We start from the raw sequence: 138338 nt of genomic DNA, 5'->3' as shown, positions 1-138338 counted from the left end.
CCAACTCAAGGACTGGGCTTTCTAATAAGATCCAAGACAAGAAGAGATTTCCTGAAATTTGACAGATACTAGTGTGCAAATTTTGCTCATTTTCTTTGCCTTTCTTATCTGACTGAACATAGAGTGGTTGTAACTCCCATATTGTGTGTTCTCAGTGGCACTTGTATCACAAGCTTTTTAAGTTTCTTGCAGTATTTCTGCCAAAAGGCCAGATCCTCTTTTTGGTTTTGGTTTTGTGGTTAAATATTCATAACATAAAATCTACCATCTTAACCATTTCTAAGTACACAGTTCAGTGGCATTAAGTATATTCACATTATTGTGCAGCCATCATGCCAGACTGAAACTCTGTCCCTGTTAACTAACTGCCCATCCCCCTCCTCCCAGCCCTGGCATCCACCATTCTACTTTCTGTCTCTGAATGCGACTACTCTACAGACCTCATACAAGGAGAATCATACAGTATTTGACCTTTTGTGACTGGCTCATTTCACTTAGCATAATGTCCTCAAGGTTCATCCATGTTGTAATATTTGTCAGAATTTCGTTCCTTTTTAAGGCTGAATAATATTCCATTGTATGGATATACCCTATTTTGTTTATCCATTCATCCATTAATGGACAGTGGGGTTGCTTCTGCCTTTTGACTCCTGTGAATGATGCTGCTGTGAACATGGGTGTACAGACATCTGAAACCCTGCTTTCAGTTCTTTGGGATGTATACTCAGAAGTGGAATTGCTGGATCTCCTTGTTTAATTTTTTGAGGAACCACCATACTGTTTTCCACAGCAGCTGCACCATTTTATATTCTCAGCGACAGTGCACAGGGTTCGAATTTCTCCATATTCTCACCAACACTTGTTATTTTCAGGTCTTTTGTGGGATTTTTTGTTTTGTTTTGTTTTTTCTTAGTAGTAGTCACCATAATGAGTGTGATGGTATTTCATTGTGGTTTTGACGTGCATTTCCCTAGTAATGTTGAGCATCTTTTCATATCCTTAGTGGCCATTTGCATATCTTCTTTTTTTTATTTGTTTGTTTTCTCTTTTGAGGGGAGGGGTAATTACGTTTTATTTATTTATGTTTTTAATGGAGATACTGGGGACTGAACCCAGGACCTCATGCTAAGCACGCACTCTACCACTGAGCTGTACCCTTCCCTCTATGTATCTTCTTTAAAAAAACATGTATTCAAGTCACACACTCTGGGGTTAACCTATTTCTTAATATTCTGTTTCGTCATAACGTATGCTCAGTAAAGTCCACTAGTCTGAGCTCAGCGAGGGTTGACCGAGAAGCATTCTTGTCTTTCATGGTAGTCGAGGCCAAATCAAAGCCCTTTGAACTGATGATGTCTGTAGACCCACCCTCACCAGAGCTGGATGCAAATGATACCTTAAGCTCCAGGGGTGTAGGCTCCTCTTGAGCTTGTGACTTTCATTATAAGTTTTTCCCCCAAGGGCTTAGAGTTGACTGTGGGTGAACCAAGCGTGTGTATAGTGTGGTTTCATTTGGCAGATGCTTGGTAAATATTTGTGGAGTGAATGAGAGAGACAAACAGGAGACATCTGATAATGTGCAAGGCTGGTGAAGGTGGCTTTCGCCTCCCTGGGAGAGCTGGCTGTTGGCAGGTGTATCATTTCGTTATGGCTGCATAACAAACAACCCAAAACAATAGCCATTTGGTTGTTTCTTGCGATTTGGTTGGGTTGACTGAACTCAGCTGGACAGTTCTTCTGCAGGTCTCACTTGGGGCCTCTCATGCCACAGCACCCAGGGCTAGAATGTTTAATACGCCTGCACTCATGTGTGTGGCTCCTTGGCAGGGACACAGAGGGCGGGGCCTCTCTCTCTACATGGCCTCTCAAGCTCAAGGCTCCTAAAAGCACAGGTGCGGAAGCTGCCACAGCTGGAACTGGCCCCACCAAACTGCCACCACAGGCCCAGATCCCTGGGGAGGGAATCCCACAGGGATGCCACACTGTCCCCGTGGCCCTCTTTGGACTGAGCTGACATGGAGGATTCTCCCATGTTCCATAGGCTCTGGATGACCTGCAGGAGTCTGTGACCCGCTCTGACCTGCAGGAGGCATCAGCACACCTCACCCGCTTTTGCGAGCAGTGCGAGCAGCACAAGGCCTGCCGCTTTCTGGCAGCTGAGAAGGGGGCCTACCCCATCCTCCTTGCCACCTGGAAGTTGGCTGCCACAGGTGACCAAGGCCTCCTGCTCCAGGCCCTCAATGCCCTGTCAGCCCTGACTGATGGCCAGCCCGACCTCCTAGACTCCCAGGGGCTGCAGTTGCTGGTGGCCACGCTGGCCGGGAATACCGACTTGACCAACGTGACCTGCTCTGGGATCCGCTGTGTGCGCCATGCCTGCCTGAAGCACGAGCAGAATCGGCAGAGCCTGGTGAAGGCTGGTGTGCTGCCCCTGCTGACCGGCGCTATCACCCAGCACAGCCACTGTGCCGACGTGGTCAGGGAGGCCTGCTGGGCCCTACGTGTTATGACCTTCGATGATGACATCCGTGTGCCCTTTGGCCATGCCCATGACCATGCCAAGATGATCGTGCAGGAGAATGGAGGCTTGAGGGTGCTCATTGAGGCTGCCAAAGGTAGGAGCAGATATTTCAAGAGTGGGAATCAGGGCTTAGGACTGCTTCAGGCATGGCTGGCTCCAGGCTCCACTTGTCTGTCAGCTTGATCCCACTTGCATGCCAGCCCTAGCAGAACAGTGTCTTTACTCCTGGTTGCTCCAGGAAAGTCCCAAGCCAGTACTCAATGGCCAGGACCAGGTTCCATGCTCATCTCTAGGGCCATTTGGGGAGGGGGCATGGCTCTGTCTAACAACACAGACTGAGGGAAGGGAGGACTCACCAAAGGGAAAAAAGAAGGGTACTGTTTCCTGAAGATGGGAAGTGTTGCTGGCACTCACTGTGGCTGCTCCCAGGTGGAGGTTTACACTTTAGTTCATACTTGGCCACAAATTCTTGTGCATGTCCACGTGTCTGACTCCGGGGTGACCCTGATGAGACAGCCACGGGAGGTCACAACACTGACATTTGGGCACCAGAACCCCTGCCCCCTGCCCACTGCATCCACTGGAAAAGGCCTGACTGGGGTCTGCTGCACAGAAGGTGCTAGAAGAATGAGTTCCCCTTCTCAGCCTGCCCTGTGGCTCTGGCTCTGTGGCCAGGACTATGTGCATGACTCTGGCCTTGTATACGGGGTAGATGGGCCTGCCTTGGTCTCCTCTCCACACCTCTGGAGAGGGTGGAAATGAGGCCTGACCATCTGCAAAATCAGGCTGCTTTTCCAAGGGAAAGTTTGCATCTTCCCTGTTTACGTATAGGAGCTCATATCAGTCAGGATGCTATGAGAGAGACAGAACCTTTAGGATGTGTATGTGTGTATATGTGTATACGAATGTGTATTTTTGTATATATGTGTATGTATATGTGTGTATATATGGGGGGAGCAGGGAGAGAAAGAGAGAGAGAGGAGAGAGATTTATTGCAAGGAATTGGCTCACGTGGTTGTGGGGCTTTCGAGTCTGAAATCCATGAAGCGGGCCATAGGCTCAGGCTGGAGCCAACACCTCAGTCCACTGGCAAGTTTCTTCCTCTTCAGGGAGACCTCTGTTTCCTTCTTGAGGCCTGCCGCTGATTGGATGCAGCCCACTCAGACCATCAAGGATCATCTCTTTTATTTACAGTCAGCTGGTCATGGATGTCACCACATCTAGAGAATACCTCCATGGCACACCCAGATTAGTGTTCATGGAGTCACTGGGGGCTACAGCCTGGCCAGGGGGACATATGAACTGATCATTACTGAGCTCTGTGTCTCTGTGGCTCTCTGCATCCCCCCTGCCCCACACTCCCAACCCCCTAACTACCCCCTCATCAGCCTCAAGTCGGGCCTCTCCTTGGTGCCTCTGAGCTCTGTCTTCAGCATCTGTGTTCAATTTTGCCCCAGTCAACTCTACCCATATGTCCCTCTGCAACTTCTAGGTGTCCTGTTGCACTTGGAAAGGTCATTCCCAACCCAAGATCACAAAAATAGTCCCGGATGTTTTATTATAGCACTATTATGGATTTCTTTTTTTAGTCAAGATCATCAGTCTGTCTGGAATTTATCTGGGACACTGTGGAGGGGAAGGCACATTCTTGTGTCTCCCCAAGGAGCCAGCAGGGGGCACCACAGGCCCAGGCAGCCTCTGGTGTTCCTTGGGGCCCTCCCCATACAAGTGGCCACACGGCCAGGCAGAGGGGCCAGGCTTCCCGGGCAGAGCGGGATTCGAACCATGGCTGGTTCTCCCACTCCTCACCCCGGTGGCTTCTCCTCCCCTCTCCCTGCAGCATTTCCTGACAACCCCAGCATCCTGAGTGAGCTCTGCAGCACCCTGTCCCGCCTGGCTGTCCGCAACGAGTTCTGCCAGGAGGTTGTCGACCTTGGGGGCCTCAGCATCCTAGTGGCCCTGCTGGCCGACTGCAACGACCACCAGGTGGGCATCTGGAGCAGTATGAGGGAGCAAAGCCCTTGCACCTGAGTTTCAATTTGTCATTTCTCTCAGTCCCTGGGGAAGGCTCTGGGCCTCCCAGTGAACTCTGACCCTTTGGGCCCCAGCCAGCCACACAGGCTTGAGTCAGAACACGCTGGCCCTGTCCACTGACCCCAGAACCAAAGTTCGATTTTCACTTCTCATGACCCATGAGAAGGAACTAAAGTCTGCAGGGAAAACAAACCCACTCACCCTCTCTCATTGTCCTTTAGCATCTTTGGATTTTTTCAACCAAAGTGGATGGGAGGACAGAGTGAATGTGATCAGGGGCTGGCCCAGACCCCAGCTCAGGTGTGTGCTTGAGTGAGGCCCACCTGTGCTCTAGTTGCTGGTCTGAGCCACATGTCCCTTTCTGTATGTTGAAGGGGTGGTGTCAGAGTCATCCAAAAGCAGGTGGCCTGAACTCCAGGGTCCACCTCCCCAAGCCTCCCCTGCCTTCTCTACACAGAAAGTGATAAATAACCTTGCTGTTATATGCTACCTGCATGCCCCAGGGTGACCCCACATGCCCAGGCAGCAGACATTGAAACAGCTCCAGACCCTCCCTTTAGACCCACCCCCAACAATCCAGCAACCAAACAGTTAGTGTCTGGGGCTGGCTAGGGGTGACCTATGTGTCACCTCCCTTCAGGACCTTGTGAAACAAGTGCTAAGTGCCCTGAGGGCCATCGCAGGCAACGATGATGTGAAGGATGCCATCGTCCGCGCCGGCGGGACTGAATCCATTGTGGCTGCCATGACCCGGCACCTGGCCAGCCCCCAGGTACCCACCTTGGGGTTGGGGGAGGGCCACATAAGGTAGGGCAGCATGGCTGGAGTCCCATATCAGTATCTGTATCTACATAATGGCCTTTCCCATCTTCTGAAGCAGGGCCAGGCCTAGGATGAGGCCAGCCAGCAAGAGGCTGGGGTCAGGGTGACAGGGTGAGTGAGGGCCAGGGTGGGGTGAGCAGGGGGCCTGGGGTGAGACTATCACCCCTAAGAGCTTGGTTGATGCACCCTGGCATCCTTTCTGGGTCCAGTACACAGCAGTCTGTCCAGGTGAGGTCACAGCGCACTCACCTGGGGAGCTGGTGATGATGGAGGGTCTGTCTGCCTCCTCTCAGCCATCCTCGTGACCCATCCCACAGGTGTGTGAGCAGAGCTGTGCGGCCCTGTGCGTCCTGGCCCTGCGCAAGCCAGAGAACAGCCGGGTCATTGTGGAGGGTGGCGGGGCTCTGGCCGCACTTCAGGCCATGAAGGCACACCCGCAGGAGGCTGGCGTGCAGGTAAGCATGAGGGACAGGAGGAGGGGATGGGAGCCTGCTGGGCAGGTGGGGCAACAGGCTGGCGTGCTGGTTGGGGAGGGGGAAGGAGGCAGGCCCTCTTTGTCCCTGTCCCATCTCCATCGTGACCCAAGCCCCAGGGTTTACTTCCTCCTCAGCACCTGAGGTCCTCTATCTACTTTCCCATCCTCCTAAAATGTGCTGAATTCTGCCTGCTGTTGTCTCCTTTCCTGTCCCTTTGCTCTATTTGTGCTTGTTCTTTCCCTTTCCTAACAGTCTCTTTAGAAGGATCTGGGGAGGAGGAGGAGTTGGGGGTACCAGCCGATGGAGATCTGCTGGCGTTTGGGGAAGGTTCCCTGCCCCACCTTGGGCTACTGCTTTGTGTTTTTCATGGTGGACCACTGTCCACACCTTGCTGAGGTGTCAGCAGAGCTGAAGTGTAGACAAGCAACGCACATGCCTGCCTGATACCCACACTCCTCCCTGCAGCAGCCCCCAGGGCATTCCCTGCCTCCCACCCTTCATCCCTTCCCCACCCAGGGGCCTCCTTGTGGGTCCTTAGACACACCAGGCTCAGTCCCACTGGGGGCCTTTGCTCTTGCTGCTCCCTCCTCCAGGACACTGTGCCCTTGGCTAGCCCATCCCCTTATCCATCCCTGACCACGCTGGCCAGGCAAGCCCTCACACCTCACATGCTTCTCACCCACTCTCTGACTGCCATGTTAGGATGCTTCTCAGCACCCACGCCCGGCAGATACACAGAGCACAATTGCTGGCTGAGTAACAGTATAATGGACAGATGGACCCTGGGCACAAGCCCGCTCTTTCCACTGTCTCCCTGCCCTCCTCCCCTGCAGTCCCTGCCAGGCTCTTGCCAGCCTCAGGGGATATTGCTCTGAGACTTGGGGTCCCATACCTGAGGGATCAGTCCCACCTGGCCACACCCTTGGCTATCCTGAGCTTCAGTCCCCTCACCTGGGAGATGGGGGGATTATCCCTGCTCCCCAGGCTGACAAGAGGATGAAGTGGGGACATGAGTCTAACCTGATGAGTCATAGCCTAGGCACCCGCTGAATATTGGCTGCTCTCAGGTTGTGTTATGAGGACTTTGAGGTCAGAGTCGACTCCACCCCTGGACCCCACCCGTCAGCTCACAGCCACTCACCTTCTGCTCTCCCTTCTAGAAACAGGCCTGCATGCTGATCCGAAACCTGGTGGCCCGCAGCCAAGCCTTCTCACGGCCCATCCTGGAGCTGGGGGCCGAGGCACTCATCTCTCAGGCCCGTGCTGCCCACCGTGACTGTGAGGATGTGGCCAAAGCTGCCCTGCGGGACCTGGGCTGCCACATCGAGCTCCGAGAGCTGTGGACTGGCCAGAAGGGTAACCTGGCACAGTGACCCCAGGCTCAGCCTGGGCCGTGACTCTGGGTGAGTCATGTGACTCAGGAACGGTCAGGAATGGAGGGCTGGGGGGCAGATGGGAATCCAAGTCCTGCCACTCTGCCCCTAGATTCCTCCTCCACGAAGGAGAGGTGTTTTCTGATGGGGATCAGGTATAAGCTAGAGGGTGGGAAGGGAGCAATAGTGATGTGCCTCTACAGCAGAAAGCAGCCCCTGGGTCCCAGCCTCCCTTCACCCTGTTCCCCTCACCAGCTGACAGCATTGGCATCATTTGTCTTGCGCTACCCAACCCTGCCGCCCTTTCCCAGTAGAAGAGCCCCCTAGCATTGCTTGGGGCCAGATGTCTGTCTGAAATAGGGAAACCATTGCTGGCCAGTCTCAAAGCAGGGTAGGGATCCCACTTCTGTTCCTACAAGTCTGTTCTCATCCCTGCTACTATTTTTCTCACCTGTAAAATGAATCACAAATGCCTTGCTCTGCTGAACGGAGGTCAGGGACCAGGGCTCATTTGTCTCCAGGGGTCCCAGGCCAGCCAGTGGTGCCTGGTAATAAACGACTGTTGGTTGAACAATTGGGAGGTCTCTTCCATAGCATTGTGGGGCATGGGGGCTGCAGCCAGTGGCCTCAAAGAACAGAGGAGGGGTGGATGCTTGGGGAGGCCACACATTCACTGAAGAAAGCAAAGGGTTTTGAGAATAGCTTGGGATATATGATTTGCTGTTACCCTCAGAAGGGTGGGCTTCCAGGGCAATGGTCAGACTTGGGATCTGTGGGCGCCAAGGTCGCTGTTTCTGAATGTGCATTGCCTTGGGAGGGCTAGAGGGCTCAACATGTAGCCCCCACTCAGCTCTGTGGGCTTGAGCTAGTGACATAACCTCTCGGAGCCTTGGATTTGATCCTCTGTAAAATGGGGAGTAGGGAGGGGATAGAGTCCTCTCTGAGGGGTGTTGGAGCAGAGCTAGGCACATGGGAGACACCCAATTGTCTAGCTTCAGCACCTGAGTCACCCCAGGAGAACTGTCCTGTGCTTTCCCACCTGGCCACATCGAGGTCCTTGCTCACTGGATGGCTTGGGCAGCCCGCGTTCCCTCTCTGAGCCTCAGCTTCCCCATCTACAGGATGTGTATTGCTGTTGCTGCCCTCAGTGCCCACCCTCACATGTGTCCTGGGGGCTCCCAGGCAGCAGTTCCTGGCAGACTGCTTCCCTGCATTCACACTCGGGGTCATATTGTGGTCGCCTGGCAGCTCCTGTGGCCCACGTGGCCCAGTCAGTCAGGATAGCCTCATGCCCCCTGGTTGGTTCTAGGCACCATGCCTGACACCTCTAGCCCACACACTGGGAGCCCTTCTCATCTCCTCTAGTCCCCACCCCCCTGCTTGTCATTCGTCTCCTCTAGACTGAAGAGTGTCTGAATTTGGTCCTTGACATCAGCTCAAACCCTTTCACAGAAGGCACCAGTTTCTATGGAAATTGGCCTATGGAAATAGCTGGGGGTGGGTACGCATCACCCTGGAACCACCCCTCTGTGGTGTCCAACCTCCCCCACCGCCAGCTGAGTGGGCCCTGCCAGCTCAGTGAGGCTGATGAGAACCTCTGACCCAGTCACTCAGCCCTGACTCCCATCACTGGGGACTCAGCCCATGTGTAGAAGGATCTCACATCTGCTCCAGGCTGCCCTAACTTGACTCCTGGGTTGGCCACCAATGTGGCCTTGGGTCAGTCCTATGACCTTGGAGCAGTCCTCAGCCCTGTGAGCCTCCTGTTTCTTCAGCTGTCTCACAGGGATGGGTGCTGGTAGTCCATTTCGAAGGAAGCCTGTGGTGCCAGCCCCAGGTAATTCCTGCCTAAGCTCTGCTCTCAATCCGCCATTGCCCTCCCCATAAAACCCAACTGTCCTCCAGGCCCTGCCCACCTCCCACCCTCATCTTCTCCATGCTCCCCTTTGATCATGGTTCTAGTCACACCAGCCTCCCCACGGCCCATGAGCTCCATGGGGGCAGGCTCCTGTCTTCCTGCTGTGCACCAGCTTCCCGTAAATATTTTTGAATGTACACCTGAATAAATTAATAAGTACACAGGGCAGTTGGAGGGAAAGCCTCTGCCCAGCAGAGCCAGTCCCCTCCCAGTTCCCAGGCTCCTTCCTGGAGGGGTGGCTCCTGCTTATCAGTCCTTCCCACCTTGCCTGAGGGTGATTTAAGTGGGTGTGGGTCCAGGCCTGTTCAGACATCCCCAGTCTGGGTGGGGCCCCACCTCCAGCTGAAGACCCCACGTTTCACTGAGGTTGGCCATGCCTACATTCCAGTCCCTCCTCTGCCACCTCAGGTGAGCCTCCCCCTCCTCAACTGAAACTGGGCTAAGTGTGTTGCTGCACAGGGCCACAGCCCCCAGTAAGCCTGGCTCAGTGCCCCTCTAAGGAGTGCTTGGCACCCTGTCCTTGTTGATGACAGAAATGGGCTGAGGAGGAGACTGCTACAAGCGAGGGGCCAGCACATCCAGTTCTACCTCTACTGTTGTGTGCTTTTAGAGGAGTGGTCAGACCTCTCTGAGCCTCTAGGAAGCTGAGTGAGGCTGCCTGAGTGAGGCAGATTGCCACAACTAGAAGGCTTGATGTCATCTCTGTTGTGTCCAGGATGTCAAGGATCTGTCCCTCCAGCCAGGGAAAGGCCCAGCGTCCTGGGAAAGGAACACTGTTGCTTTTTAACTGCAAACACATCTCTGAAAGGCATGGCCTGTGAGCACCACTTTCCAGATGAGAAACAGACTCACCAGCTTTCGAGGGCCTGGAGTGGGATGAGAACCCAGCTCGGCCTGCCTCCACGCCCCTCCTCTGTTGCCAGCGTTGCTAACCTGACCTTGGGCAAATGGCTCTGTAGCCTCGGTTGATTAAACCCTGTCACTGTGCCCAGGCCTGGCTCACAGCCGTCATGTCAGATGATTCCTGGGATTCCCAAGAAATAGAGGAAACTTGGTAGGAGGTGGGTACAGAGAGTCAGTGTCCTCCCCAGGGAAAGCCAGGCAGATGGGGAAGAGCTGGGATCCCCCAGACTACCCTAGCCAGGTACTGCCAAGGTGCCCATGGTGGGGGGTGTCAGTTGCTGATGCCAAGAGATACTGCCTGCCATTGTTGGAAGGTGGCAGAGAGGTTGGCTGGTGCCAGCTTACTGACAAGAGAACAGAAGCCAGGGCCCAGCCAGCGCCTCTGGCACCATCAGGAGAGGCAACCCAGTGCTGGGCCACTGCCTGACCCCTACCTCAGTTGGCACTGTCCCTGGGGGTACTGTGGAGCTTCCTGCCTCCCTCCCAAGGCCTGGCAGGTAGGCACTGTGGTGACTCCTCCAGTAGAAACATCTCCCTCTTTGGGTGGCAAACCACACCCATGGTTAGTCTATGTCCACAATCCATTAGGCTATTTACAGAGAGGGAAACAGAAGCCCAGAAAAGGGCAGTTTATCCAACACTCAGTGAGCACTCAGTGGAGACCAACACAGTTGTCTTTTGCTTCATTCATTTTGTTAATGCTCCCATCAACCCTGGGGACTAGTTGGAGAAACCAAGGCAGGGAGTTTTAGTCACCTGCTGAAGATTCTGTGGCTAGCAAGTCAAGAAGAGCAGGGATTCAAACCCAGCCCTGGGCCCTTCCAACAAGGAACACTTGTTTCATGAAGCTCAGTTTTCTCACCTGCAAAGTGGGCACCATCACCCCTATCTGGAAGTCAGGTCATGAGATGGCCTTTGAGAACTGCCTGGCCTCGTGTGGTCCTAACACTCAGTAGGTATTCAGCAGACACAGCTTCCTCTTCTTCTCCAGAGGGCAGACCACAGGTGGGAAATATTTGAGAGGAGACTCATATCAAGCGGGAATATCAGCAGTTGGATGGTAGCCTCAGGTTCCTGACTTGCACTTGTGAGCCCCAGACATTTCCTCAATAGGGGCCCTTTGAAAAGTTATGGATTAAGCATTTAGCAGGGGTCTTGCACAGCCCTGAAACTGGAGACCTTATTACGTCCTAGCTCAGTCTTATTCCCTCCTAGGATTTCCTGGTTCTGTACTTGATCTCCACCAGCCCCAGCCCACACCTAGAGGAAATAAGAGCCAGTATCTGAGAACATTTGTAATCCTCTCTGCTGGAGAGGTTAATGGAGTGCACTTGGTGAATCAGAGAACAGGGTGGCCAATGACACAATGAGACACTGAGGTGTCTCCCTATCCGCAAAGAATCCCGTGACCCCACATCTTACAGAAAAGCTGGGGCTCACAGGCAAAATGTGACTTGCTGACAGTTAAATGCTTCCACCAGGTTAAAGCAAGTTCTGGAATATAAATTCTCTCAGGCAAGCAGCCCCAGAGAGGAAAGATCAAAGTGTAGGATTCATTGTCCTGTGAGGAAATCGAGGATCATAAGTGCCTTGCTTAAGGTTGTGAGGTCGGACCTCATGGCACTGTGGTTAGGATTCAGTTAATTCATCAAAGTCTTAGCAGGGAGGTCCAGCTACAGGGATGTGGAAATTTTGATCCTGAGGAGAAGCTTGAACTCGGAGAAGTCAAACATTTCCAGAAAATCATAAAGCGCATGAGTAGGATTCCATCTATTTCCACGTCTTCGCACTACCCGGAGCTGCAGATGGCAGCTGAATGACCTCCAGCGAGACTCTACCCTCTCCGTATCATTTGCAGGGGAATACAGGATAGAAAGAAGATGAAGAAATAACTACGAGTCCTTCGACCGTGATGGCCAAGTTCACGGCCCACCTTGGAGGTCCTGCTTCTGCGCTTGGTGGCCAGAGGGCCTGACTTCGCCACAGTCTCAAGGGACCCTGTGCGGGACTCCGAGGCCACCTCCGGCCACCGAGCTCAGGGCCAAACTCTGCACCTCCTACGCTCCAAATCTTGGCCAGGGCGCACCGCCCATGGCCCCTGCGACTGGCCGCGAGGCTTGCCCATCTTTGGTTTTGCAGCCAATCTCCGTCACCCTCCAGGCTACGCCCTCCGTTCCTCTCGTGCCAGTCGCGCCAGCTTCCTCGGAGCCCCGCCCTTGCTCCCCGGCGATTGGTCATTATGGCTGCCCGTTTTCTCCAAGAGTTCCAATCTTCACCTGCCCCCAGGCCCTCGCCTCCCAGCTCCTCTCATCCATCGGGACCACCCCCGGCACCCACAGTCTCTCCCAGTAGCCCCGCCTCTACCCATGATTGATTGGCTTCAGGGGCTGTCCTTCTGTTTCATGCCCACCAATCTCTGCTGTCTCCAGAGATGATTGGCTAGAATCAGAGTCCGGCGTGGACCCCTCCCGCGGCGCGCGCCGAGGGTGCGCGAGGCGGGGCTGTGGTGGCTGGAGGTGGCGGCGGCGGCGGCGGCGGCGGCGACGCGTCCCAGCCGGTGAGCAGGCGCGAGGGGCGCGGGGAGCTCGGGATGGCGCAAGCGTCGGTGGGGCCTGCGCCCCTTGGCCCGACCTGGGGCGAGGCACAGTCTTGTCATGGCCCCGGGGTTGGGGCGAACTAGACGGGGCGTGACAGCAGCATCGCGGGAACTGGGAGGTTAAAGCCCACCCCCCGAACCCTCATACCGCGCGTGTGGGGGTCCCCCACAGCTGAATCTGAGCCCTTCACCGTCAGCCCGCACACACCTAACACCACATCCCTTCTCGTTGACATCTCCCCTCCCACGTCTGAGACTGTCCGCCTCGCTGACATTACCCACACCCCTGGATCCGTGCCCCTAGGCACCCCGCACAGTTGAGTCTGCGCTCCCACACGCACCTGAGTCTGTGCCCTCATTTATATTACCCTTCACACACCTGACACCGCGCCTCGGCTCATGAACACCCCCACATCATCCCTCGATGATACCCTCACACCACAGAGCGATACACCACCAACCCCCCCGCCCCGTCCCCCGCGCCACCACACCTTGGCCTGCATCTCCACACCCACACCTGAGCCTGTGACCCCAAACTCATCTGGACCAGTTCATATCTTCTCACTGACTTTTCTCACATCCAGTCCTGTGCCCCTCTCACTGCCCCCTCCCTTAATCTGGGTCAGTGCCCTCAGGTACCCCCCAACACTTGCACACACTTGCCCTGTGCCCCTGACATCCCCCTCTCACTTGCACGCCCCTAGTCTGTGCTCCTACTCTTCTTCCACAAGCATCTATTTGTGACCCCTCCCCTCACCCTTTGCAACGCCCCTTCCCCCTCCCGGCTTCCAGCGTTTCACCCAAGCCTTGCTGTTTCAGGATCACTGCACCCTCTACCCTCTTCCAATTAGAGCCCACCCAGATGTTATGTTTTCATTTATGAAGGTCTATAAGATGATTTCTGAGCTAAGAATAATCCCATCGGCCAGACAAAACCGGAATTATCTCCATGTTACCAGCGACAAACCTAAAGCGACTTGAATTGGGGAGACTTTGCCCACTCCTTCCTGAGCATTGCCGACCGTTCTCTGCGAACCTCCCCCATTTTTGCCCATCTGTTATGTTTATCTCTGAGGGGTTGGCAGGGGAAGGGACCCCCACCCTCCCTGCAGCTGTTCCTCGGGAGTCATGACTTTGACTGGGTCCGGAAAGACTGAGCTGGAAGGGGCGGCCCCTGATCGCTTTCTGAGCACACATCTCAGAGCCCTGGGTCTGGTGGGGGCGGGGGCGCTGTTGGATCTGGGCTTCAACACCTAATGTGCTGCGGCCCAGCTGGCTGGGTTGCCTGGGGGAAGTTGACTGGCTTCAGGCCTCCGGCTTCAACTCTTGCGAGTGGGCGGGGGCCCCTGACTGAACCGGGAGAGCTCCTTGGGCCCTTGAAGCCGATAAACCACCGAGAGAATAAGGAAACACTCTTCAGAGTGAGAAAGCTAATGCTTCAGCCACTTAGAGATAAACTGCAGAACTGGAGCTTGGCATGATGCTGGGGATAAAGATTTTTCTGGAACTTTTCAAGTTCCCTGGAGTGTAATTTGCAAGTGTGGAGCATGGAAGGAGGCTGGTGGCCTTGTTGTTTTTTTTAAAAAAAGCAATAATGTGCTGTTTCCTGTAAGGCTTATATAGTACTTCTTGCCCCCACGCCTGTCCGTCCCTGCAAAGATGGTGCTGGAATCTTCTGGAGGGTCACATCACCTTCAGCTTTTTCTGTGGAAACTGAAGCCATTGGAGTTTTCTGTCCAAATTCAAAAGGAGTCATTTAAAATGTGTGTGTGTGTATATGCATATGTGTAGATGTATATATGTATACACATATACACATTTTATATATACATATGTACATACATGTATGAATATATAAATAAACTTTGACAAGGTCATTGATGTGCATGGTAAAAAATAAATATCAAATAGTACAAGAGGGCATAACAGTAAAAACCAGACAGGTGTCTCCGTAACCTGTCCCCCACTGGAGGCCCCCATTGTTAATAATTTCTCCTGTCTTATAATGTTGCCTTCTAGAGATAGTCTATGGCTCTGTGGGAGGGGTGTATAGCCCCCCTCACCACCCCTTTTAAACCACTGGTAAATTTATCAGATTTTATCAAAAGGGTGGGTGATTTTATAACCAGTTCCTTACTGATGGCTGTTTAAGTTGTCGCTCATATTTTGCTTTCACAAACTAAGTTGCAATAAATAGATAGAAACTTGCATGAGCAAGTATGTAGTGAGCGTGTGCGGAGCTTCCAGCAGTGCACAGACACTTCAAAAACCTCTCTGTCTTCATGGAGTTTAACATCGAACTGCAGCAACTTCCTAGGAGTGCCCAGGCCAGAGGGCATGTCCATGTAAAAGGCTACTGTTCCTCCAATGGAAGCTGTCATCAGTATTCTCTCAGCTGGGAAGTTGGAATGCTTGTTTCCTCCCCCAGAGGGCAGGACGGTTATTATTAAGTGTTCTGGTCTCTCCAACCTTCCTATCCATCTCTTGGGTGTTCTGGCCCGTGTGGTGGTGATTAAACATTACATTTCTGTTTCTCTTCCACAGTCTAAAGTTCAGTCCAAGAAATATTTGAGTCCCTCCTCTGGAAAGCTCTGAAGGAAACCTTGGGGTGGGGGGTGGAGGAGGCGGTCCTTTTAAGTGAAAGAGATATCTGCATTGCCTGGAGTCCCAGGAAGGGATATCTGAGATATTGGCTGTTGATTTTTTTTTCTTTTCCCTTGGATCCAGCAAAAGAATGAGGGTGTCATGAGACTGAGACAAGTCAGATGTTAAATCTATTTGGGAAGCTATCTGAAGATTTTCTTGAGTTGTCAGCGATTTCCCACTGTTGGTCCAGGTCGGGGGCGTCACCAGACTGAGGTCGAGCCTTTTCCCATGTGTCTTCCCATTTTTCTTCTTCCCTTCTATTTTGGTAATTTGACATTAGAGGACTATTGAGATGATCAGAGCTGTTACTTTGTTTGGGTTTTGCAAGCCAGCTCTTTTAAAAAATGCATTGTATTTTTTTATCTGAAGTATGAAATACTTCATGAAAGTATGTAATGTGCACGTGAAAAGAGAGTAGAAAGAATAATGAAACCGACACCCAGTGTAAGAAGTAGAATGTTGCCCCCACGGCCTCTCCGGGTCACTGTGCTATTTTTAAAATACGCTTGTCAACATTTGTTTTCTTCACTGAATACCTTTTGCTGCAGCAAAGTGCTTGGGTTCCAGGGTCTCAACCAAGATCGGGAAAAGCCAGGTTTTCTGTTGAAGCTCTGCCAGCAGGGCAGCCTGTGAGGTCCAGAGAAGAGTGCAGTGGCTTCAGGGCATGAGCAGGTCACTAGCAAAGGGGCAGGACAGCACTGGGTAGTGTGGTCTCAGAGTTCTGCTGTATTAGTGTTCTGGGGCCACCATAACACATTACCACAAACTGGGTGGCTTTAAACAACAAAAATTTATTCTGTTGCTGCTGTAGAGTTCAGAAGTCTAAAATCAAGGTTTTGGCAGGTGCTGTATAGACTGAATGCTTTTATCTCCCTTAAAATTCACCTGAGACTTAATCCCCAATGTGATGGTACTAAGAGGTGGGGTTTGGAGGGGTTATTAGGTTGTAACGGGGGAGCCCTCATGAATGGGATTAATACCTTTATGAAAGAGACCCAAGGGCACTCCCTTGCACCTTCTGCTACATGTGGACACAGAGGAGTGGCCATCTATGAACCAGGAAGAGCATTCTGAACAGATACTAGATATGCTGGCACCTCGATCTTAGACTTCTCAGCCCCCAGAACTGTGAGAAATTTATTTCTGTTGTTTATAAGCCACCCAGCCTGTGGTATTTTTTTTAATTAATTAATTAATTAATTAATTTCTTTTTTTGGTGGGAGGGAGGTCATTAGGTCTATTTATTTATTATTAATTTTTTTAATGGAGGTACTGGGGATTGAATTCAGGACCTCGTGCATGCTAAGCATGCACTCTTACCACTTGAGCTATACCCTCCCCACCCTGGCCTGTGGTATCTTGTCACAGCAGCCAGAGCTGACTAGGACAACAGGGTTGGTTCCTACTGGGGCTCTTTCCATGCCTCTGGTGGCTGCTAGCAGTCCATGAGTTCCTTGGCTTGTGGCCACATCACCCAAATCTCTGCTTTCATCTTCACACAGCCTTCTTCCATGTGTGTCCTCTTATAAGGACACTCATCATTGGATTTAAGGTCCACTCTTAATCTAAGATGATCTCATCTTGATAGCCTTACCTATACCTGCGAAGACCCTGTTTCCAAATAAGGCCACTTTCTGAGGGTCTGGGTGGAGATGAACTTTTGGAGACCTCTTTTAATCCCTACAGCTGTGAGGCCAGCATTCCTGTCAGGGCTTATCCAGCTGTCACTGCTGTTTCAGACAAGATGAGGCTGGCAGGGTTGTAGCACACTTCCCAGCCCCTCTGATGGCCCAGGTCCGTACCCACTATGGGCTCCCTCACTCACCTGCCTCCCTGCTGGAAGATGGGGGCGTCTGCTCAGAGCTAGCAAGGTCCTAGACGAGTGAATGTTCTATCTTAATTTTGCTCTTTGCTTCCCTTTGGCATGTGCTTACCGGACTATGAGCTTGGTCTTAGATCATCCCAGTTTTACAGAAGGCTGACAAGGCTTCAGGGGGCCTTTGCCCAAAGACACATAGGGAGAATGTGGGGGCGCTGGGACAGACCCCAGTTGTCCTGCATCCAGATCCCTGTCCTCCTTCAAATATGTCACCCTTAGCACCATGCTTTCAGCCCACTATTATACACAGACATTTATAAACCATCCTGGAATGCCACCACCAACTTCCAGGAGTGGCACTTGAAGCTTTGTAACACAATTGTTTTATAATCCATAAATTTCTGTGTGCCAGGGTCAGGGACAGATGTGGAGGAGGCAGAAACACGGCTCAGAAGGATAGGGGACATGGATGTGGATCAGATCTTCACCAAGTGGTTGAGGTGCTATAATTGATTGGTCCTGAATAGAGGCGTGCTTATTCAGGGGGCCAGGAAGACTCCCAGAGACTTGAAAGCCAGCAAGGAGTCAGCTAGGTGGCAAAGTGTTGTGAGCAGAGGGAACAAGTGAGCCTGGATGTTGTGGAACCCAAGTGAAGGCTGAGTGGCTGGGGAGCATGAGAGGGTCCTGAGAGGGAATTGGGTTGAAGGACCTGGTCCATGGTGCTGGTAAGAGAGGCGTGGAGGGGCTCACATCAAGGCCAGGTTGCTATGACCAAGCTATGGTCAGTAGAGCCAGGTTCAAAGCCTCTGACCACTTGTGCCTCCCCAACTGAGATGAGGACCAGAATGGGGGAACTACCCCGTGAGTGGCTTTGAGGCTTCCCTGATGAAATGTGCCAGCAGAGCTCCTGACAGATGTCAGAGCCTCTACGCTGTATACCTTTGCCGTGGCATGAGTTGGAAAAGTGAATATGTATGTTTCAATTAAGTATTAATTAGCCATGCTGACCCAAGACCTGCCCAGTCTACAGTATTTGTCAGCACAGCTAATCTTGCCGTTATCCTGTCTACCCTGATACCTGGGTCTCACTCTATGGTGGCTCTGATTTGTCTGGGGGTGGGGGGGGGTGTGGCAGGAGTCTTGCACAAGTGTCCCCAGAAATTCTGGGACAGGTGCTCCTGGAAATACCTGGCAGAGTGGCACAGAGCTGGGGGTTTTAGACCTTGCCCCTCCCCTGCTTTGGGCAGATTCCTGCAGCCCTGAGAGGGGAGGGGATGGGGTGGAGCATGTGACTTGCAGCTTTGCTGGTCACACCTTAGCCAGTGGCTGATCTAACCTCTGTTAGTGATGGGATGCATAAGAGCCAGGCTTTGAAGAACCAGCAGGTTTGGGGCCTGTGAGCAGCCCCTCTAGTCTGGAGTACATTGGTCAGAGTCGTGTGTTGACCAGCCGGAATGTCAGAGTTGGAAATGCACTGCTGGCAGTAATGGGCAGTGGTGGCCACATGGCAGAGTGCTTGGTAGAGCTCAGGCATTTGGCAGAAAGACCGTCATTTGATGGGCAGTGGGATGCCGCTATCCAAATTTTGTTTAGCACTTTGGGGAGATGAACCTGGAGGAGGCAGAATTGGGGGCTGGACCCCATGGGCCAGTGCTCAGCCTTAGAGGCCCCAGCATGGGGGCGTGTGGGCTACATGGTGAGATGTGGGAGCTGGGGAGGCCTGCTCCGTAGGGCCAGGCTTTGGCTTCACCTGACTCATTAGGGAGAATGATACTTACCAACACCAGTGACCCACTTGAGCAGCACCAGCCTCAGAAGATAGTGACAAATGAGGAAACTGAGGCCCAGGGAGGTTTAGTAACACATCCAGGGTCACATGCTGGGCTTCACCTTGCCACAACCCCAGCTTGGCATGGCAAGGAGCCTCAGCTTGCTCCAGCTTGGGGAACGAAGCAGACTGGTAGAAGAGGCACTTTCCAGCTGTTGGGTGCATGATGCCTAAAGGATAGAAGGACAGACAGCAAAAGCACCTGTCTTCAGGTGTATGTCTCTGGCTCTTTGCTAGGCATGGACACTAAGCTTGACCCTGGCCCTTGCCTTCCAGGGGTCCCAGGCTAGCAGGGAAGGTGGGTGGAAAGCAGCCCCTCACAACACAACAGAGAACTACAGAGTGCTCAATACAAGGCAGAGCACCTAAAATTGGGGAGGTGAGGCCAGGACATTTAGGATGGGCTTTGAAGGATGCAGAGGAGTTTGCCAGGCACAGGGGAGGGGTAGGGGGAGGGGGAGTACAACAAAAGCAGAGTTAATTCAAATAATTGAGTAGGTGGGAGTGCATGCTGCAAGTGTCAATAACCAAAGGTTTTGGGGTAAGGATATTACACACGTGTACCCCATTAGCAGAGAGGCGTGAGTACCTTTGAGTGCCTCAGTTTGTTTTAGATCATTTCACGTGCAGTTGGCCACAGGAATTGGCAGCACTGTCTGCAAGGACCAAGGACAGTGATTACCCATAGAATGTTCTGGATCTTTACAGACATGGATATTTGACTCATGGAGATTGCAGCACCAGGTTGCAATGATTGGGATTTGTCTGAAAGGCAGACACAGAATAAAATGCAGCAGCGAGAGACATGCAGCAGCCAGTTGGGTCGGGGTTAACAGGGAAGACCGTTATGTAAGATGCTTCCCCTTTCTTAGGCAGAAGTTAATGCCCATTAACTGGAAAAGAAAACAGCCTTTATCAACAGGCAGATAGGATGTTAATTGGTTTCCCTTTAATTTACTGAGAGATTACGGGATCTGTTCCATGGCTGCTTATAGACTCCATCTCCTGAGAAACTGCCCCTTGTTTGTGCAAACATTTACCTTGTCCTCCAGGGTGAAACACACAGCTCTTTGGTGTCCCCAGCACACGCTGGCATGACCAGTGGCCCTGGTCAGGGAGTTGCCTCTGTGTGTGTGTGTGTGTGTGTGTGTGTGTGTGTGTGTGTGTGTGTGTGTGTTAGGATGGCTGTGGACACGGAGTGGCTGCACTGGGAGACTCACAGGCTGCGCTACCTGAGATCCTGTGACCCCAGGTTCACATTAACCAGTGCTGGTCAGTAAGTTACAGTGCTGCATCGCCCCCCATCCCCACCCTACTTCACTTGATTTTTTGTTTGCCGAGTGGAACAGAAGTAGCCTGTGAAAAGATGAACTTTTGTTATTTGGGGCTGGCCCCTCTGCACCTGGCCCCGGGTTCTCAGCCCACCCCTGGGGAAGACTCTGGCACCCACATCCCAGTCTATGGGTACTCATTAAAGGTACCTCGAGAGCCCACGATGAGACCGGGCCCACTGGGGCCACAGGATGCCATCATCTGTGGTTGGAAACACAGCACAAGGCTGGAGGAATGTCAGGGAAATACACAGTTCCAGGCTCTGGGAGGAGCAAGGGACAGAAACCCATCCCAAACCGGCTGAACTGAAAGAGGGCTTTGTGGGCTCCGGGGTGGAAAAGTCCACGTGCTTCCAGCATCTTCCAGGTTCTTTCGGCACCATTGGGTTCCAGGACACCCCAAGTCTGCACACATCTGCCTCCCCCTCTGGCCTCGGCTCTGTGTCGACTACCCTTGGGCCTACCCACTCTCCTCCCTGGAGAAGAAGGACTTCTCTAGCACCAGGGGCTCCCTCGAAAGTCCCAGTCTTTGAACCCAGCACCCTGGACCCAAGAGTGTGAGCTCTTATGACCCAAGTAGGGTCACCCAGGTCACCCCAGAGTCAAGGAGAGGGTCAGCACCCCCTTCTCCAAGGTGACAAAGAGTGGAGCAGGTGGCTGCCCAGGGTGCTGTCTCCAGAAGGGGGCTGGATGTCTATTGCACGTGTGGCCCACCTTCCAGAAGCCTAAGCATCTCTGGACTTTTAGTCATTGCTCAAGTCATCAGCAAGTGTTCTCCCAGGTGGAGAGGAAGGTGAGCAGTAGTGAGCAGTGCACGTCGTCCCCCAGGTGCTGTCAGAGTCCCCGGGGAATTAGGAACATGGTGCTTAGGCTCCAGGTCAGCTGGCCTGGGTGGGTGGGCAGGAAGGTTTGTTTTTGTTTTGTTTTACTGCTTAAAAATTTTTACTGCAATATAACTTACGTACAGTAAAGTGCATTATATAGCTCAAGGAATTTTTACGTTTGTTCCCATACAAAGCCTGATCAAGATACAGAGCAGTTCAAGTCCCCAGCTGGCTTCTCCACACCCCTTTCTTGTCATACCCCTCGAAGGTAACCCCATTCTGATCTTTATCACCACAAATGAGTTGTCTGTGCTTGAATTTCATTTTCAATTGTGATAAGATACATGCAACAAAATATGCCATCTTAACCTTTTCTTGGTGTACAGCTCAGTGGCATTAAGTACTTTCACACCGTTGGGCACCCATCACCACCATCCACCTCCAGAACTTTTCCATTTCCCCAAACTGAAACTCTGCCCCCTTTAAACACTGTAACTCCCCATCCCCTTCCCTCAGTCCCTGGCACCCCTCTACTTTTTGTCCCTACGAATCCGACTGCTCTGGGGGCCTCATGTAAGTGGAATCAGACAGCATTTGTCCTTTTGTGACTGGCCCATTTCACTTAGGACAATGTCCTCAAGGTTCATCCATGTTGTGGCATGTGTCAGGATGTCCTTCCTCTGTGTAGATGGACCACACTATGTTACCATGCTTGGATTTTATTTTTGGTACACAGTCTTTTGTGTTGGCTTCTCTCTCTCCACCGTGATGTCTCTGAGATCTGTCCCTGTCATTGCAAGTGGCACCAGCTTGTCCTGTGTTGTCACATGGTCCCCACTGGGTGACTGTAGCACCTGTGCAAACTCATTCTCCTGTGGATGGCTGTCAGGGTTGTGTCCATGAGGCATGCTCATCGGCTGTGAGACCAGGGTTCAGAGTTCCCACGTGACCCAGATTCAGTCCCCCCATGTGACCCAGATTCAGCCCCAGGGTCAGTGAGGAGAGGCCCTAGGAGTGGTGTGCAGGGAGGGGTCCTGGCTGGGAAGGGGCAGAAGCTGAGGTCCAGAGGTGCGAGGTCCGGCAGCAGTGCCGGGAGCAGGCGGGGGTGGGGAGTTCTGTGCTTTTCCACAGCAGAGCCTTCAGTGGCCCACGCCTGCCTTTATTTCCCTGGTCAGCCTGAGTTCACTCCCCGGGGGACGTGCTGGGAAGCGGGGGCCTCCTCCTTGCTGTCATGGCATCAGATCCCAGGACAGCCCCCTGCCTTGCCCTCCTCATCTCTCCAACCACACAGAGCTCCACTCAGTGTCCTCCCCGTGGGGGTCATCTGCCCACACTCCCTACCCTCTTGATGGTGCCACCTCCCCAGAGTGTGTACAGGGCAGGCACCCAGTCAGCCTGACCTGGGGGGGAGGGTGTAGCTCAGTGGTAGAGTGCATGCTTCTAATGCATGGGGTTCTGGGTTCAATCCCCAGTTTCTCTATTAAAATATATATATAAATAAATAAACCTAATTACCTACCTCACCCCCCCCCAAAAAAAAACAGCTAACCTGACTCAGTTAACCTAGTAAGGAGGGTAGGGTCGATGAGGAAAGGGAGGCCTGAAGTGTGACCAGCCTCCTACCACCCTGGGATCCTGATGGATCAGAGAATAGCCTCCCAGGGTAGTTGGAGGGCCAGGGCTGTTTTTTCATGTAAGATACCCATCGCTTAAAATTTACCATTTTACCCATTTTAAAGTAGACAATTCAGTGGCACATGCAGCCACCACTTCATAAGGAACGTTTTCATCACCCTAAAAGGAAGCCTTGTCCTCAGTGCTCACTCCCATTTCCCCCTCCCCCAGCCTCTGGCAGCCGTCAGTCTGCCCTCTGTTTCAGTGGCTCTGCCTGTTGTGGATGTTTCATGTACAAGGGACCGCACTACACCTGGCCTTTTGTGTCTGGCTTCTTTCACTTGGCATGACGTTTTCAAGGTTCATCCATAGTGGAGCACATGTCAGTGCTTCATCACTTTTTCGGGCTGAATAATGGACCTCATTTTATCTGTTCATCTATTGATGGACATGTGGGTTGTTTTCACCTTTTGGTGATTGTAGCTAGTGCTGCTCTGAGCATGGTGTGCAAGGATTTGTTTAAATATCTGTTTTCAGTTCACTTGGTACAGGCCTAGGAGTGGAATTGCTGGGTTACAGGGTAATTCTATGTTCAACTAGTTGAGGGGCCTTCAGACTGATGTCTGCAGCCACAGCAGCTCCATCGCGCGTTCCTAGTATATGAGGGCTCCAGGTTTTTTTAACAAGTTTAGGCAGACTTTGGCAGAATGAAGTCGAGATAACATGGTTCTTCGTTTGAGCTCACTCACCCCAGGTGGGTGCTGCCACCAAGCGCAGCTCACAGGTCAGGAAGCCCAGGCCCCCAGGTGCTGGGGCACCTGCCCAAGGGCACTCACCTGGCAAAGGGCGGTGCCAGCCTTGACCCCGTGACTCTGCCTTCTGGATTACACAAGGAGATACTTCCCTGACAGGTGACAGCAGCGAGGCCAGGGTGTGGCTTTCCACCACTGGCTCCATGAGGAACCCCGGGAATAACCATTATGACCAGCCTTGGGGGGTGGAGGTGGGCAATGAGGCAGAGCATGGGCGGAGTGGGTAAGGGGAAACATCACCCCCGGACGAGACCTACACTGAGTGGTTTCCAGTGTGAATCCACTGGATCTGTTTTTTGTTTTTGTTTTTGTTTTGGGGGGGTGGAGAACAATCATTTATTTTTTTAAATGAGTCTTTACATCTTAATTGCGGCCAAACATATGTAAAATGTTGAGAGACTGAAAAGGCCAAAAATATAAGACATATTGATGTAGGTTTGAAGTTCCAAACACAACTAAGTTCTCAGTTTAGTGAAATGCCCCAAAGACCAGAGATTTAAAAGGCTGAATGAAACCAGGAAATGATTGTGCTTACAATTTGAGAGAAAACATCACTCCATTAATAAATTTGCTAATTATTTCTTTTTTATCAACCTCACCTCCCAAAGTAGGTAATTCTTTTTTTTACATTTTTTTATTAAGTTATAATCATTTTACAATGTTGTGTCAAATTCCAGCCTAGAGCACAATTTTTCAGTTATACGTGAACATACATACGTTCATTGTCACATTCTCTTTCGCTGTGAGCCACCACAAGATCCTGTATATATTTCCTTGTGCCACACAGTACAATCTTGTTTATCTATTCTACATTTTGAAATCCCAGTCTGTCCCTTCCCACCCCTTGACCCCCTGGCAACCACAAGTTTGTATTCTATGTCTATGAGTCTGTTTCTGTTTTGTATTTATGTTTGTCTGTTTGTTTGTTTTAGATTCCACATATGAGTGAGCTCATATAGTATTTTTCTTTCTCTTTCTGGCTTACTTCACTTAGAATGACATTCTCCAGGAGCATCCATGTTGCTGCAAATGGCGTTATGTTGTTGGTTTTTATGGCTGAATAGTATTCCATTGTATAAATATAGCACATCTTCTTTATCCAGTCATCTGTCGATGGACATTTAGGCTGTTTCCATGTGTTGGCTATTGTAAATAGTGCTGCTATGAACATTGAGTTGCAGGAGTCATTTTGAAGTAGGGTTCCTTCTGGATATACGCCCAGGAGCAGGATTCCTCGGTCATATGGTAAGTCTATTCCTAGTCTTTTGAGGAATCTCCATACTGTTTTCCTCAGTGTCTGTACCAAACTGCATTCCCACCAGCCCACTAGATCTGTTTTTAATTAAACTTAGGTGCATTTTCTGTTTTGCCCTCACATCCTTCCTGGTGATGTAATAGGACCACGAGGTGGGACCAGAAGGCTTGATAACCTCTTCTCATTTGAGTAGCTCAGACTAGGGCATGGGCAAGAATCTGCCAGGGGTGCGGCCCTAGGAATAGGGGCCACTGGCCTCCTTCCCCTCACATTGGCCCCACCCAAGCCACTTCAGCCCAGAAAACAACCCCACCACTCCAGGGCCTCAGGCAGGCTCCTGAGTTTCCCTCAACCTCCCTCCATCAGACCCCACCATCTTACCTGAGTGGCCCCATGGGCCTCCCTGCCCTGCTCACTCCCCTTCACTCCATCTTCCCAGTTCTAAATCTCTGCTCTCACTGGCTGACTCATTCTCCCCTGGGGCCTCTTGCATGCCTCACATCTCACTGCCTGGAATGCAGCACTTGCCAACCCCTCCAGCCTCAGCTCCAGCACCCTCAGGGAGGCCAGCGTGGCCACCCAATCTCGAATCTGGGCCCCCACCACTCGGTCCATCTCCCTGTTCGCTTCCTTCACGGCCTTTGACAGTTCAGCTCCCTGAATTGTCTCACTCGTTGCATGAGCGCAGGTGCGGTGCCTGCCACGCCTCCTCTGTAGGATGCTCTGAGCACCTATCATTGTGTGAATGACTGTCCTCCCTGGGGGCAGCGGTTGGGCTGCCGTCAGTACTGGCAGTCCTGGCATTTTCATCATCTCCTGTTGACCTGAAATTGGCCTCCTTGTGAGTACTCTGAGCTGTCGCACAGGGCCACCGCCCCAGCTTCCTCCTGACAGCCTGTATCGGTTTACCTTGGCTGCTGTAACAAACGTCCACACACCTGGAGGCTAAAAGCCACACAAGTTTGTTACCCTTCAGTTCTGGAGGTCAGAAGTCTAACACGGGTCTGCAGGGATGTGTTCTTAATGGAGATTCCAGAAAATCTGTTTTTCTTCTCTTTTCTGGCTTGTAGAGGCCACCTGTGCGCAACCACCAGAGTTCCCTTCTACCGCCTTCAAAACCAGCAGTACAGCATCTTCAGATCTCTCTGAAATCTGCCTCCATCACCACATGCCTTCTCTGACCTTCCTGCCTCCCTTTTAAGGACTTGTGATGACATGGGAGCCATCCTGAGACTCCAGGACAGTTTCCCCATCTCAAGATCCTTAACTTGATCACATTTGCAAAGTCCCTTTTGCCACACACAGTAATATCCACGGGCCTCCTCAGCAAAGGGGGGAGATAAACTAGAGATTGTGACACCTCAGTCATTAGCTGGAGTGATTACCACCACAGCAGTCTCCGGCAAGGACACATGCTTCCCCATCTGTAAAGCAGCCCCCATGCTCGTTGGTTAAAGCTGGCCGGATTAGAGAACACAGGGGCAAAGGGATTCAATAAACAATAGATGCTATCGTGCCATTGTGTCGAGCACCTGCCTTCACCCCATCCTCACCCCAACATGCAGAGGCAGAGGGTGAAGGCCTTGGCCCAGGACCCCACAGCTGCTGACCCCCAACGCCCTGCTCTGAGAAGGGGCCAAGGTCAGGGTGCACCTGCCAAGAAGGGCGCTGGTCTCCCCTCCAACTAGGCAGCATTAATCCCTCACACAGGGCTCCCATGACTGCTGGCATGGTTCCCAGCTCCAGCCCAGGATGCAGAGACCCTAGCTCAGAGGCACCAACAGGACAGGGAGGAGCCAGGTCCCCGGGCCAACCCTCCATAGCCACAGACATCTGAAATGTCTGGGATGTGCCAAAGGTTTCTCTGAAGCTCCTGGTTTTCTCAAAGCTTTAAAAAAAATTTTTTTTTAGCTTTGTATTTTGAAATAATTTTAGATTTATGGAAAAATGACAAAAATAACTAAGAGTTCCTGATACCCTTCGCCCAGCTGCCCCCATTGTTAGCATCTTACACAATACAGTTATCTGAACCAGAACATTCACACTGATGCAGCAGTAAGAATTCATCTCCAGACTGAATTCTGGTTTCACCGGCTTTCCCTGTAATGTTCTCATTCTGGTCCAGGTGCCTATGTTGTACTTAGACCTTGTGTCTCCTTAGTCACCTCCGATCTGTGATGGTTCCTTGGTCTTTTCTTATTGTCCTTGACCTTCACACATTTGCTGAGAACTGCTCAGTCGCTTGAAGAGTCTGCCTCCTTGTGGTTTGTCAGGTGTTTCCTCACGATTATACTGGGGTTGTACATCTTTGGCAAGAATCCCACAGAAGTGATGTTGTGTCCCTCCCACTGCATTGTGTCAGGGGTACAATCTGTCACTATGTCCCATCACCAGTGGTGCTGACCTTGATCATTTGCTCAAGGTGGGGTCTGTTAGGTTTCTCTGCCCAAAGAAATTACTAAGTGTCTTGTGGACAGATGTTTAGAGACCACCCAAGTACCCCATTTCTCATCGTATTATCACTCCCCCATTTTAGCATCTGTCCGCCTGTGGCTCTTGATGGCAATAGGGAATACTGACATTTGCCTATTGGTGATTTTCTGTGTCCGTCACTCCTCGTACATTTCTTAAGTGAAATTCTACTATAAGGAAGAGCTATCTCTTCTCCCCTATTCATGCAGTTACCTATGGGAATAAACCAAGGCAACTGAAATGAGAACAGAGGCTTGCTAGGGCCAAGGTGTCCGCTGCATTTGGCTGAGACTCAAAGGCCGGCAGGAGAGAGAGAGACCGTTACGGTGAAGCGTAGGCCCAGGTGCGCCTGTTGGAGGCTGTTGGGGTAAGAAGCTGGGGGCAGCTGCCAAGAAGTAGTTGCCTTATGTGATTGGTTGTGAAGGGTATATTTTTTTCCTTCTGGTTGTCCTGAGTTGGAAACAGGAACAAAAATTAGGGAATATTAAGGAAGCTGCAGTCACCTACCAAGTCCCAGCTTTTGGGGCCCATTGCTAGAGGAGTTGTGGTTTACTTTCCCTGGCTGGGTGCTACAGAGGTGGCGGGTCAGAGTTCTGCTGTCACACATAGCCTGGCCATTGTCCCTCTGTATATCCTGTCTCTCTTATCTGAAGGTTTTTGGGGCTTTATTTTGTTTTGTTTTGCATTTTTTAATTGAGGTATAATTGACACGTAACATTACCGTCATCCCTCAGTATCTCCAGGGCATTGGTTCTGGATTTACCCCTGGATACCAACATTCAAGGGGGCTCAAGTCCCTTATTATAAAGTGGCATAGCATTTGCATATAACCTACGCACATTCTCCTGTATACTTTAAATCATCTCTAGGTCACTTATAATACCTAATACAATGTAAATGCTATATAAATAGTTGCCAGTGCATAGCAAATTCAAGTTTTGCTTTTTGGAACTTAATGGGATTTTTTTGTTTTTTTCCCAATCCTCAGTTAGTTGAATCCATGGATGTGGAACCTGCAGATACAGAGGGCCAACTGTATATTAGTGTCAGGTTTACAATGTAATGGTTTAATATTTGTGTATATTGTGAACTGATCACCACAATAAGTCTAGTTAACATGCATCATTGTACACAGTTACAAATTTTTATTTTTTGTGTGCTGAAAATATTTTTAAGGAACAATCCCAGTACCCTCCCTTCCCCTAAAAAACCCTCACATAAATCCTAAGCCCCGCAAAAAAGAAAACAATCCTTACTTAAATCCTGTCCCCCTTACATTGTTCTTCATGGGCGTCTGTTCTCTCAGCACCACCTGAAACCAAGCTGGTGGCTCACTTTAGAGGTCCCTCAGCTTCCACTCTGGATTGAGGAATGTGAACTTGAACTTAAAAAACAGATTCTCTTCTGGAAGTAGAGCCATAGGGCAGCGGGTTCAGCAGAGTGATGGCCAGGGCGTCATTTGGGGTAAATATTAACAGATATAACCTCTAGCCACAGAGCCGCCACGGGGCATGGGATGTTCAGGAGCTGTGGGAGGAGAGCGAGCGCGGGTCTCCCAGGTGAACGGGCACCCAGAATGTGGGACTGAGAGGTGGGCTCCGAGCCTGAACGCGGAGACCCTCAGTGTGACAGTGTCACCAGCACGAGGAACAAGAATGTGTGTGTCCCTCTAGTCCGTGAGATCTAGGCAGTTGTGCACCAGACATACAGTGTCACAAGAGGTCAGAGATGCCAACAAAGGAGCTGAGAGAGGGCAGCAGGATGTCCCTACTGCTGGGGGTCCTGGAGGGACACTGAGGGCCAGAGCTCTGAGCTGTCCTCTGTCTTCTTTAAAAGATTGATTTTTTAGGGGAAAACATTTACAACTGGCCTAATTTAATGTTCCATCCCCTCTCCCTACCCTATGTACTATTTTATATAAATACATCTTTGAACTTGGGAGTGACTTACACTTTGAGAAGGCCGAATGTGGGTTTTGAAGCAAAACCAAAGCTCTGTGTTCCCCGCCCAAATGATGCCTACGGGGTACTATCTGGGTTTCACCTTTTTCCAAAAGTCCTGGCCAGGTGTGCATTTGCTTGTCAAGGAGCAAAACTTGAGCAAGTGGCTGCCCCAATCTTACCCTCACCCTCGTCCCCAGCACCAGGCAGTGACTTGGCTTCTCCCCTTGAGCTCCTGACCCCAGAGAACACACAGCATCCTCTGCTGTGATGAGAGGCCCAAAGGCGACTCCTGGGCCAGGTTCCTCTGAGATTCCCCAGGGACCTCCTCCCCCAGTTCTACCAGCTGCACCTCCTGTTCTAGGATTCACTTCTCAGTGTTCTAACTTATTCATCTAAAGGATATTACGTAAATAGCAGAGGCTGCAGGGGAAGAAGTCAAGAGGGAGGAGGCTCCAGGTTCCCAGCACCAGCTGAGGCCACCTGCCACACCCTGGGCCTCACCCTCAGCCGCATAGGCCATCGGTCACTATGTGACCAATGAAGATCTCCAGATAACACCCGAAGGAGCCCATGTTCTTGGGCACAGACATGGGGGCCCAACCTGGGGCTGTGTGTGGAGAAGTTCTGACTACGGTGTCCCTACTGGTGGAGGCCACTGGTGGCCGAGGAAACCTGGTGACTGTCCTGAGCATGGATGCTGTGTGGAGCAGTGGGAGCCCCAATTCAGTGAGGTGGGGGCCTTTTGGAGGGGGGTGAATTCAGAATCATGTGACAGTTTCAGGGAAAGGGGCCAGGAGGGAGCATGGAGGGGATGCCTGAGGGCAGTGGGAGGGGTTCTGACCAAGGAAGGGCCACGCGTGGGTTCGGTCCTCTCTCTGTTGTTAATGGATAGGTAAGTAGGGGGCAAGGAAATGCCAACTGAAAGAGAGTCTGTACATCCACAGTTAGGCTCCCACCTATTCTTGTCTCCTCCCATGTCCAGTAAGTCCCCATCACTGTTGACAGCTCTCTATAAACAACTGGACTGTTTCCAGGTCTTTGCATCTGGACAGCATCCTAGCTGGGTCCAGGTAGGTTCCACTCATTAGTGACAGGCTGGGTGGTGTCCTCCCTTGAGGGCTGCTGTCACGTGTTCTCCCTGTCCCCCACCCCCTCCCCAACCCACGTGGCTTCCCATCCAGACCTTCATACTTTCACTGGGACCAGCACCTGCCCATGGCCTCACTGACCCACGAGGCTTCATGCTCACCTGTTGGGGGCACAGCAAGGCATTTGCCAAGTCACCTGCAGAGAGGCGTGCCCAGTGGCCGCTCCCTTGCCCACTCGCCTCATCCACCAGTTGTGTTACTGTCCCCACACAGTGACAGATCAGCCCTGTCCTTGTGCACTGTCCCCACATGTGCCAATGCCCCCCGCTGACAGTTAAACCCAACTTTCTCCTTATGAGTGCAGTCAAGTACCTGTCATATTTTTAAGTTGTTGCCTTCCTGGTAACTTGGCTGTTTCTTTGCCTCTTTTGTGTTGAATTGTTTTTCTTTTTGTTTTGTTTTTAACTGATTTGAAATAGCTCTTTATTTCCTGGGAAATTAGCCTTTGACCTGAGAGACAAAATCTTGAACCCTTCCCCGAGGGCAGAAATCCCCTCTTGACCCTGCAATCCTGGAGAGCTGCCTGGAGGCTCCAGGCCCTGGTGGGAACAGCTTGCGGGCTGTGGCTGCCCCTTCTGCTCGGGGTTGAGGGGGCACAGGGCAACCCAGATTCTCCTCAAAGAAGGGCGTTTAGTCTTAGTTTCCTGTTGCCGCTGTGACAGATTACGACAAACTGGCTTAAGACAACAGAACTCTGGAAGTTCTGGCACTCAGAGTCCCCAGTTAAGGTGTGTGGCCATGCCCTCCGGGAAAGCTCTAGAGGAGGATCCTTCCTTGTCTCCTCCAGCTTTTCTGCTCCAGGCGTTCCTTGGCTTGTGTTATCACTCCAACCTCTGTCTCTGTCTTCACAAGGCCTCCCCATTTGTGTCTCTTTTTCTGTCTCTTATCAGATTACTTGTCATTGATTTTAGAGCCCATTTTAGGTAGGAAACAGTCATTGGGTAATTTTAAAGCATGGAAACGAGACCTCCAAGCATACCGGTGCCCAGCGGCATCTCAATGATACCAGGCCTTCACCCTTTTTTCCTTCTGGTCCCCTCTCTGCAGTTGGCTGAGCTTTACCTGTGCTTCTTCTGGGAGGTTCCGTGTAGGTTTCCAGGGAGGAATCCTCAAGTATTAGGACCCTTTACTGTAAGCTTGGCTGCAAAGAGCAGGCAGCCACACAGCAGGAAAAAGATTAATTTTCTTAAAGTATTTCTGTGGACAAAATCTCAGGTCCAAGATGGCATAAGCCCAGAAGGCATTGGGCTCCAGGCAGTTGGGGCCCCTCCACACCCCACAGCCCTGCCTCCTACTGTGACCTTTTTGGCCGCTTAACCTGTCTGAGCCAATTTAGACGGTTGGTACTAGGTGAAAAAAACAGACGACACAGAGGCCTGTGTGTGAGAATCAAACAGCCAATGAGAAAAGCTTTTGTAAACAATTAAGCTATCAGCGTGATCAGCACAGGGGACTGGCATCAGGATGCAGGCTTGGATGTCTTTCTCCTGCAGGGAGACAGAAGCCAGGTTAGGAGGAGCGTGCCACTGGTTGGCGTGTTGCTGGCATCACGGGATTTGAGGATGAGTCACAGACCCCAGGCCTATGGGGGAGGCCACCTTTTTACTTTGCTCCCTCTTGCTCCCCAGGACTGAGTCCCCACCGTCCTGAGCAGGCCTGGAATGGGTAATGGTGTGAAGGAAGGCGTGGTGCGTTTGCGTGAGGATGCTGAGTCCGTCCTGCCCTCATCTGTCTCTTCAAAGGCAAGTACCCCAGCCTCCCCATGGGCGTTCTCACCACGTCTCTCTTCTGTGCTCGCACCATATTACAGATCCCCCTACACACACTGAGGGTGAGGCCGTGGGGTTCACAGGCTGCTTTTGATTCCATTTTTATAGCCGCATTTGTGCTGTGGATCTGGGTGGCCCACCGCTTGGCCAAAAAGCCAAAACCTCATCCACATTTGGCTGGGATGTCAAAGGTATCCTTGTGCCTCTTTTCCGTCTCAGGTTTGCCAACACAAAAGAATTAGCCAGAGGTGGGGTGGGCCTCGGGGGAGGGGGCTGCGGTGAGGAGTTCACTCTTAGCTCTGAGGTTCGTCGCGATTATGCCCTTCAGTTGAAGAAGAAAAGGTTTATTCCCTCATAAAGAAATTGAACCAGCCCTGTCCTTGTGCACCAGAGAAGCTCATAGAAGTTCTCCCAGCTGAACCTCGAACACAGGCTGACCTAGCCCCACAGAGAAACCCACCTTCGCTGCCAGGCTGGCTCAGGTGCCTGCAAGCAGTGTTCAAAGTCTGTGGGCTCAAAGGCCAAAGCAGCATCATCCCCGAATTCCACGTCACCCTGTGGAGTGCCAGGCGGGCAGAACTGATTCTCAGGGCCAGTGTCTGGGTCCACCATCACCACACTGGGCGGTGGGGGGCGAGCTCCAGAATGGTCACCTCCATCCCTCACAGTTTAGTGAACTTCCCAGCAGAGTATAAGGGAGACGTAGCCTTCCCTCCATTGGCCGCTGGATGTGGATCTCACCAAGCAGATGTGCCCAGCAAGGGCCCCCACGCTGGGCATGTGCTGGGACGCACACAGCACTGGTTTTCCCCTGTGCTGGCTGGCATGACCCACATCAATCTTGGTCTACTTGGCCAGCCCAGTGCAGGAAGCTCACTGTGCCAAGTCCCATTTCTTTGGTTAAGGAGCCGGGCATCTTCTTGTGGTGTTCACGTGGATCTGGTCTGTGGATCATCCGTTTCCTCTCCATCGGACTGCCTGCCTCATTCTTCATCTGCAGGATCTCTTCATATGATGAATACAGAGACACTGACCGTTTGGTGATGCCGATGCCAAGCTCTTTAAAGAATAAGCGGGGCTGTGGTCGTTTACAAATCCCTGGAAGGGCATCCAGAGGCGGCAGTGGTGGCCTCCTCCACTGAGCGTGTGTTGTGGGCTTACAGTGGGTCCCCGGAGCTCCACATCCAGAGTTTGGGTTTAAGGACATGTGCGTTCCCGATGTGCAGAGCTGGCCTGTGATTATAAGAACCCAGACTGCACAGGAAGTAACCTGGTGAAGGAGATGGAAGGGACACATTGGACCTCCTTCTAGTGCCCACGGGGCGCACAGAAGGAATCCTCTGCTCACAGCGGCTCGAGGTGAGTAGTCACCACACTGATTCACAGACAGGAGATTAAGGCAGAGAGCCGGCTGGGCCTCAGAGCTGGTGCCAGGAACACCACCGAGCCTTCTGGCATCTGATGTCCACACCCCTCAAAGCCAAAGGGACCAGACACCCAGAACCTTCCTGTGTGACCCAGAAAAGGCAGGGGTCCCCAATAACAGGCCTGTGTGAAGCAAGAAGATGGACCCCCATGGCGAAGCTCGACCTCAGAAGCTGTGGGAGGTTGTTTGTAGGGACAGGTGGGCTGGGCTGGTGGAGGGGACCCGGGGGCATTAAGGGAAAAGGGCCAGGTTGTGGGGCACATGGCCACTGCGAGCATCTGGGACACTTGGGATAAGATCTGGGACCTGGGCCAGGAGACAGCGCCTCACTGTATCAAAGATGAGGAACAGGAGACCAGAGGGGCCATCCCGTCACTGTGGTTAGTCAGGACAGAGCCCAGGATTGTGGACAGACCCATCCCTTCCCCCTGAGTCTCCTGCTGAGCTGAGCAAACGTGGAGGCCCAGTCTGGACGCCGGCGTTGCCATTTGTACCCACCCAAACCTCATCCCTCCCCGCTCTCAGCCGCCCTGGTCCCAGCCTCTGCTGCCTCCATCCTGGGCTTTGCTGGAGCTGCCTTTTCTCTGGTTACAGTTAAAACAGCCTGTTCCCCTTCACACTTCTCCATTTCTCTTTAGGCAAAGACCAGCCTCCTTGCCAGGCCCCCCATACTCTGTGGGGTCCAGCCCCACTCCAGATTTCATCTCTTTTCCCTGTCAGCCACCCTGCCCACTTTGTGGTCCCCCAGGGCCCCCTACCCCTTCTCACCACTGCCTCTGAGTGTTCCATTCCTCCCTGTCTCACACACACACACCACAGTTAGCTGCACCTCATCCTTCAACCTCAGCCCCTTACCCACTACTCTGCATTCTCCCGGAACCCTGAGCCCCCTCCTCCTAGCCCCTCCGAGACCGGTGACTCTGCACGCATTTGTCTGAAGAATTAGTTCATGTCTGGCTTCCCCTGTGGACTGGCAGCCTGGTGGCGGGGGGAGGGGGGATTCATACATACCCCTGCCCCTCACTGTGTGTCCCCAGGCCCTGAGGGCACCTGGTCCTCATGGACTTTGCAGATTCCTGGGATCACTGAGCTCTCTGCTCCTCACCACCCCTGCTCGCTGCCGAGTGAGGACAGGTTCTGTGGCTGAGTCAGCAGTGGAATGGAGACACCAACTGGATGAGCCAGTGGCTTCCTGTGCAACGACTCAGGGCTCCATGGGCCTCAAAAGAAGAAGGGCTGTTTGAGCCAGGGCTCAGGGAGCCTCAGGAAGACCTGGGAAGGCACTGGCTCTGAGGATGGCCGCAGATGCACACAGTGCCAGTCAGCCACGTCACTGTCACCATCACCCTCGCCTTGGTTGGATGAAGAGCCACAGACATCCACCCTAGAAGTCTTGATAGAAAGCTGTGGAAAGAGGACACGCTGAACAGAGTCAGGATCTGCTTGCCTGATACCCCCTGCCCAACCCCCTGACCACAAGGATCCTTTGCCCTGAAACGCTGCAGCGTGAGAGTCCCTCACAGACGGGCAGTGGGTGGAATCAAAGCTTGCAAGTGGAACAGGCCAGGGGTGACTCTTGCATTTGTAGTCAGTCCCATTTTAGGCTGTCTCTGAGGACTTGGAACCTCACAGAGCAGCCCAGCCAGTGCATTACCTCTTGTGTGGATGGTCCCTGTGGCTCAGGAGGCTTTCCCTGTGGCACACCAGGCTCCGTGGCCACTGGACCCACCACAGCTCACCCTGTGCCCCAGCATGCCCAGGGTCCAGCAGAGCTGTGTCACTCCAGCCACAATGTATCTGGCAGCCCTGGACCAGGGGGAGAAGGAAAATGTTCCTCCTGGAAATTGTCCTCAACAGAGCAGACACCTCCGCTCCCTCTCTGACAACAGACTGCATGTCCGTGTGTTTTCTTGCAGAGTGATCACAGGCAAGTTCTCCGCTCCCTCTTGTCCGGGGCCCTGGCTGGCGCTCTTGCCAAAACAGCAGTAGCTCCTCTGGACCGAACCAAAATCATCTTCCAAGGTAAATGCTGCCTGTCATCTATGCCATGCAATAGAGAAGCTACCAGGCAGTCACCCTCCTCCATGGGCCCCCAAACTGCACTGCAAATTGGTTTTTAAGATGCCTTTTTAGAATCTACTTAGATACATCTGAAATATGTGTGGTTTACTGTATAGGAATTATACCACAATAAAGGTGTTTTTTAAAAAACAAGAATCAACTTAGAAAGTCTATTAATGTTTAGGACTGGAGTCACAATGTACCACAAATCAGGCAGCTTAGAGCAATAGGAATTTATTCTCTCACTTTCTGGAGGCCAGAATTCCAAATTCAAGGTGTCTCTAGGGTTGATTCCTTCTGGGGCCCTGAGAAAGTATCCTTCCTCACCTCTTCCAGCTTCTGGTGGCTCCAGGCATCCTTGGCTTGTGGCCGCATCCCTCCAACCTCTGCCTTACCCTCTGTGTCTGGACCCTCTCCTTTTCTTATAAGCACACTGTCATTAGATTAGAGCCCACCCTACTCTAGTATGACCTCAGTTTAATTTAATTACATTTGCAAAGACACTGTTTCCACTTAAGGTCACATTCATGGGTGCTGGGGATGAGGACATGGACGTATCTTTTGGGGGGTCAGAGTTCAAGAAACCATCTCCCTCCTTCCTTAGGGTTAAGCAAGCACAGGGTCCCCTGAAGATGAGGCCTTTCTGTCCCACAGATGGTGACCAGTGCCTGCACAGCGCCAGGCAGAAGGACGGTCACAACCTGGGACCCTTGCCCCCTCAGTTGTTTGGGAGGAGAGAACTGCAGACTCGAGCCAGTCCCTCCCCACTTCCTCAAGCTGGTCCCCTAGCCTCTCTGGGCCTGTTTCCTCACTGTAAAACAGAAACATTGCTGTCAACCCTGTCCCCACAGAGGAGTAAGCTGCCACGGGAAAGGGCCGGGTGCAGCTGAGCACGCACGCCCTCCATCGGCTGTTTTGTTACTGGAACAACCGCTCAGTGTAGCACCCCGCAGGGAGCTGTGTTTAACTTCGAAGACAGGAGGTGTGCACATGTCCACGCAGATGGGAGTACAGGGGTGTCCTGGGAATAGGGCAGACACTGGGGAAGTGAGATGGGGGCATTGCAAGACAGAGACCCCTCATGGCTTGTGTTTCTGGGTCCTCGTGGCCATTGTGGCTCCAGCCCCTGGTGACAGAGCTCACCATGGAGTGGGGGCCGTAAGCCAGGCAGCCATAGAGGGTAGTAGATGGGGATTAGGGCAATCTGTGCCAAGCCTTGGAGAAGATGGGGCAGACCCCAGATGTTCTGAGGGAGCCGGAGGCCCTTGGCTGACCCCGGCATGGTTGATGGCTGGGACACCTCCCCAGAGGGGTTTGGTAGAATTGGAGTCCAGTCAGGTTGGGGGCTGCTGGATGTCCACCCCCCAGAGATGCATCCTTGCAGCTCCTGCAGAGAACCTCACTGTCCTGGAGGGTCAGGTGGCAGCTGGACTCCCCTTCCTGGGGAGAAGTTGGTGTGCAGAGGGGCATGGCCATGAAGAGGGGAGAAGGTTCCTGGGAGGAGGGTGACATTGCAAGGTTGCCCCCACCTCAGCCCTTGTGGGGGTGGGGGGCATCCCCAGGGGCTACTCTCATTCCCCATGCTCAGACCAGAACCCTGTGGTGGGGGTCAGGCAGCCTGGGGTGTCCCATCCTCATATCTCACACTCTGTTGTGTTTTTGTTTTTTTTCCAGTGTCCTCAAAAAGATTTTCTGCCAAGGTGAGCCACTAGGTCACAGACCCCGGCTCTGGGGCCTTCACCTTTCGCCCTGCTGGGCTGGCGCAGGCAGAGAAGGAAAGTGGTGGGGGTTGGGGAAAGGCTTTTTAAGGTGCTTTTTCCCATTGGATCCCCCTAGGCCCGGGCCAGCTCCAGGGCTGCTGCTGGGTGACCAGGCCTCCCCTGCCAGGCACCAGGGCCACGGCCACCTGTCTCGCACCCTGAGCTCTGCCTGGACACAGCCCACCCTGGGAATTGACAGGAGACCCACCTATCCTGGGGGCAGTGGCAAGAGGACTTGACAGTCTAAACTCAGTTTTCATATCTGATTTATTTTTAAACACAGAGCAGGTGTCATCTTCTTAGTAAAGGAAAAGAAAGAGTAGTTTTAAAAGCTAGACTACCAAACACCAACAACGTCCTCTGGGCAGGGCTGTCAGTCTACTTTGCAAATGTGGTTCCAGGCTCACTTTACCATTACCAAGGCCAGAGGATTGACTGGGGCGGAGGGGGTTGCTGTCCCATGCTGGGCCCAGAGAATGCAGGCGAGGTGGGCAGGGGAGGTCCGTGCTCTGCGCTCTGCTAGCATGGGCGATGCTCGGGAGAGGCAGGTGGAGGCTGAGGGCGTTGACCTTGCCCCTCTCCCCTGTTCTCCCCCCAGGAGGCCTTCCGGCTCATCTACTTCACCTACCTCAACGAAGGCGTCCTCAGCCTGTGGCGCGGAAACTCGGCCACCATGGTGCGCGTGGTGCCCTACGCAGCCATCCAGTTCAGCGCGCACGAGGAGTACAAGCGCATCCTGGGCCGTTACTACGGCTTCCGCGGAGAGTGAGCCACCCCCCACCCCCCAGCTCTGCCGCATCTCCCTGGTTTCCGGTCTTCCACATGGTCACCATGTCGGAACTTCTCTGGTATCCGCGTCTCCCCGCAGAACCTAAGTCCCAGGAGGGCCAGCGATCCCAACTGCCCCAGAGCGGGTGGGAAGGGTGCACGTCGTCCAATAACTCGTTCACGGAAGGGACAGGAAAGGCAGCCAGGGGAATTTAGAAATGAAGTCCATCGAGACCCCCGCCCACCCCGCCCCCCCCCTCCCGCAGCTCGGCAGCCAGGAAGCCGGCCCACGCCTGTTCTCCCATCCCTCCCCACCCAGCCCTGTGGGCGCCGGCCTCGGGTCTCACCTTCTCCCCTCCTCTTTCAGAGCCCTGCCTCCCTGGCCCCGCCTCCTCGCTGGCGCACTGGCTGGAACCACAGCCGCTTCACTGACGTACCCCCTGGACCTGGTCAGAGCACGGATGGCCGTGACCCCAAAGGAAATGTAAGCCCTACCATGGTGACACTAACACTGGCACCAGGAGCTCTGTCTAGTGGGGCTTCCAGGTTGGCTGTCTCCATCAAGAACCCTGGGGTTTGGCTCCAGGCCTCCGCATCCGACAGCAGATGAAGCGGTGCCAAGACTGCCGCCCGGACATTGCCGGGTACCATGGGGCAGGCCAGGTGTACAGCTCTGCAGCGGTTCCAGAAAGACAGTAATTGGATCTCTTAGCTTGGGGGTCAGTTTCTGCTTCCATCAAACCCAAAGTCTTCATGTTGAGTTGGGCACAGACATGTTAAAAATACATCCGACCAAAAGACAAGGGCTGAGCACAGCAGAGGGATGCTGATGGTGAAGGTGGAGTATGGCCTTAGGCCACATGGCCCCCTCCAGTGGCAAAACTTCTACCAGGGGGTTCTGTCAACTTCCGGCCCCCCCTGAAGTGGGAGGAGCCGAGAATTAGAGAGTCTCAATCCCAGTTGAGTCTCAGTGTCTTGCAGGTACAGCAACATCTTTCATGTCTTCATCCGCATCTCCCGAGAAGAGGGGCTGAAGACTCTCTACCACGGCTTCGTTCCCACGGTCCTGGGGGTCATTCCCTACGCAGGCCTGAGCTTCTTCACCTACGAGACTCTCAAGAGCCTGCACAGAGGTGAGGGGCGGGGAGCCAGGGCAGCACCTCCCTGGTCACACAGACCTGGAGAAGGGTGGAGGCGGGTAGGGGTGAGGGGCACTAAGGCTCCTCTGGGAGGGGCAGGCTGGGGGCCCAGGGGCTGGATCAGGAGAAGATGTATCCAGCCAGCCCTGAGGAAGCTGGACTCAGGACCTTTAATGCCTCATTTTGAGAGCAGCCTTGTGAAGTCCAGTGTCACTGAGAGTGCTAGCAGCCACTGGTGCGCCCAAACACAAACCGGGAAAAACCTACATGGATAGGAAGTGTCCTCCGTTTCTTTTGATAATTTTGAGAAACTGGAAAAGTACAAACACCATAACCCTGCTTGTACCTGTCGCTTGGTATGATCAGGCATTAATATTCTGCCTTATTTGCTCCAACATGTTTTCTGTTAAAATGTTTCACGTAAAGCTGAGGTTCCCTGTAACAGATCCCCAGTCCCCTCCGCATTGAGGCCTCCTTATTAGGGGGTGGGCTGCTATTTTGGGTTTCTGGTGATCAGCTGACATCCCAGGCGCTCATCTCTGTGTGGGTGTGAGACCCTGTTTTTGGTTTTCCTCTCCACCCTCTCCTCTTCCAAGGGCTGCACTTGCCCTAGGGTCCTCCCCCGACCCGCGTCACACCCCTCGTGGTGCTGGCAGGTTCCTTCATGTTTTGCCCGTCTGCTGAGGGAATAAGTAGTCTCCCTGGTTTTTAAATCCTAGTTTCAAATTTACAACACATTTTTAAAGGACCCCTGTTGATCTGTTGCTGCTCCTTCGTCCTTCCTGCCCACATGTCCTCACAGCGCCTGTTTGGATGGCTCCCGTAGGGCTGGCTGGGAGGTGGAGAGGGTTATGGACACGAGCAACGTTTTCCTTCTTTGCTAGACCCAAAACAAGAATGACTGAGTATGAGCTCGTTCTGGGTCTCAGGACTTGGTTATATAATTCTTTGTGCTCTTCTGTCTTAAAATCTTTTACTTCTCAAATTTGATCACAAACAAGTGACCTGGAGGTGTGGGAGTAGGGAGGCCATGGCCCAGGTGGGAGGACCCAGGCAAACTGGTTGGGTCTTGAAACGCACTGTGAGTGCGGGGTGCAGGGGTGCGTGTGGGTGCCAGCACCTGTGGGTGCCAGTGCGCCTTTGGGTGCGTGCCCCCTCCTGCCACCCTCACCGCCCCTCCCGCCCCTCCCCCTGCAGAGTACAGCGGCCGCCAGCAGCCCTACCCCTTTGAGCGCATGATCTTCGGGGCCTGCGCCGGCCTTATTGGGCAGTCGGCTTCTTACCCACTGGATGTGGTGCGGCGGCGCATGCAGACAGCCGGCGTCACAGGCCACCAGCGCACCTCCATCGTGCGCACCATGCACACCATTGTGCGGGAGGAGGGCGTGGTGCGTGGCCTCTACAAGGGCCTGAGCATGAACTGGCTCAAGGGTCCCATCGCGGTGGGCATCAGCTTCACCACTTTCGACCTCATGCAGATCCTGCTGCGGCATCTGCAGAGCTAGGGGCCAGTGGGGTCAGCTGCTTTCAAGCTTCAGTTGGCGGTGGACCGCTGACCCCTTTGGTTTCTGAGCCCCGGGAGCGAGGGTACGCTGGGTTCCATCCCGGGCCGCACAGATGCACCTTGTGGAACAAGCAGGGGTTGAGGGGGCCTGGGCTCAGTGCGCACAGGTCTGACAGAAAAGCCAGTGGCCCTTGAAGTGCATTGTTGGGACTGGGGGGCCAGGGCTCCCATGCTTTGTTCTTCCAGCCTCAGCAGGGCTGGGGCTGCCCCTGGAGGTATTACCCTAAACGCCCTGAGTCATGAGTTGCCAGCACTGCCTCCTGGTGCCCTTTGTGCCCTTGGACAGGCTCCTGATTCTAGTGACCCGGTACCCACTGGGCTCAGAGCCAGACCTTGCCCGCCCCTTGCTGTTCTGAGTCTCTGCTCAGGGGCGGGGGAAGCTCCAGAGGGTGTGGGGGAGAGGCCTGGCCTCCTGCCCTGTCCCCAGTGAGATCAGCCTCCTGCTCAGCTATGGCTGCAAATGCAGCCTCTCCCTCCCCTGTCCTGCCCACCCCGCCTTTGCTGTCTTCACCATTACTTCCCAGGTGACATGATTCTGTCCCCAGAGCCTCCCACTGGGAAACAGCCTTCTCCTAAGAGTGTTATCCCTATCCCAGACTCTACCTAGGATTAGGTCTTCCTCTCTGTTCCCCCCCACGGCCCCCAACCTGGTTTGTAATGTTCCCAGGAGGGTCACGCCTCCTCCAGTCAACAGGGTTTGAGGAATCGCAATAGGTTTAGGTCTGAGCCCCAAGCTAGGGGCATCTGCCTGGGTTGCCTGCTCTGGGCCCAGAACTTCCTGTCTGCACCCCACGGGCTGCACTAATGGAGGCCAGGCCTTGGGCCCTGACCCTCTGCCCTTAGGCACAGTGGCTCCTGAGGGAGGCCCATGGCACCTGGCATATCCCTGGCTCCCCACCTGAGTGGTTACTTGGCTGGGACATGGGACGGTTTGAGGCCCAGTGGCGTTGTCTGGCTTCCCGTGAATGGAGTACACAGAGGCAGCTGGCAGCCTCGATTCTCCCAAAGTGACAGCCGCTGAGACAGCGCCTGGCCTGGGGGCAGGAAGCTCGAAGAGTCAGAGTGCCCCAAGGAGCTGGTCTCACAGAGGAGCCCCCTGGGGCCTGCTGGGGACTCCGAGACACCTGGTTCCTAATGATGTTTGGAGTTTGATTTTGGAGGGGTTTGCTTTTAAATTTGACTGGCCCTGGGTCTAGACACAATAAACCTTGATCAAGTCAGTCTGGGTCCAGGACCAGGGCTACCAGAGGGTCCGTTTTCACGGTTGGCTTAGCAGCCATGATGTGTGAAAGGGTCCGAGACAGTATGTTTGCAGCCACAAATGAATTTCCAATTGTGATTTTCATTTCCTCCCTTCATTCTGCCCCATTTCTGTTTTTCATGCCTTAGTCCTGTGGGTGTGAGGACCGCTCTTTCTGTGCTGCCTGCATTTTTCCACCAGCCAGCCCCATCTTTGTTCCCAGCAGCCTGGGCAGCCTGTGATGGCTGTCCTGTGGGGTGAGCGTTCAACCACCTCCTCCCAGCCTTGCCCAGTGCTCAGGGGAGGCAGAGGTGCCCTTCACAGAGAGATGGGATGGGGACTCGAGGGCATCCAGGCGAGAGCAGCAGTGATGGAGTCCACCCCAGGCGGGTGAGACCAAATGGATGGTTAAGCAGCGCCCCCTGTTGAACTGCAGGCTGGGCCGGAGCAGGGAGGGTCCCTCAGGATGACTGGACCTGGCGTGCCTCCCCGAGGTGGCTCCCAGCCAAATGGGCCAGTGTAGCGCTGCCCCTCCCCCCAGCCCTGCACACAGCCGGGCAGGGGGCCCCCCAGTAGTCACACTGCTCTCCATTGGTTGCCTGTCCTGATTTGCAGTTACATTTAATGCCATGAAGACACTTTGTTTATATATAATGTTTATATATTTTAAAGATTTGTGCCAAGAGAGTATATTTAATAAAAATTAAAATGACTTTTTCTCCTGCCCATGTCTCTTCTGCTCTTACCCTTACCCTCCCCGAACCAAAAACAGGTTTGAAGTTATTTTGACAGATTTTTGAACAGAGGCTTCAATAAACCTTTTTTTTTTAATGTAACTGTTGTATGGATTGTTAAACCAGTTTATGATTTGCTACAAAGTGCAAACTGCACAGTTTACTATGAAAAGTAGGTCTGCCTCCCAGTTCCCTTCACAGGGGCTGTTACCAGTTTCTCCTGTCTCCTGGAGAGATCCTGCGTACACACACTTGTCACTTTGGATGTCATTCTGGATGGCTGTGTCCTGCTTCAGCGAGCACTGCCCAGAAGTCCTATGATTTCTCTCTTCTGAGCCCCTTGTTGGTGACCTGCTGGGGGCTCTGCTCCACAACTGGCTGAGGCTTCGGGCCTCAGTGTCAGGTCCTCCCCCAGGGTGGCTGGCCTGGATGAGGCCACCAGAGAGCTCCCAGGGGCCACTGAGACTCGGTTCCTCTGCAGCCCATTGTCCAGGACCACTTACAGGGGTTACCCAGCCAGAGGCGGACAATGGGAACCTCCCTGTGCTCGCGGGCAGGCAGGGCAGCCAGGTGAGCACTAGTGTCTGCGTGTGCGCATGCGTTTGGGGGGCTGTGTGTGTGTGTGCGCTCGCATGGTGGTACAGGGTGCTGGGTGGCTCCACTGAGCTTCCCCCTTGCTGCTCTGCTCTGGTGCTTTCATCCAGTTTATTTCTTGCACATTGGTCCCTGATGTGTACAGGTCTCACTGTTTAGTGACAGTTTGGTGTTTTCCTGGAGGATGGCCTGTGATGAGATCCACCAATCCCTGATTGACAGGCAGCTCGGTTGTTAGTAAGTTGTTGCCATGACAACATGGTAGTGGCTCCTGGGGGCTGCTGAGCTCGCCCCCAACATCCACCCCGATTTCTAGTCAGCTCCACTTCTTGCACCAGCTCCTGAGCCTGGGGGGGGGTCAACACCTCCCCATTTCCCACCACCACTGTGGCATACCCTAATATGCAGAGGTGGGCACTTGACCCCAGCTGGGCCTGTGACAATAAAGATGTTTGCTAGCCTCTTCCAAGGAGAGCTATTGGATGCAAACATCCTCTCCCACTGGTCCCAGGGGAAGAAACCCCAACTCCAGGTGGTTGTTGGCACTATCTTGTGGCCGCAAAGTAAGAACAAATCCCAGCATGAAGCTGCTCTACTGCAGAAAGTAGAGCAGAGATGAGCAGAGAAATTGGATTCTTGGTGACATTGTCAGGGCTGCTGGATTCAGCTTTACCTGAAGCTGAGCTGCCTCTCAACTTCCAGCAACATGTCACTTTATCCTCTATTTAAAACAGGTTTCCTGGCACTTTCAACAAATTTCCTTGTATGTGAAAATTTGGCATTTAGTTCATAAGCTAGTGTGCCTGTGGGGTAAGTTTCTAGGAACAAAATTGCGCAGTAAAGATCAAGGATATATTAATAGTGTAGCTTATGTTGCCAGTGCCAGCCCCAGCATTTATAGTTCCCGCCAACTGCTCTTCCCTGGAAGCCACTTTGACTCAGCCTGGGGGCTTCCCCACAGGAGCTAATGACTGTAGACAGCTGGAGGGTACGTGGTGCAGCCCCTTGCCACTGGGGTGGAACGACTCTCAGGCCGTGTGCTATGCTTGTGCCCCTCAGGTCTCCAGCAGGACCCAGTCTAGATTGCCTAGAGTCACCTGCTCATTGACGCCCCCTGCAGGACTCCTTCCCTCCCTGTCTCACATCCTCACCCTCATCGCTGCTTCCTGGAGTCACCTCTCAGGTGAGCCAAGGGCCCTGAATCCTCAAGATAGGGTCATCTTTGGGGGGAATCTATCCAAAGAGAAATAGAAATGCCAGATACTCCTGCAAGGAGATGGTATCCGTTTACACCACTGTCCTTCGCTGTCCGAGTTTCCTGTGGCCACCGTGACAAAGTACCTGGGTGGCTTAAAACAACAGAAATGTATTTTTTCACAGTCCTGGAAGGCAGAGGTCTAAAATCTTCCTTCTGAGGGCCACAAGGGAAGGATGTGTTCTAGGTCTGTTCTTGACTTCTAGCTAGAAGTCTGTCTTCTCTGTGTCTTCTCCTTGTCTTTCTTCTGTGCAGGTTCATGTCCAAATTTCCTCTTATAAAAGAAAATTTTAGTGGGAAGTTATAGCTCTGTAGTAGAGTGAGTACTTAGCATGCCTAGGTTCCTGGGTTCAATTCCACAGTACCTGCACTAAATTAATAACTACATAAATAAATCTAATTTCCTCCCCCTCCAAAAAAAAGATAAATAAAATAAACTTAAATTAAAAAAATTTTATAGTAACCTATAATGAAAAAGAATATGAAAACGAATATATGTATGTATGTGTATGACTGAAACATTATGCTGCACACCAGAAATTGATACAACATTGTAAACTGACTAGACTTCAATAAAAAAAGAATGTCAGGGGGAGTTTATAGCTAAGTGTAGAGCACCTGCTTAGCATGCAAGAGGTCCTGGGTTCAATCCTTAGTACCTCCATTAAAAATAATAATAATAATAATAAAATAAAATAATAAATAAATCTAACTACCTCCTACCCAAAAAAGAACGCCCTCCCACAAAATAGTGGAAACCCAAAAAGAAGTTTGCATTAAAAACAAAAACAAAAAAATGTTTTTTTCCTCTTCTAAGGACACCAGTCCTATTATAGGATCAGGGCCCAACCTAACACCCTCATTTTAACTTAATCGCATCTATAAAGACCCTACCTCCAAATACTCACATTCTGAGGTCCTGGAGGTTTAGGACTTCAACACAAGAATCTGGGGGAGAACACAATTCAGCCCATAAGCACCCACGGCTGATCACCAGTCTTTTTGGTCTGCCATAATCTGACAGGGAAAAAATGGCATCTCATGACTTTACAGTGCTTTTTTACTTGTTTCTCCCGAGTCCATCTGGGAGATCTGTCCTCATAAGCGGAACTCAATCTTTCATTTTCTTACCACCTATATAGTTTCTCCCAGGTGATCTACTCATTCCCAGGTCAGCTTTTTGCCCTCAGATGTAATGCAGTGAGGGTTGGGGTATAGCTCAGTGGTAGAGTGTGTGCTTGGCGTGCGCAAGGTCCTGGATTCAATCCCCAGTGCCTCCAGTAAGGGAAAAAAATACAAAAATAAGTAAAACCCAAGAAAGTAAGAAAGAGATAAAGGGAAAAAGGGAGGAAGGGAGAACTCAGTGCCTACCGCCCTTGCACGATTCACCCGTGGGCAGGAATCTCCCCAGGATGTGTCCCTAAGGAACCTGCTGGCCATGGGGTTACCATTTCCAAGTGCTGCCAAAACACACCCCAGCGAGACTGTGCAGTGCAGGCACTGACAGGCCACATGCAGAGGTCATGGGTGTGTGCTGCGTGATGTGGCGTCTCCTTGCTGCTTTACATTGCATCCTTCCACGATCTCTTGTAAGGCTGGGCATCACTCCGTGATTGCTGGCCATTTATTCTTTCTTCCCCCTTCTCTTAGTTGTTCTGTCTATTGCAGCCCCAAATACCAGGCCTGGTAGGAGAGGCAAGAAATGTCCTCAAAGAATATGAACAGAAATTTTGTGAGTGTGTTGTGTTGCGCCCTAGAGGACAGGAAAAGGTGTGATACATTGGGCCTTGTGCCCCTCTGGGAAGGGACAAATCAGGGTTCCCAGACTTGAGTCTACCCTGAGAGACTTTCTCCACGATGGGCAATGCAGGTCGGTGATGCTACTCAGGCTCTTGCTGCAAAAAAAATTTTTTTTTTGCAGAAAAATTTTAATATGAAGGGAAGCAGGTGGGAATCCTGGAGGGCAGCTGACCTCGTGCATGCTAGGCACGTGCCCTGCCGCTTGAGGTATACCCTCCCCCCAACAAAAGGATCTTGACCACCACCTTTCATCTTCCCTATTTCCCTCTGATGGTGGCTGCACCTTATTTTTCTCATTCTTACATTCTTTTTTAAATTATGAAATGCGTCACATAATGAGTCTATAAAGAGCCTATGTGGTTTAAAGCACGGCAGTGAGAGCCTGGGACCCGTCACCGGTAATCCCACGTGTGCCCCTCTCCCATCGTACCTACTATGCTGGTGTCAGTCACCCTCTTGCTTTTTTTCGTTTTTTTAATTGGAGGTACTGGGAGTTGAACCCAGGACCTAATGCATGCTAAGCATGCACTCTACCACTTAGCTATACCCGCCACCTTGCTTTGTTTTTAAATTGTAGTATAGTTGGTTTTCAATGCTTCAGGTGTACAGCAAAGTGATTCAGTTATACATGTTATCTAGACAGAGGTATATTCTTTTTCAGATTCTTTTCCATTCTAGGTTATCACAAGATATTGAATATAGTTCCTTGTGCTCTACAGTAGAGGTCTTTGTTGTTTACCTATTTTATATATAGTGGTGTGTATCTGTTAATCCCAAATTCCTAATTTATCCCTTCCCCTCCTTTCCCCTTTGGTAACCAAAAGTTTGTTTTCTATGTCTGTGAGTCTGTTGCTGTTTCATGAATAAGTTCATTTGTATCATTTTTTTAGATTCCACATATAAGTGATATCATGTGGTATTTGCCTTTCTCTGTCTGACTAAGTCTTCACTTAGTGTGATAATCTCTAGGCCCATCCATGTTGCTGCAAATAGCATTGGTTTATTCTTTTTTATGGCTAAGCAGTATTCCATTGTATAAATATACCACATCTTCTTTATCCAGTCATCTGTCGGTGGACATTTAGGTTGCTTCCATGTCTTGACTATTGTAAATAGTGCTGCTGTGAACATTGGGGTGCATGCATCTTTTCGAATTAGAGTTTTTGTCTTTTCTGGATACATACACCGGAGTGGGATTGCTGGATCATATGGTAACTCTATTTTTAGTTTTGTAAGGAATCCTCTTGCTTTTCTTTATGGTGTTTCTACCTTCCTATGTGCCCCTAAATTACATGGTGTTGAACTCAGAGAGCGGAGAACATACACAGCCCTGGCTAAGCAAGCGAAGGGCCAGGTGGCCTGAGGTGCCACTACAGGAGGGGCTGTGCCCTGTGGGGTCAGCACTGTCAGGAAGTCCCTGGTGCTCCTGAGGTGCTGGGGAGATAGAGCAAGGAGACAACACGCCATCATCTGTTTCCTGAGCCACTAGATGTCACTGTTGTGTCCTTGTTGGGAGCTGGTCTTCATTCTGGAACTTCCCAGAGGTGTGCCTTGGGATGGGGCTTTTGTCACCCAGCCTCAGGCACCTGGAAACTTCTGGTCCCAGGAATTCCCTTATTTGGCATCCCTGGACCAGGCAGTCAGTTGTGGCCCTCTCCCCCTTAATTCCTTACTTCCAGAATGTTCTGCAGCCTCTGTACTTTACTAGGGTTTTGAGAAGGGTCAACATAGAATGACGCATTTAGTTGGCCTTAACCCTTGTTTTTAACATATTTTTCATTTTCATCCATGTAACAGAAGCACAGAGTTTCATAAGTCAAACACCTGTCTAGGGACGGGGACACCAGCATCCCCTGCTCCAACTCCCCCGCCCTCCTGCTCTCAGATCCACTGCATGTCAGCGCTTTCATCAGATATTGGGTTATAATCTCACTTTCCTAAGCGGAATCATACTCCCTGGTTTATGATATGTAGCAAGTCAGTGGGGCAGATGGGTTTGTGGGGAGAGGTTGGGGAGGGCACTTCTCCCCTCAGGCGAAATACACCCGTGAGGTGAGGGAGCCCAGAGCAAAGTTTAAGGCCCCAACGTGGGTCACACTTGTCACGCTGGCCAGGCAGACACGCTGGGTCCCATACACGGGCCTTGGGGTCCATCACTTAGACCTTTGGCTATCACCCTGCTGAGGAAAATGGCTTCACCTCTTCTTTTGTATTCTTAATATACATATTACATATACTAAAAGATTACATAATTTACAGGGGGAGGGTGTAGCTCAGTGGTAGAGTGCCTGCCTAGCATGCACAACGTCCTGGGTTTGATCCCCAGTACCTCCATTAAAAAAGATAAGTAAGAACCTAATTACCCCCAAAAAAATTTTTTTAAAGATTAGATAATTTACGTTGTGAAAAAAACCAAGACAACAGGCTCAAAAATGGAGTCACTTATGCTAAGGCCAATGTCACCAAACAGAATTACAATTTCGGCTCTCCCTGAAGCCAATCAGAAGTCACCTGATCAGCACTAGTGAGGTGATCTACCTGATAGACCTCGTCTATCCCCTAAAAGAAAGTGACCTTGTCACAACCAGTCCGCTTTTTGCTAGTATAACTTCCTTGTTCCTGCTTCCTTCTGCTTTATAAAACTCTTTTGTATAGCTCCTCAGAGCTTTCTATAGCTGCTGGACTGGATGCAGCCTGATTCATGAAGCATTGAATAAGCCAGTAAGACCTTTAAAATTTACTCAGTTGAATTTTGTTGAACATGTACAGGAGGCTACACACGTGCGCACACACCAGTTTCCCACAGCTGCAGGAAAATGCTGGAGTCAGTAATGGCCCCTTGTCCTCCCTCCCCTGGGTCACCACGGCCTCAACAGTGTGCCCATTTGCTGTATGTGACCTTGATATGAAAGCAGTCCCCCTTGACCTGTGGCAGAGAGTGGCAGCCACAGTGGCCCCCTGCCCAGCACCATGAGCTCAACGCCTCCCTCTCCCCCCATTTCTCTTAGTTCTTGCCATTGATACATTTCATCTCTTCTTTCCTTCTCTCACTTCTTCCTCCCAGGCCTCTGCTTGGAGTCACCCTATGCTCTCCCTCCATCGTTCCCTTCACTCAGCACTGAAGCCCCCGATGACCTCCCATGGCCCCCACCCATTCTGCACCCATGTGGCGGGACAGCATGCAGGAAGCTGCCTCCCATACCACTTGGATCCAGTTTGTAAAAAGCAGCTTGCTCCTTTATTTGTTCGGAAGAGCCTCCTACCCCCATCCCCCATTCCTGCACTGCAGTCTAACAGGCACATGCAATCTAGGAACGATGGCTGGCCCTGGGACCTCTGCGGCTGGGCCTGGGGAGTCAGTTTCTCAAGGCAGAAGCTCAGTGTCCAAGGAGGGCCACAGCTCAGGCACTGTGGTGTAGGAGACGGGCCAGCCGGTGCAGCAGAGACTCCCAGGACCGCCTTGCACCTGGGGACACTGAGGGGTGGCCCGCTCCCTCTGGTCCAGGACCAGACCTTGGGGCCGCAGAAGTGTCTGCAGGTAGCTAGGAGCCCGCCAAGTGCTGGTGGAAGTACAGGCCGAAGAGGCTGGAGAGCAGTTGGCAGGCGGCGATCCACCAGATGAGGAAGGAGAGGACACCTCGGAGGAAGAGGGGTGTGAGCAGGCTGCCCAGGGCCCCGGCGATCAGGGCCGCCGTCTGCTGGGCCGCGACCTCTTCGGGGTTGACCGGGCCATCGCTGATTGAGGACGGGGTGGGGGACAACGAGGGGACCGGGCCCAAGCCCCAGGAGTAGCCGCCTGCGAGAGGAGGGTGGAGGGAGGGATGGGTGGAGGCACTGGCAGAGGCACACACGGGGTTTAGGGACTCCTCCTCCACCGTTTCTGACACTCACCCGCCCCGCCCTAGGCTCCGCCTCCCGCTACCACCACCACCCCCGCCCCAGCGCCCCAGGCTCTGCCCCCACCCCAGGCTGCGCCTCCGACCTCGCCCCATCACCCCACCTCCACACCCCCAACAGCCGGGCACCCCCCTCACCCATCTATCTCCTGCCCTCCCCTCCATGCACCCACCCAACTCCAACTCCAGACCCCGCCTCAGGCTCCGCCCCGCCCCGCCCCGGCCAGTTCTCACCCAGCGTCTTGAGCAGCAGCGTGCAGTTGAGGGTGAGGATGAGCGGTGTTAGGTACTGCAGGCTCACAACCGTCACGTAGCAGTACACCCGCACCACCTAGGAGGCAACAGCCGTGGCTGCAGCCGGGGGCCTTCTGGGCTCCGGGTAACCCCACGCCCGAGGGACCGGGAGCCCCAGCCTGAGCCCCCGGTTTCCTCCCGGGCCCGGGCGCCAGTACCCGCCGCTGGATCTCGCGGGCCTCAATGCGGCCCGCCTCCCTCCTCAGCTGCTCCACACGGGCCTTGGCCAGGCAAAGGTAGGCCTGCAGGTGGGGCCGGGTCACCCCCAGCCGTAGCAGGCACAGTGCCACCAGCACCCAGAGGCGCAGAGAGTCGAAGGCCGAGTCCGACAGCCTGCACGAAAAGGGGTGACAGGACTAGTGAGACCGCTCTTCGCCCCAGGCTCCTCCCCCAGGACCACGGCTCCTCCCATAGCCTAAGACTGCAGTACCAGAGGGGCCCCAGCTGCCCTCTCCTCCCAGATCACTCCCATACGCACAGACAGAAGGACGTGCTCCCAAGGGGCGCCTGGTGCAGAAAGTCCCGTGCAATGGGCTTGGTCCAGAGCCACAGGACAAACAGTGGGGACAGGAAGCTGGTGTGCAGGAGGAACCTGGGGGCAAGGGTGCAGAGGGAGTAGGCTTGGGCATCCACCATTCCCACAGCCCCTCCCCTAGGCTCTCTGAACCCCCACCCACCCGGCCCTCCACCTAACTGTAGCATGGGCCGGTCTTCTGACATGGTCAGCGCATCATGGTGCGTCTGGGCCAGCCGCAGGCCTGGGAAGGTGAGGAAGGCGCCCAGCATGGAGCCCACCACTGCCAGCCCCACGCGGATGGCCAGCTTGGCCAGAGGAAGACTGAGGAAAAGAGAAAGGTCATGGAGCTCGCTGAGGCAGGTCAGCACCCTCCTTGCAGGTCACAGCCAGCTGCTGCTCCCCCTCCCTTCCCAGGACTCACGTCCAGTCCCAGCCCTGTGTCTTCAGAAGTGGCTCCAAGTTCTGGGTCATACTGGCCAGGCCTGGGGAAGACACAGAGAAGGCAGTGTCCAGTAGAGCCCTGGGGCCTCAGAGCCTACTCTGTCCCCACTCCCAGACATCCTTTTGCTCCCTAGGTAGGAACATATTAGTGGCAGCCAGGCCCTGTGACAAGCATAAGGACAATTTTGTTCTCCAGTGATGTGCACCTCAGGAGAATGTGCCAGGCAGACACCCTTCACCGGACTGTGGGGACATGGGGGCAGAAAGCACTGAGCCTGAGCTTCCTGTATTATACCAGGAAGCTGGAGGGTCATGAAGGGCTCCAAGGAAGAAAACCAAAGTTCTGGAGAGAATTCTCAGTTCAGGCCCCCAGATTTTCCACGGAGTAAAAGCAAATCAACAAAAGCTCACAACCAAAATCACCAAACACACAAGTAAAGAAATCACCATAAAGGTGGGTCTGTAGGGAAAAAACAAGACAAGTTTAGACCCAAGGACCTCAGAAATTGGCATTATCAGTTCTGTGTGAAATGACTGGGGGAAATAAAAGCTGGAATCACAGAACGGGCGACATGAGACCACCTCAGGTGACCAGGAGGGTTTGCAAAGAAACAAGTTGAGCTCTTTCAAAGGGAAAATATAACTACTGAAATGATAGGTTGTTAAACAGCATATTAGAAACAGCCAAAAGAGGAAATCACTCAGATTCCAACCAGAAAGACAAGAAGATGGGAAAAATGAAGAGAGATTAAGAGATAAGGAGGACAGAATAGAAAGTCCAGTATAAGTCAAGTCAGGGCCCCAAAGGGAGAGAGGAGAGAAAATGAAGGAGAAGAGATATCGGAAGAGAATGATTGAAGAGTCTGCAGAATGGATGATACAGACGAAGTATATCAAGTCAGATAAATACAAAGAAATCCATACCTACACACACTGTGGTTAAACCGCAGAATACCCAAAATAAAGAGATCACAAAGCAGCCAGAAGTTATGACAAATCACCTACAAAGGAAGGACAATTAAGCTGGCAGCCATTGTCAACAACAATAACAGAAGAGAAACAAATAGAAAGGGGAAAGTAAGATGGTAGAAACAAGGCCAAATATGTCAGTGATCGCAGTAAATGTAAGCAGATTAAACTTTGAAGTTAAATGACACAGACTGTCAGACCTGATTGAAAATATCTAGATATACATATATTTTAAAGTAGATATACCTGAATGTGAGATCACTGTAAGGTTGAAAGTAAAGGGATGTTAAGAAGATATAATAAATACTAATTAAAAGAAAGGTGGTATTTTATATTTGAAAGTTGCTAAGAGAGTAGATCTTGAAAGTTCTCATCACAAGGAAAAAAAAGGAACTATGCATGATGATGGATATTAACTCAACTTAGTGTGGTGATCATTTTGCAAAATACACAAATATTGAATCATTATGAGGTATATCTGAAACTGATATAATTTTTTATGTCAATTATGTCTTACTTTAAAAAGAAAGGAAGGAAGGAAGGAAGCTGGAGAGGCTATATTAATATAAGATAAACTAGACTAAGATGGAAGTATTATTAGAATCAGAAGGGGTCAATATATCAAGAAAAAATGGCTAATTTGCCAGGATGGTTTAGCAATTTTAAACTTGTAAATACCTTGTCAATTATCCTCAAAATACATAAAGAGTACACTGACAGAACTACCGAGAGAAAGTGAGAGCTCCACTATCCCACAGGGGAGGTCTACCTTTAAAGACTGATATGTCAGAAATAAAAGTTAGGAAAGACGGAGATTTGAATTTATTGGACACTTAGAGGCAGGGAATATATGTTAATCAAGAGCATGTGGAGTACACTTACATGGTCAATTAAGCTATAACAAAGGAGGCAAGATTATACAATGGGGAAAAAACAGCCTCTTCAATAAATGGTGCTGGGAAAACTGGACAACTACATGCAAAACTCAGAGTGGACTACTTTCTCACACCATATACAAAAATAAACTCAAAATGCATTAAAGACTAAATGTAACAGGTGAAACCATAAAACTCCTAGAAGAAAACATAGGTGGTATGCTATTCGATACTGGTCTTGGTAATATTTTTTTGAACATGTATTCTCAGGCAAGACAAACAAAAGCAAAAATAAACAAGTGGGACTACAGCAAACTAAAAGGCTTCTGCACAGGAAAGGAAACTATCAACAAAACAAAAAGGCAGCCTATTGAATGGTAGAGGTGGGTAATGAGTGTTTACATTATCTGGTTTTGTAATTTTTATGTGTGTGTGTGTGTGTGTGTGTGTATTCATTACATAATTTAAAAATTGAAAGGTGGGAAGAATTGGTGATGATAAAGCTCAAGTAGTCAGCAGGGCCATGTTGGCCATGGTGAGGATTTTTATCTTTACCCAAAGACCATTAGAGTCTGGTGTCAGGCAGAGAAGTGATGTAATCCAAATTGTTTTTTAAAAGATCATTCAAGAAATAGAGAAAGTCCACAGAAAAAATATTTACAATTCCTATCACACACAAAGGCTAAGTACCTTAATATATAAAGGGCTCCTACAAATCAATAAAAGATCAAAAACCCAGTAGAAAACTGGGCAAAAGAACAAACCTTTTCTGGAAGGGAAATATAAATGGCTCTTCAACATATGAAAAGATGTTCAACCTCACATATTTTCACTCATCAGATCACTCAAGACAAAAATGTCTGAGGAAAACATTGGAGACAATGTGGGGAAATAGGCATGTTCATTGATCTCTTCCTAAAAGGCAATTTTGCAGCATTATTAAAATTATAAGTGCACTTTCTTGCACAGGGTCACATGCACGAGGCTGTTCTTGTAGCAACATGATTTCTGTGCAACAGCATTTAATAGTGGAAAGACTTAAGTAAGTCCATAACTCAAGGCCTGGTTAAATAATCACAGAAAATCTATAAAGTGACATATTGTGTAGCTGTTACAAAATGTAGTATCAAGTTACTGTTACTATGCTACTGTAACATACAACGGACATAGCATCAAGGGACAGTAATATTTATTGTTTTTAAGGGAAAAAAAACAAGGTGTAAAGCCATATACGCTACTGTTTGATGAGAGTATGGGAATGTGGTGCCCTAGGTTTCCTCTGGGGAGAACCAGTGTGGAAGGGTGATTTTCATTCTGTACCTTCTTGTATTTTATCAATTTTATACCATTTACCTATTTCCTCCCCCACATTAAATTAGAATAGGTAAATATTAAATCACTCTGGCTGCTGGGTAGAAGACAGACTGGAGGGGAACAGAAGTGCCTGTGTGAATTTACAGCTGCAGGCATTCATCAGGGACAGTGAGATGGGGTGTCTCCTGTCCTCAAAGCCCAAGGGGGTTCCCAGGGTGGCAAGCATCCATGGAGATCTCTTGGGCCCCAGGAGTCGCCTTCTCACCTACTGTGTGCAGGTGGAAAAGCCACCTAAACTCCACTCTCACCAGCTTACATGAGAGAGTGAGGGAGGTGATTCCAGGACCCAGACTGCACATACCTGGCTCCAGACCGAGCTCGAGGGTCTCCTCCCGCACCACCTGCACCAGCATGGCCAGGAGTAGGAAGAGGAAGGCAAATGTCAAGCAGACGGAGCGCTCACCCCCCTCCTCCGCACTGAAGTACAGTCGGGTCACCGTCAGGAACACCTTGCTGGGGGCAGTGCTAAGGAGGCCTCCAGTGCCAGTGGTGACCCCTCCCCCATCCACCACCCCACTGCCAGTGATCCCCCAACCCCAGAGCACAAACACTGAACTTCAGGTTTGGAATCCCAGGGAGCAGGGGAGGGAGCCAGAAGAGTGAGGCTCTGGGCAAGCCCAGGACACGAGGCTCACTGCTTTTGGGGCCTGAGCCAGGCCTCCAGCTGGGCCTCACCACACTGCCTGTGTTCAGTTGGACATGGCCACCAACTCTGTCTCTTCAGGGGGTCAAGCCTCCCTGACCCACTCAGCCTCCTTCACAGCTCGTGAGTTTCCCATTCCTCTGAGAAGCTAGAGATACAAGGCTCTATCTGCAGTCCGCCCTGAGAGACCCCTGGGGCAGTGTGGGCTGCAAGGTGGGCTTCCCTTCTTTGCGAGCCCATCCCACAAGGGCGTTTTTCTCCAACTTGGGCCCTCAAATTCACAGTTTTGCCTCTGCTCTCTATGCAACTTAAAAAAATTGCAGAGGGGACCTCTCTTTGCCAGCACCTACATCTGGGCTGACCTGGTGACTTGCTTTGACCAAGAGAATGGTTAGAGATGGGATGTCACGACTTCAGGCAAGCCTCAGGAGGCCTGCAGTGCCCCCTTTTCCTTACTGGCTGCTGTGGTGAGGAAGCTTGGTCCAGCCTCGTGGAAGGCGGGCCCACCTAAAGCACAGGGAAGGCAAACTCGCTGAGTCAGGCCCAGAAAAACAAATAAAATAGCGACTACTTTACCCCACTGAGTTTTGGGGAGGCTGCGGCACAGCAGTTGATCACTGATACACCGATTTAGCGGGGCACAAGAAACCTTGGCTCCAGCCTCCGCACGCTCCCGCCTCCCCAGGCTCCCAGGAGGAAGGATACATAGAGAAGGCGACGGTGAGCAGACACCAGAACACCGCGATGTTGGTCTCCTTGGCCGGGCCCAGCGCCGTGTAGTAGTAGTAGTAGGCCTCTGTGAAGAGGTACACGCCGCCCGAGTACACGGCGAAGTCCACAAACCACTGGTACTCCAGGAAGAAGCGCAGGACTGCGGGGAGCACGCAGTCAGCCCTCAATACCCCGCCCAGGACGCCCCCTCCCCAACCTCACCAGGGTATGGGCCAGCGGAGGCGAGTTGGGGACCCAGTTGAGCTATTACCCAGGGCATCAACGGCTGTGAGGGGGCAGGTCTCCAGCTGGAAGGGGGTGTCCCGGGGCACAGACAACGGCTTCTCCTCACTATAGCCATTGGCCCACCTGGGGGGAGCAGGGTCTATGTCAGAACAGCATCCTCCATTCTCCATTCTCAGCCTGGGGTGTCCCTGATTCTCCAGTGCCCAGAGCAGCACCTGGAAGAGGGCAGGGCAGGCCCTGTGCCCTCGAGGCCACTCCTAGAAGGGAGCCGCTCACCTAAGGCTGCGGGTTCACTCACCGCTCCTTCTTGCCTCTGGGCCTCTGCTTCCCCGCCAGGGCCCGAAGCTCTTCCTCGGAAGGGTGCTTGTACCGGAAGAGACTGAGGGGAAAGAAAGACAGGCAGTCAGGAAAGCTAGGGCACAGGGGAATCAAGGCAGTGAAACTCGAAACTTGGGACTGTAGTCAGAGGGAAGGCTGGCCCTGAAAAGCCTGAGGACAGGATGTGTAGGGGCCATCCAAGGCCAGGGTGAAGCCTGGGAGGTGGGCTGGGGGTGGGTTAGGGGAGTGCAGCAGGGGTCCTAGACACCCCTGAATCTGCTGGCTAGCTCTCTCGGTGGAACTGGCACGTGCATTGTCCTGGAGAGAGAGTTCACAATTTCCACCAGACTCTCAGAAAGGGCCTGCGACCCGCACCAGGACAAAAAGAGTTTCGGGAAACAGATCTACAGTTTGAGTAGGGAGGAAGGGGAGCAGGAGTTGGGGAAGCAGCCACTCTTCTGAGTGTGGAGATGGTCTCACCGGTGTGTACAATCTGTCAAAATAGATCCAACTGGGTAATTCAGATATTTGCTGTTTATTGTACATCAGTCATATCTCAATAAAGTTGTTAAAGAAAAAACTCAGCATGCAGGGCGTGAGGTGGGGCCTGGGGGAAGCCAGGGAGCGGGGCTCTTGGGGTTCCTCCTACCGCCCAGGGAGGGGGCTTGGCTCACCTCCCATTGCAGAGCAGCCAGCGTGCAAAGGAGCAGTGAGGCGCCAGCCTGTGCATGAGGGTGGCAGTGAGCAGCGTCACTACCAGCTGCACTCCAAGGACAGCCTGGGGGAAGAGATGTGAAGGGCAGTGCCTGCCAGAGGGTCACAAGCTCATTTCCTCCGAACCCGGGCTATTTATAGAGATACTGGGGCCAGGTGGGGGAGGGAGGGCCTCCCTGGCTCCAGCTGAGTGTTAAGAGAAAGGTACTGAGGTCAGACTCAGCTGGGAGCCCCAGCAAAGTGCAGGTCCCACCCCACCACCTGGCTGGGGTGTGGGCTAGAGGAGAGCACGTGTTGGAACAGAGACTGGGGTTCACTTTCAGCCTCTGCTAAGGATTTAACATATTAATCTCTTATGAGCCTCAGTTTCCTCATCTGGAAATGGGATGAAAGTGGTCTATTTCTGGCCACTACCTGTTTCAGAATCCTTACACATTTGAGGGGGATGACTTTTTTTAATTAGGAATTTTCTTACCAGTTTCTACTGACAACCTTTGAAACAACAATTCATAACACATTTTCATATACTCATTTTAAAACGTTTTAGAGGAAATGTTTTTGGTCATCAGTCTGAAGCTGAAAAGTGGGTTTTTCTGCTTGAATGCAGTACATACAGATTTGCTGTCAGTAATTATGTAAAATTACATGCTCCAGAGAGCTGTCTGCTAGTATTATGGTATTATAATTAACAACTGAAATGAAATTTAAAAAAAAAAGAACAACTAAAATGAAACAAAGATTACATTAATATAAAAACCAATTATTAAAATTATCCTTTAATCAGGCAAAAATAAGCTAACTTTAATGGGAAAAGCTCTAGTGTGATGGATATTGGGCTAGCACTGTACTTCAGAATGACCGCTGAGAAATCCATCATTAAAATCATTGACTAACAGGATATTTTCTCTATGCCTGTGACTTGTAAACTGAGACCAGGAATATTTTTTCAGAAGTGAGTTTGGGGTGCCATCTTTCTGCTCTCTAAATCTCACTAGTCTCCTAGTCCCACTCCTTACCCTCCCCTCCACCCAAGTGCAGACTGGTTAGCAGACATTAAAGACCCTGAGTTGGGTCACTGTTGGGCCCCTCCAAGCCCAATGGGTGGGCCCTCTAAGCAGCCCCGCCCTTCCTCCTAGAACCCCCTAGTCTACTCCTCCCCACAGTTCCCAGCGCCTCCCATCAACTGCTCTCCAGAGTCTCCCTAGTTTTCCAGAAGACGCCTCTCCCTTGTGACCTATCCCCTGGCAGGGTTTTAACCACCGACCCAGCCCAGCACGACTCCAGCTCAGCGGTACCTGCAACCTGGACCTCTCTGCCAAGCTCGAGAACCATGCCTCCTCCAGGCCCTTCCCAGGAGGCCCGAGCACCTACTCATTACTCCCATGGACACAGCTCTTGGCTCCTCTAGGCAGCCCAGACCTTTCCAGTCTCATAGTAAACGTCCAACTCCACTCCTCAGCCTGCAAGACCCTGCAGGCCCAGCTCAAGACAACTATGCCTCAGCGCCCAGCTCTCTCCCGCTGCTCCCCTGTGTCCAGCCATTCAGGTCTCAGAGGCCCTCCCAGCCCACCAAGCTCTCCATTACTGACCCCATTACCCTTGGACACCTCCCAGGGAGGAGACTTGTAGTTCAAACTGCAGTGCTAGCACCTAGGAGCGGAAGGACAGAAGGAAGAAGAGGGAAAGAAGAAGGGGGAGAAATAAAGGAAGAAAGAGGGAAGGATGGAAGAAAGGATGAAGGAGGAGGGAAGAAGAGGAGGGAAGAAGAGAAGGGAAGGAGGGAAGAAAGGCATGCATCCCTCCACCTAAGTCTCCAGAGGTCTGTCCAGGGATGCTTCTCATGTCCCTGCTCCCAGCACCTTCTGGTCTTGGGGTCCACGGTCTGCAGATCTCCAAAGATCTCTGGAGCCTCCTATCAGCCTATGTCCCTCCTCTGCTCATAGCCCTTCCCTGGATCTATAATCCCAGAACCCAGAATTTTGCGCAGTAGGATCAATGCGACCTTCTACCATCCTGTTCTCGAGATCCCTTCCCCTCACCTCCCACAGGATCTTGCGCCCGGGCCTGGAACGATGTTCGTTCCATTAATGCTCTTACTTCAGGCCCACCTCCAACGCCGTCCTTGGTGATCCCCCACCCCCCCACCCCGATCCCAGGCAAGGTGAGGCCCCCTTCCCGGCCCCCTCCAGCCTGTCCCTCCCTCTATCCAGTCCGAATCCCTAAGGGCTGGGGACGGGGGTGGGGAGGGTCTCCGCCCTCGCCTCGCACCAGAATAAACTCAATGGGTTGGACCCAGAACCGCGTGAGACCTGAGGATTCCAACTGTGCTGTTTCCAGTTCTGGAACCCTCGCCTGCCATGAAGCCACCTAGATCCCCTCGACATGGACCCCCTCCTCTCAAGATTCTCCCTGGTCTCTCTTGTGTCCTTCGGCACAGCCCAATACCCGTAGGGACACCCAAAGGATCCTGTCAGCTCGGCCCCCACGTTCCCGCTGGAAGCCATCCCCAGAGTAGGCCGCAGGGGGGCCCCAGATCTCCCTCGTGGGGCTCCGAATGTGTTCAGATCCCCAGTCCCCTCCACAGAACGACCCCTCGGCAGGGCCCCAGGCCCCCAGAGGGTCCCCCAGGGACTTGTCAGAAGCCCAGAACGCTCAGAATCTTCCAGTCCCCTTGTACAACGCCGAACCCCCTTACAGATCCCGCAGCGAGACTCTGACCCCAGAGAGGGACACATAGCCCTCAGACCGACCCCGAGACCCTCAGAGCGCTCAGTCCCCATAATGGGACCCTCGTGTCCTCAGTGTCTCCCTGGACCCCCTTCGCGGAACCCCCTGTTCCTCAGGGCTGCGAGTTGCAGGCTCACCATGTTGCCGGAGGGAGCGCGGTGCCCGGACCCAGGGGCCTGGAGCGCGGAGCACCTCGCGGAACTAGACCAATCAGAACCCTACTTTGGTCTGACAAGCAGCCGGTCCAACCAATCATCACGATTGGAGCCGGGGCAAATCACGAGGGACAAGGAGCTGCTCACGTTGCATGCCGGAAGTTGTAGTTCGAAGACTCGTGACGAGCTCAGTCCGCGGTTGAGGCGGGACCGTCTCTGGGATTTCTGTGTGGCCACTGTCTCTGAGATTGTCTCCTTACCTGCGCCTATTTCGCAGGTCTGCGGCGAACACACTAATTCATCCACTCACTGTCTCCCGCTGGAGAGGTCTGAGCGTGGAACTCCCCTGATAAAGAACTTCCGGTGGCTCCTACTGACTAGACTTCCAGTTGCTCAGACTGAATTGAGACCCCTTTGCCTAATTTCAGTCTGTCTCCAACACTGTTGTACGCAGTATAGTACAGCTAGCCACCGACCATGCTTTCTAATATCTCCAGGCCTCTGTAACGCCATCTTCCATCTTGGAATGCCCCCTTTTCCCCTCCTTCTCTCTCTCTCTCTTTTTCTTTTTCACCTGGCAAAAGTCTTACTCATCTCTATCAGCCAGAACTCTGGTTGCAAGACCCCCCCCCCAAAAAAAAGTCCAACTCAAATAGGCACCAGCAGTAAAGGGAAAGTTTTGGCTCATGTAGCAAGAAACTGTAAAATCAGTATCAGCTTCAGGCATGGCTGGATCAAGGACAAAAATTGTCAACCTCAGGAATCTAATGTTTTCTGTCTCAAGACTTAGAGGAAAGGGCTTCAAACCTAAGTTTTGCCAGCTATGTTTCTATGGATAATTATGTCTGCTTGATTGTGGACATATCATGTGGATGTGACTAAAAGTCTGAGAGTCTTTATGGGGCCTGTGAGTGGATCCTGTATAATTGACTGGCTTGTCTCTGTGGATGTTTTTTTCTTTGTTTATGAGCACATATAGATGTCTGTTTGCAAGGGATTCACTATTTGTTGACTTTGGTCCTGTGGATTCAGTATGTCCGCTTGAGAGACCGTGGGTCATGAAGGCAGTGAGGATCACTGAGATTTCCCAGGACCTACGCGGCAGTCATGAGATGCCCCTCAGGGCGGTAGCATCCAGATAGGATCCAGGGAAGCTGGGATTTGTCAGAGAAGAGGGACCAAGAAGGGGGGGGGGCGTTTGCTGCAGGCCCACTGCATGCCAGGATGGGGGTACTGATCAAAGTGCTCCCTTCAGCATATCAGGATGCTGGGACAATTTTCACCATTAAATTGATAAAGATACTGAGGCTCTGAGTGGGCCAGATCTCTCCTTCACACCCAGACTTCTACCCTGGGCATAGGATTATGAGTACAGGTGTCACAGCACCCGGGCCACAGGCAGCTCACACACATCCTGGCCCCAGGAGCTCGGCAACTTCCCTCTGCAGCCTCCTTACTGCAAAGAAGGCATTTCCGTCCTCCAGGTGCTTATCCCCAAACTCTGAAGTTGACCTTGAATTCTCTCTCTCATTCCATAACTAATCTGTCAGCCCCTCCTGATGGCTCCATCTTCCAAGTATAACCATTGTCCCATCCAGCCTCACTCCCTTCACAGCCTCTACCCAGTTCAGCCTCCATCATCTCTTACCTGCAGTCCTCTTCTCCCTGGTCTTCTGTGGCTTCCATCCCCTCTTCCCCACCCCACCTCCCACAGTCTGTTTTCCCCTGAACAGCTTGAGGGCAACTGTTAACACTTAAGCCAGACCATGTCCCTCCTCTGCTCCCACCATCCATGGCTCCCACCTCATACAGAGCAAATGCCAAAGCCTCCTCCTGGTCCATGTACTCCATCTTTCATTGTTTGCTCAACATCTCTGTTCTACATTGACTGTTCCTCACTCCCTATTCTACATTGCACGTGCTATGTTCTCTGTTCTCCACTGGACATTCTTCACTGTCTAGTCTCCCTTGGGTGAATTCACATTCTCTGTCCTACACTGGGTATCCCATTTTCCCTGACACTCATTGGACACTCTATGTCTGTCTACGCTAATGTCCCACATTCTCTGACTACACTGAAGTCCACACTCTGATTTCTCATCGGCTGTTTCACCATCTTTATTTATGGTGCCTAAAAAATGCATCTCTCAGATCTCTGACTTCCATCATCATGTTTGCACCCAGTCCATGCTTCCCATGGTGCTTTCAAACAGTGACCAAGAGCTCCCGGGACAGAGTACCACCTCTGATGGTTACGTTGGCCCTGGCCAACATCACCATGGTGTCCTTAGAAAGAATGGCAGTAGAACACTTCCACAAAGCCTCTTCTTCCTCTTCCACAGAGGCAGCAGGGCAGAGCTAGAGTCTACACCTACAGGCATTTCCTGAACCCGGTAGCATGCCCACTGTCCCTAATGGCCCAGGACACCCCAAGCTGTCCATGTATAACAACACACACCACATGTGATACAGCCCTTTTTGGTGTCTCCAGGCTCAGAGAGAGACTGAAAACATGGGGTGAACTCCCTGGAATCCAAGAGAGATTTTATTTATTTATATTATTTCCACTTTATTTTCAAATTTTCAGTGGGGAATTCAGAATCCAAAGCACACTATTGGGTGCCACCTAGTGGCAGGTGCTGGAAGTGCAGCCACCCAGGGATGAAGATGCAGAACCACACCCAATGGCCCTGGGGCCCACCCCAGACTTTGAAAGCAATCCACTTTTTTATGAACTCCACTCTGGGCACTTAGCCTGTGGGCACTGACTTCAGGGACTGACCCACCTTCTTATCCATCGTTGGAGTGATATTCAGAGGCTGAAAAGGGGCCCACTCTGGTCATGCCTCTGTTTTCCCCAGAAGACCAGCTGGCTTGGCTTCTCTCTTCCTCTTAAGCCCCTCTCTAGTCCTGTGTCTGGTTGTATGGGGAGCTGTGACTGCAACACTGTGGAAGGCCACCAGGTGGGCAGTTTATCCACCCCATGTGGATGGCCAGGGTCCTTGTGACCTGAGGAAGGGGATCCCCAGAAAGGTAACCGAGATGGAGAAATTTGCACCTGCATGGTGACCATGGCGCATGTGGTGATGGTGCTGCTGTGGCAGGCACTGCGTGCTTGGCTGGATCCCCAGAGTCCACTGTCATGGGTTGGGGTGGAGATAGTGGTTCACCCCTCCTCTGAGGGTAGGCAGGGACAGAAGAGAGCAGGTGGGGATGATTTAGGACCTGAATCTGAATTGGGTGAGAGAATATTCCGGCCTAACTCAGACACTCCACAGAGTTCACCCCACACCCTCTGCATTCTCTGATGCCTTCCCTGTGCAAGAGGGGGCAGCGAGCTGCCAATGACACCTTCTCCCCTTCACCCCCACATCCCAGCCATCTGCGGGTCTGGTGCCTCTCCCTCCAAACACACCATGGGGTGTCCCTCCATCACCCCTCAGCCTCCTGCCTCTTTTTCCTCTGGACCTCAGTTCCACCCCGCTGCCACAGAAGTCCCAGGGAGGATGGCTTTTACAAACTTTGATCATGCCATGTCCCTCCCCTGAAAACTGGAGCTCCAGAACCCCAACTTCACTGGGGATGAAAGTGTCAAAGACTGGGAAGCTCAGAGGACAAACCCTTCCTGGGTCTGGCATGTGAATGGTGCTATGTATATGGCCACTCAAGCAAATGCTCTCACTTCACCAAAAAGTCCTATCACTTTACACATGTTCCCTTCTCTCCTTGCCCCTCTAGGGAGTCCATCCAAATTCCTGGCTAGGGAGGGGGAGTACAGGAGAAAGGGAGGTGACTGACTTTGAAGCCTCTTATGCACATATTTGCCTCTGTATCCACATCTAGGTCTGTGTGCCCTAAGGGTAAAATCCAAGGCATTGGATTTTTGGAAAAAATCCAATTCCTTGCAAAAAACCTTGGAAAAAGCCCCTCTAAGGAGCGCTGGGGTGACAAAAGGGGACAAGTCTTGAAATTATTGGTCAAGCTGACTTATTCACCCCAAGCCAAGCTGGACCAATCAGCTTTGGATCTTAGTAGAATGATGGGGAGAAGGGAGGGGACACACAAACCTTAGAAATACTGATACTAACACCGTATTTTTTTTCACATTCCTGTCCAAATCAGTGATCTTCACTAAGCAAACCCTTTGAGAATTGTCAGAGCTGTTTCTCAGTGTGGGGCAGTGCAGAGGGCTTCCTGGAGGAGGGAACATGGAGCTGGGCCTTGGAGGGTAGGAAGCAGTCTAAAAAGGAGGCCAGTTGGGAGTTGTGGGAGGTGGCCCAGGAGGAAGGAACAGCATGGCTCTAGCTTGGAACAGTAAGTATTTCTAGGGGCCTCAGGGCAGAGGACAGAGTGGGTGGGGGCAGCCAAGGAGTTCCAGAAGGTCAGGGGTCAGATCCAAGCGCTATAAAGATTCCACTGAGACCTGGGAGGTAGCTGGAGGGGAGGAACAGACGGAGCAACATTTGGCACCTGGACCCCCAAGTCTGCCCTCACACAGGACAGGCCAAAGTGGAGGGAGTTTGCATCATGTGGAAGTGGGTGGATAAATGCCTGGGTCTCTCTTCCCTCCAGTGGAATGAAATTGTTAGGTCCAGAGATCAAGGGATCTGCCCATTTTAAGGATGAACAGTGTAGTGGCCGTTCCTTCACGCATACTGCTCAACTGTTTTTTCCTTATTCACGTTTCTTAACTGCTTCTTGCTACAAGCAATTGTGACCTAGCCTGGGGCTTCCCCCGAGTCCTCCACTGGACACCTTCAGGAGTTGGAGGGTAAATAGTCCAGCTTCTTGCCCCTGTGGTGGAACCACTCTAGGTGCACACTCTCAGTGGTCCCCTAGGGCCCCCAGTGAGCTGAGCACCCACTGTCCACGGTGTCACCTGCTTGGTGTCACCTGCTCCTTGGGCTCCCTGCAGGGTTCCTCCCCTTAAGTCCCGGCCCCCACACCCCTACCAGCACTCCCAAGTCTTCTCAGGGTCAGATTCTGGAGGAGGTACCCCAAACCAAAAAAAGGCAAGATTGAGGCTCCTGGGGAAGAGATGAGAAGACCCAGGCAGGAGCGTGGCTCTGAGCCCCGACAGTTTCATCCATGGATGCCACGTGTGTTTTATTGATGGATACACACACAGGAAGGGGGAAAGGAGCCCAGAATTGCGAATCCGAACCCAGCCTTCCCCTCTTACAACCGCGGAGAGGGTCGCAACTGTTGGGTCTTCTCCAAGGACACAGGGAGAGAGGTTGAGACCCCACATGCCCTCACTCAGCCTGGCCTGGGGGGCAGGATCGGTGCCACCCCCGGGGCCTACTACCGGGGCCAGCCTTCTGCAGTGGGCAGCCGGCGTAGCGGGGGGCCGGGCCGTAGGGGCTCTGCCAGCGGCCGGGCCAGGAGCAAGGGGTAGGGGAAGGTCTTTGGAAAGTCGCTGGGGCCTCCGGGCACTGGCGAGAGGCGCTCGGACTTGATGCTGACTTGGGGGGTGGGCGGGGAGGCACCGCGGGCCGGGGGGCCTTCCTCGCCCAGGCTGCGGCCCCCACTGCAGGGAGAGAGAGAGAGAAGGGGGCCCGTGAGCTCAGTGAGGAAAAGAAGGAAGTCAAGGAAGTGGCATGGCTTGGGCAAAGATTGGGCAGGAGGACCTTGGGAAAGGAGGGGGCGGCCATCCCTCTTGGGGCCTCCAAAATAGCCGCCCATCCCCACCAGGACCAGTCGGGAGGGGCAAAGTGCAGAACCAGGACAAGCCACCAGGGGTCAGCAGTGGCTAAGGGCTTCAAAAGGTTGGAGGGGCCGCACCCATGAACTCGAACTGGGGGCGGGGCCGGAAGGCAGTCCGGGCACTTACCTGGGCTGGGCGGGGGCGGCCGGGGGACCATCCCCCCTGGAGGGCTGCCAGGGGGCCAGGGTAGGGGGCTGCAGCAAGCCCGGGGGCGGAGGGGGGTCTCCAAGGCCATATTCTGAGGGACAGAAGGAGTAATTTGAGGCCCTGACCTCAGGGATCCCCTTGGTCAAGCCTGACCTACCCCACCTAGTTCTGGTGGTGGTGGGGAGTGTGGACCTCACCTCCCTTCCCAGGCAGGTGTGTGGATGCCTCCCACAGCAGGGCAGGTAGGGGGATGCATACCTGGGGGGCCTGCAGGGAGGAAGGGGAAGCTCCCCAGTGGAGGTCCTGGGGTGGCAGTGGAGCATGGGCTCTGCAGGCTACCATACAGGCCTCTCTGTGGGAAGACAGGGTGAGGGGGAAACTGAGGTACACACCCAGCTCGCCTGCCCCCACAGCTCTCTATACCTTCCCCTGACTCACCGAGGTGCTCAGTCCCCCTCGGGCCCCAGTCAGGCCACCAGGGAGGTCTGGCCTCCGCCCATCTGCTGCCAGGTACAGGGGAGGTGGTGTCTTGCTGGCGAGGTGGCTCGGTGAGAAGAGAGGGTGTGCCAGGCCTGGGGAGCAGGAGAGTCCCAAAGAGAGGGCAGGCGGCCACATCATCTAATGAAGTCTGAAGTCCAAAGTGATGCCCACAGCTAGGCAGTACCAGAGCCAATGTTCCTGCCCTGCAGAGACCCCCTGGGACCTCCGCCTCCTCCTCCCCCAGGGCCTATGCCCCATGCTCACCTGGGGGCCCAGCTTTGGGGGCTGCTGGTCGGAATGGGGATGGGCGGCTCTGGGCAGGCACGGCCTCCCCAAGCCCACTGGGGTCGCAGCTTGGTGGGGGCAGAGCCCCATATACCATGTCGGGGCTGGGCATAGTGGGGACTGCTGGCTGAAGGCAGAGAAGATGGGATTGGTTGGAGGAATGTAAGGATGAGGGCATCAAGTCCAAGACAGAAAATCCCAGTGAGTTCAGGGGCCAGCCTCTACCTTCTGGAAGCTCTCACTACTGCTCCAGCTCACCTAATCCCACATGGCTTGAGGAGCCTACATCTGGCTCTGTCGTTCCTTGATAACTCAGCCCAGAATTGAGGCTTCTGACTCATCATAGGGTTCGCCCTAAAGGTGCTTCCCAGGGTGTTTGATGAATCAAATAAATAAAGAAGGAAGGACCTGTCTGCCTGTTGAACTCTTTTCCATCCTTCAAAGTCCCTGCTATAATGCCCAGTCGTCCAGAAAGCCTTCCCTGCCCACCCAAGCAAAGATCTGTCCCCAAACTCTAGGCTTTCTGGCCCTAGGTCCTTCTCTCTATCTCAGCCTCAACCACATGGGCCTAGGAGATGTGGGGAGGGCCCCATTCATGGAAGGGCAGGGAGCCACTTACATAGAGCCGGGGTCGCGGCAAGGCTGGGTCACCCCCGTCACCTGCCAGCCTCCGTAGCTTCTCTCCTGGCCCCTCAAGCCCCTCATCTGGCTCCAGCTCTGGCCCATCGAGGCCCACACCCCTCCGCTTCAGTGTCTGTGGGAAGAAGAGACATCAGGGTGACTCTTTCCCGATCCTAGCCAAGGAACCTGGTTCTACGGGAGAGGGGAGGACCCATCCCTTCCAGTTCTGTGGGCAGGCAGAGCGCGAGGAGAACAGCCTGCTCCAGCCAAATCCCGTTGACGAAAAACCCCAGTGAGTCACCACCTAGTAAGTTCCAACTGTGTGTGAGAGAGGGACTGTCCTGCCCTGGGACCAGAGAGGCCCAGGTCACACAGGAGGGACAGAGATCCACCCAGCTCTGCTGGAGTTACCCAAACACTCCTCCTGAATGGGATTCGGTACCTCCACTCTGCACCCACGTGCAGCCTCACAGCCTGGTGTAGTCAGTGCTTAAGGAATGATGGCACTCAGCACGACTTTGTAGGCTCTCCTAAGCTGCCACCCACCTGGGCCCAGTGACCTGCACCCTCCTGGACCTCTGCTTCTCCTTTGCCAGTTTCTCCAAACCCTGTGCCACATTGGGCGTCCCAGGTGCAGTCCTAGCCCGCTGTTCTCTTGAGCCCTGTAGCTTTAGCTTCCTATCTGGAGTAGAGATTCCCACATTCAAATCGACAGTGATCTCACTCCTCCTGGGTGGTGGGTGTGAGAGCTGAACCAGCCAGCGCAGAGGTTCTTTCTCCTGCAGATACAGCAGCTCAGACAAAAACATTCCTGGACCTCAGTGAGGTCTGTTTGCTTTGCGGTATCTTTTCTTCTCTGTTTCTGTACTCACCAAACGGGGAAGAGGAGCAAGTGAGGTGATGTGTGCGAGGGGTGCACAGTGCAGCCCTCGATGCACAATGGTTGATTGTTTTTATTTCTGCTCTCGAGCCAGCTGCCCCTAGACAGGATCCTCCATTACCCCAAACCTGCTTTTATTGGCGGTAGAGCTGAACTGCAACACTCATCTTTCGTGCAAACCAAGAATCCCTAGGCTCTGAGCAAGCAGAGTGTGCTGGGCTTCGTGGGGCCAGGGAGGAGTGTCCCAGGGGTACCTCGAGGATGTCGGTGTTGGTGCGGCTCTCGTGGGGCTCACTGTACTCCGTGTATTTCAGGAGCACACGGTCCATGTCCGTGCTGGCATACTGGAAGAGGCGGTTGGCGCTGTTGAAGATGATGAGGGCGATCTCACAGTCGCAGAGCACACTCAGTTCATAGGCCTTCTTCATCAGCCCGAACTTCCGCTTGGTAAATGTCACCTGGACCCAGGACCCACAGTTAGGGTGGGAGAAGAAAAGGATGTGGGTTTGGGGGGGAGACCTGAGGGTGCCTGACTGTTCCCTGAACATGCCTCACGATTCCACGCCTTTGCATGTGCTGTTCTTTCTGGCTGTTCTACTCCTCGCATCTCAACCTGGCAAACTCCCACTGATACTTCAAAACCCAGTCCAAATGTCCTCTCCTTTGGGAAGTTTTCCTTGGCCTCCAGGCAGAGCCCACACTCTCACTCTGAGCTTCCCCAGTTCTGGGCCTCCCTCTGGTCCAGTGCTTTGGGTTGGGTGTGTTTGTGTCGAGTTCCATCTCCCCTGTGACTGGGGCTCCCATCAACAGGGAAAGTAGGTGAATAAATCATCATGAGAATGAGTAAATGCTACATCTCAACTCCCAATCCTGTATCAAGCCTCCTCATTACCTTGTAGGTCCCCTCAGTGAGGCCTTTGCCCAGGCCGTGTCCTCTGCCAAGAATGCCCTTCCCCCAACCATTCTTCTACCCAGGAAACTCACCTGCCGGTTCCTTTGGTCCAGAATGCGGGAGATCTGGATTTTTTTCCTCCCCATTGTCCCTGGCTGGGTGGAGTGACCTTGGTCTAGAGGTTGGGGAGAAGGAGGAGAGAAGAGTGGGGAGGTAGAGAGTGGGGACAGGCACACCAGCCTACCTTCTGGCTGCCCCTGCCCAGTGCTGAGAGGGAGATGAAGGGGCCCCCCACCTTGACCAGCACAGGATGCAGTAGATGCTCATTGAACACCTCTGGCCCAGGCCTTATAAGGAGAAGGCTGACCAAAGGGAAAAGATTGAGAGGTGCAGATGCTCTCACCTGAGGCTCTAAAGCAAGACAAGCTGGTAATTGTGGGGCCCCCTAGGGCTTCCCTATCTGTGCAGTGGTGATAACAGTGTTGTGCATTGCCAACAATGAATGCTAGAGAGGGTTTGGAGAAAAGGTAACCCTCTTACACTGCTGGTGGGAGTGTAAATTGGTGCAGCCACTATGGAAAACAGTATGGAGATTCCTTTAAAAACTAAAAATAGAGTTACTGTATGAAGTTATCGTATGATCTTACAATCCCACTCCTGGGCACATATCCAGATAAAACTCTTAATTTGAAAAGATACGTGCACCCCAGTGTTCATAGCAGCACTATTTACATCAGCCAAGACATGGAAACAACCTAAATGACTATCGACAGATGACAGGATAAAGACGATGTGATATATATATATATATATACATGCATATACATACACACACACATACATATACATACACACATACATACACACACACAATGGAATACTACTCAGCCATTAAAAATGAATTAATGCCATTTGCAACAACATGAATGCACCTAGAGATTATCATTCTCAGTAAAGTCAGTTAGACAGAGACAGACAAATATCATGTGATATCACTTATACATGGAATATAAAAAAAATGATACAAGTGAACTTATTTACAAAATAAAGACAGACTCACAGACGTAGATAAAAAACCTATGGTTACCAAAGGGGAAAGGGAGGGGGAGGGATAAATTAGGAGTGAGATTAGCAGATACAAACTACTATATATAAAATAGATAAACAAGGTCCAAGTGTATAGCACAGGGAACTATATTCAATAGTTTGTAATAACCTATAATGAAAAAGAATATGAAAAAGGATATATATATATATAACTGAATCACTTTGCTGTACACCAGAAACTAACACAACATTGTAAATCAACTATACTTCAATTTAAAAACACAGTGTTGTGCACTGCCCAATGCTCTTGGCGGGTAAAACGAGCTAACCCACATAGGGCATCCAGGTCTGACCAGAACACAGCAGGTGCCACTTATGCACTGCTGTTATGAACACAGACAACAGCCTAAAAGCCCTTCACAGGCCGGGCTGGAGGCTGAGCTAATGCCAGCACCCAGCGGTGCTCAGTGATCCTGAGCCACTGAAAGTGAGCCTGGTCCACACATCGAACACCTTTTAACTTGTGCAATCCCACAATAGCCCTCCAATGAACAAGGCTGAGGGCTGTGGTTACCAGAAAACATATGTTAAAAATATATAAAACATATATTTAAAAATTGCATTGAGAGTGGAAAAAAGACTCGAAGGAAATGCTCATGCTGGGAGTCACCGCTGGGTGGAAATTTATGGGTGAGTTTTTTCCCCGTTTTTAAAAATTGAGATGCCAGTCACATAATATAACATTCGCCATTTTAAAGTGTGTGATTGAGTGGCGTTTAGAGTATTCACAACATTGTGCAGCCATCACCTCTGCCTAGTTCTGGAAACTTTCATCCTCCCAAAAGTAACCCCCAGACCCGGGAGCAGTCACTCCCCATCTCTCTCCTTCAGCCCCTGGCAACCATAATCTGCTTTCTGTCTCTGTGGATTTGCCTGTTCTGGATGCTTCTTGTAAATGGAATCATATAATGTGTGGTCTTTTTGTCTTTTTTTTTTTTCTTTCTTTCTGATAATTTAAATTTTCTAACTTTTCTCCCTCGGTGATTATAGATTTCTTTTTTAGAAATTTGGAGGGGAGAACATAACAGAAACCCCAACCCCTGCCCCACTTTCCAGCAGGAGGAGGGGGAATACCTTGGAAAGACCTTAGGCTTGGAGCCTTCAGACTGGGGGGCTTTGGGCCCAGGGCAACTGGGGAGAAACCCTGGACCCTCCTCATTGGGATCTCAAATCTCCCTGGCGGGGGCCCCATGGGTAAAAATGAACAGCTCAGTGAGGACAGCATATCCCCAAGACAGGGTCCAGGCCTTTCCCCACGGCCCCCATGCAGGGCTCCTGGGAACCAAGGAATCATATTGTCGGTCTGCAGCACCCACCTCGCCATACAGATGGCCACCTCGTGGCCCCCGGGACCTGAGACCCACCTCTGCCAACTTCTATGACCACACTCCACCTCTCAGCCCTCCCCTGCCACAGGTGACTGGGATCACACCACAGGCTTGCCCAAGGTGAAGTGGGTCAGAACTCAGGTCCCAGCCAGCCTCTGACCAGATGGGCAGTCCTCAGCCAGGGAAGCCTCTCCCTTGGCCTCACTTTGCTGTTCTGTGAATGGGGTGGGCATGAAGTGCCCAGTACCCAGAACAAGGCCTGGGGATGAGTTCTTGGGAAGCGTAGGGAAATGCAGGCCTGGCTGGAAGTAGCCATGCCTGCTTCCCAGACCCCAGCCCATCATTTGCAGCCCGCTATGTGACCGCAGGCACACCCTCCACCTTCTCGGGCTGGATCTCTGAGCGGTCACGATGAGGCAGTGCCCAGGCTGATGGGAGCCCCCACCTTAGCCCCGCAGCTCCAGCTTGACTTGCTAAATTTAACCTCTGGGGCTAATTTTAATCCCCGGCCGGAATCAGGCTAGTTCCCACGGCTGGGATGCATTAGCCCCGCCCCGACGGGTCCCTGGGGACAGGAGGAGGGCACTGGCCCGGAGGTCTCCATGCCAAGATGACTCCGGAAATGCCCCCCACGCCTGGGGTCCCATGGGAACATGGGACTAGGACATGAGTCTCTGGGCCTGGAAGATCCAACCCTGGCCCCTTCTCCATCTGTCCCCATATCAGAAAAGGACATGTGCAAAGGGCAGGTGCAAAGACCCTGAGGAGGGAGGAGACTCATCAACAAGGCTGGAGTGAGGAGGATGGGGAGAGGATGCTGATGCAGGGACAATCTGGGTCCTCTGAGCTGCTGGGAGAGCTGTGGGTTTTGGTCTAAGAGCAATGGAGAGCCATGAAGGGTGGGGTTTGGGCAAGAAGGGATGGGGTTTGATTCATCATTGTAAAACTTGGCCATGGCCATGGCTGCCATGGGGAGCAAGACTGCTGGAGGCAGGGATAGAGATAACAGGAGACTGGAGGGAGGCCAAGGCTGTGTCCATCTGGGCAGAGTTGGGGGTGAGGCCCCTCTGTACTTGGCCTGCACCATGCACTTTAAGTCACTGTTCTCCAGGGCTCCTTGGGTCCTCCAGCAGCTACCAGATCCTCTGCCATCCCTGGAGCCAGACCTGATAGGCACAGATGGGCTCATGCAGGGGTTTGACTCTTCTGACCCTTGGTGACCTTGGAATTCCCAATCCTCACCCAGGAACCAAAGTCATCCCCAGCTCTGGCCTTTGAGGGATCTACCCACCACACAGTTCTGATCATGCCCCTCCTGTTCACAGCTCTTTATGGCTCCTCACCGTCCTCAGGAAAAAGGAAGTCTCAGCCCCCAACCTGGCATTCGGGGTCGTGCCCCAGTCAGCCCTTGCCTACCTTTCTTTACCTTTAACAAAATGTGTCTGCCTAAAAAGTCCCTTTGCCTCTTCTGTACCTGGCCAACTCCTATTCACACTTCAAAGCCCAGCTCAAAAAATCAATTCTTCCAGGAAGCCCCCTCTGCCCTCACTCTGGACTCCCACAGCCCCTGTCCTGCCCTTCCAGCTCTGACCCTGCGGGCCTGGTGGTGCTGTATATCCAGCTCTCCCTCTCCCCCAGGCTGGAAGTCCCTCAGGACCAGACACAGGGGTGACAGGGAAGACCTGGTGAATGGAGCAGGTCAACAGGGACACGTCTGAACTCCCCCCAGCTTCCCTCAACAACTTCCTCTCAGACTCCCCCAGCTGACTCCTTACCCAGAAATACACGCGCATGCAAATCCAGCCACACAGCGTTGCCCTGCCTCAGGCCCAGGTGTAAAGGGTCAGCCAAGGAATGCGGAGGCGGAAGGCCCAGGGTGTGCATATATATTTGTACTTACATGCAAATCCCCACCCTGAGCCGCAGACAGACCTGGCGGCCCGTTCTCCAGATGTTGGCGTGATCGGAACTGCTGGGGGGAGGTGGCGGTGCGTGCTAAATGTGCAGGGCACGAGGGAGAGGCTGGGGTTGGGGGAGGCTGAGGTTGGGGGAGGCTTCTTCTGTGCACATATTTCCCCTACCCCCACCAATGTCCAGGTAGAAAGCAGAGAGCTTGTGGCATCGGCTCAGCAGAGAGGCAGAGAGATGGACCCAATAATCTGGGAACAGAGCAGGGAAGAACAGTCAGGAGAAATCCAAGAAGGCATCTCCGAAGGGGAAGCAAATAGTTGGGCCTCAGTGGAAAGACTTGCCAGGGGTCTGAGCAGATGGGGCCAAGAGTCCAGTATCTCCTCACCCCTTTCTTTGCACCTCCTACTTAGCATTTATCAAGCATCAACCACATACCAAACATTGTGAGAAACTCACCTGAAAAGACATAGAAAGCTTAAACAGACCAATGACCATAGAAAATTAGAAAAGTGATTCGAGACCTACTATTAAAAGGGCAACATTCTTTAAATGGCCTCAGACCCTTGAAAACAATGGGAACTGCCTAAGTCATGATCTCTCTGAAGAGGTGACATTTGAACCGAGACTTGAAGCACAAGAGGGACATAGCCAAGCAAAGGATGAGTCAGTTTGAGGACTATCTGAGGAAAGGGTGTTCCTGGCAGAGGGAACTGCATGGGTAAAGGCCCAGAGTGATCATCAGTTTGGCATCTTGAAAAAAGCAAAGATGTCTGTGTGGCTGGATAGCGTGAGCAAGGGGGAGGTGGAAGGGGGATGGTGGTGGAGACAGTTGTGGGGTTTGGACCACGTAGGTCCTCATGGGCCACAGTGAAGAGTGTGGGCTTTTTCTGAGGGCAAGAGGGAGCCATGGAGAGTTTGGGGGCAGGGGAGGGTCAGAATGGGATTTAACAGTTTGAAAATCCCCTTGTACTTTCACACATTGCTGGTGGGAGGGGAAACAGGTAGAGCCCCTCTGGAAAACTCTCCAGCATCTACTAAAGCAGAACACGAATCTGCCCTCTGACCCAGCAACCCTCTCCTCAGTATTCACCTAAATGGGTGCATGCTTTACCAAAGGACACAGACAAGAATGTTCTCAGCAGCTTCGTTCGTCATAGCCCTGAACTGGAAATGACCCAAATGCTCTCCATTCGAGAATTGGTAAATACTTTCTGGTAGGTTCTATGGCAGACGGACTATACAGCACAGGAAAAGGATGCATTCCAGCTCCATGCAACTACACAGGTGAATCTCCCAGACCTTGTGCCGATTCAACAACATTGGGCTTCATAAAGGGGACACAACATGTGATTCCATCTGTGTGAAGTTCCAGAACAGACAAAGCTCACGTACAGCGACTATCAGCACAGCGGCCACTACGAGCAGACACTATAACAGCACAGCGGGAGTCTCAGGGCTGGGGTGTTCTGGTCCCTGGTCCAGGGCCTGGGTACACAAGTGTATTTAGTTTGTGCAAACTTTTTAGCCCTACTCCAATCATCTTTGCATTTTTCTCTGAGATTTATCTCAACCAAAAGATTTTTTTAAAAAACTCCCCTCTGCTCCTGGCTGCCATGAGGAGCAGCGCCTGTCTGGGCAGGAGTGAGGTGACAGGGAGAGGCTGGGGCAGGTGTCCTGGTGGGAGATGTGGGGCCTGAACTGGGATGGGGGCCGCAGGCAGGCTGAAACAGATGGGCTGTTTGGTGACCAAGGGGACAGGACATGCTAGTGGCATATGCCTGGGGTTTGGAAGGTGCTTGGGGTTTTAGACCTGAGCACTGTTCAGGGGAAAAGTAGGGGGATGAAGGAAGATTTCGTGAATGCCTGGAGCATTGTAAACTCTTTTAGGTGATACCTGTGGTCAGTAAATTCATCAACAAACACCCCTGGTGTCCTTCAGGCCATGACTGTCTCCTCTCTCTAAGATGCCTTTCTTGGAGTTGGAGGTGGGGGGGCTGGAAGGAATCCCACCCTCTCCTTGACCCTTCACTGCTGCCCTCTCTCCATGGAAGGACTCCATTTTCTCGCCTGTAAATGGAAGTGAGAATCCTCCCACCAGCTGGGGAGGAGGGGGCAGTGGAGGGCGTTCTATGGACCTTGTCTTCTGGCCTCCCATTAGCCAGAAGGAAGAGGGGCCTTGGAACTGGGGACGCTGAGTCAACATGCCATGTTGCAAGACCCCAGTGACAGTCACTGCGACAAGCTGGACGACAGCAAACCCCCATTTCCTCCTCCATAAAATGGGTCACAGCATCCTGATCTCAAAGGTTTTGCCATGAGGCTGTGAGAGAAAAGACCAGGAACAGTCAAGTTCCTCTTCTAGGCTCCCAGTGGGGCTTTAATGGAGGGCCAAGTGGCAGAGCCACGCTGCCAGACCCTTGAGCCCAGAGGCCTCAGCTTGGTGGGGGACCCAGGCCGGGAAAGGAGAGGGGGAAAGGAGAAGTGAGAGGCAGGTGGGTGGTGGTGGGGAGGTGAGGGCCCGCGGGACGCGACGAAGCGGGGAGGGGGCGCTGCTCCTGGGCGCTGCAGCAAATCAGGCCGGCGGCCCCGCCTCACGCAACCCAGGCGGTGGTTTCATCACCTGCTCCCCAAGTACCTCATTACAGGCGACAGGAAGAGCCCCTTGGAAAGTCGGGACCCCCCCTCCCCTCTCTTGAGGGCTCAAGCAGCTCCGACCCCAGCTGCTGGCGACCCTCCCCCACCACAGCCGGGGCCCCTGGGCCGCCTCTTCCCCTGGGGGCCTAGGGAGATGGTGGCCCAGGTGGGGGGGCACTGTAGGTGACCTAGGGGCTGGCTCAGCCCACAATAGCCCCTCACCTGCCCTAGGGAGAGGGTGGGCTCTGGCAGTGACTCCTGTGTGGCCAAATTTCTCCAGGCCTCAGTTTCTTACCCCAGAATATGAGGAGTCGGGGGCACATCCCTGAGCTGGGGAGTGCTCTACAGTAGGTGCTCTGGAAGTGGCATATCTCTCCTTCCCTATGCAGGTGGCTTTTGTAATCACTGGGCCCTGACCTGTCCCAGAAGTTCTTGGGGTCACTTCTCCCCAGCCCTGAGTGCCCAGCTCAGAGGGCCCCCTGCAGATCCAGGAAGGGTGCTGGGGCATGGGGGCCAGGGAGAAGCCCTTTCCTCATATGTACAGTTGGGGGTGAGTTTGGGAGATTCTGCTCACAGGGAGATCCTCAAACACATGCATCACCCCAAACACACATGGATCCCTGCATACATGAGTCCCCAAAACACATGTAGTGCATGATACATGTAGACCCCTCCCAAACTCACACGGCTCTCCAAACACACATAATCCCAAAACACACTCAGGTCCCCCTGCACACGTGGATGCCCAATTACCTGCAGACCCCCAAGACACACACAGAGACCCAACACGCCAATCCCCCAAATGCCCACAGACCTCCCAACATATGCAGATGCCCCCAAACAGACCAGCTCCCCCACAACATGCAAACCCGCTAGACACAAGCAGAGCTCCCCAAATCTGTGCTGGTCCTCCCATTACATGCAGGCCCCCAGACTCAGGTAGGGCCTCCCTCCCCTGCAGTGGTTTTGCCCATCCTCTGGCTTCCTGAGGCAGGATGGGAGCACCCCCTGGGGGAGAGATGTGGGCTGGGGGGTGGGGGTCCTGAGGGTGAGGTGCCGGGGTGATGATCTCAGAGACCCCCATATATGGACCGTGCATGGCGACCACAGGCTACGTTGGTACAGGTGGCAGGGGATCATGGGGATCTGTGGGGTATTTCTGGAGACTGTGGGGGTCTGTGGGTGGAGTGTGTTACCCTCATGTGGCTCTGAATCCTAAAAACCCAGAATGTTCCAGCTGGAGAAGGTCCTTTGGGGGCCCCTTTGTGCATAGGTCTCTCTGGCATCCATGGGGAAACTGAGGCCCAGTGGGGGACCTTCAGACCTTCCCCCACAGACCCCTCCTTGGAGGGACCTGCCATGTGTGGCCATGTGCTGAGAGGTACGTGGGCCTGGCTGTGACTGTGGGTCTGGCTAGACCAGTATTCATATCCTGGCTCCACTCTACACTCATTGCCTGACACGTTCCGAGCCTCAGTCTCCCTGCTTGTACCATGGCCCCCTGGGGCTCCTCAGGCATCCATTCACCTGCCCCTCCTCTTTAGGGAGGCCTCATCTACTGGCAAATTTCCAGCTCACCTTCTGCCCCTTTCCAGACACCTGAAACACCAGCCCCAGATAGACCTGTCACTTTCCCATCGCCAGGCCTTTGCCTGTGCTGCGCCCTCTCCCTGAAACATCCTTCTCAGGCTCACCCAGGTCTGAGAAGCTGCTACACATCTGTCGAGCCTGGGCAAAAATCTCTTCCCCAGAGGTGCGTATTTCCCCAGATCAGACTTCTCTCTCCCTGTGGCACTTAGTTCTACCAGATATTTTCTGTGCTTCTATGCTACTTTCTTTGATGATCATGTCGCCCTCCTAGGATGTCGGCTCTATGAGGCCAGGGATGGAGGCTTCCCTACACCCGGCACACAGTAGGCTGGCAACCACCCTTCCTTGAATGAATGAGCAAACAACCGCTTAACAAACAGAAGAAACATTGGCAACTGGTTTAGTTTTCCTTTTAACACTTCATGGCTCACAAAACAAATATGAGGCCCTGTCTGGTCGCCAGTTTGAGACCCCTGCTCTCAACAGTCAAAAGCACACCAGCCAACTGGATGGTGCTCACACTTCTCTCAGGCCAAGGGGCCGACTCTGTGAAGGTTCCAGCGCCCATCTCAGAAGGAAACTATGTCATAATAACATGCAGTACCCAGCTGCCCTCCCTGTCCACTGCCAACAGAGGCTCACCGCCCCATCCCACCTCCCATACAGTCTGGGACCCCTACCTCCAGGGCTGGGAGAAGACTCCCCAATCTGCCATCTCACACAGATCAGAGCCCTGAGCCACCCAAGGCCCTCAGTGATGTCCCCTAAGCTGCAGTGGCAGCTGCAGGAACAGCCCAAAGTTTATCTCTTTGTTCCAGAGAAAATCTCCCTGTAGGGCCCCAGAAATTCATCCCCAGAGGTCCAGGCCTCCCTGCTTGGGAAATTAGCACATCTGTCAGCACTGGGCAGAAGGGACTCAGCCCATAGCCCAGTAGACCCAAGACATGGCCAGTGGGGAACCTAAGATGGGGCCTTTGGGGCATCCCTGGTCCCCACTTTCTTCCCCCAGAAATGTCTGGGAGCTTACCAAGGTGCCAGGGATACAAGGACAGGGAATGGAGAGACCCAGCCTGGACTTCCCCATTGCCCAGTCTGGTTGGGGAGACAGACACATAACTGTGTCAGGGACAGAGGCCTCTGATGAAGAAATTCAATAGGGGGAGGCAGTGGGGAGGGGTGGCAGGGAGGGAGCTGCTTTGGACAAAGAGGCCAGAAGGGGCTTTCTGAAAAGGGGACCTCAAGGATGAAAGGAGACCAGCCATGAAGGGATGTGGGTGAGAGGTTGCCTGGTAGAAGGTATGGCAGATGCAAAGTCTCTGAGGTGGAAACATGCTCAGTGCGTTCCAGGTATGGGGGTGGCTGGTATGGCTGGGTATGGATGGGTGAGCAGGGCCTAAGGGCCTAAGAGATCAGGTAAGAGAGTGGGCTATAGAGCAGTGGGGAGCCATGGAGGGTGTATGAGCAGGGGAGGGAGGGCTGTGGTATGATTCAGGGTTTTCAGAAGACCCTGTGGCTGCTGTGGGGAGAAGCCCTATGGGAGCAGGAGGCCAGGACAGCATCCAGAGGGAGATGGTGGAGTCTTTGGTTGTGGAAACTGAATAGAGGCAGTCCTGTGTCCACAGCAGTGACTCGTTATGACAACCTGCTTGGATTGTTCCCTTCCGAGGACTCTACTTCAACCTCCAGTGAACATGAACCTGGAGGAGATCAGGACAGAGAAGCTGAAAGGCCTGAGCCTGCTTGGCCCCAGGGGGAGCGGGCGGTGAGGGTGGGCCTGGATGGGGCTCAGAGGCACATCCACTCGATCATAGTTCAGATGGCACCTCTTGTTGTTGAGTGCCTACTGTCTGCCCGGGCCCACGCTCCACCTCATTTACACACAGGACCAGCCTGACTCAGATAGCCCAGTGAAGCGGAGACAGCTGACCCGGTTCTACTACACAGGAGGAAGCGGGCTTCTCCCCAGAGCCACTCGGCAGGACCCCAGATCCTCACTCAAGCGTGGGCGTGTACCCCAGGGTTGTCCGGCTGCACCCCTAACTCACCCTCCCCGCTGCCCAGTCTAGAAAGTGGGCCTGGGCATCAGTGGGGTCCGAGACACTCATTCTTGGGTCACCTGGGGGCAACAGGCAGCCTCACAAGCCCCTAAGATGCAGGCCTAGGGAGGCCCTTGTGGGGGCTGAGAAATGGGACCCAACCTCTGTGTACACCCCATGCGGATTCATGGGCCAGGGCTGGGGTGACCTCTCTGACCCCAAACGGGATCCCAGGCATATGATAAATCCTCTCCGACAAATGACATCTGTCTCCAGGTGCACATGAGCCTCGAATCTTCCAGAAGGTCAGACCCCCAACATGTCTACACTCATTGCATCTAAGTTGAGGTGACAAATTATTTTCATTCCCTTACTCCTCTAATTTGCATTCTCCAGATGTCTTCCTGGTTGGGTAATGATTTAATGAAATAAATCATTAGTTGGAGATGGGAAGTAAGATTGGGCTGTACTTGCTTTCAGGTCACAGGAGCAGCCAGAGAGCTCAGAAAGGGGCAGCGATCTGTCTGAGGGGAGAGAGGAAGTTGGGGCCCCTCATTCCTGGCTTTTGTTCTCTTGGGAACTGAGGGGCAGCCGTGTCTCCACCTGGCCTCAGTTTTCCCTCCTACCAAGTGGCAGCTTCAGACCAGATAACCAGTTTCCAGCTCTTGCAGGTGAGACCCCAGGACCCTAAATGTCCCCAAATTCCATTCCCTGGAGGCCAAGATTCACTTCTTGACTCAGACAGGTGGTGGAAGGCAGGTATGGGGACAGGAGGGAGCGAGGCTGACTTCTCCCAAAGCCCCTTTGACCTTTGGAATCAAACCCCACACATTTGTCCTTTCAAGTCTAAATACCTTTTTGAACCCCATTTTCTTCACCCCAAGAGCCTGAGAGTTCTCATCCCTGGATGCCAAATCCAGAGGTCCTGACCATCCCCAGTGAGGATTCTCAGCAAAGCCGGGCATGAGGCCTCAGCCATTCCTCACTTCTTGGGTATGCAGCTTGCGGACAGGGAATAGCCAGGGACCCCAGTTGGTGACATCTCTGCCCTGGACCCTGAGAGGCAGAGGGTGGAGACCATGACCACGAAAGTTACGCAGCCACCAGCTTGTCATGTGCTGACACTCAGAGGGCTATGACTATTGTTCCCATACCCATGTCCCAGATGGGGACACTGAGTCATGGGGAGGGGGCGGCCCAGGCAGCTGTGGTCTCCCACTCAGGGCTCCATGTCCACTGCCCTGCCCCCAGCTACACAGGTACCCTGAGTGCCCAGCTGAGGCCCCACATTTGCTGCATGAAGTGCAGGCCCCATGGGTGGGTGAAGGTCATGGTGGTCCCAGGCACATGTGGATGTCATGCCACATTCAGGCCTGGGGCCTTGACACACGAGGGCATACCCATAGCAGGAAGGCATGGGGTTGTGCACAGGGGCCTCTAGGATGTGCAAAGGAGTGTGCCCCAGGAAATGGGGACACTGGAGCTTACTGACATGCAGCTCACAGACGCATACCAGGGGCTCATGGCAACACAACTTTATACACACAACTCCCGAACTGACATGAAAACCCTCAGACACATTCCCCTTGGACACACAAGCCCTCAGACATGATACACTCTCCTTCAGACATAACTCCTGGACATGAAACTCCTTGGACACTCATCTTTTGGTACACACAACCTCTCAGAAACACAACCCTTGGACACACACCCTTTGGACACACAACCCCTGGGACACACAGCCTCTCAAATTCCCAATTCTAGGACGCACACTACTTAGACAACTCTCCGATGCATAGCAAGACAGTCGGACCTTCAAACTCAACCCAGCCCACAGAAGCTATTCAAAGGACACGGCACAGGCCTCGGCCCGACGCGACACGCACCTGCTCCACCTGGACCCTCGGACGCTCGCGCACCGACCCGGCGGCAGCGGCACAGAGCTCCGAGCGCCCCGGCGGCCACAGGTGCCTTCAGAGTGGGAGGCCCCGCCCCCAGGAGCTGATTGGCCGGGGCGGTAGTTTGCATAGAGGGCGTGTCTGCGGGCGGCGACGGGCGGGCACTTGGGCGTGGCCCAGCATCGCGAGTTCTGGGGCCCGGTACTTAGACGCGGGAAGACGCAGAGGTTAGGGGAGGAGAGTACAGTGAGGGAGGAGGACCCGGGAGAGGGCTGGATCAGACGTGCCAGGCTTCCTACCCTGTCACTGGTCACTCCTGACCTTACTGCTGACCCTGACCCTAATTCGGACCCTGACTCTAACCACTGCTAGCTCCTGGACTTACTCCAACCTGAATGAACTATATCTCCGATCCCGGACCCTGAGGCCCCAGGGACCGAGGGCTTCTCGAAGCCATCCCTAACCCTTGCTCTTTCAAATAGAAGGACTGCAGAAAGGGGCTCTGGGGTCGCTGTGTGGACTATTCCAGCTGTGCCTCCTGCAGCTGGGCCAGAGGGGTCAGGGAGGGCTGCCCCCAAAGAGGGGACATTTGTACCGGGCCTTGAAGCATGAGTAGGAGTTTGCTACTGGTTGAAGGGTTTTCTAAGAGGGAACAGGACTTGCAAAGATGCAGAGAAAGGCTGCAGAATAGTCTTTGGTGGAGGACGATGAGGGAGATGAGGCCAGAGTAGTGAGTGGAAGCAGACTGAGCTAGGCATCCACGGAGAGGCTGGGAGATGGAGCCATGAGGTAGGATGGGGAGGTCCATTTGGGGCAGATGAAAAGGAGAGAGCAGGTGGGTTGCAGTGGCTGCCTGATGTCCACCTTCTCAGAAGACAACAGGAGATGGCTGGGCCTCTGGACTTGGTGGGGAGCATGTGGAGATATCAGTGTGTAGGGGACACTGGGGAAGGAAACCGAGACCTTAAGAAGATTTTGCCTCTCCCCACACCTCAGTTCCCCCACTGTGACATGGGCACTGTGGACCTCTAGCCTGGGCATGGATTTCTCTTTGGATATAAAAACTAGAGTTTGCACTGTGTCATAAAAAGGTGGGATTAGGGGTCTGTCTTGCCTCCCCCACCCCGCCCTTGCTGTCCCTTAGTGCCCAACACCAGACACTCAAGTGTCCCAAGGCCACACCAGGGCCCAGGCCAGGTTGGGGGCTTCTGCCTGGGCTCCAAGGCACAGAACAAGGCTTGGGGATATGGAGGTGGCTGGGGAGGCCCCGGGCCCCTCGAGGGCCGTTCTGTTTACCCAAGGCCGCCCGCCTGCCTCTGATGCAATAGGCAGGCTCTGGTTACGTGAGGGCAGCAGCTGGAGCAGCTCTGGGAGCAGCCCTGGGAGCGGCCTGAGCTGAGCCGGCTGGGGCTGTCCACTATGGGCCACACCTCTTGCCCCCCATCACTGGGGCTCCTTCCCGTGCTCTTGCCCCTGCCATGTTGCCTCCTTCCACCACTCATGTTCCCAAACTCCCTTCCCATTTCTATCATTCTATCGATTCCATTTCTATCATTCACACTATGATTCTTATAACATCCCCTCCTTTTTGCCTTTGCCCCTCTTCCTGTACTGTATTCTCCATCACTGGCTATGTTACCCCATGTGGACCTCCATCCCCCACTGGGGCAATCAAGAGGTTCAACCTCAGTCTTCTCAGATGAGGGGATACCCTTATTTGCTGGAATAAGAGGTTGGAGGGTTGAAAGGGAGATTTAAGGGGAGAAGGGAATGGAAAAGGCCATAGAGGGAGATCTGGGAAGGGGGCCTGGAAGATGAGGAAGGTAGGGGCAAGTGGAGGCAGGGGTGAGGAGGTGAGGAGATACAAAAGCTGCTCCCTCCCAAGTCTCCCTCCACCAAATCCTCTCCAAGAATGTCAGCAGGGGAAGGCTTTGAATGACCCTCCAAGGTAAGAATAGTATGGTCCACCAGGTAGGGCTTCAGGGCTCCAGAACCCTGAGTCCCCATCCCAGCTCCGACTCCCACTTGCTGTGCAACCTCTGGCCAGTCACTTCACCCCTCTGAGCCTGTTTGCTCAGAGAGCAGGATCCTCTGAGAGTGCAGAGCAGGCCTGAAATAAAAACCAGGATTTGGATCTAAGGGGCTAAGAACAAAAAGCCAAAACTCTTCAATTAAAAAAAAAAAAAGCCAAAACTCAAGTCTGATTCCCATTCTGACCACTGTGGACCAACCAGGGGCAAGTCGCAGCCGTCTTGGGCCTCCTTTTACTCCATCCACAGATGTGAAGGAGCCCGGGTGGGGCATCCAACATGTTACCCAGGGATCCTTTCCAGGCGGCCCCCACCCTCATGGGTGCTAGACTCCCTGCTTGAGTGCTCTGTGCCACGGGGAGCTACCTGCCTCTCTCCTGGCCATCTACCTATTTCTGGGAGTCTTAGTGAGCAGGATCTGGGAATGCCCACTCCCTCCACTCTGGGGAGGTAAGGCTGCCAGCGTATGGGAGCTGGTGCGAGGTCTTGCTGGGTAACCTGGCCTCGCGGAGCCTTGGTTCACTTTCTGAAGCAAGGACGTATAAGGTGAAAAAGGGCAGAGGGTTACGATCCACCCTCCAGTATCAGCCAAGACTGCGGACAACGACCGTTTGGAGGCAGAGTGCTGGGCCAAGGCTTTGCCTCTTGCGTCCCCTGGTGGCCGGCAGGGGCAGGACATTCGCCAGGCACGAAGGGCAAGGTGGCATAAATGAAACGCAAATTAACCATTACCTCTGTAAGCCCTAGGACTTGGGGTGGTGGGGAATTTGACAACCTAGAGTCCTCCACAGACCTCTTTGAGAGGATATATTAGTCGTGGGCTGAAGTCGCGTTCAGGGCTGTGCGTGACAGGGAGCCCTAGAAAAGTCTAGGACACCTCATGACTGCCCCCCACTAGGCTCAAAGCACCTGACCTGTCCAGGGCCGCCCCTGGACAGTTACCTCACTGAGCTGCCCCTATGTCCCTTGGGTCTGTGCCCTGGGGCCAGGGTTGGCCTGTCTGGCTCATCAGGACATCCGCTGGAGAGGCAGGACCCAGCTCAGAGAGGGTGGCCAGTGTTTGCTGGATAAATGGCTGCATGGTAGAAGGACAGATGGACAATGAGAGATGCCTTCAGAGAGGGTAAAGAGAGGGAGTGACTCTATGGGGGTCACACACCAGTCAGGGCCTAAAATAGGGTGAACCTGAGGCTCCTCCCTCCCCCTAAATTGAGCTGGGGCAGTGGGAAGGCAGGATGGTGGCAGGCTCCTAGTACACCTTAGGAGAAAGGGCTGGTCCTGTTGCCTGGTGGTTGGAGGTGGTTATTTCTCAATACCTCCTGTGTCCCTGAACCCCCTGCCAGGCCCTCAGTCCTTCCACAGCCCTGACACCCCCTAGATACACCTCTTGGTGTCTTTGCCACCCTTCTCTCCAAATCACTTCACAGTGCCAAGCTGGGGGAGATCCTCCCAGAGCAGTGGGCCTGGGACCCATCCTGGCTATACCCTCAACGACTCCATTCTGACCTTCCCGATACATTTTGCAGGGCACTGTGTTGGCACACAGCTGGCCCTGGACGTGTACAAACCATGGGCCATGATCTCCCAGGCTTGGAATTCCCAGGGATCAGTGTGGGCTTTTCTGAACTCAGCAGAAACAGACTCAAAATAATTCTGACAAAAAAATTTTAGGGACTCGTGAAACTGAAGAATTGGGATTTGCTAGTATCAGGTACAGCTGGATCCAGGGCCCCATGCAATGTTCTCAGGCTGCCCCTTCTATCTGCCCAGCTCAACAACCACAGAAGGAAGATGGTACTTTTTGCACTTTTCCAGCAAAATTCCAGGGGAAACCTCCCATTGGATCACATGCCCATCTCAAACCAATCACTGTGACCTGGGAGATGGGGGGTTCTGATTAGCCAGGCCACCCCTGGAGCTAGGGTGGCTTCTCCATATGACCTGAGCTTGTGGTGGGCATTTCTTCTTGAGACAGAATGCAGTCCAGGCAGGCAGGTACACAAATGTCTGCCTCAGCCTGTAAAGAAGGTCCAGTCCAGGCTTCCTTGTCCAGGTGGAAAAAGGTAGGACCAGAGAGGGTCAGCATGAGGCCCCATATCACACAGCATGTCAGAGGCAGTGCTGGGGCCAAACTAGGCTGGGGTCTGCTCTCTCTAGTTGTGTGACCTCACACAAATCATGCCGTATCTCAGAGCCTCTCTTATCCCATCTGTATTTGGGGTGACATCTGCCTTACAGGGCTGTCTGAGGATGAAAGATGGCCTTGGTGAAGTTCCCAGCACAGCTCTGGGCACATGGCAGGTGTGTGATCAGGATTGTCATGGTGGCAGTTATTGGTCCAAGGGGCCATGGCCATGGCCGTGTCCATCAATGGGCGGGCAGGTAAGAGTCCAGGGGCAGCAAAGCCTTGTCTCAGGACATTCACGGCTGGCCTGGAGGCCCCAGGCAGGAGCAGAAGGAACACGCTGGCCACACTTGCTTGGTCTTCGGTCCCCTCCAAGTCCCACAAGACTGTGTACGAAGGCCCAGCTCTGGAGGAGCTGAGGGGCAGGAGATGGGTCAAGGCAAGGTCTGAGAGACTCCCCAGGGTGGCAGGGTAGCCCTGATGAGGTTGTAGCTGAGGCAGGGTCCTGGGTGGGGCCAGAGGAAGAGGTGAAGCACTGGGGGTTAGAGGGTCTGGGTGTGAATCCTGGCATTTCTGGTCATGGGCAGTGACCCTGCTTTGCCTTTCTGAGCCTCAGTTTCCTCTTCTGTAAAATGGGGCTGTGTGTACAGCCCTGGGCCTGGAGAGGTAGGGGAAACCAGGGAAGGCCAAGACTTGACCCTGTGAAGGTCACCTACAATCCCAGGGGCAACAGGTTGGGGGAAAGTGGGGGTGGAGGCTCTGAGAGAGGAGAGTGGGGCCGCAGTTCTGTGGAGCAACAGAGCAGGGTCTGTAGGGACAAAGGTGGGATAGGAGCCCCAGAGCATTTCGTTCTGAAGGGGCACAGCAGTGGAGGGACAGCAGATGATCCAGCATGTTTCTAGCTGGCCTGGAGGCTCCAGGCAGGAGCAGGAGGAACACACTGGGTGTGGAAGGTGTGGGAGGGCAGCAGCACAGCATCCTTGAGGCTCGAGGGTGAGAGGGACCAGGGCACAAGGTATAGAACAGGGAGATGGTGGGGTCTGGGCCCAGGGCTGGTGGGCAACACTGGGTGGAGAAATGCGGTGGGTTTTCTGACCCCCTTAGCAGCCCCTCTTGCTCCAGGCCCTCCCAGATGTTCCCCAGGCGATCCCACAGCCTGTGGGATTCCTCGCCACCCCTCTTCCCAGAGCTAGGCTCTGCACACAGCAGGGGCCCAATAAGACTCTCTGACTGCACACCCATGAATTCTGCTGCCTCTTGGCTCTTGGAACTGCTGTTCTAGGTGCTGTGGGGCCCTGTGCTCACCCATGCTTCCCCTGACCCTCTGAGAGGGCCTCCACAGCACGGAGAACCATCACAGCAAATGGGCAGGGGGCTCCGAAAGCTACACAAGCCAGGGGCTCAGTAAGTCCCCTAGGCACCTCCAATCTGCCCATGTTTGCCCGCATGAGCACAGAATAACAAGACACCAGGCTGTTCTTGGCGCCATGCTCTCCTCATATGGTCAACTACACCTCCCAGTCCTGAAGCCCTCCTGCAGTCCTCGCCCATCTGGTCCTGGTTCTGGCCACGTGACTGGCTGTGACCAGTGGGACATCTGTAACCGTGAAGCAAGGGGAGGCTGGATGAACATGTGTACAACTGGGTGCCCAACCCCCAGGAGAAGCCTGGGCTGGCCTGCTGGAGAGGCCATGTGGAGAATTAGACCTGTTCCCTGACCTCTGCAGCAGACCGCACCAGTCAAGGGCCAGATGTGAGGCTACCTCTGCCTATCTGGCCCCATCAAGCTCTGACAAGAGCCACAAGTGGCCCCCAGTTGAGCCCAACAAAACTGCCTGGCTGAGTCCAGCCCAAATGGCAGAACTGTTAGCAGGCAAGTGATTGGCATCGTAAGCCACTAAGTTTTGGGATAGTTTGTCATGCAACAGTAGCTGACTGCTCTAACACACATCATTGTATGTGGCAGCACCCTCTCTGCCGCCTAATGAACCACTTTGACAGAAGGGAAAAGCAGAGACCAGAGTGGGGAGGGACTCACTCAGGGTCACATGGCAGATCAGTAGTGGAGCGAGGATTCCAGAGAGGGGTGGATACCTGCTGTGCTGGGCTCTGCCTGAGACAATGTGTGTGGGTAAAGCAAGCAGCTAGCATGTGGCCAGGCTGGGGAAATGTGGGCTCCCCTCCCTGTTCTGGGGACGGGGGTCCTTTGGAATGGGACAGGGCCTATGGCCTGGATAAGGGGCAGGAAGCTGGCAGAGAGAGCACAAGGGAGATGGGCTGACCAAAGGACTGAGCAGCAGAGGGCACAGGTCCCCTTCCACTCCAGCCTCCCACTAATAAAACCATCTTACAAGCTTAGGAAGAAAGCCCAACTGGTTAGTCGAGCAGGTCCCTTCTTGGATGTCAAGAGCGTGGGTTAGTTCAGAGCACGGAGCACAGAGAGGCTTACAGCCCCGCTTAGCACTGACCTGGGTCAGAGGGGCCAAAGCACCTCCAAGTCTCTTCTGGGATCAGGCCGAGGAGGGCGGGGGCAGTTCCTCAGGGCTGGAACAAAACATGTGCAATGTCCATGAGACTGAGGTCAGAGGCCCTGAGGCCTGCTCGGCTAGCCTGGACTGCACATTGGGGTCGTGCTCCAGTCCCCCAAGACCCCTGGCCTGAGCCTTCAGGGCAGCCTCTGTAAAAATGGGACCAGCCACCCACTTTCAGAGGTCATGGCTGGTACTCACGTAGGACTGGGGGCTTCAAACGCCCAGGACTTGCAAAGAGAGGTCTTAGCAGGTAAACAGCTACTACTCAGGCTGCCACTAGTGTCTTTCAGAAGCATGTATTTTCACAACAGCAGGCACAAGGAGGGCTTTTTGGAAGCACTTGGGAAACTGCGTTGAAAGTAAAGGCTATGGTTTTTCAAGGACCTACTGTGTGTAGGGGTGTGCTCTGCAAAGCGCTTTACATAGTGAACTCCAGTCCTAATGGCTGTCACCAGCCTGGGGCCAAGCAGCCAGAGCCAGTTGGTTATTTGGTGCAAATGATCCCAGGTGAACCCCTCTTCATGCCACCCTCATGTGCAGGTCACCACACATCCATTCTTACACATTCACAAGGCTTTTTTGTTTTTGATGATTCTTGTGTCTTGGTTATCACAAATAGCAACACAGAGGTTTTTTTTTTTTCTTTCTAAATGCCTGGTCGGGGACAGGCATGCCAGAACCCGAAACTGCAGGGCCAGACACATCTCAAGGCTTACAGCATGTGCACGTATGCACAAATGCATGTTTATTAAGTTACAATGAAAACAAGACCAAAAAGATCTACTTCTCCAAAATCTCTCTCCCCAGTCGCAAGAACTATAAATATTTTTCATTTCTAGACCATCTGGTCATCGCCTCAAAGCCTCTTTCAGCTCTGGGCAGCCTCCTTGCTGCCTTCGAGGCCCCGCCCACCTCCCTTACCTCGCCTCCCCCTCGTGCACCTACTCCAGCCACACCCAGCTCACCAGGCCTAGGGCTTCTGCCCCTGCCACCACAGTGCCTGGAACACTGACCCTGGGTCACCTCTGCCCGCATGTCATTCAAGCCTCTGCTCACACCTCTGTCACTTCCTCAGAGAGACCCCCACAGCCCTCTTCCTTTACGCACGTCTGAAATGTTGTCTGTTCCGTGTTTACCTGGTTGCCGTGCGTCTCCCTGTGAGAACATGGGCACACCTGTCTTGGTCGCTGCCATGTCCCTGGCACCCAGCCCAGGGCCAGGCACCCGGCAGAGCTCAGGAGCTGGGTGCTGAGAGACTGAACTCTCCTGCTACAGACGCCAAAGGGCAAGAGGAAGTCACGAGACATCGTGAGACAAAGAAAGGGAGTTGTCTAAGGAGCGAGCAGTGGCAGTTCCTGGCTGAGCAGCGGAGGTCCTGACAGCAAGGAGGCTGAGAGCAGCAGGGGAGGGTGGTCCCGGGAGCTACCTGTGGCCCTGGGCTGTGGCGTTCATGTGGTCTCGGATGTTGATGGCCTGTTTGAGGAGACCCTCCACGCTGCGGAAGTAGACGCTGCTGTCGACAAGGTTCTTCACAGCACTGAAATGGGAGGATGGACTCAGTCGGCGCCATGCTGCTTCACCCCAGAGACAGAGCTCCATGGATGCCTGCACTGGTGTGTGTCAAGCACCTGGGGATTCCATGGGCTTCCCTCGGGGCTCACCGTGGGCTTAAAGTTTAGTTTTCTTATGCGACAGAGCACTCAATGGCAACACGCAACTTTCACATTGAGGCTGCTAGACCATCTAAAGCTTTGAAGGAGCCGTAAATGTACAAAGATGACCTAAAAAAATCTTGCTTTCCTCTTAGGTCACCTATTCCTGCCCCTGAAGGAAGCCTGTCAACCCAACTGTGAAAAGCTCTAAGAGGTGAGTTTAGGCTCATCACCATTTGAGAGGCGCTACCACAAAGCTGTGCTAAGCTCTGGTGTTGGTACCACACTGATGAATGTCTAATGAAAATGGTCCAGTTGTGGGGAAGGAGGGATAAACTGGGAGTATGGGACTGGCAGACACAAACTACTATGTACAGAATTGAGAAACAACAAGGTTCTACTATGCAGCACAGGAAGCTATAGTCAATGGCCTGTAGCAACCTGTAATGAAAAAGAATACGCAAAAGTATATATATATAACTGAATCACTAGGCTGTACACCAGAAACTAATGCAATATTGTAAATCAACTATACTTCAATTTAAAAAATTTTTAAAAATGAAAAAAGAAAAGAAAAGAAAAGAAAAGAGAAAAGAAAAGAAAAGAAAAGAAAAGAGCCCCTCCCAACAGCACTACAGGAAAATATTCACCAAGCCACTCCAGCCTTGCTAATGTCAGAAAGCTGCCTGTGCGATGATGCCTGCAGTAAAAATATAAGGGTGGTTTTAAAGTCCTTCTATTAAAGACAAAGAAATCACTTCCATTTATTACCAGTCAGGGACCTGCTTGAAAATGGCCATGAGATCAAAGGGGAGGGAGCTTGGTTGTCACCTGCTCTGTTGACAAACTCATCTGACACCAGCAAACGTGGTCAGCTTTTCTAGTGTCTGTTCACCTTGATAAAAAGCTGTCTAACTTATGTTACCATTGAATAGTAACAGATTCATTATTACATCTCACTATTGAATAGTTCACCCCTATCAATATGCCATTTTAACATCTTTCAGATTATTTTTTAAATTTTAATTTTTTTTTTAAATGGAAGTACTGGGGATTGAGCCCAGAACGTTGGTCATGCTAAGCGTGAGCTCTATCACTAAGCTACAACCTCCCTTCACATCTTTCAGTTCTACACCAACCATTAAAGCATTTCAAACAACTAAAAGGGTGCTTTCATGTCTGTAGAGGAAATACAGTCTTTCAGCATTAGAGAAATTTACGCCTATCTAAAGAGAAGTGCTGTGAGTACACTGGCCCTCTGCCTGGCCCAGGGCAGTCCAGTAGAACAAATGATGGACAAATCCTTTATCCACTGAAGTTGCTCTAAGCACCTGAAAGGTGGCTAGTGAGACTGAGGAGCTGAATCTTTCATTTTATTTCATTTTTATGCATTACAATTTAAGTGTGAACAGCCACCTGGGGCCAGGGCTCCTGTACCGGACAACGAGGCTAGACGAACTGGGACGAAGTACACACTTTGATCTGTTCTTCCTTGAACATGGGCCTTTCTGATGAGCCCTTGGCTTTCTGGGAGCTGCCAGAGAAACTCCCCTTTCTTTTCTCTCTTTCTTGAGCTAAGGTAGGTGTCTGCGACCACCACCCTCAGGAAGATGTCATCTGTCTGGGTCACCCTCCCACCTCAGTGGAGAGGCCAAGGCTGCTGATGGCAGAACTCAGCTCAGTGCCCCCAGAAGCAGGACTTCCTGTCAAGGGACCTTCGATCACACAGCAAACAGGCAAGCAAACCCCACAGCACCACACACGAGAACTGCTAGGGAGTGTCCAGTCTCCACCAAAACAATCCACAGCCTGTACCGGGGCCAACAACACTTCTAAGTAAAGTCACCAAACTCCCAAAGCAAACAGAATGAGCCAGAGCATGAAATACAATCATGGGGAACCAACAGAATCACAGGAGGCGAGGCCGGCAAAGCTGCTCTGATGGAGAGAAATACCAACTACTGCTTTTTATTCTCAGGTACAACTTTCACTTGGGGTTAAGAAAAATATCTGAATATCTAAAGAAAGTTAAATCAGCAAAAATAATAAATGGTGTATCTATGTTCATAGCAACTTTATTCATAGTAGCTAAAACATGGAAGCAACCCAAATGTCCATCAACAGATTAATAGATAAGCAAAATGTGGTCCATCCATACAATGGAATATTATTCAGCCCCCAAAAGGAAGGAAATTCTGACACAGGCTACAACATGGATGAGCCTTGAGAATATTATGCTAAGTGAAAGAAGACAGTCACAAAAAGAGAACTATTGTGATTCCACTTAAGTGAGGTGTCTAGAATCATCAGATTCTTAGACAGAAAGCAGAATGCAGGGTTCCAGGAACCGTGGGGTGGGGAATGGGAAGTTAGTGTTTAATGGGGACAGAATTTCAGTTTTGCAAGATGCAAAGAATTCTGGAGATGGATGGTGGTGATGGTTACACAGCATTATGAATGTATGTAATACCACTGACCTCTACACTTTAAAATAGCTAAGATGATGAATTTTATGCTAGGTGCATCTTACCAAAATACAAGAAATTGGAAAGAAATTAAAATTTAAAAATAAACAGTCATATTCAGGTTTTGGCCCGACCCTCAGCTGCCATCCACCCCCCTGGCCAGTCTGTGGTCTTCACTGTCAGTGGGAAACGCTGGCCCCTCGAGGCACCGGCTTCCTGCCCAGGTGGCATCTCCCGGAATCCTTATCACCTCCCCCTCCTATGACAGATGGGGAAGGACTGAGTGCCAGAAAGAAGCCTGCCCCAGGCACATGGGGGTCAAATGGTGAGAAGCTCAACTCTGGGCTGGAACCTGCCCTGTGGCCAAGTGAGTCCAGATCCATATGCCTCTACTCAGATGGGTTTGGCAGGGCAGGCTGACATGGCAGTGGGCTGAGATGCCCCTGAAGGCGCAGGAGGTGACCCCGGGGCATAACAGGGCAACCCTGGCAGTGGGGAGGCTGTGGGGCTCACCTGCAGGCATACTCCACTGTGTAGATGGCTCCCTGGCTCTGCTCCTCCCACCGCTGCATGTCAGCCTGTTGGGGCGAGGGGGCTGTTAGCAGGGGTGGCTGCTACTTCCATCCTCCCAGCTCTCTGGGAAGGCACATCCGATCGCCAGTCACCATGGCTATAGAGACCGGTCCCCTCCAGCCCCTGATCTTTCCTTCTCAAACTCCCATTCCTTACCAGTCTGGGCTTTCCAGGAACATTTGGCAACTATGCCTCAGGGCCTTCACACAGGCTATTTCCTTTGCCTGGGACATCCTCCCCTTGGGTCCTCATATAGCTGCCTCCTCCTCACCACACAGGTCACAACTGATGCAGACCCTTCTGTTCTCTTCTTCCAAATCTGCCCCAGCTCTTTCCACCCAGCTCCAACCTGGGTCAGTGACCATGTTCCCTGACACTGGTGTCCCAGCCTTGACTGCTAAACCAACAGCCCCTGCTCCACACAGCAGGCCCCAGGCCACAAGGTGCAGACCTTGTGAGACATTGGGAGTAGGGCTCACCTTATGCTGGGCCAGCTCAGGCAGAGAGCGTCGCACGTGCTCCTGCAGCCGGTACAGGGCCACGGATGGCTCGTTGGCCAGGACATAGACGCTCTCAGTGAATTTGTCTGTGACTGGGTCCAGGATCGACAGTTGGCAAAATGGGGGGTGGGGGGCGGGGGAGAAAAAGAGGGACAAGGAGACAAAACATCAGACTCCTGATTGCTCATGAGTCCAGCTAGAGTAGAGAAGAGTCCAGTGTCCCTCCCCGCAGCTGGGTCACCTGTGGCCCAGGTGATGCACTGTGGGAGTTGGTCACAGCAGGGCCTCAATCTTGAGGACATCAACCTGTCCAGTGAACTCATGATCTTTCCCTTCCCAAACCCACTTGTAGAGGACACTGCTGCCACCCACTTGTATCCATTCACATTCCCTTTACCCCAGTGACAAAATTCCAAGATTCTTCTTCAGAGGATGCCCACTGGCTACTGGACCCAAAAGTGACAGAAAGTTAACACCCATGGATGGCTCTCAGCCATGACTAACCACCGAGGGGTATGAAAACCCATGTCCCGTCCTGTGTGCTGCAACATCTCAGAGGCACAAGTCATACCTGTGAGCACCCCTGAGGGAACAGGCTGAGGCCTCCCTCTGTGCAATTTACCTGAGGTCATTCCTTGCTTAGCCTCTTCCCTGGCCCTGTCTTGTCTCCCCTTCTCCTCTGTGGGGTTCTCTTGGTAAGTTAATCGCACACAAATCCTCATCCCAGGGTCTGCTTCAACAAACAGCAGCTAGCTGGTTGTCCCTGCCCATCCTACCCCATCAATGAGCAGATCCTGCTGGCTGAGTCACAAAACAAAGCCCCAAACTCACTCATTCTTACCACTGCTCTGACCCCACTGATCTAGGTGTAGCCTGTCCCACTGAGATGGCAAACTCAGCTCCTCCCTGGTCTCCCTGCTTCCCCACCTGTCAACAATCCAATCCTCACGAAACAGACGGAATGAGCTCCTAATAAACATATTAGATATGTCTCTCCTCTGCTTGAAACACTCCCATGACTCCCAGCAGCCTGAGAATTAAATCTGCCTTCCTCAACATGGCCCAGAAGGCCCTATATGTTCTGCCTGCTGTTGCCCACCTCTGCCCCAGGCACAATGACCTCCTGCTTGTTCCTTACACTCTCAGCAGTGTCCAAAAGAACTTTCTGAGATGATGGGAAGGTTCTATAATCTTTACTGTCCAATATGGTAGCCACATATGGCTACTGAGCACTTGAAATGTGCTCACTGGGTCACTGATGTGACTCAGAATCCGAATTTTAAATTCTACCTAATTTAAATTAACATAAATATGCATAAGCACAGTGACCAGTAGCCAGTGTATTGTGGCACAGTTCTGAACACTCTGCCACCTCAGGACCTTTGTACCTGTTGTTCCCACCACTGACATTGCCTCCACCAACCCCTTGTTTCTCCTCACCCCTCATGTCTCAGCTCAAATGTCACCTCCTGGGTAAAGTCTTCCCTAATTACCAAGCTTAATCAATCAGATGTCCCTTCAACTTCATTCTCAACCTCAGCACTTTGTTCATTTCCCTTATACTTAAATTCTCATTCTTTGTTAGGTTACATGTTTACCTAAAACTTCATTTGTGAGGGCAGGGGCTTCGCTGCGCCTCAGTTTCCTCATCTGTAAAAACGGAATGATAACTGTACCCACCTCAAGGTCTGCTACAGAGATGGACCCACACTACTGCCCAGGGCATTGTGGTTGGTGAGGGAAAGAACCCACATGTGTCTGGGAGTCAAGAGAGGCTGTGCCTGAGTCTGCCCAGTTTAGATGTGTCCAGTGTACCACTGTGCCCTGAGTTGGGCAGAGCCCAGCCTGCCACCTCCAAACTCTTGTGTCCTCTTACTCTCTTAGGCCTCCTCATTTTGAAAATGAGTGTAGTACTAATAGCTTACATTTCACAGTGTCATTATGGAGAACGTGGAGTTAAATGTACTTGTGACTTTTTTTTGGAAATAATAATAATAATAACTATTATTATTATTGTTGTTGTTGTTATTATTATATTATTATTATTAAGGAATCCACTTCTATGATTGTCATGAAGCCCAAGCTGGGTTAACAGTGACAAGCTCTGGAGGTAACTATAACCCACTCTGGACGTTCTGGTTATAACCATTGTCTCCTCTATCTCAACTGAAAACCCGTACACATGAAGCCTCAATCTCAAACTTCTCTTCCTGGAAGATGCCAAAGCCAACTATGTGAGAGGTTTTATCAGTGGAGAAGACGACTATGTCTTCCCAGAAGACAAATCCTCTACTTTGCTTTATGAGGCAGATAGCAACCCCAAACCACCAACAGGTTGGGACCTGCGCAGGCCTCAATTAAATGTACTTGTGACTTCTGAATAATTAACTAGTAAAAACGTATATAATACAGTAACAAAAATATTTATACTTTAAAAATAGCTTGTGGCATTTTGTAACTTGTAACTCGGTCATATTGGATAAGTCAACGTAAACACACAAATGCGTAAATACAAGGGAAACCATACACATAGCAATTGCCACACCCCAAACGTTCTTCCAATGCTTTACAAATATCAGGTAACTGAATTCTCACAACAATTTTGTGGGGAGAAGTAGGGAGACTATTCTACTCCCCATTCTACAGATGACAAAATCGAGGCACAGGGATTTTCTAAAGGTTTCAAAACTAGTCAGCGGCCGAGCCAGGATTCCGCAGCAGCTCAACCACTGCCCCCTAAACGCTCTCCCTCCGTGCCTTGGCTCCTTCCTGCCCCTAGTCAGGTCGCCCTTCCGCCCCGCTCGGCACCCCGCACCACCTTTTTTCCCCTTGAGCTGCATCTCAGGTTCTTCCATCGCGGCCACGGCCCTGTTCCGACGACCGGGACCGGAAGTCAGGAGGTGGGGACAACTGCCTAAATCTTCCCTGCGAAACTGGACTCCGCACCTCTCCAGTTCCTGTGCTAATTGGCCCGCCTTCCCAGATCCTTCGTCTACCCAGACAGAAGAGGGTCCGTGAGTGAGAGACTGGGGAAAGAGGCACTTGGGAAGTGGGTAAAGAGAGGACAGCGACCCCTTGAAGTTCCAGGAGGGACACTCAGGAGGGGGACGGGAAAGGGCGCCCTCTCTTACCGAACACCTTTTTCGGGGGCTAGACGAATTGGGGGACCACTCCACACATTGCCCACTTTAGGCCGTATAAACTCCCTTCTTGTACCCCTCCAGCTGCCATCAAATCCCTGCGCATGCTCCTGAGCCTCCAGGACCGCAGAGGGCACATTGTTATGGACAGGGGCGGCAGTGGTGTCGCCCCTTTAAGTTCCAGACGCCCCTCCTAATTCTCTCCCGCCCTCCTACTGGAGAAAGCCCGACCCGTGTTTCCGAAGGTGGAGCCGAGTGGCTCTGCCTGAAAAAAAATCTGTGGGCCGAATTGGAGGTGAGGGAGGACCAGCGCAGGGAACTCCAGAGAGCTCTCTGAGGCCCCGCCCATCCCCCCGAACCTACTGGGCTCCCGCCGGAGCCCCTAGGACAAGAATGCGCAGGCGCAATTGCATTTCTAATGCCCCCAGCGGAAGCCACGCCCCTCCCCCGAGCCTTAAAGGGCCAGAAGCAGCACCTACTGCTCCGGCCCTTCCGCACTTTTGTGGGGCTGGGTGCGCAGGCGCAGTGGGGGAACTCTGGAGTGGGGGTAGCGGTCGCGTATCAAGTTGCTCTCTGTCCGGGCAGAAGAAGCCAGGGCGCAGAGGGTCCAGGCTCTATCTTGCTCCCCCCTACATCAGTTGGAATAGAAAAGTTTGTGAATTGGGCCCCCAAGTTTGGGGGGACCCGGGATTGCGGCGTGGGGTGACAAAGGAGGCTCGTTAGAGGTGAGTGGACCTCCTCGATCGGTTTGGGAGGGGCGGGTGGGATGCAACCAATCACATCTTTGTTGAGCCCTCACTCATTAACTGGGATTTCGACCCCCTCCCCCAAAAAAACCCACACCGAACATTTATTAAGTTCTGTCCGTGTATCAGGCCTCCTGCAGATATGATGTTTACAGACATGATTTTTTAGGCCTTATTTCCCCATTTTATTAATGAAGAAACTGAGGCTGAGAGAAATTGTCATGTGCCCGAGTTTTCACAGCTATAAAAGTGGAAGGATTCAACCCAGATGGCTGACCACAGAGCCAAGGCTTTTAAAGCAATACATATTGTATATGGGGAGGAGTGGGTCTGAGAAGCAGTTGGACTCTGTTGGGTTTTTTTTGGGAGGGGTGATTAGGTTAATTAACTTTTTAATGGAGGTACTGGGGATTGAACCCCGGACCTCGTGCATGCTAGGCATACACTCTACCACCGATCTATGTCCTTCCCAATTGGACTCTGGTTTTAATTTCCCTGCTGAGTCCAAGTTTACCCACACTCACTGTGCAACGCCAAAGTATGCCTAATTAATGAGTTGATAATTATTGCTATCTCACCCTGTTTGGCCCTTACACCAGCTTCCCCCATGGAGCCCACCCAGCCTGCAGAGGATCTCAGCCTGACCCAGCAGCCTTCCACCCCAGAATTTGGGGACCCTGAAGACCCTCAGGATGAGGCCCCTGATGGCTCAGACACGGTGGTCCTCAGTCTCTTCCCCTGTACTCCAGAGCCTGGGAATCCTGAACCAGATGCTGGCAACTCCTCACCTCAGGGTAGGGTACTTCCCCTGTACTCCTGCCTCTGGGGTGCAAGAATGGTGGAATTTCAGACCCAAGATGGGACCTCTGTCATTATGTCCCTCTCCACCCAGTGAAGGATTGCTTATCTGTTTGTTTTTTTTTATTGTGGTAAAATCCACATAACATAAAAGTTACCATTTTAACCAGAATTGCTTATAATTCAATGGCAGTAAGTACATTCACAATGGTGTGTAACATCTACCTCTACGTAGTTCTAGAACATTTCCATCACACCAAAACAAAAACCCCAGACCCATCAACAGTCACTCCCCATTCACCTCCTCCAGCCCTTGACAACCAGAAATCTACTTTCTGTCTCTGTGGATTTGCCTTTTCTGGATATTTCACATAAATGGGTTCATACAACATGTGGCCCTTCCTGTCTGACTTCTTTCACTCAGCATGATGTTTCCGAGGTTCACCCACATTGTAGAGTGTCAGTGCTTCATCCCTTATATAGCTGAATAATATTGCATAGTGTGGATGGACCGCATTTAGTTTGTTCATTCAACCGCTGATGGACATTTGGATTGTTCCCCTTTTAGTGACTGAATAGTGCTGCTGTAAACATTTTTTGTCTGAAAACATGATTTCAACTCTTTAGGGTAGATGCCTAGGAGTGGAATGGCCAAATCAGATAATTCTATGTTTGACTTACTGGGGACCCAAGGATTTCTTTTGATTGGAATCTAACTCAGTCTAACTGGAGCCTAACTCAATCTAACATGTCTAACTCAGTCCCCCCAGGGCCTTTGTCCCTGCTGTTCCCTCCATGTGGACTGGTCTTCCCATACCTCTCCCCAGGTTTCTTCAACTGGCCAAGCTCTCAGTTGGTGTCACCTCCTTGGCGTGGCCCTGACTACATTTTCTCAAAGAGACTCACCCCCTGCCCTCCCTTCTTTCCACCTCATTCTGCCTATGTTTCATTCTCCTGAATGTGTATCTCAACTTGAGCTTTCATTCTGTTTCTCTGTTTCTGTCTGACTCCACGGCTTGTCCATGGGCCCCTTGAGGGCCTTTTGTCTTGTATGCGCAGAACCTCGCCAGGCGTGGAGAAGTACATACCCTGGGTATCTGGGAGGGTGGAGTGAGTGGATAGTGGAGTCAGAAGCTGTCTTTGGTAGTTCCAAGCCCCTAGGGTCCGGCCTGAAGCCCAAGACATACTGAGGGGAACCTGAGGCCCTCCCTCTCTCCCAACAGGCAGCTCCCTGAAGCACTCCACAACCCTCACCAACCGGCAGCGAGGGAATGAGGTCTCGGCTCTGCCGGCCACCCTGGATTGTGAGTGGGCCTCCGGTCCCCAAGGGGGAGAGAGGTAGTGGGGTGGCAGGGGCTGAGAGGAGCAACTCTGGACAGGAATAAACTGAGGTGTGGAGCAGGGATGGGACAGGTGAGGACTCTGCCTCTCTCTGGCCCCCAGCCCTGTCCATCCACCAGCTTGCGGCCCAGGGGGAGCTGAGCCAGCTGAAGGAGCACCTGAGGAAAGGTGTGTGCCATGTGCATGTGCCGGTGTCTCCATGCCTGTATGACTTCGCAGGCTGGTGTGTGCATGTGGGTGCTGACGTGACCTGAGTCTCCACACGTGTACCTGTGTCTGTGTGTTTGAGCGCGTCCACGTATGTGCCTCCACATGTGTGCCCCCCCAACGTCCTACCCCAGCCGCCTGCCCCACCCCAACTTCTGCAGCGTTGGGGAGAGTGGGCAGGGGTGCATCCCAGTGGTACCACCCCTCCTCCTGCCAGGCGACAACCTCATCAACAAGCCGGACGAGCGAGGCTTCACCCCCCTCATCTGGGCCTCTGCCTTCGGAGAAATTGAGACCGTCCGCTTCTTGCTTGAGTGGGTGCGTCCCAGCACGGCTGGGGGCTTCCTGGGGACTTGAGGGCGGGCAAAGGTCTCAGCTGAGTCTGCTGGTACTGTGTCTGTAAGACAGAGCTGCCTTGGGGACCCCATGATTGCAGGGAATATCCCCACACCTCCCTCTGCTCCCTTCAGGGTGCTGACCCCCACATCCTGGCCAAGGAGAGGGAGAGTGCCCTGTCACTGGCCAGCACGGGTGGCTACACGGACATCGTGGGGCTGCTGCTGGAGCGTGACGTGGACATCAACATCTATGACTGGGTGAGGCGCCACCCACTGGCCCTGGGTTCCTCACAGGGTACCAGACCTGCTCTGGGTGATAAAAACCCAAGACAGACCCATCCCCAAGCCTTACAGAGCTCCCAGTTTTTTGGGGTGGGGGTAGTTAGCAGACATATAAACAGTCAGCTCAGATGCAGTGAATAACACTATGTTGGCAGATAAGCAAGACAGCTAGCTACAAGGGCCCAGAGGCCACCTGTACAGCCAAGGGAGGTCAGGGTGGGCTTCTTAGAAGAAGCTGAGACCCACAGGAGAAGCTAGTTGGGCCAAGTGACCAACAAGAGGGGGATCCACATTAAATTGGAGGGTGTGGGGTTTTGTGAGAATCTGGAAAAGTTGGAGTGTTGGTTGCCCCTGCCCCTACAGAATGGAGGAACGCCACTGCTGTACGCTGTGCGCGGGAACCATGTGAAGTGTGTGGAGGCCTTGCTGGGTGAGTGGGAGTAGAGGCTGGCCCTAGTGGCCTTAGAGCCCCAGTGGTCCCTGCAGGGATACTGAGGGCCAGGGATGGGTTTGAGCTCTGCTTGAACAGCTCTTGGGACGGGTGGTCACTGCCTGCTTTCCCCAGAGGATTGATATGGGGACAGGAGGTGGTAGGACAGCCCAGGGGTTTGGCCGACTAGGTTGAGCACCCACCCTCCTGCCTCATAGACCCTGGAGGTGGAGATTCTATTGGCCACGTTCATCAGAGAAGTTAGGCTCTCATGTAAGGCCACACAGGCAACCGGCAGACCTGTGGCTGCATTGTAGTAATCACAGGACCATCCAGGTCTCCATGCCCAACCCAGGCTCCCGGTCCCCAGGCCCAGCCCACTCTGTAGCCCTGCTCTGCTTTGCAGCCCGAGGAGCTGATCTCACCACGGAGGCAGACTCTGGCTACACCCCGATGGACCTCGCCGTGGCCCTGGGATATCGGAAAGGTTGGCCTGAGACACGTAGGGGCAGTGACATGGTGCTGTAGGTGGGATGACCACAGAGGGGAACACAGGACATCACATCCCTCTTGGATGTCAGCAAACATCAAATGCCACTATGTACTTGGCCTTGGCACATGCCAGGCCCAGCTCCCAGGGCCCCTTTAGAAAGTAGGAAGATCCTAATGGATCCAAACCCCTGGGGTCACGGTGGGGCTTGGGAAGTATCCCACTTTTTCCTTCAAGGAGTTTTATTCCATGTGAGACAGAGATAATTCCTCACGGTCCCTCTCATCTTTTTATAAAAGTCACAGTTTGCCAATTTTGTTTGGTAAGGAGTATTTTTTATAACTGAAAAACCTCAAAAATGCATTTTTACAACTTCAGGGAAATTGAGGTTCTTAGGATGGGGGCCTCTTGTCTTCCTAGCTGTGTTCTGGCAAGAGTCTGAATTTCCCTGTGTATGAAATGGTTCCTCTGTCCAGGTTTTAGAGCTGAGAGGCCCACATTCACACACTGAGCAGAGGTTACAGGTTGGCCTGTGCCTCTGCAGCTGCAGTCAATTCATGGCCCACCTTTCCCTATCCTGTTTCCAGTGCAACAGGTGATCGAGAACCACATCCTCAAACTCTTCCAGAACAACCTGGTGCCCACCGACCCCGAGTGAACACCGTCTGCCGGGTACTCAGACACTCAGGGAACAAAATGGTCAACCCAGAGCTGGGGGAACCCAGACCTGGCTTCAGAGGCAGCTCCTGGACAGACGGTGGGAGAGGGCCCTTTCTGAGAGGAAACAATAAACCTTCTGTGCAGAACTTGTAGAGCTTTGCTGTGCTTCCCGGAGGGCTTCCTGGAGGAAGCAGCCACAGGCCTCACACCTTTTTTTCTCCTAGTACTCGCAGGTGGTAGATGACCACTCGGCCGAAGAAATCAGTGGTGTTCTCAAATGTCACTTTCAGCCGGTCCACCTCAGCAGCTGGCACAGGGAAGGTGTAAGCAGAGCAGTCAAGGGAAACAGGGGCCTTACTATTTCCCACCTACCAGCCCCAGCTCAGATACCCCAACATGCTGGGCAACCTGGCACGCTATGGGCCACTCTGAAGCTCTCGCTCAGAACAGATTATTATCAGCCCATTCTACAGATGAAGCAGTGGAGACCTAAAGGCATCTCGCTCCAGGTCACACACCAGGTCCCACAGCTTTCAGAGGCACAGACCACCCCACCCAGAGGCTGGGGCAGGATATCTGAAGCGAGTTGTTGTCCTCAGGGTAAAAGTCCACAATCTTTCCAAAGGCCTCACTCCCCTGGGAACCTGCAGTGTAGAAAGGACCAGACCGTGAGGTCGGTGTGCCCCCTCAAATCCCCCACCTTCTAGGACCTTCCGGTACCTTCCAGGCGGCCCTGGTGACAGGAGAAGCCCCCTTGGAACTGGATCTGCAGCTGGGAGACACAGATGCGCTGGGGAAACTCCAGTGTCACCCACTGGGAGGGGCCCTGGAAGCAGATTGAAGCAGAGGCCCACGGTCATTCTGGGCTCAGAGCCCTGCTATGCATGTCTCTCATTCACACAGTCTGTGGTGGGGGTACACAGGTTCCTTCCCTGGCCAATCTGACTGTTCCCATCTAGGGTGCCCTAAAATTCTAGGACCCTTGATTCTAACTCACACTTGGGGTGGAGGGTCCGGAGAGAAGGTGCCTCACCTGGTCTGAGTTCCAGCATGTCTCCTCGTCCTGGTCGAACAGGTGCTTCTTTCCAAACTGCCTAGTGTTACGATTCAGCACCGAACTCACCCTGGAAGCATTCAGAATCAGGGCGTGGAGAGGTGCTGAGCCCAGCGGTGAGGACCCACCTGCTATCTGGCCCACCCCTTCCTCACCACCGGTTCCCCCATTTCTGTCCACCCGGGTCTAACCGCAGGCCAAGAGCCTCGCCCACCATTGGCCGCCTCCGTTCACCTAACCCCACCTGGGCTCTCACCTGCTTATTGTCTCTGGACAAACCAAAGAGTGGGTCATCTCGGCGCCACAAGGCCTCGCAGGATTCAGGGCTTCGCTCAGCCCCGATTTGTATCTCGGCGCCAAAGCAGCCGCAGGGGCGCGATCTCATTCACGTCTCAGACTCTGCACGTCCTCACCTGTAACACGGCACAAGGACCGTCACTGTCCCGTCACTTCACTCCTAAATGTCGCCGTTATCACCCCCTTGCCGGACTGATTAGGAGTTTCGGGGAAACTGTCAATGACTGAAGTCCAGAACTTTCACAGTGGGTCCAAGGAGGGGAACAGGTTTCCTGAGGGCACAACTGCTCCCTCTCCGAGCCTCAGTTTCACTGCGAACAGCTCGGGGAACCAAAACCCATACCCGGAACCGCGTCAACACTGCGCATGCGCAGTGTTACTCAGGTTCGCCCAGCCCGCGCTCCCGGGGCGCGGTTTATTTTGAGCCCCGCCCCCTCAGCGCCCACCTCTTAAAGGGCCCTTGTCCAGTGACTGCGTGTCCCTCGAAGTTGGAGGAAGGCTGGCACCTAAAGCAACTGTGTTACGACTGTGTGCGGGGCGCTGTCCTTTGGTGCCCGCGGGTATAGAGCACTAGTTTTGGAATCCGAGAGATTTCTTATAATGATGTCTTCCTACCGGCAAAATGAAGTCGGCCGGATTCATTCCTTAACTGCAACTGGAGCCTGGGAACCCCTGCACCTCACTGCCTCCCAGAGGCCGAAGGAAGAGTTGAGGAAGAAGCCAAGATGTTGCGAGTACTGGGAGTCTTTATCAGCCTCATGTGTCCCCAAATCCGTCTTCTCAGTAAACGCTGCCAGGGACAGGCGTCTTGGAGGAGGGGGAATGCGTGCTGGATTTTGAAGGATGAACAGGAGTTTACCAAACCGGATTACACAAAGCCTCAGATACATGGCTAAAGATTTGTTTCACTGATTCATTAAACAACTGCCACTCCCTTACTGCCCAGTCCTGTCCTGGGTGATGCTGGAGAATGAGAGAGGCCTCAGCTCCAGCCCCATACCTGAGGATCTCCCAATGTGGGTACGCTAGACACATACACACTCAGCCCTATGGGGCAAGGGCTGAACTAGGGGGAGAGATAGAGCTGGGATAGCAGGGGCTATACCTGGAGAGAGGGTTTCCTGGGAGAGGCGATATTAGGCCTGCACTTTAATGGATGGGCAGAAATTCACCAGGGTGAGGAAAATGGGGAGAGAGGCGTAGGCAGGGAGAACAGCATAAGCAAAGGCCTGGTTGGATGAAAGACCATGAATTTGAATAAAATATGTGGAGCCAGATCCTGCTAGTCCTAAAGCAGTCACGGAAGGTGTTTGAGAAAGGGCGGTTCACCATCCAATCTGCATGAATGGAGGGCTCTGAAACAGAGCAGCCACTGGCAGGAGGTTGCAGTTCCTGGCTTTAACGGAATGGTCTGGGATCCAACCCCTTTTTTCAAGGGCTAGGGGAATGGTCCTCCTGGCATCCTACTAGTGTCTGGCCAAGTCCACACCAGGAGTGGGGGCTGGCTGGGAAACTGGGACACCAGCGGAAGGGCCACTCCATCAGCCCCTGCCTGCCAGGACTTCTTGCATTCAGTCATGGCCTGGTGCCATCCAGACCTCGTTCTGCTCGTCTCAGGGCCGGGGCTGGGGGTCAAAAAAACACCTCTCTACCTACCCCTGGAGGAATTTAGGAAGAGGGTGGACTCCAGAGGGCTTAGATCTGGTTCAAATCCTGGTTGGGTCACTCACTCATGAGCTGTGTGATCTTGTACAAGTATGTTGAGCTCTCTGAACCTCAGTTTCCTCATCTGTGAAATGGAGGGGATTCTATTTACAGGACTGCTGGAGAATTCAGTGGGTGCTTCAGGCTGACACATAACAACAGTGGCTGACCTTTGTTGAGAGCCTACTCTGTGTTTAAGTTGAAGCCACATTTTGTCTCCATCCATTAAAAACCTGACTCATTAAACCTGCTGTGCTGGTCCCAGTCACCACATTTTACAGCTGAGGATACGTATAGCTGCTTGGTCAAGGTTCCCAGGGACGATATGCATGGCCCCAGGGCCCTTCTTGCCACTCCTGGTCTTGGCATGGAGCCATCTCGCCCATTGGGATGAAGCCAGCCTCATACCCTCTTCCCATCTCCCCACCCCACCGGCGCCTGGGCATGAAAGAGCCTCCTGTTTCTCCAAGGAATTAGCAGCTCTAAGCTCCCAGCAGGGCAGCCAAAAGTGGTCCATTCATTTGTCAGAGTGAGAGGAGACTAGGCACTCCCTCCCCCCTCACCCCAGGGGAAGGGGTAGAGAGAGCTCTAGAAGAGCAGGAGCTGCAACTCTGGTTTAGTGAGGGAAACTGAGGCACAGAGAAGGCATTTGGCTGAGGTCACCCAGGGGAACCGGGATTCAAGCCCTAGTCTGTCTCTGGAGTTCCCACCACTGAATTGAGTTCTGCATTTTCAGGAGAGGAAATGAAGGCTCAGAGAGGGCCAGGGATTTGCTGAAGTCACACAGCAAGTATGGCTCAGCAGGGACTCTCTTTGAGGAAGCAGCCACACTTATGGCAGAAAACAAATAGCAATTCCCATGGATCTGTCATCCCAGAGTTGGGGGAGGGAGAGGCCCTGAGATAGCTTAGAACCTCCATTTCCCCCTGGGGAGTAAGTGTAATGGTTGCCCTAAGGTTCCAGCCTAGAGAGTCTATGAGGGTGGCTGTGACAGAGTCTCCTTGGCTGGCAGGCCCCATGGGGCAAGTCCTGGTCTGATCTATCCACAGGGCCTGCATAGGTCCAGCAGGGCCCAGCTCTGAGTAAATGGATGCTCACTTCTTTCCATCTGGAATTGTCGGTCCTGGCAGGGTGCAAGCCTGGGTAAGTGGAGGTGACAGTGATATGAGAGGGGGTGGCGAGGCATGAAGGAATTGTGCTGAGCTCACATGGGAACACCCAGGGCCAAGATCGGGTGTGTTGAGTGGCTGTGCTGTGAATATGGCCCCGGGGGGACTGTCTCCGTGTTGGTGACATGGTGTCAAGTGATCTAGGTCGGGTGCTGGCTGTTTGTAGTATGCCCACGGCCATAAGCATGGCTGGGTGTAAACAACATGGGACAAATGTGGGCTGTGTTTGTGGCAGCAGGAGGGCTAAGTTTCAGTGGGTGTGCACAGCAATGGGTGTGTCTGAGTCTGAAAGGACTCTTGGTGTGGCCGGGCTCACGGCTGTGAGTTTGGTTGTGCAGCAGACCCGACCTGTGTGCAGCCAGTTGACGTTGTGTGTGGCCAGGGTGATCTATATGTGGCCTGGCTGGTATGGCTGTAGATGATCTGCCTATGCTGTCACTGTGTGTCTAGGGTATGACTTGGTATTGGTGATTGTTGGTGACATTGTATGTGACAGATGTGAATGTGGTTGCATGTGCCCTGTCTGTATGTCACCTTGGGGAAGTGAGAGGCACGTTGGGGGACACTGTCTACTCAGAGATGCAGCTCTCCTGGAGGGTCCTGCCTCCTTGCTCCTGCTCCAGCCCACCTGCCCCCTTCCCTGCTCCCTCCCCCACCTGCAGCAGCCCCTGGCTGGGGGCCCCAGATGGGGGGGATAGAGAGGGCACTCAGGGCTGGTGGGGGGGAGCGGCTGGCCCATTCCCAGTGCAGGCCTATAAATAGCTCTTTGAGCCCAGCAGATTCCCAGGCAAAGTTGCCTCATTCAAGCCCCCAGCAACAGCCTGCCCTTGGGCCCCAGGCCAGCCCCTCTAAGCTCAGCTCTGGCACCAGCCAGGGGAGCCTGGGGTGGGGAGGAGGGGGGAGTGGAGGAGTAAGGGGAGTCAGGGTGGGAATCAGTTTGGTTCTAAAGGCATAGACCTGGTTCCCACTTGACCCTACTCATACTGTGCAACCAGCCTCAGGCAGGTGGTCCAGTCTCCCTGACCCTCAGTTTCCCCAGCTGGAATACGGGCCATATCATGGTAGCAGCACCCAGCTTGTGTCTTTACTTCCCATTTCATTCTCCCAGCAACCCTGTAAGGTGATTGCTCTTAATTATCCCCGTTTTCAACAGGGAAACGGAGGCACAGAAAGACAAAATGGCTGGTCCAGAGTCACAGTGTTAGGAGTTGCAGAGTTTTGAACTATGGACTCATGGAGGCCAACCTGCAGCTCCCACACACATCACACAACCATACCCAGACTTCTGTCACTGCTGCCTGTCACGTGCAAATACTTAATCAGTGTGATCCCCAACTTCCATCCCTCCTCTGTGATGAGGAGTTGGACAGTAAGCATAGCTCCCCAGTGTCACTTTGGCCCTTAGGGCCACCACTCTCCCACTCCTGAAACAGCGGGCTGACACAGATGTTCCAAGGCAACCTTGCTCCCTTGGGCTTTTCCCCCATCCTTCACTCATTCCCACACCCTTTTTGGTAATTTTGCCAAAACCATTGTCCTCCATTTATCTGTATCCCCCAACCAGACCAAGACCCACCCTCAGAGATGGGCATGCGTGCACACGCGTGCACATATGCGCACACACACACAGATGCAGGACACTAATGGAATGCACAGAGCCTCTCTCCAGTGCAGCCCATTCTCAGTACTGAGAGACTAACACCCTGGAAGGGGCTGACCTCTTTAAGTTTTTGTCCTCCCTCATTTCCATTTTTCATCATGGTAAAATACACAGAACATAAAGTTTTCCATTTGAAAGCATACAATTGGTGGCATTAAGTATATTAACATAATTGTGCAGTCATTGCTACTATCTAGTACTAGAACATTTCCATCACCCCAAAAGAAAATCCTGTACCCATCTGCAGTTACTCCCCTTTCCCCCTCCCCCAGCCCCTGGTAACCACTCATCTACTTTCTGCCTCTGGATTTGTCTATTCTGAATGTTTCATATAAATGGACTCATACTGTGACCTTCTGTGTCTGGCTTCTTTCACTCAGCAAAATGTTTTCAGGATTCCTCTATGTTGTAACATGTATTAGTACTTCATTCCTTTTTATGGCTGAATAATACTCCATTGCAGAATTTTTAAGATTGCAGTTCTCCCTGCAAAGACACACACGTGCCCCCTGCTCAAAGCAGAAGTAACAACAGTACCTGGTGCACAGCAGTTGCACCATAAAAGCAGATTAGATAAGGAAATGAATGAATGAATGATAGTTCTGGCTGGAGGTGGCAGAAACAGCTCTGCGTGTGATACACCTGGGCTCTGACCCTGCAAGTCTTTTATCAGTGGTGTGACGGAGGAAGCTTTTGAGCTTCTCTGAGCCTCAGCTTCTTCTCTATGCATGGGATAAAATAGTAATTGTAGCCCAGACTGCTTCAAGTTTGAGCCCTGGAGAGTCAGGCAGGCCAGGGTTGGAATCCCAGTTCTGCTCTTCCCCTCTGCGTGACCTTGGGAGCGACTTCATTTCCCTGGGGCTCAGTTTCCCCATCTGTAAGATGGAGCAGGCCCCATCATGGGGAGTCCGGAGACACTTAACATGGCACCTAGGACGACGTGAAAGGAGGAGGTCAGGCGCTGTCTTCCCCTGGGTGGGATGAGTGGTCGTAGGAGTAGGGAGGGGGTTTTAGGCAGGAGGAACCCCCTCCCTCGCTCAGTTGGAGGCTTCGGGCTGGCAGGGGCGCATGCGCAGCGCAGCCCCGCAGCCCCTTTATAAGCGCTGAGGCGGCGCTGGGGCGAGTGGAGCGCAGGGCGCAGGGGTGGACCCGGAGCGGATTGAGCCCAGCCGGAGCGTCCTTTGTGCCGGTCGACCGCCCCGGGATGCGTCCGAGCTAGGAGCCAGGTGGGGATCTGTCGTGGGGAGAAGGCCGCGTTGAGGGAGAGGTCCTCGGGATCAGAAGCAGAGCTTGGGTTTGGAGATGGAACCTGGGATCAGAGAGAAGCCCCCAGAATGGGGAGGGGGCTGGGAGGGGGAGGGAAGCCCCGGGGTGGGGAAGGAATGCAAACTGGGAGGGAGCTTGGGGATGTCAGGGGGATTCGCGTTTTGGGAGTAAGGTTGTCCGGGGGAATGCAGAGAGAACCCCGAGATGGGGAGGGGGCCGGGCTTGGGGTGGGTCTTAGAATTGGGGAGGAGGCGCTGGGAACCAAGGCTAGGGAAGGGCACCCCGAGTTAGGAGAGAAGACAGGGACACCCACATGCTGTGTGTGGGACTCCAGAACAGGGCACCCTGGTGTCTGAGCTGAGACACCCCAAGATTTTAAGTAGGGATTTCCAATTTGCAGATGAATGGAGGAGTCCAGGCTGAACTGCAGTGGGGAGGGGCCCCCCAGACTAACCTGAGCCCAGTGGAAGGGGATCTGCACTGAGAGTGAACCCTCATGGGGAAGGGTGCCCTGCGGTCTCCCTGTCTTTTTGGTTCAGATCTTGTCACCACAACCTGACTCAGGGAGGAGGCTCTGGAGGGGGTCCATTCCAAGGTGGTCCCTGTTGTTCCTTGGGACCTGGAGTTGGGGTGCTCTTCCTTCTTCCAGGGAGCACACTGGGTCTCCCAGGTGAGTGCTGGGTCAGAGTCCCCTAAAACCCCCAGTTATTGATCCCAGGACCAATAAAGGGCACCCAGTCCCAAGAAGGGAGCCACCCTCAGTACTTCCACATCTGGCCAGGTCCTCACAGCTGGACACAGACCTTTGCCTCACCCCTTCAGTTCCATCTGTCCGTATGGATGCATGTGGAAGTCCTGGCTTGGCTTGGGGGCACAGGCGCTGGGAAGTAAATGGCTGGGACCCCCAGCCCAGCCTGGACAGGAGCGACCCCCCTCCCTGCGCCTGGGGCTTTGTTCCTCTCAGCAGCATTAATGGGAGACAGCCAGGCTGAGGAGAGTGTTGGCGCTGGGCCCCAGTGGGGGATGTGGGGGAAGGGCAGGGAAGGAGGACTGTGCAGACCGTGGGACCCCAGAACCCAGCAGCCTCCCTGGCTTGTGGACATTCCCAAATGGAAGGGGCCCCCCAGGAGGTGGTGACTTTGTGTATGTGTGTCTATCCCATACTGGGAAAAGGTGTGTGCTTATGGGGGTGCCTGGGGCCCTCTGTGAGTCGAATGTGACCAAGGTTGTGTCTTTGTCAGGAAACTTGTGCCGGGGGGCCACGTCACCAGGTTGCAAAATGATGTGTGCTCACCAGTCAACAAGGCCACAATTTATCCAGCCCAGTCTGTGCCAGGGGCTGGCATCGATGTGTGTGAGTGTGTGTGAGGAGATGTGTCTGACGGAGTGGCCTTATCGAGGGGTTTATGTGGGGAGCCTGAGACTGTGGGTGTGTGTCTTTGTGCAGAAGACATGCTGCCTGCCTTGTAAGTGCCCATATTGTCTCTCTTTGTTAATGTCACTGTGACTCTGTGAGTGTGTGTGTCTCCTAGGCTCTGAGCCTAGAGTGTGTGGCTATGTATGTGTCCCTTGTGTACAGCAAGGGTCCTCTCCATGTGGTTGGCAGTGTGGACCCTGGGCAGGGGAGTGTGAGATGTGGTCTGTGTGCAGAGTTTGGGAGCTAATGTGGGAGACATTGGCAGGAGGTTCAGATCTCCGAGGGGGAGCCTGGGATGATTTACTGAGCCCAGCTTTCTTTCTCCTCCAAGGAGTTCCATGCTCACACCATGTACACAAATATACCCTGATTCCAGGGCTAATAACACATACACACATGTGCTCATAGCTCCTGCTGAGCTCCACATGCAGAGACCATGCTGGGTCCCCTACACCCCACCCAGTGCATAGAGCTGCTGTGGACTCTTGTACACATTCACAAACCATAGAGCAAAATCTCATGAATATCCTTGCCTGGACACAGCACCCTAATGCACACCCAGTCACAAACACACAAGAACACCTGCTGGGAAACTCACCCTCACTCAGTGCCTTCTGAGACAGGAGGTGGGTGTGAGGGAGAGGGACATACACACACACACACACACACACACACACACACACACTTTCTCTCTCTCTCCTATCTCTCTCCTTCTGGGCCACCCCTCCCCCCAAACCCCACAGGCCCCTACTTGCATATGTATGAGGCTCATGCATTATTTATGAGGGGACAAGCCCCAGACAGCTGTGTAACTGCTCACCTCTGGTGGCCCTGGGAAAGAGGTATTTTAAGAGAAAGGGGGTGGGTGTGTGAGGGTCCAGTTGGAGGGGAGTGGAGTGCATGTGAGAAGGCCTGTGTGTGGGCAGGAAGGGTGCATCTGAACCTGTGCCTGTCACCTTTTTGGACTCTATTGTATATAAGAGTATGTACACAAGGCTTTGTGTACAAGAAGCTGTTAGCATTCCGAGTTAACATTTCTTGGATTTCACAAGTCTTAGCTCATTCCATTCTCGCAATAACACTATGAGGTATGTGCTGGGTTATCCCCATTTTACAGATGGGGAAACAAGCACAGAGTGTTGAAGCAGCTGTCTAGGGTCATGCAACAAGTAGGGAGTACAGACAGGGCTTGAAGTCAAGTCACGTGGATGTAGTCTGAGCTCTTAATCTTCAAGAGTATGTATGTGCATGTGTATATATGTGAGAATTCTCTGCACTTGCCCTCTCTTAAGGTCCTTCTGGATCAGGCACAGCCCAGAGTCCTGCCCCACCTTCTAATACCCATTCAGGTCTTGAACAGCCATCAGGGGATGCCGCTCTTGCTTGGGGTTCCAAGGGGGAGAAGTGTGGACAACCTGGGATAGAGACAGAGGTTGCGCAGGTTTACAGATTAGTAGTTAGGGATTATCATCCCAGGACCTGGCCTCTGACCTGCTGTGCAGCCCTAGGCAAACTACTAGCCCTCTCTGGACCCAGAGGCACTGCCCTAAGAAGGAAAGGAGGAGATCAGGGGGCAGTGCCGCTGCATTGCTGCCCCAGAGTTCAGCACCACGGACAGGTCCCCCGGTTTCTCTCCCTACCGGGCCTCTGGAAGCTGGAAACGGGGCGCTGAGGAGGGAGACAGCTGTCCCCCACAGGACCCTATTCTGGACTTCATCCACACTCCTTACTCAGGGATATTCTTTTATCAGGAGGAGAGTGCAAGAGCTGGGTTTGTAGGTGATGTTCTAACTTCCCATCTGCCCCCACCTTAAGAACCTCATTGGCAGTATGAGGGGAGCAAGGACGTGGGGTTCCAGAAGGGTGGGAGGCTTTAGGGAGGAGCCCCTGGGTTTCTAGTGTCTGGGAGAATGTGAGGGCTGGGAGGGCCCTGCTGTGTCCCAATGTCTGTAATTGGCTTGGCTTACAGGTAGTGCTTATTATTTGTCCACTTTATGCTCATGGGCCACAACCTCTATAGAAGGCTGGACACACAACTGTAGTTTCTCTGTGAACCTAGGAGGCATCTTCTCCAGTCAGTGTGAATTCGGGGGGTGGGGTGGGGGGGCAAGGGCGAGGCCCCTTCCTCCAGCTGGGACTTGGCAGTGCCTCAAAAATCCCAGAAACCAGGAATAGAATCTTGGCAACAACCAAATCCTGGAATTGAAGTTGAGAATCGTGTCAGTCAGCAAACCCAGATTAAAGGCTGGCTTGGAGGCCAGCCTGTTGCCAGAACTGGGACCCTAGGCAGACTGGGACTGGCTGCCGCCCTCTAGGAGCCTGCAATTTGATTGGGGAAGCTAACTTAAAAAATAGAATTTTCATCTTGGCAGTGTTAAGGTTAATAATAACAACTGAAATTTATTCCTTCATGCCAGGCAGTTCGAAGCATTTTATATATATTGACGATATTGACTCATCTATTCCTTCCAACTGCCTGATGTTATCCCCATCTGACCTGCAAAGAAACTGAGGTATAGAGAAGTTAAGCTACTTGCTCAAGGTCACACAGCAAGGAGCAGGCAGAGAGACAATCCCAGGTTTGATTCACTCTAGCACTCATGCTCTGACCATAAGACTTTACTGCTGGGATTCTGAAGTCAGCTGGTCCTGGGTTCAAATCCTGGCTCAGCCCTTGCTTGCTGATTGTGCAACCTTGAGAGACAAAGTGGCCTCTTTGAGCCCAGTTTCCAGATCTATAGAGTGGGAGCAATTGGTCTTTTCATGCCGACTGTCTAGGTGGGTTGTACTCACCCTTCCCTCCCTCTCCATCTTGTTTCAGGTCCAGGATGGGGGCCATGTCTGTCTGGGCTTTGGGCCTCCTGATTCTCCAGATGCTGCTTATTGTGGCTGGGAAACAGGGTGAGTTGGCTTGGGGGGTGGGAGAAGTTGGGATCTGGGGAATTGACAAGATGGGGCAGCTTTTTAACTTGAGAGCCTTATCCTGCTGGTTCTCTGGCTTGGTCTGGAAAATAAAAAGAGAATAGATGAAAAAAGTCTTTGAACAGTCAAAAGTGAGCAAGACACCTGAAAGGTTATTTTTAGTCATTGCCTGCGGAGGCTAGAGGTTCCCGCCTCTCACTGTTTTGCTGAGATGAGCTGAAGAGAGAGAGAGAGAGAGAAAAGAGAGAATATTATGAAGATTGATTAGTGATGCCTGCCATGGGTGGGGCAATAGAAATAAAGGTCTATGTGCCTCTCCCTAGCATCTCCCCAGTGGTGGTCAAAAGCCCAGACTTTAGAAATGCCTCCTGATTTGCTGTGACCTCAGGCAAGTGCAATGATATCTCTGAGCCTCAATTTCCTCAAGTCACCCAAAACTGGATGAGCCATGGCTACCTATGCAGATGGTTATGAAAATCAAATGAGCTGATTGCTATTTATAAAGAGCCTGTTATATAGAAGGTACTCCACAAACACTATTCCCCTTTCAATGGCTGCCTCTCATTTAACTTTTGGGGAAACTGTGGCTCAGAGAAGACTTTCCCATGGCTATGTAGTGAGTCAGTGACACTGAGAGTCAAATCCCTGGCCCAGAGGATCTGGACTTTGAGTGGGGGCAGAACTATGAAGGGATTTCTCCCCATTATTTCTTTTCTGCTCACAAATCAGGGTACAGATCACAAATCTGCATTGTGATGTTGTGAAGATAACCTAACCTCTGTGGCCTCAGTCTCCCTATCTGTAAAGTGAGGAAAATAGTGGTAGCTGCTGGCCCTTGCCACTGACTCAGGCCCTCTCTTTGCCTTCTCCATCCCAGGCACACAGGACACCACTGCTGCTGCCGCTGCCGCTGCCGAGAAGGGGCTCCACATGCAGAAGGTGGGGTCTGGGTCGGTGCGGGCCGCGCTGGCAGAGCTGGTGGCCCTGCCCTGTCTCTTCACCCTGCGGCCACGGCCAGGTGCAGCCCGAGAAGCCCCTCGGATCAAGTGGACCAAGGTGCGGACTGCATCAGGCCAGCGGCAGGACTTGCCCATCCTAGTGGCCAAGGACAACGTGGTTCGAGTGGCCAAGGGCTGGCAGGGACGCGTGTCACTACCTGCCTACCCCCGCCACCGGGCTAACGCCACGTTGCTACTGGGGCCACTGAGGGCCAGCGACTCCGGGCTCTACCGCTGCCAGGTGGTGAGGGGCATCGAGGATGAGCAGGACCTGGTGCCCCTGGAGGTGACGGGTCAGTTGGGGGAAGGGGAGGGACCAAGGCTGGGACGGGATACCCATCCACTGAATGTCACCTTAGAACAGTGATGCGCTTTCAGTTCTTCTGATAAAGTCACAACGAAAATCTCTATGGGTCTTTAAGAAAAGTCTTTAAGCTAAGAAAGAGCAGCCTCTGGCTCAGTCTCTTATGACCACAACATTTCACAGGATTTCATAGCCTTATTTTAAGTCCGTTTCATGGTTACCTACTTTCACATAAGGCAAAAGATATTGGCTTTCTACTTAAAATAGGAATACAAATTTCCTTTTAAAATAAATACATGTTTTTTAAAAGTGTAGTTCTTTTAAAAAAAGTCAATTGAAAATACATATTAAGTAAATAACAGTCCTCAAATACCTCTTTAAGCAATTCCTGCATTAAATTTTTTCTATTGAAATATCCAGTGTAGTTTGTTTTCTGAACTGATCAAGGTGAACAAGGCAAAAAAAAAAGTTTTTTAATTATTAAAGCAAAGTCCTAGAACAGGACATGGCACACAGAAGATGCTCAACAGGTATTTGATGAATAACACAACAAATGTATTGTTGTGTGGAGAACATCCGGTGGACTCCTGGGAAGTCAATTTCCCTTAACCTATGTTGGTCATGGGCAAAGTCCCTGCACCCCTTGTTCTGGTGCACAGTGTTTCCCCATCAAACAGTGTCTCACTACATATTTGGGGGGTCAGTCATACCCTTTCCAAGACCCTGGTTCTCATAACTGATAAACTTCAAAGAAAACTAAATGGTGAAAGAAGGGACTGCTACCTCCAGATTTGTTCAGTTCATTCATTCAGCCAAACATTTATTGAGCCGCTACCAGATGCTAGCCTTGTGCTGAGGACATGGCCATGACTGAAATGGAGGTGCTGCCTTCCAGGAGCTCTCAGTTTGATAAGATGGAGCAAAATGTTTAATTCCATCATCTTGCTTGGCCATTTTTCTCAACCTTAAGTCAGAATTTGAGTCACAGTGAACCCTGGCATACACATCACCTCCTCCAGGAAGCCTTCTGTGACTCCATTTCTAAGTTGGGCAAGAACCACATGTGATCGCCCATTGCTGGCTGTTCTTCCCCTATCAGTGCATGTACTTAATTCCAAAAAGGCAGAATCTCTCTCTCTCTCACTCTTCTCCATGCCTCCTGTCACCTCCAGGGCCTAACCCTGGGCATGAAGAATACTATCTTTGGAGTCAGATCTTCCAGGATATAAATTCTGGCTTCCCCTTATAATACTAGTGTGACCCTAGACCTATCCCTCACCCTTTCTGACCTTAGTTTTTTCCTCTGCAAATGGGGATAATCACAGGGTTGTTGTAAGACTTCAGTGAGATAATGTTTATAAATGCCTTTTACATAGCAAATATTTGACAAATTCTAGCCGTTTATGGCCATTGTTAATCAGTTTCCTCATCTGCTAAATGGGGGCATAGCAGTCTCACTTCCCATCATTCCCCATAGCACTGTCTCTGGTGCTGAGTGAACAGATGTGGTACAGGGCAGTGTAGGGCAGTAGATCTCTTATTATCAGACTGGGTAGTGGCGGGGCATTCTGCAAGAGGGAGGTCTGTTCTTGAAGTTTCCAGCACAAATCAACCCTCTATCCTGGATGTTCCCCCACAGGTGTTGTGTTCCACTACCGAGCAGCCCGGGATCGCTACGCGCTGTCTTTCACTGAGGCCCAGGAGGCCTGCAGTCTCAGCTCTGCCACCATTGCAGCCCCGCGGCACCTGCAAGCTGCCTTTGAGGATGGCTTTGACAACTGTGATGCCGGGTGGCTCTCTGACCGCACTGTTCGGTGAGGGGGTACACAGGGTAGGGAGATGGAGAGCTAGCCCCTGGAGAAAGATGGTCCTTGGGGGCCCCAGGAGCACACATCTGAGAGGGACCCCCACCTTGTCTTGTCAGGTATCCTATCACCCAGTCCCGTCCTGGTTGCTATGGTGACCGTAGCAGCCTTCCAGGGGTGAGGAACTATGGGAGGCGAGACCCACGGGAACTCTACGATGTGTATTGCTTTGCCCGTGAGCTGGGGGGTAAGTCTGGGGCTGGCAGAACCCCCACCTTCCCTGAGCTCTTTTACCCTCCCTAACCCCCATCCTTCCCTAAGTCCTTGCCCAGCTCTCCCAAGTCTCATCCCTCTCTAAACCTGCAGCCAGCACCTGGGCCCACCGGTTTCCTGAGCTTTCCTCCCCGCTCTGAGCCCCTCTCTTTCTCTGTGCCCCTTCCATCTTTCTGAGCCCCTTTCCTCTCTGAGGCCTTTTCCCCTTCTCTGAGTCTATCCTCCCCCCATCCCTGCCTCACTTTCCCCTTCCTACTCACTGAGCCCCTCCTCACCAAGCCTTTCCCTCTCTCTGATGTGCAACCCGTTGAAGGGCCTGAGTTACCTCACTTGTAAAAAAGAAACTGAAGTCCCCCCTCTTAGCACTGAGTGAGAGGTAAGGGCATCGTGATGCTGTGGTGAAGGGGGTATGCAGCTGCGGCTGCCAGCGTTTCCTTTAACCACAACCCAAATCTGACCAGATCAGGGCTATCTGGAGTGGAATCCCCTTCCCGGGCTCCGGAGGAAGGCCCTTGGGGCCCCTCTGACCTTCTCCCGCGCCTTCCCACAGGCGAGGTCTTCTACGTAGGCCTGGCCCGCCGCCTGACACTGGCCGGTGCACGTGCCCAGTGCCGCCGCCAGGGCGCCGTGTTGGCCTCCGTGGGACAGCTGCACCTAGCCTGGCATGAGGGCCTGGACCAGTGTGACCCAGGCTGGCTGGCTGATGGCAGCGTGCGCTACCCGATCCAGACGCCGCGCCGGCGCTGCGGGGGCCCAGCCCCTGGCGTGCGCACTGTCTACCGCTTCGCCAACCGCACCGGCTTCCCGGCTCCGGGAGAGCGCTACGATGCCTACTGCTTCCGAGGTGCGTGTGAGGCCACGCCCCTTGAGGATGTGTCCCCTAGTGGCCACGCCCCAAGGGCATACATCTTGGTAACCGCCACGCCTCTAGAAGCTTGGCTTTCTGGTGGGGGCTAGGCAGGGGAGACACACGTGAAAACTTGCTCCGCCCCCTGGGGAAGGTCACGCCCCTGAGACAGTCTTTCTGTAGGAGCCCCGCCCTGCGAGAGGACGACCCCAGAGAAAGCCAAGCTCTGGTGGGGGAAGTCCTGTTTAGCGGCTGAGGTCCCTGAGAAACACCCCTGGATGGACCGTTTCTTACTGGAGCCACGCCCATGAGTACCCCTTAGGAGGAAGTGATGCCTTGGCTAGCCACGCCCCCTGAACGAGGCCCCACCCCGAGAGACAGGACCGGGGATGACCCTTCGGGTCGAGCCACACCCTCAGAAGCTGCAAATCTCAACTCCAAGAAGCTGTCTTACGTGTAAGAGGGGGAAAAAATCTCTTCGTCGGAAGGCCATGCCCATTAGGCTCTTCCTCTCCCAGGGGAGGAGCCATGGCCCTGGTCTGACCGGCCCCCCTGAGAGTTGCCCACTGCCTGAGCTTTACCCACCAGCCAAGCTGTCTCTTGATCCTTTTCCATGACCAGTTAACAGATCTTGACAGTGGGCCCTAGCCTGAACAGTGGGGATGATAACTTTATACCTCCATCTTTCAGTCCAGGGGATCCCAGGAACAAGCCATAGAGACAGAAGGGGCATGTAGAGACAGAGATATAGAAGATCTGTGCTGCAGCATGCTAGAATGTGGGTAGACTTCAGGCAGAACGTACCAACAGCTCCTGGGCCTAACACACCCTCTTCTGCTTTCTCCCACAGCTCATCACCCTACATCACAACATGGAGACCCAGAGACCCCCTCGTCTGGGGATGAGGGGGAAATTCTGTCGGCAGAAGGGCCCCCTGCCCAAGAGCTGGAGCCTAGCCTGGGGGAGGAGGAGGTAGTCACTCCCGACTTCCAGGAGCCTCTGATGTCCAGTGGGGAGGAAGAGCCTCTGATCTTGGCAGAGAAGCAGGAGTCTCAAGAGACCCCCAGCCTTGCCCCTGGGAGACCCACGCTAGCCTCAGTGCCTGCCCTGGAGGCTGAGGAGGAGTGGCTGAGCACTGTGGCCCCCAGCCCCAGCACCGTGGAGGCAGGCACTGCAGTGGGCATGCACACAGAGGCAACCCCAGCCAGCATCATGCCCAGGAGGAGGGGGCGCTTTAAAGGGTTGAACGGGCGCCACTTCCAGCAACAGGAACCCCAGCGAGGGCTGAAGGGGGGGCTCGAGGCCAGCATCCAGACCCCTACTCCAGAGGTTGCTGGGAATTACGTGGAGCCTCCCTTGGCCACAGGAGCCACAGATGCCTTGGGGAGTGGCCGGAGCCAAAGCCCCTGGGCTGTGTTGACCAATGAGGTGGATGTGCCTGGAGATGGTGAGTGGGGTCCAAGGGGGAGATGGGACCTGCCTGGGAATCCAAGGGGGACAGGGGAGGAGGCTTTGAATCACACCTGGGTCCCCTGGCCTCACCAAGCCTCCAGAAGACCCCTCTTCCTCAGGCCTGGAGCCAAGGAGGCACTCAGCAGAAGAAGCTGCAGAGAGATAATTATGATTACTGTTGATATTTTTGCAGGTTCCCCTGGTGGCAGGACCCCCACAGAGTCCTGGCTGTGGCCCCCAACCATGGTCCCACCCATCATCCCTGACCCCAGCAGAGCCCTTGACCTGGAGCTAGAGGAAGCCAAGGGCCCCAGTGTGAGGCCAGCCATCCTCGACCTACCCTGGTCCGCCTCAGAGGCCACTGGCTCTGCTCCCAGCCCCTTGAAGGGCCCCAGCACTGCCCCATGGGAAGCATCCCCCATGGTCATTTCTCCTGATCTCCCTGTCATGGCCATGCTTCGTGCCCCCAAACTGTGGCTTCTATCACACCCTACGTCTCTCCCCACCACCACTGGGGTCAAGGAGTATAGTGAGGCCATGGTCGCTGCCCCACCTTCCCCTGACTCTGACTCAGAGACCAGCCTCCAGGACCCCATTCATCCAGAAATGTATTCCCTACCCTCCTCAGGCCTGACAGGACAAGGTGGAGAGGCCACATCCCCGACGTTCAGCAGCCACAGAACAGGGAGTACTACAGCCCCTTTGCAGGCAGCCACAGACACACGAGCTGGACCCAGTCCTAACTCCCCCGAGACAGACTTCAGGAAAACTGAGGGAACCAGCCCTACTGGGCTCAGCAAAGCTGAATGCCCCAGAACCAGCCCACAGACTTCTGTGGACGGGAATGTGGTGCCAGATTCCACTCCCACTGAGCCTGCCAGTGAGCCTGTGGGAGCCAGAGGCATCTCAGGGTCTGAGTCTGGGGTCTTCAGCACAGCAGAGAACCCCACTTCCAGCTTTCAGGCCACCATGGATGAGGTGCAGGACACATTGTCCTCACTACACAGTGAAGGGCTAGACCCCCACCCCTCATCTGCACCCTCAGGGGGTCCTGGAGTCTCCCTGATGCCCAAGGTCACCTCAAGTTTGGAGCCTTGGGCTGCTGTAGATGGAAGAGCCCCGGTGGGTTCCATGGATACCACGGCCACACTGGATCCCAGTGATGCTGGTGGGATTTGGGAACCTGGATCCTATGTGGTTGAGGGAGCTGAAAGCCTCACTGTGAGCCCTCAAGTGGCTGTGGATACAAGTGTGGTGACATCCCGCATGTCCCAGGACCTGGGGGGCAAGGTTGGGGTCCTGCCCATGGCCACAATGGCCTCCTCAAGCTCCCAACCCCACCCAGAGCCGGAGGGCCAGGTGGTGACTCAGGAAACCCCAGGAGCCTTGGCACCTCTGGCTGACGGCAGCCCCCCAGGGGAGCCCGCTCTTCCTCTTTGGACACCGACAGCAGCCAGCCTGGACGAGCCCATCTCAGTTTCCTCGGGGGAGTCTACCATGCCATGGGACTCCTCCAGCACCCAGCTGCCTTCCTCCCTGGGCCCAGCGGAATTTGAGCTGGAGGTCCTGGCAGGGAGTCCAGGTGTGGAGGGCTTCTGGGAGGAGACAGCAAGTGGAGAGGAGCCAGCCCTGCCAGGGACCCCTGCAAATGAGAGTGCAGAGGAGGGTGAGTTCAAAGCTTGCGGTCTCATCCAGGCCACTGTGGCGGTGCTTGGGGACCAGAGGCTGGGGTAGCCCAGAGCTGGGAGGAAGGGTTGTTCTTGGGTGTCTGGAAATGTTTCTAGCAAGGGATGATGTTGAAGGTGGGAGTTTATCAGGCAGAGTTTGAATTGCGAAAAGGGTGTTCCTGGCAGAGGCACTAGCCTGGGCAAAGGCCAGGAAGTGAAGTTGTGTTTGGTGTGTTTCATGCACAGCGAGTAATGAGGGAATGATGAGGCGTTGGGTGGAGTTTGGTTTTGGGGATGAGTACGATCAACAAATCACGTTCATGTCCACTCTGAGCCAACAGTGCTGTGTATGCTCGAGTTCTACCTTCAGTGATGCCTCAGTCTGGGGAAGACATAGCTGGACACAGACACACCCCCCAGGGTGGGGCTGGAGGGAAGGAGGCATGGCAGGAAGGGCTTCCTGGACAAGTGAGAATTGCAACTGGAATTCAATGGTGCAGATAACCTCAAGCCACAGGGAAAGTGGGTGCTGGGAAGGAGTGGGAGTGGTGGGCATCACCCCCATTTTGTAGACAGCAAATTGAGGCTCTGGGAGATACATCACTACCAGCTAGTCGTGACTGAACTTCAGTTGGCAACTAAGTCCACATGTGCCCAGCGGAGTCCAGAGAAAGCCTATTCTCCTAGGGCTAGGTCTGCCCACAGCTCAGCCTGAAAATTCCAGCCCTTTATTTTTAAGGGCCTGCCATATTGAGCTATTTTTCTGGTCAAGTGAGCTTTAAAAAAAAAAAAAAGAAGAAGAAGCTAATTAAAAGGCACTTTTTCTGAGTTGGAGAACACTCTTATTAACACAATTGGTTTTACACTTGCTCCTTTTTTTGAAGGCAAAGTGTCGTGGTGATGGAAATAGCGGATACAAGGTTTCATCGCCCACCCTGTCATCTCTGGGCTGTGTCTGGGGCCGCATCTCTTTTTTAAAAATTCTTTTTCACATCCTTCATATAATTTTTTTGTTCTGTTTTGTTGGAGGGGAGGTAATTAGGTTTATTTATTTATTTTAATAGAGGTATTGGGGATTGAACTCAGGACCTTGAGCATGCTAAGCACTCACCCTACCACTGAGCTATACCTTCCCCCTCAAATATTCTTTTTTTAAGATGCCCAGGAGGCAGGCAGACCATGGGCAGGGGCACAGGCATCAATAAAGTCTGATGCTTATCAGTGACTGCCTGTTCAAGTGCCTTGTTCTGAGCACTTTACTGGAATCACCTTGGTTAATCGTTTTAATGGCCCCATGGAACAAGTTCTAGTATGATCCTCACTTTACAGATGGGGAGACTGAGGCACAGGGAGGTCAAGTGACTTGTGCAAAGTCGTGCAGCTGGGGAGTGTCAAGGATAAGGTTTGAAACCAGGCTGTCTGATAGCAGTCTCGGTCTCAATCACAGAAATAAGATGCTTATTTCAAGAGTGGAGGGTATAGCTCAGTGGTAGAGCGCATGCTTGGCGTGGGTGCACGAGGTCCTGGGTTCGATCCTCAGTGCCTCTGTTAAGGGGGGGAAAGGATGCTTATTTCATTGTCATTAAAAACAAAACAAAACAAAACCCTTGGGCCTTGGGGAGGGGGTAAGCTTACCGGGGTAGCTAGAGAAGAGACTGGTTGTGGGGGATGGGCAGAGGGAAGGAGGCTCCTTGCTAAAGGAACTAGAGAAGGGATGATCAGAAAGGCGGGAGGGAAGCCATGTAGAGGGATGCTAAGGAAGGTGCGTTGGGAGGAGCCCCCAGGGCCACGGCTGAATCTGTCTTGGACATTGCTGGTTTTTTGGCTCCAGATTCAAGCCACTGGCAGCCAGGGTGGAGAGAGGCTGCCAGTGCTGGGGGAGACCCGGGTGCCTACCCACCTACTGCTTGCAGCAGAAATGCTAATGAAGCCAAAAATAAATGCAGCACCAGCAAGCGACTGAGTCACCGCCAGTCCGTGGGCAGGTGTCAGCAGCTCAGGGCACCTGGCGGGGCTTACACATCCCCGCGCCTGGCAGTCCCACGCGTGTGCATGCACGTGCTAGGGTGGCACCAGGCACAGACATAGCTACAGCCCTCTCTGGCCATCCCCCGGTGGGTACATGCCACTGCCCCAAGGACAGGCTTCAGCCACTGCAGGAGGGACAGCGTCTACCTTCATTCAATTAGCAAGCAACTATTGAGTGCCTGCTATATTCCAGGCACCACGTTGAGACCAAGTCCCTTGTCCTCTGGGAGCTGACATTCTAGAGCAACACTCTAGAACTTTCCCAATGATGGAAATGTTCTCGAACTACACTGTCTAATATGATAGCAACCAGCCACCCATGGCTACTGAGCACTTGAAATGTGGCTAGTGAGACTGAGGAACTGCTTTTTAACTTTTATTCCATTTTAATTAATTTAAACTTAAATAGCCATATGTGACTGCCATGTGGAACATCATTGCTCTGGGCAGAGACATGGATAAGAAACAATGACCCTAATAAATTATATTGGAGGTTAGAAAGTAATAAAGACAAAAGAGAAAGGTAAAGCAAGGAGTAGGGGATGCTAGTGGGTGGGTTTTAGTTTTGGAAGAGGGATTAGGCTGAAATTTGAGCAAGCCTGAAGGAGGTGAGGGAGGAGCCATGGAGAGATCTGGGGGAAGAGCAGTTCAGACAGAGGAACAGCTTGTACAAAGGCCCTGAGGTAGGTCTGTGCCTGGTGTGTAGGAGAAACAGCAAAGCCAGTGTGGCTGGAACGGAGTAAGTGAAGCGAGTAGAGGGGGAGAAGAGAAAGTAGGGCAGGGAGATATCGGGGAAGACTGCACAGGGCCCTATAGGCTGTGATAAGGACTTTAGCTTCTCCTGTGAGGGCAATGGGGAGCCATGGAGGAGTCTAGGCAGAAGAAGGACATGACCTGACTCAGGTTTACATAGGCTCCCTCTGGCAACTGTGGGGAAAACAACCTGTGGAAGGTGAAAGTAGAGGCCAGAAGACCAGAGAAGAGGTGACTACTTGTGATCATCTCAGTTTCTTGTGACGCCCCAGACCAGGACAAAACAGAAACAAATTCTAGGTTATAGGGGCTGAAGAGATGGCCTTCAGCTGGGCTTCCAGAGTCCTTAGACTTTTGTAGTCTTGGCTCTTGTACTGTCCTGCTATGTGGCTTTGAGCTAGGCCCTGCCCTTCTATGGGTCTCGGTTCTAGTATTTTGTGGTGGAAGGGTTGACACTGCCCTGACAAGGGGTGGATGTCATCTGGGGTACATGGAGGGATCTTGCTCTGCTCCTCCAAAGCTTCAGAATAGAGACCACCCACCAAGGCATCTGGGCCCCTGAGATGGGGAGGGGAGACCCTTCTGCCTCCAGGGAAGCCCAGCTGCAAAATGATGAGAGAAGGGGACAGGGCCTCACATTCCTCAATGTCCCCTGGGTGCCCTGTCCATAGTAAGCAACACTGAGTCCCCTCAAGAGGCCCCAGGCTGATATACACAGAGCCAGATACGGCATTATAGTCAGAACTGGGAGACAGGGAGAAGCTATTTTTATTTCCATTTTGTAAATGAGGCAACTGAGATTCACAGAAGTGATTTGCCCAGGGTCCCCTAGTGAGTGGCAGAGGTAGGGATTGAACCAGCCTCTCTGACTGCTCAGCCTATGGTTATAACTGCTATAATCCACCACTTCTCCACACTATAACCACTGAGGTTGCATCAGCAGAGGTTGAACCACAAGGATGAGGGAGGTGATGGTTCCCTCTGGTTCCAGTACTGTTCATACCCATCAGGAACCTATGTCCCCTTTTTTGCCCCAAAGAATGAGAAGCACAGTGACCAGTAGGGCATGTCTAGATGAGAAAGACAAGTCAGGGGGGCACTTAAACCATGTTCTAGGAGACTTCCTAAGAGAAGCTGCAGGAAGCCCATTCTAGTTCAGTCCAAGGAAGGCCTATGCCACATGCAGATGCTTTGGGGCAGTTCCTAGAAAGAGTAAGCTCATCACAGGGGCATGCTAGAGGAAGTTCACAATCACTTATTGGGACGTTATAGAGGGGACTCCACAGAGAGGGAGAATGCCCTTAGGGGTCGGAGGTTTGGATTCCCAGAAGGCAGACCTGGTGGTCCGATTCCTTCCTGCAATGTCTGTCCATCCTTCAGTTCCCTTGGATCCGTGTGAGAACAACCCTTGCCTGCATGGGGGCACCTGTGAAGCCAATGGTACCATGTATGGCTGCAGCTGTGACCAGGGCTTCACCGGAGAGAACTGCGAGATTGGTGAGTACCCTGGACTCAGGATCTGAATGTAAACTTGTTTGACCCAGAGCCGCCACCCCCATGAGGACTCAGTGATCACAGAATACTGGCTTCAGATGCTCCCTTCCCCTCCCTCGCTCTTTGGCTCCAGTAAATCAGCCCCAGCACCAACCAGCTGAGCTTTCATCCTGAGGGAATGCTCTGGTGTGCTACCTCCCAGTAGTACCAGGCAGGTGTTGGGGAGGGGACGACAAAAGGATGGTAAGGTTTAGATTCCTATGAGCAAAGGGCCCCAAGGGATCTCCCACTCTATCCTGGGTGGGCAGGGGTATAGGCACCACCATCAGAACTGTTGGATACTAGCCCCAAAGCGTAACACAAGAATTACAACAAATTATGAAAGTATAACAATAATTATAAGCAATATAATTTCTCGAGCTCTTCCATTGACTCTCCACTCAATTACCATTGAGAAGGTGTCATTATTTTTTTAATATTGTTAATTAAGTGTAACATACAGACAGCAAAGTGCCCAAGTTTTTTTAATACAGTTTTTTGCTTGTTTTTATTTTTCTAATGTGGTTGTTGGGGATTGAACCCAGGACCTTGTGCATGCTAAGCACATGCCCTACCACTGAGCTATTCCCACCCGCCTTGAGAAGGTGCCATGATTATTACCACTTTGAGAAAGAAAGAGAGAAAGGGAGAAAGAAAGGGAGAAAGAAAGAAAGAAAGAAAGAAAGAAAGAAAGAAAGAAAGAAAGAAAGAAAGAAAGAAAGAAAGAAAGAAAGAAAGAAAGAAAGAAAGAAAGGAAAGAGAAAGAAAGAAAGAAAGAAAGAAAAATTGATTTTGCCAAAAGAAAGAAGAAAAGGTCTCACAGACAGGAAGTGACTTGCTTGGCATCATACATGCCTTAGGCAATAACTACCCAGGGATTGATAGAAGGGGTGTTCAACTGATAGCTCCCTCTACTTATGAACAGCTTTGTGACTCTGTGAGTCCTTGCAAATGCTCTGGAGCCCAGTTGCTCTAGGTTCCACATTCTGAAAAGACTCCAGCTTTGACATTCTATGGGTCTATTTGCCAAACCCGCCTTCACTGTTCCGGAGTCAGGTGGAACATAGTGCACACTCTGGCTTTCAGCCCACCCAGTGGCATCTGCTACCATTGGTGCTACTTCATGTTAATGGTGTGAGATTCCACCCTCTTGACCTCCAGAGTCACTGGGCCATCTGTGCAGACCACTGCCGTTGCACTCAGTTTCTGGGATAGATGGCAGAATCGTGACCACATCTTCTGCCTGATTCCCCATGGGGCCTGGGAGCCAAGGGGAGGCTGACCTCTGACTCGGCCCCACCTTCCCCTCCAGATATAGACGACTGTATCTCGAGCCCCTGTGAGAACGGAGGTACCTGCATCGATGAGGTCAACGCCTTTGTCTGCCTTTGCCTCCCCAGCTACGCAGGCAGCCTCTGCGAGAAAGGTGAGTCTCTGTGAGGCCCCAGAAACAGTACCAGAAGTGGGGTTGGGTGCTGGGCTGCCAGCTTCCCACACATGATGCTCCAGGTCTCTGCTTCTGGTTCCATGGCCATAAGTGAGACAGGAGGCAAATTATTTTCTTGAGATAAAATTCCTATAACGTAGGGGTAATTTTTCAGAGCGTGCAATTCAGTGGCTTTCAGTACATTCACAATGTTGTGCAGCCACCATCTCTAGCTAGTTTTAAAACGTTTTCATCATCCCCAAAGGAAATTCTGTCCCCATTAGCAGTCACTCCCCATTCCTCCTCTCCAGCCCCTGGCAACCACTAATCTACTTTCTGTCTCTGTGGATTTGCTTATTTTAGATGTTTCATATAAATGCGGTTATACACTATATGTCTTTTTGTGCCTGGCTTCTTTCACTCAGCATAACGTTTTCCAGGTTCATCCACATTGTAGCACATGTCAGTGCTCCATTCACTCCTTTATGGCCGAATAATATTCCATTGAATGGATGGGTCACATTTTGTTTATCCATTCTTCACTTAGTGGAAACTTGGGTTGTCTGCCCCTTGTGGATAATGTAAATAGTGCTGCTATGAAGGTACAGGTTTTTATTTCAACACCTGTTTTCCATTCTTTTTTTTACCACATCCTTTTTGGTGTCTACCCAGGAGTGGAATGGCTGGGTCACATAGTAATTCTGTGTTTAACTTTTTGAGGAGCTACCAGACTGTTTTTCACAGCGGCTACACCATTTTACATTCCCACCAGCAGTGCATGAGGGTTCCAATTTCTCCACATCCTCGCCATTACTCATTATTTCCCTTTAAAAAAAATTATAGCCATCCTAATGAGTGTGAGGTGGTGTTCCATTGTGGTCCTTACATGTTTCCTAATGATTCACAGCGGTAAGCATCTTTTCATGTGCTTCTTGGCTGTTTGTATATCTTCTGCGGAGAAATGTCTATTCAAGCTTTTTTCCAGGAGGAAAATTTTAGGCCTTCCGGAGACCATTTCTTGAGTTCCCAGGTCCACACAGAGAGTGTGGCCAGATCAGAGGAGACACCAGAGTTGGGACAAGAGGGGATGGGTGTTAATGATCTTTCAGTTGAATCTCTTCCTGCAACAGAAAGAAGTGAAAATGGGAGGAGAGAGGTGAAAGGCTCGGAGGACAAAGCAGGGGGTGGGGACAGGCCCAGGGCGAGGGGTCATCTAGCCCTGCAGTGACCTTGGATTGGGCTCTCTCCCTGGTGGGCTGGCTGTGCTCACGGCTGGCTCTGCCCGAGGCCAGCCCCCCTCATACTCCCTTCCCACCTCTCAGACACAGAGGGCTGTGACCACGGCTGGCACAAGTTCCAGGGCCACTGCTACCGCTACTTCGCCCATCGGCGGGCATGGGAGGACGCAGAGAGGGACTGCCGCCGTCGAGCTGGCCACCTGACCAGCATCCACTCTCCGGAAGAACATGGCTTCATTAACAGTAAGAACTCTGGGGTGCACAAGGGTGGCCTTTGCAGTCCCTTTGTTAGGGCACCCCCCAGGGTCCTGAAGACACCACCTTTCTGAAGCTGTGTTCGTTAATGCAAGCTCTGACCAATTTTTACTTTTTGAAGTATAGTCACTTTACAATGTGTCAGTTTCTGGTGTACAGCATAATGTTTCGGTCATACGCATATCTATATATATTCCTTTTCATTTTCTTTTTCTTTATAGATTACTACAAGATATTGACTATAGTGGCCTGTGCTATACAGTATAAACTTGTTTATTTTATACATGGTACTTAATACCTGCAAATCTCGAACTCCCTGACCACTTATTAATTTTGTCTATTTTTTCACTTGTCAGTTCATTCATTCGTTTCATTCATTCATTCACCAAAATATTTACTAAGCACCTGCTATGTGCCAGGCACCATTCCAGACACAGAGACACATTGTCCTATCCTTAGGGAGTGATGTTCTTTTAAGGGATATAGGCAAACACGTAAATATCTAACTAAATAAGTCTATACTATAATTTAGCTGCTCCTAAGTGCACCGATGACAATTAAAATGGGTCCAGGGGATAGAGAGCAATGGAGAAGCATCTGTAATTTGAGGGATGAAATGAGGAAGGAGCTGTGTAGAGACTTAGAGAAAGAGAAGAGTGTCCCATTAATTAATTAAATCCAGCATTTATTGATTTACTCCTTACCCCTTCTGCCCTTTTTCATCTGTTTATTTATTCATTGTCCTCCTCTGGTCCTCTGTTAATTCTTCCATTTGTTCATTCCCTGGTCCGCTGGTTTTTTTCCTCAGTGTGATCAAACACACACTCATCCAGCTTCTTCCTCCTTCCTCAGTGACTGACTGGGTCATTCAGACTCACCTGTCTGCCCTGTCTGGCCCCATCCAATGGCTCTCCTATCCCTTACTGTGTTATTTCTGCAAAGATATGACTGTTTATTTTTACCTCGGGCATTTTGTTTAAGCCACAAATAGTGGCAAGTCTGGGAGCTTAACTCTAGCCCTTACTGTGCCCCTCCTCCACTCCCCAGGTTTGAGGGCAGCCAGAGTCCCAGCCTGCTAGGGAATAGGGGTATATGGCCTCCAGCCCACGGCCCCCAGGCTGGGGTCCTCTCCCCCCATCTCATACTCGGAACTGGGGGAAGGGTTCTGGGTACCCCCTCTCATTCTCACCTCCATCCCCTTCCAGCCCACCTCCAGGTCAGGGATGGGGCTAGGTCACCCCTCCCATGCTCCCTGCCTGGCCTCCAGCCAGCAACCTAGGCTGGAGGAGGAACAGGTACCCAGCTCCCATGACCCCCTACCCTGCAGGTTTTGGGCGTGAAAACACATGGATTGGCCTGAACCACAGGATTGTGGAGCGAGATTTCCAGTGGACAGACAACACAGGGCTGGTGAGTGGCGGTAGCCTGGGGGCCTGGGTCCCTGCAGTCAGACTGCAGACCAGGGCCCTGCCTAGAGTGGAAAGTTTCAGGTAAGCTGCAACGCCTGCCCTCTGGCTTCACTTTATCCACTTGTGCAAAACCACCACAGGTGGCCATCAAAGGCCCCCAGTGGCTCTGAGATGCCGGGGTTGGCAAAGAAGCTTCAGCAAAGCCCCACATCACTCCGACTTCCCAGCTCTGTAAATGGCCAGTCACCCAGTGACTGAGGCTACAAACCTAGGAAGGGGTTTGACGCCTCCCTCTTGCTCACTCCACCTGGTCCTCCAGCCAGACTCTCAAGTGTGTCCATTTCCCTACATCCCCTCACTATGTGGCTTCCCTCAGCACTTACTTGGATGCTGCAGCAGCTCACCTGCACTCCTGTCCCTTTTACCTGGTGGCTCTGGGGACTTTTTAAAAATTTATGATGAAATTCACCTAACATAAAATTAATCATTTTAAAGCATGTAATTCAGTGACTTTTAGTACTTTCGCAATACTGTGTAATGATCTAGTTCCAGAATATTTTCAGCACCACAAAAGGAAACCCTTGTCCATAGGAACCATTTAGAAATTATACATCAGATCAGGATTCTCCTGGCTTCAAGCCCTCCCAAGATAAAAAACCTACCTCCTCCTGCTGTGGAAAACAGTCTGGCTCTTCCTCAAAAAGTTAAGCCTAGAATTACCAGGTGACCCAGTAATCCTGCACCTAGGTAGATACCCAGAAGAAGTGAAAGCAGAAACTCAGATACTTGTACACCCATGTTCAGAGCAGCACTACTCACAGTAGCCAAATGGTGGAAACAATCCAAATGATCATCCATGGATGAATAGATGAACAAAATGTGGTCCATCCACACAGTGAATACTATTCAGTCATTAAAAAGGAATTAAAAAGCTACAATGTGGATAAAACTTGAAAACATTTTGCTCAGGGAAAAATCCAGACATTAAAGGCTTCATTTGTATGATTCCACTTACATGAAATATCTAGAATAGGCAAATCCATAGAGATAGAAAGTAGATCAGTGGCTGCCAGAAGCTGAAGGGAAGGCGGATGGGGGGTGATAGATTAATGGGTACAGAGTTTCTGTTCAGTGTGATGAAAAATTCTGAGAATAGACAGTGGTGATGTTTGCACAACATTGTGAATCTAATTAATGCCAAAGAATTGGACACTTAAAAATGGTTAAAGTAGTAAATTTTATATTATATATACTTCACCACAATAAGAAAAAAAAAATCCACCTCCTCTCCTCTACCGTGAGAACTGGTCCCTACCCATTCTCTGACCACACCCAAACTGGATCCAGCAGCTCCAGCCCTCCTATCCTCTGTTCTGTTCCTTAGACATGACCAGCTCAGTCCTGCCTCTGGGCCTTTGCACTAGCTGTTCCCTCTGCTTGGAACTCTGTCCCCTGCCTGCACCATTTCTATCCTTGAGTCTTCAGCTCTCCTGTTTTCTCCTCAGGGAAGTCCTCCTGGACTTCCAGCATGAGGTCACCATTTATTCAACTATTTACCTAACAGCAAGTGACCTATGTGGAAAACAGACTATCAGGGAGTGAGACAGGAGGCAAGAAGACCAGAGAAGAGGGCACTGCAGCCACACAACGAGAGGAGGGTTGACTCAGGCTGCAGTGGTGGCCAGGGCTCCTCAGGTAGAACAATGCCCATTGTAGAGATGGGAACACTGAGTCCTTCCGACTTTGAATGGTCTGGCCAGAAGAGTCCCGCAGTGCCAGTGCCAGAGCCTGGGTCAAGATGCAGGTCCCCTGAGCACCTGCTGCTCCCTATTCTTACAGCAATATGAGAACTGGCGGGAGAACCAGCCCGACAATTTCTTCGCTGGAGGAGAGGACTGCGTGGTGATGGTTGCGCATGAGAGTGGCCGCTGGAATGATGTTCCCTGCAACTACAACCTCCCCTATGTCTGTAAGAAGGGCACAGGTATGCTGCCACTCTCCCTTCCACCCCTTCCCCCTACCTTTCCTCCTGCCTTTCAGATTCACTGGTTCATTGTTTTATTTAAGTTTGGAAATGTTAATAGTCAGTTCAGGCCAGTTCTCACTCTTTAGCCCTATGTGAGAGTGCCCATTTTTTCCCCACCGTTGCCAACTCTGTGTGCTCTCAAATTTTTTGTTTTTTGTTCATTGAAGTGGTGAAAAAACAGTATCTTGTTGTTACCATAGTTTGCACATCTTTGAGGATGAGAATAACCAACCGTTTATATGTTGATAAGCTGTTGGTATGTAGTCAATTTCCTTTGACCTGCCAGTTTATCTTCTTTGCCTAGTTTTCTATGGGCTCATTAGTCTTATTGACTTGTAAGAACTCTTTACTTATGAAGGAAACACTCAGATGCCTTCTCATGTCTGCCTTTCTCTTATATTTTTCTTCATTCTTGCTTCTGTTTCTTTGCCAATTTTCATGTCCTTTCTTCCTTTCATTTGCTCAGATTATTCTTGCCTCCCATCTCCTACATTCCCATCATGCACAAGAATTAGGAGGCAGGATGTGTCTAGGAGATTCCTGTGCCTGAGAGGCTCCTGGTTTGGGTAGAGGAGATGGACACATTTACTTCCAGCCCTTTGAGGTCACAGCCTGGCAAAGAGGGGACATGTTAAGGGTTCATCACAAGAGATGAAACCAGTTCAGCCTCAGTCCTGTCCATTTCTCTAACTGGAGGTTCCTCCATCCCCAGTGCTGTGTGGTCCCCCTCCGGCAGTGGAGAATGCCTCGCCCATCGGTGCCCGCAAGGCCAAGTATAATGTCCATGCCACTGTACGCTACCAGTGCGATGAAGGATTTGCCCAGCACCATGTGGCCACCATCCGGTGCCGGAGCAATGGCAAATGGGACCGGCCCCAAATTGTCTGCACCAAACGTGAGTGGCTTCCCCCAGACACCCCAGCACAAGTTTCCACCTATCTGTAGTCTCCAAAACATCTCATCCCTGCACACATTGATCTGGCTGAATATCTGCCTTGCAGATAAGTGAGAACTTACCAGCCTGTTTGCTGTTTCCTTCATTTGCCCTCCCCTGCGGAGGCCTGATCCATCAGCGAACCCACCTCTAATCAGCTTTTGCCACTTTCCTACCTTCCCTCACTTCCCTGCAGCCAGACGGTCCCATCGGATGCGGCGACACCATCACCATCACCATCACCAGCATCGCCACCACAAATCGCGCAAGGAGCGCAGAAAACACAAGAAACACCCAGCAGAGGACTGGGAGAAGGAAGAAGGGAATTTCTGCTGAAGAACCAGGCAAAAGAAAGCACAACCCCCTTCCCACACTTCCCCTGGAGCCTTCACCTGGGGAGACAGAGCCCAGAGAGAAACAAGAGGGTCCGAAAGCCCCTGAGCCCCAAACCACATCCCCTCCCCTTACATAACCATTTGTAAAAAGCTCCTCTTTCCTCTTTCTTACATACACAAGGTCCTCTTGGCAGGTGTAGCCATGTGTCTGAAAAATCAGTTCTAGTCGGGCTGAACTCTGGGAGCATTTTCCAGTGGAGGGAAGCACAATCGGCAAAGACCATTCTTTGCACTTGTTTAGACTTTTGTTGGCAAGGCTGACTGCCAGTTGTTGAAATAAGGCTTTGATGAGGGTGCAAGAACATGTGTTTGGATTCACACTAAGGAACTGCTTTTACCACCAGAGATTCAGATTCGGTAAACTGTCAGATGTCCTAAATGCAGGCTAAAGCCTTTAGTGAAGGTCATTGGCTTTGGGAGTAGGAACTACATGGAAGTACACTGAACTTGATGACTGCTCTCCTTTTACCTTGGACTTCAGCCCAAGTTTGGTCTTTAGTCTGGCTGGATAAACTGAGTGTGGAACTCCTAAGTACTGAATTTTAGGAATGTTTTTAGAACAACCTCCCTCCATGCCCTCAGAATTAGAGGTCAGAATGGTCAGAGCAATTTCTGGGCAATGATGGGATGGGAAGATGTATTGCTTGCCCTCCCAGGTCTAGTCCAATACTAAAATTTGGTGGTTCTGCATGTATGGTGAATTTTACACACACACACACACACACACACACACACACACACACACACAGATGAGAGGATGATTAGGGCTCGATGAGTCCAGATTTCTTCCCCCTCCATCTCTCAGGGAGACAAAGAACCTCCTTCCTGGACCAAGGAGGTGCCAAGTTTTCTAGCTCAGTGCCCATATCCATCCCTCAAGCAGACATTGGTAGCGCCCCTGCCCGGGTTCCACCCCTACTCACCCCATCCCTGCCTCCATCCATTGCCTGGTGGACTAGAAATGCTTAACACTTGAAGTAGTGACATCTACCTGCCGTCATGTAGAGGGATGTGCAGGGTTAAAAACTAAACACACACACACATTTTTCTCTCAGTTTTTTAAATTTTTTAAGTGGTAAAAAACTCACTTTGCCTTCCTCCCCCAAATCTGTGACCTGTAAAAGGTCTTCCGAAGCCAGAAGTCAGCATGTAGCTTCCTGATCTCTGGCAGGAAAGAGCTACAGCTTTTCCTCCATGTCCTTTGTCCACTCTCAACTCCTAGAGGAGTTGGGTTACCTAGTCTGGGTAGCATCTGTGGATGAATGTTAAGAACCACAGTAGAAAATGGCCCTCTGTAGGAAAGAAAAGAAGCAAATGTATGGTCCAGCTAAGAGTTCGGTAAAGAAAGAAATGTGTTGCCTGAGCCTATATCCCTCCCAGGAAGTAGTAACTATGGAGTAGGTACCATGCTAAGGACTTACACACTATCTCCTTGAATCTTCGCAACAGCCCAGTGACCTAGGAACCAATATTTTCCCACTTTACATAACACAAAACTGAGGCTCAGATTAGAGAAAGGCACTGGCTTGCAAGACAGGAATAAGGATTTGGTCCTGCCTCTGTCTGACTCCAAACCCACTCTCTTTGGGGAAAGGAACTGAAACATAACCACACTCTAACACACAGGAAAATTCAGGAAAAGATTGAGAAGTGCAAACGAGACCCTCATCCTTGACTGTGGTCTTTAGTCATCCCTAAGACATTATCCACTTATCCATCCATTATCCAGGGATATTGGTTTGTCTTCTAGCTTTGATAATTCCTCTTGGTTTAAAAAGTGTAAAAATAGTAACACATCTTCAGACATCCATGTCACAAAAGAATTTCCTTTTGGAGTGGGGGGCCTCTGGGGGTGCAACTTTTTTGGGGAGGGTCTTGGTTTATGCTCCTTGCCCCGGCCCCCTCAACCTGCCCCTGCCCCTACCCCTACCCCAGCTCCATGGTGGGAGGGGGCTCTGATCTTTTCTAAAGTGTGTGGTTTGTCTTTTGGTCTTTCCCTTTGAGATGTGCGTGTGTTTGCGTGTGCCACGTGTGAGGCATGCGTCTGAGTGTGTGTGCGTGTGAACAGCTTTGGGTTCTGTTGGTTTTGCTGTCAGCTGCAGTGTTCTGTGGGTCTGTGGTATCTGACACTGTGGACATTAATGTACTTCTTGAACATTTTAATAAAAATTTTTAACAGTTCAGCCTGCCTCCTGACACCTTCATTCATTCATTCACTCAGCAAGGACTTACTGAACTGCTATTATGAGCCATGTACTGTGCTGGATGCTGAGGAGATAGTGGTGAACAGAACAGATATGGCCCCTGGGAGGTGGTCAGGGAAGGCTTCCTAGAGGAGGTGAATGGACTCTAAAGGAAGAATAGCATTAACTAGATGAGGAAGGGAAGAAAAGAAGAGTTTCAGGCAGAGAGAAGAGCAAAGGAAAAAATCCTCTTGCAGAAGGGAACATGCTTCATTTGAGAAACAGCAAAGAGTAAATAAATCTCACAAGAGCGGGGCCTTGCATTGATCAATGACAATGTACTTGAACTGAGAAGGATTTATGATTTATTCAACTGCCTGCACCTCAGGTCGAAATGAAGGATGGTCAGCTTCATATAACAAGTGAATTGCAAGTGGCAACCACAAGGAGATATTATGTGTCACCTATCAGGTCAACTAAGGTAAAAAGTGATAACACATGATGCTGGTGAGGATGTGTGGAAAACAGGTAAGTACATCTCCAGGTGGGCCTGCGAGATCTCCACTCCAACAGTGCAGACCCCAGCAGAAAGAAGGTTCCCTTGCCTATTGGTCCGTCAAAATCCCAGGGACTGCATCTCATTGGTCTTCCTGGGTCCATGTTCACCCCTGGGCCAGTGAGGGTTGCCCAGGAAGATGAGCCACAGCATTCACTGTCCAGGGAGTCAGCCCCTCTGACTCTCACGGAATAAGAGGAGGGAAACTTACATACTCGAGGCAAAACCAGGATGCTGGAACCCGTGGAAGGGAGAAAGGATTTCAGTGGGGAAAAAGTGGGATGAAAGAAATCTCGTGCATTCATCTCCAGAAGAATACCCATTATCATTCCCTTATTCAAGGAAACTAGAGGCCAGCTCGAGCCCAAGGCAGTTTAACCAGGGGGCTAGACTGTGGCTTCAGACAAGTGGTTTGAGTCTCTAGGAGCTCTGTCCCATCTGATACTGAAGCATGAGCAATTAAATCGACCATCCCACTTCTATAACCAAGTAAGACTTTTACACTTCTTTTCTCTTGTCCCTTTCTTTGCATCCCAGAAAGTTCCAAAGTCCTCAGCCCACCCTCCCCCCAACACCACCCTCAGCCCCAAACCAGGGAAAATTTGCAACTTCTCTGCTTTCCTGGTGCAGGAACTCATCCAGTTTCACATACTTCGTTCCCAGGGGACTGAGAGGAACTACTGGATTTGTTAGTGACCCAATTAGGACAGGGCTGAGAAGGACCAGGCTCATGGGAGGTGATTCAAGGGAGAGAGTGAGGGCAGAATAAGGGGAAGGGAGAAGAGAGAAAGACTGAGGAGAGGGGATGGTTCTGAAAAATGAAGAGAGATGCTTCCCAACCAAGTCATTCCCAAGCATCCCCAGCTGGGAAACACTGTGTCCACGGAAGTGCATTTATGAAGTAATTAGCTTCATAACCCACCAGCTGCCTCATTCATTTAAAAAAAAGAAAAAGAAAGAAAGATTTATTGAGCCCCTGCTGTACATTTTGCACTCACTGGGACCTTAGAACAGCCCTGGGTACAGAGGAGGAAACAGGGTCAGGGATTTTGTCATTTGGTCACAGAGGCAGGATTCGAACCCAGGCATACCTGGTTCCAAAACCCACAGATGGGTTTCCTGGAAATGGATGTAACAATAAGGAGAGCTCCAGGAGGGACCCCAGTGCTACTCCAGGCAAGATCTCAAAGCTGAGGTCTCCAACAGCTGGGTGGCCTTGTTCATGAACCATCTCCCTGAGCTGGCTCTTAACACTGGGGAGTTTGACAGGGTCTTGACTTCTTAGCACAAATCACCCCTTAGAACCTGGAGCTCAGGGTGGGTTTTGAGGTTTAAAGACAATTCCATCTCTCCTGGATATCTAAGGAGGGAAATGTGGGGGGTGAGAGATTAGGGAAAGAGAGAGGAGTTCAGTGAGTATGGGGATGTGGTCTCAGAGGAGAAAAGGGGAGCTTAGTGCTTGCACACACAAAGGGTAGGGGCACACCAGAGCTTCAGTTTGCTCATCTATATAGTGGCAGTGAAAACACCTGGTTGTTGCAAGGGTGTCTCATGCACAGCTGTTATCTGGTATAGTTAGCGTGCAAAAGGAGGGTGTCCAGCTGCTCCAGAAGTCCAGCCGGGTCTGGGGTGCTGCCTAGGGCTGGGCCCATCTGGTGAAGGGGAAGCCATTAAGCCCTATTGTGCACAGTTTCAGCCCATGGCTAGAAGTTCCTGAGAACTGGGAAGTCAGTTGTCATGAGGACAACGTTGACAGTCTCTATGGTGACAGTTTGGTGGGGCAGGCTCTGCAGACAAGGGAAAGCCTAGGGGGGACATGTGTTCTATTACCTCAGACACCGGGATTTGGTCTCCATGGCAACGCTGGTACAAGCCGCTTGGGGGCAGAGCTTGGAGGGTGGCAAGGAGCTGGGGCGCCCTGGGGAAAGGAGCAGACTGTTTCACGCTGAGGCGAAGATCCAAATGTTGGGTCACTCTCGGCACAACGGGGGAGAGAGTGGTCTCTGACTGTTGGTCAGGGTGAGGACAGTGGAAGTGGAGTTGAAAGGGTCTCTGGGGTGGAGGCCTGTGAGATGGGAAACGTGTAGTATCCATGGTTACAGCTGGAGGGGGAGGCACTATCTCCATGGGTGTGACTGATGAAGGAAGGGCTGTGTGACTCTAGGTGACAGGTAGAAGCTGGGATGGTTGCCTTGCTAGCAATGGGAAGTGGGGCAGCTTGTCTCCATAGTGAATGACATGGATTTTATGGGTCCCTGGGCCCAGGAGATGGTCTCTTTGGTGACAGCCAGGAAAGGGGCTGTCAAGGCGGATTTGCTCCCTCCAGAGAGATACCTGAGGGATGTGGCATGGCCGCCAGTCATGACAGCCAGCTGGGGCGTGTCAATTTGTCTTAACAGTGACAGACAACGGTGGTTTCCCCTGAAACTGGAGGGGTGGGTCTATTCTCCACAGAGACCTGGGGACATAGTCTGTTGCTCTGGGAACTCTGGGGGACTCATGGGAGAAGGGGGGAGAATGGGAGTAACCAATCTCCAGGTCACCCTAGGGAAGAGGACAGGAGCCCACAGTCTTCATGTGACCACAGGGGCATGGTCAATTGACGAACTCTGAGGTTT

At 52.4% G+C, this 138338-nt stretch overlaps 8 protein-coding genes across 14 annotated transcripts in view; 4 read left to right on the top strand and 4 right to left on the bottom strand.

The window, feature by feature from the left end:
* ARMC6 (armadillo repeat containing 6) overlaps nucleotides 1–7379 on the top strand; it is a 17269-nt gene extending 9890 nt beyond the window's left edge. Inside the window, exons 4-8 of the mRNA XM_006199159.4 lie at nucleotides 2042–2615; nucleotides 4362–4507; nucleotides 5196–5327; nucleotides 5695–5832; nucleotides 7014–7379. Coding sequence (XP_006199221.2) covers nucleotides 2042–2615; nucleotides 4362–4507; nucleotides 5196–5327; nucleotides 5695–5832; nucleotides 7014–7226 — 1203 coding nt within the window. The 3' untranslated portion in view covers nucleotides 7227–7379. The remainder of the gene's footprint in view (nucleotides 1–2041; nucleotides 2616–4361; nucleotides 4508–5195; nucleotides 5328–5694; nucleotides 5833–7013) is intronic.
* A 5143-nt stretch (nucleotides 7380–12522) lies between these two features.
* On the top strand, nucleotides 12523–42785 carry SLC25A42 (solute carrier family 25 member 42). The gene is made up of 8 exons (XM_072947319.1): nucleotides 12523–12604; nucleotides 31964–32077; nucleotides 35447–35552; nucleotides 37266–37291; nucleotides 37950–38116; nucleotides 38487–38603; nucleotides 39101–39252; nucleotides 40456–42785. Exons 2-8 carry the CDS (start codon nucleotides 31997–31999, stop codon nucleotides 40761–40763), a joined length of 957 nt encoding a protein of 318 aa, XP_072803420.1. The 5' UTR covers nucleotides 12523–12604; nucleotides 31964–31996; the 3' UTR covers nucleotides 40764–42785.
* A 6374-nt stretch (nucleotides 42786–49159) lies between these two features.
* On the bottom strand, nucleotides 49160–60359 carry TMEM161A (transmembrane protein 161A). The gene is made up of 12 exons (XM_015234997.3): nucleotides 60308–60359; nucleotides 57404–57507; nucleotides 56710–56790; nucleotides 56437–56534; nucleotides 56160–56325; nucleotides 55113–55264; nucleotides 51574–51634; nucleotides 51330–51473; nucleotides 51114–51227; nucleotides 50794–50968; nucleotides 50576–50672; nucleotides 49160–50241 (listed from the first exon to the last, which is right to left on the bottom strand). Exons 1-12 carry the CDS (start codon nucleotides 60308–60310, stop codon nucleotides 49988–49990), a joined length of 1449 nt encoding a protein of 482 aa, XP_015090483.1. The 5' UTR covers nucleotides 60311–60359; the 3' UTR covers nucleotides 49160–49987.
* A 5046-nt stretch (nucleotides 60360–65405) lies between these two features.
* MEF2B (myocyte enhancer factor 2B) lies at nucleotides 65406–82224 on the bottom strand. Its single transcript, XM_072947313.1, has 9 exons — nucleotides 81830–82224; nucleotides 69430–69512; nucleotides 68700–68903; nucleotides 67564–67698; nucleotides 66924–67071; nucleotides 66618–66751; nucleotides 66438–66531; nucleotides 66159–66270; nucleotides 65406–65855 (listed from the first exon to the last, which is right to left on the bottom strand). Exons 1-9 carry the CDS (start codon nucleotides 81969–81971, stop codon nucleotides 65630–65632), a joined length of 1278 nt encoding a protein of 425 aa, XP_072803414.1. The 5' UTR covers nucleotides 81972–82224; the 3' UTR covers nucleotides 65406–65629.
* BORCS8 (BLOC-1 related complex subunit 8) lies at nucleotides 69492–96816 on the bottom strand. Of its 4 annotated transcripts, none has more exons than XM_072947318.1 (6): nucleotides 96536–96816; nucleotides 93697–93809; nucleotides 93158–93222; nucleotides 89954–90064; nucleotides 88465–88540; nucleotides 69492–69512 (listed from the first exon to the last, which is right to left on the bottom strand). In XM_072947318.1, exons 1-5 carry the CDS (start codon nucleotides 96570–96572, stop codon nucleotides 88507–88509), a joined length of 360 nt encoding a protein of 119 aa, XP_072803419.1. In that variant the 5' UTR covers nucleotides 96573–96816; the 3' UTR covers nucleotides 69492–69512; nucleotides 88465–88506. The 4 variants fall into 4 exon arrangements, with proteins under 4 accessions (XP_072803419.1, XP_031545257.1, XP_015090489.1 ...); XM_031689397.2 differs by lacking the exon at nucleotides 69492–69512 and adding an exon at nucleotides 83843–83951; XM_015235003.3 differs by lacking the exon at nucleotides 69492–69512 and adding an exon at nucleotides 85667–86411 and having other exon boundaries at nucleotides 96536–96815.
* A 538-nt stretch (nucleotides 96817–97354) lies between these two features.
* Nucleotides 97355–102295, top strand: RFXANK (regulatory factor X associated ankyrin containing protein). The gene is made up of 9 exons (XM_006199027.4): nucleotides 97355–97582; nucleotides 98203–98397; nucleotides 99625–99705; nucleotides 99845–99910; nucleotides 100167–100267; nucleotides 100420–100545; nucleotides 100933–100999; nucleotides 101406–101486; nucleotides 102077–102295. The coding sequence occupies exons 2-9, from the start codon at nucleotides 98211–98213 to the stop codon at nucleotides 102145–102147; spliced, it is 780 nt and encodes a 259-aa protein (XP_006199089.1). The 5' UTR covers nucleotides 97355–97582; nucleotides 98203–98210; the 3' UTR covers nucleotides 102148–102295.
* On the bottom strand, nucleotides 101808–103851 carry NR2C2AP (nuclear receptor 2C2 associated protein). Of its 4 annotated transcripts, XM_006199029.4 has the most exons (5): nucleotides 103460–103851; nucleotides 103183–103273; nucleotides 102870–102975; nucleotides 102726–102793; nucleotides 101808–102472 (listed from the first exon to the last, which is right to left on the bottom strand). In XM_006199029.4, exons 1-5 carry the CDS (start codon nucleotides 103495–103497, stop codon nucleotides 102353–102355), a joined length of 423 nt encoding a protein of 140 aa, XP_006199091.1. In that variant the 5' UTR covers nucleotides 103498–103851; the 3' UTR covers nucleotides 101808–102352. The 4 variants fall into 4 exon arrangements, with proteins under 4 accessions (XP_006199091.1, XP_072803416.1, XP_072803415.1 ...); XM_072947315.1 differs by lacking the exon at nucleotides 102726–102793 and having other exon boundaries at nucleotides 101808–102456; XM_072947314.1 differs by lacking the exon at nucleotides 103183–103273.
* A 128-nt stretch (nucleotides 103852–103979) lies between these two features.
* Nucleotides 103980–135164, top strand: NCAN (neurocan). Its single transcript, XM_015234991.3, has 15 exons — nucleotides 103980–104520; nucleotides 113538–113617; nucleotides 114516–114929; nucleotides 116580–116754; nucleotides 116865–116992; nucleotides 117569–117862; nucleotides 118716–119312; nucleotides 119511–120983; nucleotides 125146–125262; nucleotides 126611–126724; nucleotides 128047–128205; nucleotides 129545–129627; nucleotides 131466–131610; nucleotides 132365–132547; nucleotides 132783–135164. The coding sequence occupies exons 1-15, from the start codon at nucleotides 104471–104473 to the stop codon at nucleotides 132920–132922; spliced, it is 4152 nt and encodes a 1383-aa protein (XP_015090477.2). The 5' UTR covers nucleotides 103980–104470; the 3' UTR covers nucleotides 132923–135164.
* The last annotated feature ends 3174 nt before the right edge of the window (nucleotides 135165–138338 follow it).

Source organism: Vicugna pacos, chromosome 22 (assembly GCF_048564905.1).
Source record: "Vicugna pacos chromosome 22, VicPac4, whole genome shotgun sequence".
NCBI classification, from domain to species: Eukaryota; Metazoa; Chordata; class Mammalia; order Artiodactyla; family Camelidae; genus Vicugna; species Vicugna pacos.
This window is presented reverse-complemented; position numbering and strand designations above follow the sequence as displayed.

Coding starts and splice junctions, on each gene's coding strand:
- SLC25A42 (XM_072947319.1), top strand. CDS start 31,997: ATGGGTAATGGTGTGAAGGAAGGCGTGGTGCGTTTGCGTGAGGATGCT. Junction 35,553..37,265: donor AACCAAAATCATCTTCCAAG/GTAAATGCTGCC, acceptor TTTTTTTTCCAG/TGTCCTCAAAAAGATTTTCT. Junction 38,604..39,100: donor GCCGTGACCCCAAAGGAAAT/GTAAGCCCTACC, acceptor AGTGTCTTGCAG/GTACAGCAACATCTTTCATG.
- TMEM161A (XM_015234997.3), bottom strand. Junction 56,535..56,709: donor CCCAGAGGCAAGAAGGAGCG/GTGAGTGAACCC, acceptor TGCTCCCCCCAG/GTGGGCCAATGGCTATAGTG. Junction 50,969..51,113: donor GGGAGCACGTCCTTCTGTCT/GTGCGTATGGGA, acceptor CTTTTCGTGCAG/GCTGTCGGACTCGGCCTTCG.
- MEF2B (XM_072947313.1), bottom strand. CDS start 81,971: ATGCAAACTACCGCCCCGGCCAATCAGCTCCTGGGGGCGGGGCCTCCC. Junction 66,532..66,617: donor GAGGGGGACTGAGCACCTCG/GTGAGTCAGGGG, acceptor GTCTTCCCACAG/AGAGGCCTGTATGGTAGCCT. Junction 65,856..66,158: donor GCCGCCCCCGCCCAGCCCAG/GTAAGTGCCCGG, acceptor CTCTCCCTGCAG/TGGGGGCCGCAGCCTGGGCG.
- BORCS8 (XM_072947318.1), bottom strand. CDS start 96,572: ATGGAAGAACCTGAGATGCAGCTCAAGGGGAAAAAAG. Junction 93,223..93,696: donor CTGAGCTGGCCCAGCATAAG/GTGAGCCCTACT, acceptor TCGCCCCAACAG/GCTGACATGCAGCGGTGGGA. Junction 88,541..89,953: donor GCCACAGCCCAGGGCCACAG/GTAGCTCCCGGG, acceptor GTTTTGTTCCAG/CCCTGAGGAACTGCCCCCGC.
- RFXANK (XM_006199027.4), top strand. CDS start 98,211: ATGGAGCCCACCCAGCCTGCAGAGGATCTCAGCCTGACCCAGCAGCCT. Junction 98,398..99,624: donor TGGCAACTCCTCACCTCAGG/GTAGGGTACTTC, acceptor CTCTCCCAACAG/GCAGCTCCCTGAAGCACTCC. Junction 100,268..100,419: donor TCCGCTTCTTGCTTGAGTGG/GTGCGTCCCAGC, acceptor TGCTCCCTTCAG/GGTGCTGACCCCCACATCCT.
- NR2C2AP (XM_006199029.4), bottom strand. CDS start 103,497: ATGACCCACTCTTTGGTTTGTCCAGAGACAATAAGCAG. Junction 103,274..103,459: donor TGTCCAGAGACAATAAGCAG/GTGAGAGCCCAG, acceptor GAATGCTTCCAG/GGTGAGTTCGGTGCTGAATC. Junction 102,473..102,725: donor AGGACAACAACTCGCTTCAG/ATATCCTGCCCC, acceptor TGCTCTGCTTAC/ACCTTCCCTGTGCCAGCTGC.
- NCAN (XM_015234991.3), top strand. CDS start 104,471: ATGAGAGAGGCCTCAGCTCCAGCCCCATACCTGAGGATCTCCCAATGT. Junction 114,930..116,579: donor GGTGCCCCTGGAGGTGACGG/GTCAGTTGGGGG, acceptor GTTCCCCCACAG/GTGTTGTGTTCCACTACCGA. Junction 119,313..119,510: donor GGTGGATGTGCCTGGAGATG/GTGAGTGGGGTC, acceptor ATATTTTTGCAG/GTTCCCCTGGTGGCAGGACC.